A 144,179-nucleotide genomic window follows, 5' to 3' on the forward strand; every position below is an offset into this window, starting at 1 on the left:
CTAGCAATAATTATTAGTAGAAAAAATTAGGGAATTTTCAAGAAATAAAGAAAAACATAAGAATTGTTTAAATTTTCATGAAACATTAAAAATCAGTGGAGTAAAGACTTATCTTCAATTGGTTATATATTTGAAATGGATACATAATTCTGATTTGAAATAGTGGCTATTTTCCTGCACGGGTCTATTATCCGATGCTCCTACCTTAAATGGATACTACGTATAAAACATCACAACTGTACAACGCCATCACTTTCAATTAATTACAGCAAATCAAATTGTTTTGATCTCCTATGTTGATACACTCCACAAGGGATTGCAGTTTGGATTTGAGACAAGAATTTTCAAGGAAAAATAATTAAAAAACAGAATCATAAAAAACAAATCCATACTGCCTGTAAACGTGCCTTTTTTGGAATCACATTCATATGCTTCTCACAATATGTAATACACACACGTCCAAACAATTAATTTGCGACATGTACAAAAGTTTGATAAACCGGCCACTATCACCAAAAACTAAATGGAAAAAGGTTATGTACACATTTTGATTGGTAAACACCAGTATAGTACAGACAGGTCTGATAAAATTCAGGGATTGGTATCTGACCCTATTCAAGTGAAGGAACAGCATAAGAGGGTCTGACCCTTTTCAGAAAATATGTGCACAATGCACATCGATGCAGATGTCGACGGAAGGGCTTAATCTGTTCAGACAAAAAAACCCTAATTTTTTTTTCAATATATAACATGCACCATTAGAACCATGTGACACATCCGACTGCTCGGTGCCAGATGTGGGTTAATGCAATAGATGCCCTGTGAACAGTTGGCAAATACACACAGTATACTGTACTCATCTACACATGGCAGCTATTGCACTAACCAACTTCTGGCACTAGGCAGTCGACAATTACTGGCAGTCAAAACGGTGCTCTTGGAAAACAACTGGGTGCATACTCCTTTCTTTAAGGGGGTACAACACCCCTGGTCAATTTTGTGCCTATTTTTGCATTTTTCTCAAAAATTATAGTGCATTGGTGACAAGTAGGATATGTATATTATAGGGGCAAGGACTACAACTATTGCACTGAAAATTCAGCAACTCAAGGCAAGTAGTTATTGATTTATTGATCAAATATTGGTTTTCCCTCATTTTTGACTGTAACTCCACAACTGTTGTCTGTGCTGAAATAAAATTTCGAGTGCAGTAGTTGTAGTCCTTGCCCCTATAATATACATATATTTCTTGTCACCAATGTGCTATGATTTTTGAGATAAATGCAAAAATAGGCAAACAATTGGCCAGGGGTGTAGTACCCCCTTAATACTACTGTAACTTTGAGGGGAGGAGTCAACATGAAAATATGATCCTGGTTATCATACTTAATATTAGCGACTGCATAAAATGTCTGTGAATCCCTGAACTACTGTACCAAATTACAAATTCATGTTTGCTAGTAATAAATTGGTATGAATTGTCAGTTGACCCAATTTTGAAAATATTTTCAAAATGCTCACACTCCGTGATATCCATCACAAATATGCATTTTCCACATTCCGTCAACCCTGTTTCCCCCACGACCGATTCGTAGTACAAACAAAATGGATTTTCCATACTTATAAATAACTCCTCAGCTGCCACCATAATCAATACACTCGACTATTTCAGCAATGTTTTCAGCATTAGAAAGTTTGCATTTTTCCGTTTTGGCAAATTGATGTGTTATAAAAGTCCCCAAAATATAATCTGTTATGTATTTGGCTTTGGTGTCAAAATTGCTACATGGTTATTCCATTTGAAATCCATGCATGGAAGATTCGACTTTAAAACTTCCACACAGGGTGTTTTCAAATGGTGTTACTGGAATGGGCGACTCCATTTGAAACCTACACCCCTTTTGGGACATTTGATCATGCCTTCCATAGGGTGTATGGATTTCAACTGAAATAGCCCAAATCACATAATTTCAAAAAGGTTACTACATTTGCCAAAGAGAGAATTCTTCTAAAAACAATGCTTTTGCTTTGTTTTGTTTTTTAATCATCAAGATATCAAGACTGATTTTCAATTGTTTGAGGCTGAGAATATAAAACTAGCCACAGCCCCACTTTTGAAAATCCTGTAATCTGACATGTTGCGTCCAAATCAATCTTTCGATACCAGTACAGAGGTTAAGCACACCAAGCAATTACCGCAAGTCAAAATATGATGAAGTGGGACCTCACTGCTCCATTCAGAACAATGACATCAAGTTTATTGTCCACCAATCTGAGCTAAAAGCACAGCATGAACTATGACCTCAAACATGATAATGGTCATTAACCTCGATACAGAGCGACCTTTGTACAAGTTACAAAACCTCATACTTCATAATATAAGAGTTCAAATTTTGAGGTCCGATTGTTTAATGGAGGTCGATGGTGTCGCTGGTTACAAGACCATTTTAGCTCCTATTGGTGTACATCAGCCATGATTTGGACACAAACACCAACCGTTTTAGGTGAGGCGCAAGGTGGATGCTCTTTGTGTATAATCATGATGCACAAAGTGAAGTGGACATGTGACGAGTGCAGTTGTTACTGTTCTCTGCACATGACACAAACACAGAGCATTCCTACCAGCCAGCACCATAACCAAAAGTTGCTTGTAACAACATTGGAGTGTAACACCAGTTAGGCTATTCCATTTCAAATCCACACTGCCCATGTGGACGATGTTAAACAAATTTAATCTTCCACAGGTGGAGTATGAATTTCAAATGGAATGAACACATTGAATATCATCCCTCTCAACCTGAATCTTCAAATAAAGAGTTGGCCCATGTGTTAATCCCATTTGAAAATCATACTCTCCCCATGGATGATATTCTCCCACAGGGGGAGTGTGGAGTTTAAATGGATCAGCCCATTGACTTTACCCACATATCAATACCTCAATCTACCTAAAATGATGACTATCCTTAAAGTTAACTAATTTACAAAGATACACATGGCCTGTACAGTATGCGTAAGCAGTTATTTTTTGTTACTTTTTTTTTTCCAATGTTATTCTACAAATACAAAGAGACATTGACACGCAGAATAAAGTTACGATCTTTCCAGCCCTTGTTTTTTACTGCATGCGTCTTTTTATACCACCATTATTAACAAAATTTGTGTGGCATTTTCAAGCAGTTCAACATTACAAAACATAGTACATCCAGCTTTTTAAGTCCTTTGTTTACTTCTGAATTGACCAGGTAGAAATTTACACAACAACTGTGTACTCGCAAAAGCCGTCTCAAACAAAAATTGTCCATTTGACATTGTAACTTGGGTTTTTATCTCAAGTTAATACTTCAATATGGTGAAAGAACTGTGATCTGAACTGCAGATGAAAACAAAAGAGCAAGACGTTGAACAAGTGATCAGTTCTTTGTGATTTTCCAATAATTTGTGCCAACTTCAGTGTGCCAAATGTTAATGTAGGATCAAATTTCCACTGCTACGGTACTAAAATGCCTGTCCAGTATAAGGTGGGCCATGAACTACGCCCAAATGCATGCATCTTACACAAATTTGGGTCAAAGTCATGTTGCCAACTTTTGGTAGAACATAAAAAGAGTTGTTACAGATCATTTAAGGAAATATGGCACATGTTTGAACAGGGTCGTATGAGATAACCGAAGTTCATAGATAGGGTAATGTTTCAACTTATACTGGACAGACATTAAGATGAGATTTAGTAAGACTCGTAACAATTGAACAACCTATAAATGCTCTTGAAGGCATCATACATGCTAACAAACATACGCAACTTATGTTGCCTCACAAAATGTGTGCATCCCATTGAGCAGATAAACAATGGGCCATTCCAGTTGAACTCCACACATCCCCTACGGAAGACATGACCTTAAATCTTCCAATCTGGGAGTGTGAATTTCAAACGGGGTTACCAGAATGGGCAACTCCATTTGAACTTCACACTCCCTGTGTGGAAGATCCGAGGTCATGTCTTCCAAAGGGGGTGTATGGACTCCAACTGGAATAACCCGATATAACTCCCAGCCAGTTCTTGCCCAAGATGTTAACACTTTTTATAAAATAGTGACTACGCAACAATAGTACCTTTAAATATAATTTGGTCCATGATAAAAAAAAAAAGAAGATATCCACCTGTAATGGGATGCTCAACATTCTGTTCAAATTATCTGTTAACATTTTACTTGAACGTACGTGATGTCATGAAGCGTTAAATAAAACCACTGTTCATGTTCACACAATTGATGTATACTGGAATCAAAGAGTAAGTTATGGGTCATTGAAATGGGTCCCCGACACCTTCTTTTCGGTGGATGGCAAAAGCTTTCAACTTGACCGCAAGAACCCAACTTATCAAGAAGCCACGCTTGGTTAAATTATATCCTACCGATACGTCCAGCAGTCAAACAAAAGTACTGAGCAATGTCAGAGTCTGCTTGCAAACTGGGCTTCAATCAAAGTGGTCAGTTCATGTGCCGCTCAGGGTTGCCACTTTTTCCACACAAAAGTGCAATGCCAAGTATTAAGATTCTGATGATCTGCTACAGCAACACAGGTTGGAAAGCACCCAAAGATGCAGCGACCACAGATCCGGTTGGTTGGAGTTACGAAGTGTAGTATTGGCGGCAACCCTGGAGCTGTTAGCAATATCGTTATAGTTAAAGACTGTCTGATACGGTTATGGTACAAACATGTAAAATGTACAAAAAAACAAACAAACAAACAAACAAAAAATGGTTGGAACCAACATCTTCCAAGATGTGTTGACTACATTTGCTGCTTCTTGATCCCGTCATCATTCGTCATCTTCTTCCTGTAAACAGTGAAAGAGAAAGAAAAATGGAAGAATAAATGTTAAAAACATAGCAGAGCAGTGAATTTGAAAATTAATTTGCGTAGTTTATGAATGACATTTTCTACATGTACACCTTAACCATTTTTTTCATTCCACTCAAATTACTCTGGTGTAAGGGAGACATTTTTTCCAAACATTGACCATGTATTTTTTCAACGATTCCAATTTTTAAAAATTGCCTTGCTCCTTGAGTCCTTGCAATATCTCTTTCGGATTCTCTGTCTGACAGACTCCAGGGAATGACCCCTTCATATATGTTATAAATTTGTAGTGAAAACAAACAGTGCAAAGCCTGAAATATATGGGAAAACAAGTGTTGTTGCCCCAACCTGACCGGCACAATTTAAGCAAAATCATGGGTCGGCAATTTTTTCGAAAAAATCTCTACTGCTCGACTATTATGTCAAAATCTGATTTGATATTTGTGACCCGGCAGCACAAATGAGCCGTAAATTCCCTAAATTGTATTCTGAGTTACGGTGTAAAATGTGTACGAAGGACATATTCATCGGTAACTTAAGCTGGCCCGACATCCATCTCATTTCGATAGTCAAAATCTAATCAATAATCCAATTGTTGAAGTGGATAATAAGCTTCTACCTTAGATGGCTATAGAACTTTTAATAGCTATGGTCTTTGTTTGCTTATACTGCTAAATCCTGTTCAAGTGGTGGGTTACCAGGTATTGTATTTTGTACAGGTATGCATACCCAACAATTAACAATGAGAGAACTTTCTAAAACCTCGTTGACTTGGGGATGATTTGAAATGACCGCCAATTATGACTGTTTGATATTTATTGCCAACAATGTGGAAAAAGAGACACATGTAAAAGCGTAAAAGCTATAATTTTGTTGAAGGAGCAAAGTTTAACAAACCATAACCCCGCTTCTGGATATCGTTTGAAGTCAAATGATATACCATTTTTAAGTTTATGATGTTTATTTTTAAACACAAAATAAAACAAAATTGACCGGGGGAGGAATTTACGGCTCATTCGCCGTGGACAGTCACATTTGAGCAATAAGGTAGCACGCTTTTCCCAACATAACGAAACACTCCACTTCATTGACTAAAAACCAATCGCTATTGCTCAGCGATGTTGTATAAATTCAGGTTTAGAGTACAAGTCAAGTATAAATCAATTTTATCGCACAGTAATATCAGGGCTGGAAAAAATGAAAATTTCCTTGAAGATGATCAAAATTTCCTTCAAAAGACAAATTTCCTCCAAATTCTTATGTATTTCTTTGTTTAAGGACCTTCATTTCCCTCCAAATTTCCCGGGAAGGAGCTTCCCACTTTCCACATTCCACTTTCCAGGCCTAAGTAATATCTCCACAAACATTTTGCAGCAACAAGTACAAAATTCAATTATCCACAAATATCAAAATTTAATGAATGCAAGTTATTTTTCTTGACAAATGTGTACATCCATATCAAAACGATGCACTTGTCGGCTGCTGCATGTGTCTCATTTCACATAATAGCTAGGAATAAATACCAGACTCATCTCAAGTTGACGTCACTTCAAATCATCCCCAAGTCACATAGTTTACGAATATGTTCTCTAGTCCTAAATCAAGTGATTTCAGTATGATTTGAGGTGACCTTCACTTGAGATGAGTCTGGTATTCATTCCTAGCTATTATGTAAAATGAGATGCATGTAGCAGCCGACAAGTGCATCGTTTTGATATGGATGTACACAAATGTGATTGATGGAGCTCCACCAAATTCTAAACGTGAAGGTCTGTACCAGCCATTCTGCCAACATTAAAAAGTCAAAAACCTGGAAAGGGAGAGGCTTTATCCTGCTTAGAGCACTATACATCGCTTATAAACATTATGCACAGCTCACATTTGAGGATTTCCCCTTCCCTGAACTCCCAAGATGCAGCCATGGCATGTAGGATGCATTATTACATTATTCACATTGGCAAGTTTTGGGTGAATTTCAAACCTGTTTATGTTGAGGAATACTGAATTTGTAGTGTCTTTTCCCTTATTCACATCTCAAGATGGCCGCTATTGTCCAATGTGAAACTCCCAATATTGTGACTTGCTCTGAGAGAGAGAGAGAGATTTTACACAACTCCCAATACAGTGAGGTGCATGTACATAGGATGTGCTAAAAGTGAGTCGGTGCTACAGGCGTTTATTTGACGAAATACGGTAGTCATATTCTTTGTTTATTGATCACAAAATTTTGAGTGAATGATGGACAATTTTTTCAAATGAATGACATTTCAATTGTCCTAAATTTTCCAGGACAGTCCGTTTTGCAACATGGGGAAACCTAAAAATATCCCTATTAAGCCCTTAAAACTTGGATTTCATGTTTCCAGTCACTTTTATTTTCAGCTCACAATGAGACAACTTTTTCAATAGTTTGGCGATTTTCATTTCTTACAAAAAAAATTAACACCCCTTTGGCGCCACCCATATGTATGTAGGCCACAGTGTTTTCCGTGGGGTTTAAATTCAAACATTTTAAAATGTGAAATCACTGAAGACTGAATTGTTTATTCCCTGATTCCAAAATGATTTTGCAGCCTGTTTTCACTTCAAAGAACACTAAAATATTTATTTTTAAATGTTTGAAAGTACAATTTTACCAAATAATTCTTTTCAGATTCTTGGTTCACAAATATGCAGTCGCGCAGGTAACAGGAAATTGAGTTTCAAGGGCCTAAAATCATGATGGTTAGTAGGTATGTCACCTCAAATCACCTCAAAAATTTAGAATATCCAAAAATAACCCAACTCACCTTAACCTCTACATCATCTCCTTCTCTTCCTCTCCTTCCTCCTCTTCTCCTTCTCCCTCTATCTCTCAGGCTTCATTTAATCATGACAAAATTCAATAGAAAACAAAAGATATTCTGGAGAAATATTGATTTTTTGAAGACCAAAGCAACGCCCATCCTAACATGTCTGGTATGATTTTAAATGTATTTAAAATAATCATTTCAAATTATGTGGAATATCTCGGAAAAATATTTGTCAACTTTATGCTCATTTTGTGAGAGCTGGTCATTGTGAGTTGAGGCTTTCTGGTTCAGAACCCTCGGAAATACAGAATTTGAAATGTTAATTGTGTGTCTTCTCTCGTATTCGCACACCCAAGATGGCCGCTATTGTCCAATGCAAAACTCCCAATATTGCTATTTGCTCTGAGAGTGAGTTACATGTAGGATTTGTGTTAAAAGTAAAATTTTCCAGTCCGTTTTGCAATAAGGAAAACCTAAAAAGATCAGGCCCTTGATACTCGATTTCCTGTTTCCCGACACTTTTCTTCAGCTAAGTCGCCTCAAATCACATCAAAAATTATAATATCAAAAAATAACTTGACTTACCTTGACCTCTACATCATCTCCTTCTTCTTCCTCCCCTTCTTCCTCTTCCTCCTCCTCTCCTTCTCCCTCTTCTTCTTCGCCTTCATCCTCTTCTCCCTCGCCTTCTTCATCCTCTTCCATCTCGCCGATGTCGTCCAGGTCTTCGCCGCCGCCTTAAATCGTCGTCCTCGCCTTCTACTTCAGGTACCTGAAAAAGTTCAAGAACAGTATACATTAAGTAAAAACACAGAAGTAGATTAGTTTTGCCTTACCAGTGACTTTATGACTTTTTCCTTTCAATTTTAACTCATCAGCAACTTAAAACATTTGCACTTCTTGTTATCTACTGGCAAAACAAACAAAAATCGTTGACCGACCAGCGCTATTTGAAAGGTCGTCCGCCCATAGAGCAGGCCTTTTTTTTTTGGTCGCCTGAAGGCAAAGTTAAGGGAAGGGGTATGAACGTTTGGACAGTATTTATTGTGGGACATTAGAGCACATCAGACATATCGAATTGCATTCTGAATACGAAGAATGTCCTTCTGATATCAAATAATTTTGATTTTTGAAATTCGCAATGTAATACACAGTCAATGCATTTTAAGGCGCGCGAGTGCGATCGCGAGCATAGAGCTCACCTTAAATCACTTTACCGAGTGCGATTTATGGCGCACCTTGTTTCCAAGCAGTGCACTTACTGTAAAAATGTTGCTTTATGCCATAAAAGTTCGTCCATTTTCGCCAAAGTGCAGAATTCAGCAGCATTGCAAGCTTTAATGGACGAGTGGAAAAGTCATACTTTACAAAAAAAAAACTGACATTTCATTTCAAATGAGTTCAAGTTTAGGCCAAATATCATTATATTTATCGAATTACTGTAATATTTTGGCTATAAAACATAATTCAAGGTCAAATTTTGGTCACTTTTTATTCGACTCACGCCTGCAGTTCAGTGAGTCTTGTTTATATTTGAACTGACCTAATCTGAACAACAGAGGGCAGGCAACATTTTGGATTTTTTTTTGCATTTTCGTATTTTCGGGCGTTTTTAAAGCTTCTTGTGCCATTTTTCGGGGGAAATCTCGCTTTTTAAAATTTAGGATCTCGTTTTTTACTTCAAAAAATTGTGTTTTTTGCCGGCCTAGTTATAATTTTTTGTTGGACATGGTATATTTTTTTTGACTTTGCTGGAAGCTTATTTCAAGTGGTCATGGTGGATTTTACTGCGGAGCATCCAGTTTTTCAACGGAGACAGACAATATGCACGAGGTGTTTCTTACCAAAATTTACAAAAATTTCACCGATCCCACGCATTACGATTCGTCAGTTCTGTGCACGTGATGTCATGCAGTGGGTGCGTGGGGCAGTGCTGGGAAATTTGCATAAAATGCTTCTTATCTGAATATCAAGCACAATAATTCAAATAGCCCACCTAAACTTCTTACCGAGTGCAAATGATAGCACACCTAAAATCCTTACCGAGTGCAATTAACAGCACACATGTAGCTCGCCTGACTATTTCCAGGAGTGCGATTTGTAGCACACCTGCTTTTTTCAAAATTCATTGACTGAATACACATTTTATGGCAAATCATTAAAAATTGATATTTTTGATATAAATTTAACAGTACTTGAAGTAAACTTTATAAATCTAATGATTTATACTTAAAGTGTATGTATGTGGGATGAAAAGCCGACGATCAATTGAAAATTATGACCTTTCGTATTCAAGATATGGATTTTTTTCCCAAAACACCAAAAAAATTGGTCTTTTGGGAAAAAAATCCATATCTTCAATATAAAAGGTCAAAATTTTCAATTGATCGTCGGCTTTTCCTCCCAGCTACATACACTTTAAGAATATATCATTAGATTTATAAAATTTATTTCGAGGACTGTTATATATCAAAAATTTGAAAAATATCAAATTTTAATAATTTGTCATAAAATTTGTATTATATCGTGAATTTCAAAAATGAAAATTATTTGATATCAGAAAGACATGCTTCAGTATTCAGAATACAATTCGATACGTCTGAGGTGCTCTCATGTCCCACAAAAAATACTGTCGAAACGCCATAAACGCTCATTCTAGATCCCTTAATGCAATACGGAGCAATGCTCACAAGCATCTCTTTTTCCTTAGGCCTGACTTAAATTTACTGTACATGTATGCGAGGGTTTTGCCACTCAATCCGAACAACGTGTGCTTTCTTTTCGGTGAGAATCAAGTTCGTTCAAACACCGACTCTGCCACAACATTCCACCTCTGTATTATGTGAATAGTGTTCAAACATTTTGTACAAATAGTAAGTAAGCAATCTTGGACAGGTGGCCAATCTTGCTCATGGCATTCAGCATTTATGGGGGCTCGACAGTGGTTAAAAGGATACCCGTATCATCCCTCTTTTTATACCCTCAAAAACATGTGTGAACATTTCCAGACATTTCCTGTTTTCTTTAAATAAGGACCTATTTCCAGAAATACAGAAATTTCCATAAGACTTGCATGTCTGTGTATACCTTGGGTCACTTTGAGTTTGTTTGTGATGACAAAATGCATCTAGCTCTGTGTAAGAGAGCAATCCAAATGCGACACCTTTACATGCAATCATATATTATGCTGTGATACTGAGTGCAAGTTTCAAGGCTACGTAGTGACGTCACTACCAAACTCTTAACCCCCCTGGACACTACCGGTCATCTAACAGCATTTCTGATTGGTTGATAACTTGAAATGCTCACTTCAAAATTGCTAATTATGACTAGGCTTTAACCTATTTATGGTTAAACTTTGCATTTGCAGATGATCTTATTATACCCTCCTTGATTGGTTCAAAATTGGACAGGATATTCATTTTGGCCAATCGGCAGGTAGTTCTCATGGGGTCAAGTCCTTACCAGATAATATTGCAGTGGGTTTGGCCAGATATCATCCTTGATGACTTCTCCTAACTCATCTGCTCCTGCGTCTGTATGGTCTGTGAACCAGCAAAAGAAGCTTTCACTTTCAGTATGCGCCCTCTTCTTGCCTTTCTGTGCTTGTGCTCCGCTCTTTTTTGTTAAGTCCTGTTTGATGACAACATGAAATGAAATGAGAGAATTTCAACAAGGTATATAAAGAGTATTTTGCGATTAGCATCCTCTTTTTATGACATTTTTTCGTAGATATCCACAAAATAGCTTATTCTGAAAACTTCAGTTGCTAATGATTCTGCATTCAAGAGTTAATTGCATAATTATGTGTATTACACTGCTCCATTGGCCGCTGTGTTATAATTTTGTTCTGTTAACCAGAATAATTTTGTGTACAAACATTACAGGTTTCGATTGGTATATAATTGGTTTTTTTTAGAACAGTGGGGGGATAGGCTGTCACAAAATTTAGACCAATTTAACGAATCTCCGGAATTATTTCACTATGTGCCCGGTAAAACTTTGATATAAATCATGTAACAAAATGTGCAAAAATTTGATACGCTCAAGCTTTTAAAAAATTGAAATTATCATTCAATTTCAGGCTCTTGCCAACAAATGCACGAGTGACAATCCAAGATGGCGGATTGGCCACAGTGTAATGTATGGTGCCATTTTGAGTCGGCAATCTTTGGGTTGAATGGTTTTTGGAGAATAATTAGGATTTACCTTTTTCATTCCTAAAGGCAAGTATAGTCTAAAGCCAAGAATTTTCTGCTTTACAAATATGCTAAATTCCGCTTTTCTCCGCTTTGTAATTTTAGCACATTTCTGACATAAAATTTCACAAGAATCTGTGAAAATGACGCATTGCAGCCCGGCCAATGTGACGATCATTACGATGTTGCAAAGTTGGGATGGGAGATTGGGTATCATGGCTGCAATGGGAGGTAGGACAGGCGTTGTACGGTAAATCTATGACGGATTTTACTTTATTTTGATAAATTTTGAAGACCCATTTCATTTAGTATTTATTTATTTCTTTTCAAATGTATTTTATTCTTTTTCTAGGTCATTTTTGCTTATTTTTATTATTTTTTTCTCAGAAATGCGTTTTCCGCTTTACCTCCGAATTCCGCGATTTTGGCGGAATTTCCGCAACGCGTAGAATTCTTGGCTTTAGTATAGTCCCTTTTTTGCCCCCAAGTGCCCCAACTACGGCAGATGTCATATTTTTGTGACATTTAAGGGGAAATCCACTCAATCAGATTATGTTTACAAGCTATACCATCAGACCTGCCGACCTAACAAAGTCAGAATGAGGGACATTGAGACCAAAACCTGGTACATGTACACAAACCAGGTACATGTTCCAACTAATTCAAAGACTTGAGGTGTGCAATACTTTCAGAATTCAGAGAAAGGTTTACAGGTCTGAATTTATCACAATAGACTGAAGAAAATGCTATAATAGCACAATTTTAAAGTGAAATTTGCATCATTTTCTGTTGTTCTTACATTTAAATTTGCTGTTACTGAAATTTTCAGAAAACAGGACTGTCCCTCTTTTTCACTTTGGTTAACCCCAAATGAATAAGAAATGGAAACATCTTTCTTACCTTCCCCCTCTTCCATTGAATTGGCGTTGATTTCGATGATGGATCTCCTGTTTCGTTGAGGTGGAATTCTTTTGTGATTACTTCGTTTTCAAAGTAAGGGTTTGATTTAAAGTGCTGGGGAAAAAATAGTGATGAAATAAATTACAATCATGGAAGTACAAACCTGAAAACAGATCCAAATGGTAGTTTCCGAAGTGGCCCGATTTTAAGTTCATCGGATCGGTAAAAAACTTCCTAATTTGCCGATCTAGTGAATTATTTTTATGCAAGCAGTATTCATATGCTTCAAAATGCAACAGCAAATACCGGTAGCCAATATGTTGTATTTTTGTTTACTGAGGTGTTTATTACCGGTAGGTGGTAAAATCTTCCGCAAATCACGGCGAACGCAGGGTCAGAAATTCGCAACCATGTGCGAGAATCCTTTTGGATTCTCCCAGTGGAATTTTGCAAGAATCCATGGATTCTCGCCATATAACTTTGTATGATAAATTGAATTATTTACGAGAATCCATTTAGATTCTTGCAATTTTGTTGACGAGAATCTTTGCGAGAACGGATTCTCGCCTAATTTCTGACTCTGGAACGATCACTATTTCCAAATTTCAAAATGGGTCACATCCTAGTTTAAGGGGGTACTACACCCCTGGCCAATTTTGTGGCTATTTTTGCATTTTTCTGAAAAATTATAGCTCATTGGTGACAAGTAAGATACGGTATGTATATTATAGGGGCAAGGACTGCAACTACTGCACTGAAAATTCAGCAACTCAAGGCAAGTAGGTTTTGATTTATTGATCAAATGTTGGTTTTCCCTCATTTTTCTCCCTTGACTGTAACTCCACAACTGTGTCTGTGCTGAAATAAAATTTCCAGTGCAGTAGTTGTAGTCCTTGCCCCTATAATATACATATCTTACTTGTCACCAAAACGCTATCATTTTTGAGAAAAATGCAAAAATAGGCACATAATTGGCCAGGGGTGCAGTACCCCCTTAAGACGATAAAATATTAATGCTGACTAGTCTACAGTTCGACATGCTAATGAAATTCTCAGAGGGTGAATTAAGTTTAATTTAAACACGGCAAATATCTGACACTCTGGACTTCTGGTTTTGTAATACAGTGGATTCTGCATTAAGGGGTACTACACCCCTGTGGTAAATTTGTGACTATTTTTGCACTTTTCTCAAAAAATAATAACACACTGGTAACAAAAGTTATGTATATTATTGGGGCAAGGAATCCAACTACTACACTGGAATTTCAGTGACTCGAAACAAGCAGTTAGTAATTTATGATAAGAAAAGAGGTACATCCTAGCGGTACCTTATTTCTTATCACAAATAATGAACCGCTTGTCTTGGGTCACTGAAATTCCAGAGTAGTAATTGGATTCCTTGCCCCTATAATATACATAATTTTTGTTACCAGCGTGTTAATGGTTTTGAGAAAAATGCAAAACTAGACACAAATTTATCGAGGGGTGTAGTACCCCCTTAAGCTGACTTTATACTCGATCACTGAGTGATTGATCGCCAAATTTTGCAATGCACCACTCGTCATTTTTGAATTTATACTATTTATGGCGATCGCGATCACAATTAAAATATTCAATGCCACAAAATACATTTTTAGAACATCCATTGCCGTCAATAATTATTGTTTTGAATTCATTTGTCTCCGAAAGTTGATGATCGAGAACTTGGATAAATTAACAAAATAATAGATCCAGTTGGTAGGAACTGATTAGCTGATGCATTTTCGTGTCAAGCGACATCGCTCGGGAGTTGAGATTTCTTCAACTAGCAAAAGCAACATCATTGTTGCCTAGGCAATTTGTAGGCCTATCGATTGATCAGCTTGACGCTCTGAAAACGGAAGTAAACAGTATAGTCCACTTGCTCTATGAAAAAGGATACAATATCCATGCCATGTTGATACATGTAGCTCTATATATAATCAGCAGGGGATAATTGGGAAGGACTAGTGGTTTTGATTTTGACCTTTTCGTAGAGCGACTAGAATATAGACACTGCGCAAGCGTGGAAGGTGATCGAGTATAAATAATCGTAAGAAAAAAAGACTCACAAAGTTTATTTTGTATCCTGATTTGATATCTTCAAATTCCTGAACTTCGACCTTTGTGAGATATTGTAATGCTTCTTCGTCTTCCTCATCTAATAACATTGAAACCTGTGGATGATTTACAAGCTGATGGAAAAATGAAAGTTAAGGAGAAAATAACACGAAAACTACGTATTGTAGACTTCTGACTGACTGGATGTGACACAATCTGCTCCATGAGGGCCAAAGGAGGTATTTTTGAATTTTTTTTTTGTTATTTTACACGAAAATTAGGGTTAGGATTAGGATTAGATTAGGATTAGATTACACAAAATAATTACATGAAGAATCGACTAAAGTTTCATGATCATCCAACCCTAAGATTTTACTCCCTTTGCACCCAAAGAATAGAGGCCATCAGCCTTTTCTGCGGGATCCGCCATCTTGTGGGTACTGCCAATCTGCATGTCATGCGTTAAGACATTACACCCCCGATTACGCAGAAGTCGCAGCGTGTGACGCACCTCTTCAGTCAAGCGTCAACGCGGTGATCTTATCAACAAGGCACTCTGTACCTACAAGATGGCGGCGTTGATGTCACAATGACTACCTCTATTTACTTCTTAGTTATTTAAAACTGAAGGATACAGCTGTGACCCAGAAATTGGGTATTTTGTTTATAAGCTGACTTCTGGTTTCAAAGTGTGGTTGCCGTAGCTTGTTGTATTTCTGTTCTACATGTAAGATCTCCTCGCTGGCCTTCTCATTTAATGCATCTATCTGGTTCTGCACTTCGTCAATGTCCTCAATTGCATCTTGTTGTTCTTGTGCTGAAATTTAATAAGATAAATAAAAAGCAATTATTACAATGTGTACAGAGCTTTCTTGATCAATCATTCAGAAACACCTTGCAAAACTAAACCACTTCGGCCTTTCAATTTTAAGTGTGTCCGTCTGTTGGGGGTTGGGGCCCATGCTAGATCCGACCATAATTTTTGCAAATTACCAAATTATTTCTCATGTCTTATAGGTCACTCACCAAATTGGATGTTGTCATAAACTACATTTTATGTGCAGAGGAAACTAGAAATGTCGCGGCCCAGATGACCCCAAAATGACCTTGCAATGACCCCTTGTGACCCCAAAATGACCGTCCAAAAATTTGGCTCTAAATGTTGACTGTACCCACCATTCAACTTTCAAGCCCATACGACCAATTTTATTAATTTGACCTCTGATGACCCCTTGGTGACCCCGAAATGACCGTCCAAAAATTTGGCTCTAATTGTTTAGTGTACCCACCAAGTTTCAAGCCCATACATTGTTTAGTAATTTGACCTCAGATGACCCCTTGGTGACCCCAAAATGACCTTCCAAAAATTTTGCTCTAAATATTGACTGTACCCACCAAGTTTCATGCCCATACGACAGATTTTGTAATTTGACCTCAGATTGACCTTTGACCTCAGTACATGACCTTGAACAGGCCTGGAAAAAACAGGCAATTCGGCAATCTCCTTGCTGGGAAATTTGGTCATTTGGAGGGAAATTTTGCTTTTCTGGATAAAGAAATACATAAGAAATGGTGGGAAATCCTGCCAAGTTGGAGGGAAATTTATCTCTTGCTGGGAAATAAACATATTTTCCAGGCCTGACCTTGAACCCCACCCAAAAAAAAAGTAGCCAGAGTTTTTGACCATGACCAACCTATCCTGAAAATCTGAAGTCAATCCACCCATCCATGGCCGAGATACAGCATCCGGACGGATGGAAGCACGGAAGGTGCAAAAACAGTAAAAAAAAGTTGAATTTAAGCATGACTTGTGGACTGCCTACCTTACTAGAAAACTCTCGCTTCGAATTTGCACACGATAGTTACGCAAAATAGTGTAGTGTTGAAGTTAAAACTTTAAATCAACTATTGACTCGTTTTGACTAGAGCGGGCATTTAATTATTTCACAACAATATTTGATTTTAGGTCGTGCGTCATGAATTGGGGTATAGGAAAAGGGTGGAGGCGTTACATTTTATTTGGGACGTTTTGTCCCAGATCTCAAGAATGGAGAGGGGTACTGAACTAGTTTTGGACTTATTTTGTTGCTTATTTATCTAGCTCTAATTGTGGAAAGAAAGAACTTCACACTTTATTTACTTCTTGAGATATTGCAATTCAAACGATGTGAAGTCAGGGGTGGAGGATCCTACGGTTGAGGCATGTGTTGTATAGGGAATAAGGCTGGCATTTTGTAAGGGGTAGCGGGTACCACCGAGATTACATTACCGGTAGGAAATACCCTACCCGGTACCAAATTTAAAAAAAAAAAGTTTTGTTGTTTTTGGTTTTTTTAAGTTTTTTATTTTTTCGGTTTTGTAGTGTCCCTGGACCTAGACCTAAATGCTAGGATCATTCATGGTTGACCTAAAAAAAAAATTCAAAATGCATTGAATTTGAATGCACTTTTTTTTTTTTTTGCAATTTCCGTTTAAAAAATGACGCGTGTACCCGGGTACAAAATTACCCGAAAATGCCAGGCCTAATAGGGAATGTCGATTTTTAGCACCTCAGTCACAAATATATTTTTTACTATAACTTCATAACCCAACAAGGTATTGAGATGGATTATGTACCATTGTTTTGGTATTTATGTCTAGTTTTGGAAATGTGACCAGTTTTACTCCAAGCTAAGTTAATTTGTTGCAAGTGTTCTGCATTCTGTATCATGGGTTCTAGGCTTTTCCTATACATCACTGTGTTAAGTATTCATTTATGTTAGGAGTGGGCTATAGATGGCTCATACTTTGTTTTATTTTCGAAACAGTTTTTTTTGTTCTATATAACCTATCTCAACATGAAATGACAAAATTTTTGGCAGGGGGTCTGAGAAAAAAGTGTGCAGCGTCCTCTTGTGTCAACATACCTTATCTTTGTGGAGGAGTGAATTTGAGGTCAAAATCCTTCATAGTACTCCTTTTCTGGCATATTGCTATGATTTTGGTGTCTAAAGTCTAAATATATGTAAATGAGCTAAAGATACCTAATTTTGGAAGTTTCATGAAAATCGGACATTCCATTTTCTTAAAAATTGCCATTTTGGGACAAAATTGAGCGTGAGGGCGCTTTTCAAGATTTTGCGCAAATTTCTCTCCTTTCGATATTTTAATGTTTACATCTATGAAGATACATGTACACCGAAGTTTGATCTGCTCGAGAAATTTGAGCTTTTTAGCAGAAGTAGTTTGTCCGCAACGCTCATCAGAACGTTCATTTGGATGCCACCATTGGATTGTACATGATAAAAGGTTGTTGACCCCCATGCGTTTGTATAGCAGTATTGAAGGAACATTCAAACAAGTGTTACGGACAAACTAATTGTGATAAAATGCTCAAATTTCTTGAGCAGTTTGAACTAATGATCATCTTCATAGCTATTAACTTAAAAACAGCGAATGGACGTTAACTTTCGAAAGATCATGAAAAGCGCCCTCATGCTCAATTTTGACCCAAAATGTCCATTTTTAAGAAAATGCAATGTCCAATTTTTATGCAACTTCCAAAATTAGGTATTTTGAGCTCATTTACATATATATTTAGACACCAAAATCATAGCACATGCCAGAAAAGGACTACTTAGAAGGGTTTTGTACTCGAATCCACTCCCTCAACAATGATAAGGTATGGTGACACAAGAGGGCGCTGCACACTTTTTTCTCGGACACCAAGCCAAAAATTTTGTCATTTCATATTGAGATAGGGTAAAAGGAATAAATAAAAACTGTTTTAGAAAATCATATGACAAAAAAAGTAGTTTTCACCTCTGTATAGCCCACTGCTATTTATGTTCCAAAATGTTCTGAAGGTCATATTTCTTGAAAGAGTTACCCCACTGTAAAAAGTTAACATTTTTTGGATGGAAATTTGATGAGGAATTCAAATATGCCACTGGTTTTTGTGCGGGGCATGGAGGAAAAAAGTTATAATTGAAAATGTGATTAAAAATCATAAAAATTAAGTACAACTTTTGAACACCCTGTATCTCAGTAAGGCAACATAACTCATCATTACAAGATTGCTTTTTTTGAAAGCCTACAATGTTATTAGCACATCTAAAAAGGTTTTAGCAGAACAGGTGTTTTTATAATAGTAATTATAAGAGAGGAACAAAATAGTATACTCTTTGAACTAAAATTTAACTTTTCCACCCTGACATTTGTGGCACCCTGTATATTGACCAATTGTTTGTGGGTCATTCCATATGAAATCAAGGAGGCGCCCACCTGACCCCCTCAGATTTGCTTTATATTTTAGTCATATGTTGTACCTGTAAAAATATTAAAACCTGCAAATTTGAGGTCTGTAGCTCTTACAGATTTTCTGTGGCAGCCATTTGAAGTTTAAGTAGGGGGGTCTAAATTTGGACCCAAAAGTTCTTTGGGAGTCTGTGCCTTTATAAAATGAGAGAGAGGTCTGAAACTTTGTATACACACTAACTGCATGCCCAATTTGTCAAAAATAAAAAATAAAAAATTCTGTAATTGCGTTGTGTCACAGGGTCATTAATATGCAAGAAAAAATGTAATGTTTTGTAAACTGGCATGTTTAGCCCCCTAAATTCACATTTTTTGTCAGATTAATTATTTGTTGTTATCACTGATGCTATATATAGGATAAATACAATGCATATCCAAAAGATTGAGGTCACAACTCATTTACATTTGGAACAGCGCCCTCACGAAGATGAAATTTATTGCAACATTTTCAGGGGGCCCAAAGTCGATGTGGTCCACCTTCAAAATTTATAAAACATCACTTTTATATAACTACAAGTCTTAAATTACAACTTTGCTAAGTCCCAGTAATTGTATAGGTTAGGTTGACTTCATATAAAACGACAAGCCCAAAGTTGACCATTTTCTTATGATTGCATGTACTGCAAATGTGACGAATTTGGAAGGCTTAAAAGTCAAATTGGCCCCAATATTGAAAATAAAATGAAAATAAAAGTAAATAGGGCCAATAACTACGCATCTAGTCATTTATTTTCAATATTGTGGCCATTTTACTTTTAAACCTTCCGAATTCGGCACATTTGCAGTACATGCAATCATAAGAAAATGGTCAACTTTGGGCTTGTCGTTTTATATGAAGTCAACCTATAAAATTACTGGGATTGAACTAAGTTGTAATTTAAGACTAGTAGTCTTATAAAAGTGATGTTTTATAAATTTATACATCGACTTTGGGCCCCCTGAAATTGGTGAATTTGCATTAATTTTCATCTTCGTGAGGGCGCTGTTGGAAATGTAAATAAATGTTCACCTCAATGTTTTGGATATATGCATTGTATTTGTCCTATATATCGCATCAGTGACAAAAAAAACCAATTAATCCCACAAAAAATGTGAATTTAGGGGGGCTAAACTTGCCAGTATACAAAACATTACATTTTTTGTTGCATATTTAATGACCCCGTGACACAACGCAAGCAATTACAGACATTTTTTTTTTTTACTTTTTGACAAATTGGTCATGCAATTAGTGTGTATACAAGGTTTCAAAGGGCAACTTTTGGGTCCAAATTTAGATTCCCCTACTCCAACTTTAAATAGCTACCATAGAAAATCTGTATATATTGAAAATGAAATGGAAATAAAAGTAAATAGGGCCAATAACTACTCATCTAATCATTTATTTTTAATATTGTGGCCAATTTGACTTTCAAGCCTTCCGAATTCGGCACATTTGCACTACCTGCAATCATAAGAAAATGGTCAACTTTGGGCTTGTCATTTTATATGAAGTCAACCTATACAATTGCTGGGACTTTACAAAGTTGTAATTTAAGACTAGTAGTTATATAAAAGTGATGTTTTATAAATTTTGAAGGTGGACCACATCGACTTTGGGCCCCCTGAAAATGTTGAATTTGCAATAAATTTCATCTTTGTGAGGGCGCTGTTCCAAATGTGAATGAGTTGTGACCTCAATTTTTTGGATATGCATTGTATTTATCCTATATAGCATCAGTGATAGCAAAAAATAATTAATCTGACAAAAAATGTGAATTTAGGGGGGCTAAACTTGCCAGTTTACAAAACATTACATTTATTCTTGCATATTTAATGACCCCGTGACACAACGCAATAATTACAGAATTTTTTATTTTTTATTTTTGACAAATTAGGCATGCAGTTAGTGTGTATACAAAGTTTCAGACCTCTCTTTCTTTTTATAAGGAAGGCACAGACTCCCAAAGATGAAATTTATTTAAAGGGCAACTTTTGGGTCCAAATTTAGACCCCCCTCCTCTAACTTTAAATGGCTGCCACAGAAAATCCGTAAGAGCTACAGACCTCAAATTTGCAGGTTTTTAATATTTTTACAGGTACAATATGACTAAAATATAAAGCAAATCTGAGGGGGTCAGGTGGGGCGCCTCCTTGATTTCATATGGAATGACCCTTGTATGTGTGTATTCCTGGTACTTAAAGCTTTATAGTGATATAGAATTTTATAGGGTTTTGTTGAACAGTTAATAAATTAGATCAATTTAAGGGGGTACTACACCCATTGTATTTTTATGCGGTTTTTGCATTTTGTGAAGAAATGACAAAACAAAATTGGACAAGTGGTATGCAAAATGAAGGGGCAAATCTTCTCGTTCTGTTGGTGGCATCGGTAGCAATGTAGCTTACATACTTTTAAAGGTAGAAGCCAAAAAGAGGTACATGCAGTGTCCGATTTACAATTTTTTTCCTACCTGCACTGGTGCATGTAGCCCAAAATTTCTACATGCACAGCAAAAAGTGTGCATGCACCAAAATTAAAGCAAACATAAAATCACATTGAATCACGATCATTGTCAGTTGCTTGTAATAATATTTCCGCTCCCCTGTCAGTGTCATTTTTATGCCGATCACTCGCCCCTTCACTCGCCGATTTCTCAGCCAAAACACTGGATGCTGTGGCTTCATCTGTTCTAGAACTAGTCGCTGACGAGATGCACGATTTCCAGAATGATGCAAGTGTTTTTGAGCTATTCCTTTTTTGCTGGACATTATTATGATTATTTTCCGTGACGTAAACAAATATTTCCCACGGTTTAAATTCGGTTCTTTTTTTCAATGAAATGAAAATGACACTCTTCTACATGTGAGAGTATCGGGAATTGGTGGCATATGATGTCACATTACGCTAGCCCCTCTAAGGGAAGTCATATACCCCGTTTACATTGAGCAAAAGTCGTAATCGACTTAAGCCGTATTTTGAATTACGACCGCAAATTAATTCGTTTGGTGGGTGTTTACACTGCATCGGCTTAATTCGATTTCAAATTCGCAAGATTCATTTAATATCGAATTCGTTTGTTACCAATGGTAACGGCAGGTAAATACGAATTCAACAACGTGTTCGTTTACATTAGCAAAAAGTCGTAATTAATGACGACTTATTCAATTCACTTGAAATGAATGATGATACAAGTCATCATTGGAATTACGACTTTTGAATTACGACTAATTACGACTGTACCTGTTTACACTTATGATACGACTTAAGTCGATTACGACTTTAGTGAATTCGATTACGACTTTTGCTCAATGTAAACGGGGTAATAGTCTTGGACCAGACTGTATGTGGCTATCGCGAATGTTCGTTAGGATGGACGAGTATCAGACCGATGCAAACTGGCTGTGTAGAAGACTAGGGAAGTCAATGAAAAAAGTGACAGTTCTCACGTGATAGGGGTATCGGGAATTGTCAATTGTGCGATTTGTGCCAGCCCTTCTAATGAAGTCAGAAGATGTTGCGCTAAAAATAGATTGGGTTTTTCCCAATCGGACTGACTGCTTGCTTACTTTTGTATATTGGTTTTGTCATATCGCTAGCGCTAAAATCGCATATGCACGTGTGCAGGCAGGTAGTGAAAAGCTGCATGCACAGAGGGAATGTTACATGCACTGGTGCAGGTATGCAGGTGGTAAATCGAACACTGGGTACATGTACATGACTGATGTACCTCTTTTGACTTTGACTTCACATTGACAACATTTTTGATGCAATCGCCTGTCATTGCTTTACACGGTGTCATGCTTTCGCGAATCAGACTAGATTTTGAATGCAACCTCTAGCCTAGAATGTGGCGTAAGCCAGTCCTTAATACACATGTACATAGGTACGGCGTATAAAGGACTGGCAAGCGAGTCTAGTCTAGAGTTAAAGTAGACCTTTAGTCAGAGAGTAGGTATGCCCACATTGCCTATCATAGAGGGCTCCTTCAACACCCAACTTGTGACCACAGAAATGGCTTAACTGTGTAATCCCCATAGGAAAGTACAAAAAAATTGACTTTACGTAGAAAGTCAATAACTGTCAATTGGTATACCTAGATACAAAAGTTATCATACAGTTATAGTAAGATTTTTTCAAATAAAATCGCTTTTGTGTAAAATGGATCGCTGTGCTGAAAAATGCTGCATTACTTGCTTTTTTGTACAGTAATAGGGGGGTCACATGAAAATTTCAAACCCACCCCTGGAATTACTTTTTCTGTCAGGATTGTTCCTGCTGCAAAATGATTTAAAAAACCTCTTGAATCAACTCAATCGGACAATCCGTTGCGAAGATACAGCCTTTTAAAGATTCACAAAATTTGCCATTTTTACCCCATTTTTAGGAAAATCCTGATTTTGTCATAAATTTGCGTATTCACGGAGCGATAATTGTGGGAATAAAGCCAAAGAAGGCACGAGATGTATTGTTTTTGTTTATTTAATGTTCATTTATGCAAATATTAAAAATCCAGGGTCATAATTGCTATATTTGCTTCTTTACAACATTCTTAAAATGGCTGAAATCACAAAAATAACTCTTTTGCCAGGACTTTTAAGGTAAATTGTGATTTTCACCGTTGAGGGCGCTATTATGTGCCAATTTTGACCTTCAAAGGCCTGTATTTCCTAAACTACACAATCAAATTGTCTGATTTTTGCACAGGATTTTGCTCTGAGAGTCTAGATTGTAAAACTGAATATAGCATAATTGTACATCTTTGGAAAAATAGTTTTATTTGATGACAAAAAATTATTTTGTGCGTAACGTTTTTATGCGTGACCGTACAAAAATGCTATATTCACCTTCATTACGAGTAGAATATTTTCTATCTAATTAGGTAGTTGGTCGCGTGTCATGAGGTGGTCCATTTTGTGTTACATGGTCAAATTGGTCAAAAAAATTATTTTGTAATATGTTATAGATATTGTAAAACTACAACATCTCATACCATTTTTACCTCAAAAATGTTTATCGTTTTGGCGTAATTGCCTAATTAATAACTAATTGGCCCATAGGCCGCAATGTAAATCAAAATTTTCAAATGCGTTTTTCTCACATTGGACCTTATTCACATAAAATACCCCACAACAAATGTCTGAAGTTGGATTTTGTCCAATGTGCCAGGATATGTTCACAACATAGTGATGCATCAGTCTCACCCTTCAAAACATTTTTATGTAATCGTGTTCACGATATACAGGGTGCGCCAAAAAAGTTGATATTTTTTAATTAAAATTTAATTAATCATTCATATTTTCCCAACACTACTTCCTACCATTTTCAAAATGCAAAAATTAGTTTCCTTGGGCAATTTCCTTTCAGAAAATACAAACATTTATCATGATACAGTGAATATTAAAGGAGATATGGACCTTTGCAGCTTTTGCACGTGATTGCATTGACTTCTGTGCATTTAGAGGCAACCTGTGGTACAAAATGTAAAGAGAAACTAATGTGGAATATGAAATTGATCAATTTTGAAGTCAATATTGTTTCTTTAAGTAACTGGCTCTAAAATGAGACATTGAAAAGCTCAATATGACAAGGGGTTATGAAGATACAATTGTTTATTCAAACCAACACTATGGAAATCTTACATTTTCCTATGCTAATACATTACTCCTCACCCACCTGCTCCTCCACCCCATCATTTTTCAATTCCATCTGATGCCATTTATTTAAAGTGACTCACTTTTCAGTACTAGTTTACACAGTTTTAGCCATATTCTTTAGCTTTAAAATGAGACCCAAAGCAGCTCAATAGGACAAGGGGTTGGTTCAATATGACATTTTTCATTCGCCTACATTCGGAAAATTGTAACACCTCCACCTTTTTATGGTACGAACTTGTGACATGCGACCAGTTGGGTTTGCACAGAATTTACTAGGAGACAAATTATATGGAATTCAAAATGCCCAAAAGTTTTCCAACTGCTGCAGAATCTGTTACATTTTCACCATACATTTGTGTATGTAGGCAGGGGTACACACAATAGCTAGCATTGTGGCCACCCTAACAGTAATTCATTTATATTAAAGGTACAGTCGATGATGGTCACAGTCAGAATTTAGAAAAAGACATTTGCCCATAATTTTTGTCCTACAGACATGGTTGACCCCTCATTTTTTAAGTTAAATAATCACCTTTCCAAATAAAACATTTTCCATGTGAAATATCCTACTTGAAAATTTGATGATCATACCTACTTCAGACTCACCCACTTTCATTTCATCATGCCGCCCTGCCTTGCGAAAGAATGAGAAAATAGGCTTATGTCTGCAATCAATGTTTACACGTCTGATGAATGGAGGTGATTTGTGTCAACAACAACACAATGCCATTTGATTTGATTTGATTTGATTTGATTCACTGCATTATATTTATAACCTGTCATGCCTGTGAGCAGTCATGGCAGTGTCAGTCAGTCAGTCAGTACTGTGACTGTGTGTGATGCATATACATGATGAAGTCTTAGTGTCTTCTGAATCCGATTCAGTGATTGTCAACCAGTCAACTACACGTAAACTGTCATGGTCTTTACCACACTGCCCTCTTTTCAACAACATAAAAACAAGGAAACACAACACACTAGTCTGTGCTAGTTTAACCTAATCTTTTTAGTATTAGTATTACTTTCGATTTTTAACAAAAAGAACAATAGTAACACAAGCATGGCGTCAATTTCAAATGAAAATGGCAGCTTCCCCTTCGGTAACAAAGCAATGTTGCAAACAGCTTACCCGGACCACACAGAATCCGGAAACTTCGCCATAACTGTCTTTATAACACTTACAAACTCTGTATATTACTTACCGGCGGCATCGTCCACATTTTTGCCGTTTTTTTCCTTATCTACTTTTTGTACTTTCGCTGGTGGGGACGACATTTTGTCTTTTCACGAGGTAACACATGCAATGACATGCGCACATGGACAAAGCATAGACCTCTGCTGGTTTCCGTTTAATTTTGTCAACGTGCAAAAAGATAGACAGAATTGTCAAATAAATAAGCTCAATAAAGGCGGGGCACCTAAACTATTTGGCCAAATATAACATGCGATTCAGCATTCACATGTTAAATAAGATAATTCCTTATTGTTAACATTTCTACATTTTTTCGCCAAATGTGCTCTAATTTATCATAATCATATAAAACTATAACTGCAAAATATCAATTAAGTACAATATCATGAATATTTTACAAAATTAGTTTATTTTTCCAACTAGCTATAAAAACATATTTGTACTCTAACTACACGTTTAAATTTTACCCAATTTGACACCGCAAAGAGGCGCGGAAGATTGAATAAGCAATTATGGGATATTAGCCCGGGATAATTCTTAGAGCATGGGATATTGGGAAGCCCGGGAAATTCAAATAAGAAAATGATTTGTTCACTATAAATGATAAAATTAACGTTTTAAACGCTTCTATAAACATATCAATGTGTTTTCTAGCCGCCAAACCTTACAATACTGCTTTATATGAGCAGGAAAAAGGTACCGTAAAATGGGATAACTCTGTGCCACTTTTCATAGTTTTTAAACCACTGCTTCCAAACAAAACCAATTATATTTTATATTTCCAAATAACTCTTTTTTATGACATTAGGGTTCCTTCTACACCTTGAAGTTGAAAAAGATTTTTCAATCATTTTGTAAGGGAGTGTTCAGAAATACTTTGGTGGGGGGGGGCTGCACTGGTAAAAAGGAGGGGGCCAAAAAGTTTTGGACCTTAAAAGAGGGGGGACCAAAAAGTTCTATGTGGTAGGAAGGGGGGGGGGGGCTAAAAAAGTTTTCCTCTTCAAGACCCAAAATTTTTGCCCGCTTCGCGCGCATTGAGACCCTCTAGGCCTATATCACTTTTAACATGGGCACCTTTTGGTTTCAGTTCTTTTCTTTAAAAACATTATGGCACTTAGACAGTGTACACATAGGCCTATCTATTTTAATATATCTATTTTAATAAAATTAACATAACATTAAAGATCAGCTGCATGCAACATCTGGGTTGGTCTAAGAAATACTATCATAGCCATGGATCCAAATTATGCTGATGTGCCTATGAACCTCCAAATAAATCCTCTATTTCATTTATCCCTGTAAAATCAGATAAACACCCTGATTTGGGACAAATCAAAATTAAGTATAAAATGAAAATGTCCTTGTGCTTTGTAGGCCTGTTTCATGCGCAATTGTCCCACCGGGAATGTTTCCAACATTCATGACATTTGCCTACCTCAATGACATGTGACCCAGATACCACACCACTGGAAACAACGCTATTAAGTATGTTTCCCGGGGTATGTTTGTTATACGATAATGGGGGGGGCAAAAAAGTTTTGTCTGTCAAAAGAGGGGGTTCAAAAAGCAGTGGCGTAACCAGCGGGGGGCAGGGGGGGCTGGAGCCCCCCCCCATTTTGAACCCTTGCCCCCTGTTTGCCCCCCCAAATGAAAAAGTTAAAGTAGGCCTACTTTGAGAGTTATTAATTAACCTCATATCTGGTCATTTTAACCTTAAAAACACAATTTTTCTGCGCTTCGCGCGCATTTATTCCACTTTTTTACCATATGTCACCAGTTTAGCTTCAATATGCCAAAAATATTCCCGCGCTTCGCGCGCATTTGTACCATACACTTCTTTTGTCGCCAAAAGGTGATGGATTCCTGCCCCTCATTTATTATGTTTGCCCTGCTTGCTTGCCCCCCCAAATGAAAATGTCTAGTTACGCCACTGCAAAAAAGTTAAGCGGTCCATCGAGGGGGCGGGGGCAAAAAGTTTTCGAGCGAAAAATTTGAGGAAGACCAGCCCCCCCCCCTACCAAAGTATTAATGAACACTCCCTAAGGGTGCCCTAGGGGTTAAAAATAGCCTGCCCAAAGTTACCCCGCATTTGGGGCAACTTTGGTCAGAGTATTACCCCGGGGGGTGGGGCACTTCAATATGAAATGGATATAGGTGTAGGGCTAGACTATGCCATAGTCTATTTTTGATAAATAAAAGCATGTTATTAATGTTAATCATGATGAAAGCATTCAGTTGAACTCGAAATTATACTGATATTTATTACATCAAAATATATAGGCCTACTAGTATAAAATTGTTATGAAAAAGTTTATATAATTATATTAGTGACAGTAAAAGTAAAGTGTACGTAGGCTTAGATTATTGAATGCAACATATCATAATGTCATGATTGTATTGGCACTTCACTGAACAATTCTGATTTTAAAATCTGCCAGTTTATTAATCGCGAAATTCCAGGTTAAAAATAGGGAGCTAACAAACAGAGGGTGTAGGGTGACTGATAAGATCAGATGTGAAAATCTATCAATTGTACACACATTAATTAAATCAGAGTTTTAAGCTTAAATACAATATCCAGAGTATCTGCGGAATGGGCAAGTGGACTACGAGGTAGTCTAGTGTAGGGCTGGCACTTTCACACTGAGGGGCATTCGGTGAGAGCAAAATGTAAAAAATATGGGGTCAATGGGCGAGAGCATGATTTTTGGCATTCGGTGAGAGCAAAATGTAAAAACTATGGGGTCATTGGGTGAGAACATGACCTTTTTTTAAAATGGAATCTTTTGGTGAGAGCCGAAACAGCGCCACAGAAACCTCGAAAATCAAATTTCTAGTTCTAAATGGCTTCAACTTCTTTGTTTTTTCAAAATAAGTAACAAAATCAGTGATAAATGAAAGTTGCTGTTCAAATTGGACTTGTAAGGGTCTTTGGGTGACAGATAAAATGGGAAATTTGAGGGTCTTTGGGTGACAGAGCATGCGCATGTGTTCGTAAAAAATATGGGGTCTTGGGTGACAGCGAGGCTGACAAAGGGGGGTCTTAACAGCCCTACATACGCGTCACCTTCAAAGTGGGAGTGCCCCCCCGGAGTAGGCCTATTACATTCCATGAAGAAAAAAAAATCAAAAAAATTGATCTTCGCTGTAAATGAGCAAGTTGTTATTTTTTGTGACATTTGACCCCTTGCAAAAATATCGATTTTTATTTTATCTGATAAAAATGTAAAAAAATGCTCATTTTTGTTCAAAAATCAAATTGTTTTAGTAGATTTCAAGGAAATTGGACATGAGCGACTATTATTTCTTCCAAATATATTTCGTAACAAATTGACACCAAATATGACTAAAAACAATATTGCTGTACGGAAATAAGACCATTTCAAAAAATATATTTGACCGACCAAAGTTACCCCGCTGACCGAAGTTACCCCATTTTAAGGTAGTGGCTGCCGGTTTGAAAAATGGTTAGTCCAGGAGAAATAGTTGGTGTCAAACCATTTTAGCTCCATTTGGTCAAACCACATTATATTATTAATTTATTTGCGTAGCAAATAAATTAATTTTATTATTTGCGTCATGCATAACTCATATTATAGAATGGGAATAGATATAAATAACGTGGGTTAAGGTGGTACTACACCCCCTGATCAATTTTGTGACTAATTTTGCATTTTTCTCAAAAATAACTACACACTGGTAAAAAACGTTAATGCATATTATAGGGACAAGGAATCCAATTACTTCACTGAAATTTCAGTGATTCAAGACAGGTGGTTCATATGTAGAAATGAGGTACATTCTAGGGGTACCTTTTTGCTTCATTGCGATCCGCTTGTCTTGAGTCACTGAAATTCCAGTAGTAACTGGATTCCTTGCCCCTATATAATAATGCATAATTTTTGTTACCAGTGTATTATTATTTTGAAGGGGGTACTACACCCCTCGAAAAATTTGTGTCTATTTTTGCATTTTTCTCAAAAACTAATAACACACTGGTAACAAAAGTATTATAGCGGCAAGGAATCCAATTACTAAACTGGAATTTCAGTGACTCAAGACAAGCGATATTCATAGGCCTATTTATCATAGAAATAAGGTATTGCTATTTCCTCATTTCCAATCATATACTAGGCCTACACCGAACCGCTTACCTTGATTTCGGTGTAGTAATTGGATTCCTTGCCCCAATAATATATACATAACTTTTGTTACCAGTGTGTTATTATTTTTTGAGAAAAATGAAAAAATACCTCAGGGGTGTAGTACCACATAATTATTTGAAACTAATTCACACAAGCAAAATGAAAACTCACCTTAGGCCAAGTAAAATAAAAAACACGTTTCACGTCCGGATTTTTGATAAAAAGGAGGAGGAGGGCTTTTTATTTTGTATTTTTTATCGCAAAATCGGTGTACACCCATAATTAGAGCTGTTTTAGCGTACACAATAATGCCTGGAAAAAGGAGGAGGCCTCTTTTTATTTGTTGTTCTGAGAGGTAGGCCCCCTCTTATTATCTGAAAACTTTCCAAAAGTATTTCTTGTGTATTAGCAAGGGTAGGCCCTATAGAAATCATCTTTTTTTTTTTCATATTTTTTGAAAAGTTATAGGCCTAACTGTATTTAAAAAAATTAAAAAAATATTTGAAGAAACCTCACAAACGGAAGCGGGAGGGGACGTGAAATATGTTTATTGTTTTATTTGGCCTTATTATAAGTTTTTTTAATATAAAGAAAAAGGTATTCAGCGGCTTCAGAGGACTCACTGGGTCCAAACATATTCTCTTATTAATGAATCGATACCATTTATTGCGTCATCAGTGCATGCAGTGTCTTTTGCGTCAGCATTTTGAAGGACAGTCAATCAATAAAGAGAATCCCAAATAATTAATAAAAAAATAAAAATAACGAATAGGCCATTACTTTTAAACAATTAAAATAACTCTGCAATATTTTATGTTAGGCCCTATAGATGTTTTCAACAGGTTTGAGCTTTTGATAGTATTTTTTACTAGAATTAGGCCTATTTATCATCTAAACACGATCCCTTAACAAAAATGTTTGCCGAAGTTTGGTACCGCACTCGACGTACTGTATACCAACTCAACCAGAACTATTTTATTTATTTATATACGTCACATCTAGAGTTATCGACTTTCTGAGATTATTTAGGTGGTTTCCATTGTAATTTATAACACCATTGTGGCGAGAGTAAAATTTTCTTCTATTCAGCAAAATAGACGCTGAGAACCAGGAATGACGTTTGGTTAATACGTGCTTACCAGTACCATGCTTACAGCGTGCTCTTTTCAGATGATAATTGTACGTCTTGACCAACACACATCAGTCATGCGGTTCATTCTCTGAACTTTTTACCTAATTTTGTAAGGATATATATGAACATTCTTTTGAAAATATGGGATGTATTGCGTCTGGAATGGTTCAAATGTCTCCTGAAAACACAAATAAAGGTAAGAAAATGATAAGAAATAGTAAACAATTATGTCATTTATTTCGAACCGGCGTTTAATAATAATTACAAATTATATTTATATTTCTAAATCGTCATCATTGTTATCATTTATATTTTATAACATTGTTATTATTTTCATTATGCGTATAATTTTTTTTAAATTAATATTTTTGTTCTCTCCCTCATCAATTTCCAATATTCTTTAGATTTTTCGCAAACATGACTCTGGAATGCTTTTTTGTAAAAGAAACCTTATATAAATAAGTTTATTGAGAATAATAATCATTTCCAAATCTGTAGTACCACTAATTTGATTTGATTTGATTTAATCATTTCCAAATCTGTAGGAGGCCTACTAGGGTTTATCCCTCAGAATCTCACATTTGAAACAAAGAAAAGAAAAAGGGCCTCCTCTTTTTATACAGTTGAACATTTAGTCCAGTCAATCTAAACAAATTAGTGGTGTCACCCACCACTAATTGCAACAGAATTTTTTTCACTTTTATACATTTTAGAGATGTCCCTGAACATCATACCAAAATATACTAAAATATACTTGGTGGAAAGGTAGTTTTTTCGGGAAAAGGTCATACAGGGTCAAATTTCAAAATTGCTCTAATCTTATTAAAACTATACCAAAGCATTCCTCTCTCTTAAGGATTCAGAAAAGTATAGTTTGTCATATCTGTGATGTACCATTCTCAAGTTATAAGGGTCAAAGGTCAAATTTTGGGCTCCACGTGGGTCAACTTCGAAAAAATACTCTGATCTCCTTAAAAATGGTCTCAATGTGTTCGTCCTTTAAAAACACCCCAAAATAAGAATAGTTTGCCATATCTTGGACGTTTCGTTACCTAGGTAGCAGGGTAAAAGAGGTCATTGACCATTGACCTCTATTGACCCCGACCTAGTTTTCGATGTTATGCATTTAATTAAACAACCTAAACAGTGCAAATATTCTTTAAATGAATTATGTTTGCAAGCCGAACAATTTGAGACCATTTTGGTTTAAATCAGACAATTTTTAGTTTTTTGACCTCTGTTGAACCCAACATTTGACCTTTGACCTTTTCGGTTATAACTCAAGAACCGTACATCACAGATATGGCAAACTATACTTTTTCTGAATCCTTATGACTAGAGGAATAATTTGGTATAGTTTTTAAAATGATTTGGTATAGTTTTTAAAATGATTGGAGCGATTTTGAAATTTGACCCCCGTATGACCTTTTCCCGCCAAAAACTACCTTTCCACCAAGTATATTTTAGTATACTTTTTGTATGCTGTTCTGGGGACATCTCTGACATTTATAGCAGTGAAAAAAATTCTGTTGCAATTAGTGGTGAGTCAAAACCCACTTTGACTGGACTAATTCATTCTTATACAGATGACCCACCAAGCACAAAACGTATAAATGTCGGATTATATAAAGGGTATAAAACGTTTTGATAACATTCAAAAACATTTTTGAAAACTTGCTGTAACACATTATAGCAAAATGTTATTTAAGTGTTGCCAAACGATTTTGCAAATGTTTGCCAACAAATATATTGTACAACAATTTTTGAAATGTTGTTGCAGGGTTTTTCATATTTAACGTTTTGAAAACGTGCATGATATAACTCGATATTTATGTTAAACAGGATTACCTAAAACATGTTTGCTGATGGGGAACAACTGAAAAACATATTTTGAATTGATCATCATCATCATCATCATCATCATCATCATCATCATCATTAACGTACATTATCATGATCATCATCACCGTCATCATCATCATCATCATCATCATTAACGTACATTATCATGATCATGATCACCATCACCGTCATCATCATCATCATCATCATCATCATCACCAATCAATCAATCATCATCATCATTGTCATCATCATTATCATCACCAATCAATCATCATCATCATAATCAATCAATCAATCATCATCATCATCACCACCACCATCACCATCATCATCACCACCATCATCATCAGGAGCATCATCTTAGTTATCATCATCACTGTCATCATCATCACTACATTATCATGATCATGATCATCATCATCATCATCACCGTCGTCATCATCATCATCATCACCAATCGATCAATCATCATCATAATCAATCATCATCATCATCATCATCACCACATCACCATCATCATCACCACCATCATCATCAGGAGCATCATCTGAGTCATCATCATCATCACTGTCATCATCATCACTCACCATCGTCATCACCATCACCGTTATTATTACATTCTTATTATTTTCATATTATACATCTTACAGTTCAACCAATCCCACTCAAAACTGACAAAGTAACCAAAGCTCGTGCGAAGGAGGAGAGGAAAAGTGCTCTTGCAAAACACCGTAGTATCACATACCACAAAGCTAAGGTAAATATCTTGAGTATAGTTTTATTTAGTTTCTGTAGAGACTAATTAATTGGTTTCAGTACTAGCATTCTTAATTCATACCTGGGGGCACTCAACTTTGGAAGTGACGGTATGTGCCTGTCAATAGGCCCCTCTTTTGAAGTCGACTATACCCGATGACCCCCTTTTTTAAAAGCCATACCCGATGACCCCCTTTTTTTAGTTGCGGCTACCCAATGACCCCCTTTTTTTTGGTTGAGGCTACCCAATGACCCCTTTTTTCTAGAATAGCATCATCAAAATGGAACAAAAAAATGCCGAAACTGTCAAATTTTGCTCCATTTTTTCAAAATTATGCCGAAATTTTCAAAATTTTGCTCCATTTTTTCAAAATTTTCTACCCGATGACCCTTTTTAAAAATCTTATACTCGATGACCCCCTTTTTTCAAAATATTGTACCCAATGACCCCCTTTTTTATTTTGTTTGTACCCAATGACCCCCTTTTTTAAAATAACGCTTTGTACCCGATAGGCCCCTACTTCGCGACTCCGGTAGGCACATACCCGTCACTTCCAAAGTTGTGCCCCCCCCGGGAATTCATATAAAACACAGCTTAAAAACAATTGTTGTGAATACGGTTGGGGTGGAATGTAAATGTTGATCCTCTAGAAATAAAATGTGGTTCTTCGTGGTTAATTAATCATAAAAAGATATGTTTTTCTTTCCCTTTTCAGTCATTATCAGACCGAGTATTAGCTGAAAAGGAGACTTTATCAACAAGCAGCACAGTAAGATCATCGTGGTCTCGAAGTACAGCTCCAACGCAAATCGACTCACTTTATTCGCAGAACACACGTGGTAATTTATAATATCCTTCTTCCATACTGCAGGTTCTAAAGCTTGTTATCACTGAGATTATAGTTTGTTCCGTACTTCCTCCTCATACACTGTCAGCAAAAAGGTTCTAAAAAGCCTTAAAGAACCTTTTGTGTCCTCTATATGGAACCCTCAAGAAAAAAGGTTCTTTAAACTGAAAGAACCCTTTTATGTTCTTTAAAGGGTTTTGTGTCCTCTATAATTATGGAACCCTCAAGAAAAAAGGTTCTTTAAACTAAAAGAACCCTTTTATGTTCTTTAAAGGATTCTTTAAGAAAACCCTTCATGTCCTCTATGCAACCCTCAAGAAAAAAAGGTTCTTTAAACTGAAAGAACCCTTTTATGTTCTTTAAAGGGTTTTGTGTCCGAATTATGGAACCCTCAAGAAAAAAGGTTATTTAAACTGAAAGAACCCTATTATGTTCTTTAAAGGATTCTTTAACCCTTTTTAGAACCGTTTTTAGCTTTTTTTAGAACCTTTTTTGTTCGTTATACAGAACAATAATTGAACACGTTTTGCTGTTTATACTAGGCCTATACGTGATGTACGGTATTTTAAGCAAATATAGTTTTAACATTCTTCAAACCTATACATGACCTATCTGATACCAATTTCAATAGCTTTCAATGTACATCGATGAAATCAATTTTTTTGCCAGGTCCCTTCAAATTTTATTATATTCCATAAAATAATCGCCAGGTCCCTAATTTACTATGACCAAGACCCTTGCAGAGTTTGTTGTCATCGGTAACCATAGTAACGACCAATCATATCAACAATACACTTTTGTTTTATAGAATGTGATAAAAAGTACCTGTACGTGCGCAATATGTAATTCAATTTCATGCGAGTGATTGAAATAGTGGAGTGAAGTTTTCTTGAAAAGTCAAATAAATTGATTGAGATTTTTATTTGAACGTGCTATACATGTAGGCCTATGATACATGTCACAAATTTGGCTTCTTTTTATTTAACCTCTCTTTTAAGCACCTTGGCAACGTAAGCTAACGTATGCACAGTTTGTTTAATGTAGACAATTAAGACCAAGTCAAGAAATATATTAAGCATCATTATGTTTGCTAAGCACACAATATTTCAATTTACAAAAGTCTCCCATGAACCAAATTTGAAAAAAGGTTCATGCTTAGGCCTACTTGCACACGAATAAATCAGATTTGACAGTCGAAACTGCAACAAGTTTGGGTGTTTTTAACTTCAAATAATAATGCTTTTATTTATTTATAAACTCACAACTATAAACACCAGCGTTCTATTTTAAATATTTTAGGGGAAAGAAATTTATAATATTGTAAACATGGAAAGAAAGAAGAATAGAACCATGCTGGAATTAATTTGTATTAAAAAGTGCACAAAAGTTTGTTTTGTTTATAATTATACAAGTTTTAGTTTAAAAAAAGAAACATAATGACAAATTGTTGAGAATTGTGTTAATTCAAATTACATATTTAAGGGGGTAGGCCTACTACACCCCTGGCTCTGGCCAATTTTGTGCGTATTTTTGCATTTTTCTCAAAAATTATAGCGCATTGGTGACAAGTAAGATATGTATATTATATAGGGGCAAGGACTACAACTACTGCACTGAACATTTTATTTCAGCACAGACAACAGTTGTGGAGTTACAGTCAAAAACTAGAGGCAAATGGTGGTCATAGACCACAAACCTAGCTGGGGCATGTTGGTGTTGTGGAGGTATCTGACCCCTGCAAAATGTTCCAAAAATGTTCCCCTGTCATGAGGTTTGTTGTCACCGAGTTTTGAGTCCTGTACTCCTCACAGATGTCCAGAAAATGCAATTCTAAGATTTGACCCAGATGACCTTTGACCAGACCCCTGCAAGATGTTCCATAATTCACCCCTGGTCATGAGTTGTCACCGAGTTGAGCCCTGTACCTCTTACAGATGTCCAGATAACGCAATTCTAAGATTTGGCCCCAGAATGATGTCTTTTGAGCTGACCCGTGCAAAATGTTCCAATATGTTCCCCAGGTCATGAGGTTGTCACCGAGATTGAGCCCCGCACACCTTACAGATGTCCAGATATTGAAATTCGAAGATTTGACCCCAGCTGACCTTTGACCTGCACCCTGCAAAATGTTCCAACATGTTCCCCTGGTCATGAGGTTGTCGCCGAGATTGAGCCCCGTACCCTTACAGATGTCCAGATATTGAAATTCGAAGATTTGACCCCAGCTGACCTTTGACCTGATCCATGCAAAATATTCCAAAATGTTACTCTTCTCATCAAGTTCATTGTCACTGAGTTTGAGCTCCGTACCCCCTACATATTGCCAGAAAATGCAGCAATTCTAAGATTTGACATGACCCCTGCAAAATGTTCCCCTGGTTGTGAGGTTTGTTGCACAGTGTCTTCGACCCTATATCTTCATGGCAGGAATCGCCATGGTAGGTTAAATCCACAGCCACGATTAGCCATTTGGTTCAAACCTTTAAAGCTCTTTTAAACTAATAATTAGTCGAGGGACATAACTAAGGCTACTCACAATAGCCGGGTAATCGATCTTGGTTGTGCGTGATTAAGCTTGTATACCCCATTGAGGTCAATGGTCATCGACTTTTATACTGCCTACAGTGAGTGCAGCTGTACTACACGCTGCACGCTGTAGTCCATAACAGGACCAACGCAATATAAAATGGTCAAATTTTGAGTTCAAAGCGCACGGCCAATTTTCAAAGCGCATTCTAGCGACTATCATATCTGTTCAACACGTATTTCCAAGTTTATGAGACCAAATCTGGTTTCTTGAGAAAAAATCATGACGGGAGATATTCATCATTTTCTAACCCGGTATCAGAAGATTTTCGTCTGATATCAAAATCGTGCATAGCAATTCACGTGTATCGATCCCGTGTATTCATTTTAGTGTCCCTTCTGCACCAAATAATTATTAGCCAGGCGGTGTCGGTGTGTGTTGTCACTGAGTTTGAGCCCCATAAATACCCCTTATATTAGGGGCTATCATTTTCGTTGGAAGGAGGATCCCAAATATACAGGGGGGTCATAAATTTTCGGAAAGAAAAATACGGGGTGGGCATAATACTTTTGATGACCAAAATGTAGGGAGTCACAAGATGACCACAGATAGTGTGTTTATTTTATTCAAAACTAGCGGGAGCTAGTAGAGTAAACAGGAGCAGTTAGTAAACGGGAGTGGTTAATAAAGATGTTGAACGGTGATGATAAACATTGTGTCTTGGACTAAAACATGAATAGGAACCCCCCCCCCCCCACACACACACACACCCACCCACTTCCACCTACACAGACTCAAGACAAATTATTCATTGCCGGAACAAAGGCGAGGAGCGCATCAAAACTTTAGAGCAAAGAAAGTGTGTGGAGTGAGTTAAAATTTAATTGTGTGTGTAAAGAAGGCGCGCTATATGCGCAAAATATTTGCATTATATAATGAAAGATTGTGTGCAAGAACACATGCACAGCGCGCGAAAAGTTTGAGTCACCAGCCCTTAATAATTCTATACCCCTATTTTGGGTGTTGAAAATTATAACCCCTATAATTGGTCTAAAAATTCTATGACCCCCACTCCCCAGTATATTCATGACCCCCCTTCCAAAGAAAATGACAACCCCCTTATAATTTAAATTTAAATTAGGGTTAGGATTAGGGTTAGGTTTATAAACGGGGAGGATTAGGGTTAGGGTTATAATTGGGGTTGCTTAGGGTTAGGGTTATACTTGTGCGCAGGGTCTACCAGAATTATTCCAATACCCATGAATAGTCCTGTAACTATCACTAAATAGAATTAAATTAATTAAACTATGATCAGTCTTACCTTGTTAGTACTAGCTAGTATTTCTCATTCAAGATCACCATGATTACAGAAAACAGGAAATGGGTGATAACCATGATAACAATAAAATGTACTGGTACCATTAAACTGTACACATTTATCATACCATGATGCACTGACCAATTCATCTAACACTGAAACCTTTTGGAAATGCAGTTTTAACTTGTTGTAAGGTTGTGCAATAGAAATGATTTACAATATTACTTGTATACCCTGACCAATTGACCCCTTAACTCTCTCCACGCGGGTGTCGACTGCAGACGACAAGTTTCATTTTTTTCCCAAAAATTTCATAATTGTTTATTTTCATTACCATATTTGGAAGCAGCATTAAATATGCATTAAAATGAGTACAAACAAGCCTGGTATTGGTTCAGTGGTTCTTAAGATAGGACTTGATATTTTGAAAAAATATCTCAAAACTAGAACTTTTTATGTTGAAGCCTATGGCTAGCATGCAGAGCATTAAGGTGGTTAAACAGCTCAAATGTTACAGTCCATGACATATATACTACATCAAATGTAATGTGGCACCACATTAGTGCTTTCCGCACGCACAGTATAATACCCAGTGGACTCGGAGGTATCATGAACAGGTTCTTGCACTTCTTTTACAGTTTCCAATTACTATAGACTTTTAAAGGCTTTTATACTATTTTCCCCAACTTCATAAAAAAAAAAAAAAGGTAGGGAAAACAAATGAATTCATGTCCTGCATTCATGTAGGTCTATTCCATTTGCAAGCTATTTTTGGGTTGCGCATAATCTTAAACCATGTTTAATTTCCCTGTAAAATACAAGAACACCAATTGTTAATGTTTTAAACCACACAAATAAATTAGGAACTGGGATTCAAATATAAAACTTAATGCAAGATGTTTTAATCAAACAAAATAAGATACATACTCTAAGATATAAGTATAAAACAAAAACCCTAACATCAGAAGACAAGAAAATCCTCAACAATCATTTACTTAAACAAAACATAGAGCCTGTAAACAAATGCTAGTTAGAGTTTGATATTAACTGCCATGATAATGGCACTGAAAGAATTAAAGTTCCTACTGCAAAGGAAACACATCTGATAGTTTTATATACCGGTACTAACATTGGAATTACTAATCAAGCCAAAAACACATTCATTACAAAGAAAGAGGCCAGAGAACACTTTCATTAATACAAAGAAAGAGGTCGGACATATTATAGAAATAAATGCTAAACATTTTAAAGCCTGGCTCATTAATCCCCTGTTTCCAAACATACCACCAAAGTCTGTAAAATATGGGTGCAAAATCAAAATCAAAAGATAAGCCAGAGCCTAATACTAGTACTTTTAATAGTAAACATAATATTAAACCCATAAATTTATACTACAATTACTGTTAAGGAGTGCCTTTAACACACCTGCATGGTTCATATCAAAATCAAATTTCTATTTAAAAACCTATATAAATATGCCATTACTGCTTCTGTCTTTCTAATTTAGAGTGTACACCAATCACTGTCACTATTATTCAAGTTTTTTGCAGTAACCTTTCAATTCCCACTGAGCCCTTCCAAAATCATATTAGCCATCAATCCTCTCATACACACATTCCCTGGGCTTGGATGACGAACAGATGATAATTGCATTTTGAGAACAGGGTATGAGTTTTTGTACCCATTATTGTCGAAGGTTATTCAATGAATATACAAATATATTGGGGTTCAAGAACTGTGCCCTGATAGATGAGCAAAAGAACATGTGCAATTTCACTTTGTTGTAGTTCGCAACACAAACTTAAAATAACAGGCAAAACAGACACATCATTTATCGGTATGACATTTTCGTATTGGTGCTGCCCTATCTATCTACCTATTGTGCAGAGCTACTACGGTATGGGTTCCTCGTACTAACTAACGGTCAAAACAGACACATCATTTATCGGTATGACATTTTCGTATTGGTGCTGCCCTATCTATCTACCTATTGTGCAGAGCTACTACGGTATGGGTTCCTCGTACTAACTTTGTTGCCAGCGGAAGAAAACGGTTAGATTACAGTGGTTTGTTGCCAGCGGAAGAACCCGACCGATTACAATACCTAGCTGGGGGGTGTAAACCCCCCAGCTAGGTAATGAGAGAAAATCAATATTTGATCAATAAATCAAGAACTACTTGCCTTGAGTTGCTGAATTTTCAGTGCAGTAGTTGTAGTCTTTGCCCCTATAATATACATATCTTACCTGTCACCAATGCGCTACAATTTTTGAGAAAAATGTAAAAATACGCACAAAATTGGGCCGGGTGTAGTACCCACTTAAATGTATCTGTTTTATATGTAGCTTCAAGTTGTTATGGGCATTGGTCCCCGCATTGGTCGTGCAAACCAGACACGAACAAAACATTTTGACACTGCAACAAAAAATTGATTGTAGTTTGTTTTTTTCAGATCGCGGGAAATGTGTCACCAACAAAACCGACGTGTCATCAAAATCTGTCCATTTTGAGAATCAGCACGCTGAAATCAGATCGGACTCTGGACATTTCAGCGATATTCCTGGTTTAACTGAGGAATGTGAAACAAAACATGACAATGTTATTGTTATTGCAAACAATAGAACTTCTGAATCTGATGAATTGAAAAACAATACAAGAGATGATGAAAATGCTAATGTTCACAAGAAAAACGTTTCTACTCATTTAACAAAAGAGAGGATAGAAGAAGTACAACAAGAACTCGAAAGAACTTCGGATCATACACCTGATGATGGAGATCCACTGTTAAATGATTCGAAACAAGTAGTTGATGGGTGATACTGGCGGTGATGAAAAATTACATGAATCTAAAGTAATCATGGTGATTATCAACTGTGAGAGAAATATTAAGAAAGATTAAAAGTAGCAACTCAACATGAGCAAGAAAATAACTGAGTATTGTATCTGATGCCATGGGTGTATTTCCCGGGGGGGCACTCAAATTTGAAGTGACGGTATGTGCCTCAATAGGCCCCCTCTTTTGAAGTCGACTATACCCGATGACCCCCTTAGTTTTTAAAAGTCATACCCGATGACCCCTTTTTTTTTAGTTATGACTACCCAAAGACCCCCTTTTTGGTTGGTTGCGGCTACCCAATGACCCCCTTTTTTCTAGACTTTCTAGAATAGCTTCATCAAAATGCCAAAAAATAATGCCGAAACTTTCAAATTTTGCTCAATTTTTTGAAAATTTTGCCGAAACTTTCAAAATGTTGCTCCATTTTTTTACCCGATGACCCTTTTTTTTAAAATCGTATACTCAATGACCCCCTTTTTTCAAAATATTTTACCCAGTGACCCCCATTTTTATTTTGTTTGTACCCAATGACCCCCTTTTTTAAAATAACGCTTTGTTCCTGATAGGCACCTACTTCGCGACGCCGGTAGGCACATACCCGTCACTTCTAAAGTTGAGTGCCCCCCCCCCCGGGGTGTATTTATGTGCAGAGCTTCAGGAGAGTTATTGCTCCCCGCTCACCTCAAAAGTCTGTTTATTTCACAAGCTGTATCAAAATGTTTGGTACCCGTCAGTTTTGATATTGATTGAAAGGCCTGCACGTCTCTTCGAAATGTAACATTGGATCCTCTCAATATGGGCATAAAAAATGCCGTTTTTGGACTCTTAAGGGAAGGGGTATGAACGTTTGGACAGTATTTATTGTGGGACATCAGAGCACATCAGACATATCGAATTGCATTCTGAATACGAATGTCATTCTGATATCAAATAATTTTGATTTTTTGAAATTCGCAATGTAATACACATTTGATGGCAAATCATTAAAAATTGATATTTTTGATATTTAACAGTACTCGAAGTAAACTTCTGATGATTTATACTTAACGTGTATATATGTAGGTGGGATGAAAAGCCGACGATCAATTGAAAATTTTGACATTTCGTATTGAAGATATGGATTTTTCCCCCAAAACACCAAAAATATTAGGTCTTTTGAGGGAAAAAATCCATATCTTCAATATGAAAGGTCAAAATTTTCAATTGATCGTCGGCTTTTCCTCCCAGCTAAATACACTTTAAGAATATATCATTAGATTTATAAAATTTACTTCGAGGACTGTTATATATCAAAAATTTGAAAAATATCAAATTTGTATAATTTGTCATAAAATTTGTATTATATTGTGATTTTCAAAAAATGAAAATTATTTGATATCAGAAAGACATGCTTCGTATTCAGAATGCAATTCGATAGGTCTGAGGTGCTCTCATGTTCCATAAAAAATTCTGTCGAAACGCTCATTCCAGATCCCTTAATAACGTTTATATACAAATTAGATGGATCTATGTTGTATGTTGATGTAGCATCTATCCATAATCACTGGAAACTGATGGGTACCAATCATTTTGATACAGGCATTATTGAGACCAATCCCGAGACCAATGCAGCTATTGTAAGAAATTTTCATATAAATAAACATTTTATAACTTTATTTTTTCGATAGTATTATGCTGATAAATAAAGTATCAAAATTGAAAACCAAGATTGTTGATGCATTTCATTCCCTAGTGTGAAAGAGCAATCAGTGCGTGGAATTCAGTAGAGATGGTCGAACCCAGGACCTCTGCCAATCTCCCAAACTGGGAGCGTTGTGAACTTTATAGACGCATGAGAATTTCCACACATGAAGTATGTGGTCCAATGTCAGGTGTGTGATTAAAATATTGTGAAAAATCCAGAAAAAACAGCGTGAAATTGGGCAAAAATCAATAAAATTGGGTAAATTTTGGCCACAAAAAATCCAGAAAATCTGGAAAAATTCAGACAAATCACACCGCTGCTGCAATGTTGATTTTAAGACGTGGTGTTTTGGATTTGACCCCTGGTGACCGCTAGAGTTCAAGAAAGGTCATACACTACCTATCATTGGGAGTTATCTGGAAAATCTGGAAAAATTCAGACAAATCACACCGCTGCTGCAATGTTGATTTTAAGACGTGGTGTTTTGGATTTGACCCCTGGTGACCGCTAGAGTTCAAGAAAGGTCATACACGACCTATCATTGGGAGTTATCCTACAAAAACCTCATTTTTATGTGGCATGGTTGGTTGTAGGCCCCTACCACAGATTCTGTGGCCCCTACAGGGGTACACATTTCAACATGCCATCTGTACTTTAAGGTGGTACTACACCCCCTGATAACTTTTGTGACTAATTTTGGATTTTTCTCAAAAAATAACTATATTTTAAGTTATTATTATTATACAAATGAAATTACCACATCGCAATACAAATTTGTTTCGTATGGATGGTTTGACCCATCCACACTCGTCAGTTGCAATGTGTAAAATGACAAAGAATATGTCTTGAGTTTTGATGCGCGCGCAAGAGGAATTAACGCAACTGCGTATCTTAAAGTTGCGCAATACAATACGCGTCTTAAGTGCGTATCCATGTCTGGGCCTACTTATTGCTAAACATGCTAAAAGAGCGACTTATTTATAGTTACACAGTAAATGTTTTTTTCTATGCCTGCAGCCACTTGCTAGTTCGTTTCTGTGGTTCAAGGTTGACATTTGTGGTTTAGTTATAATAAAGTATTTCTCAGTAATGCATAGATTGCATTTTTTGCTGCTGGTAGAGTACGATTTACTTCGAGCAATAATTTTCCATTTGATGGAATATGATACTTTCTTATCATTAAGGTTCCAGATGTAATTGCTCAGAGCGGTGGCGTATCTTTGATTTACATTTTTGAAGGTACTGTTATGGACATTGAATCTTGTTTTAAATGGGCCTTCTGTAAGTCCAACATATGTCTCTTCCTTGCGGTTGTCTGCCCTTGTGACCGTCGCTTGGTATATTACTCCCGATATCAGGCAATTTCCATCAAGAGGGCACAATTTGTTTTTGCAGTTGCAATTAGTGGTGTTTTGTGTCGAAGCCAAAGATGTTTTCGTAGATTGCAGCACATATTTGTTGTGTCCTGATATAAGTTGCTGCATGTTGGGCATGCAACTATAACTTATCTTTACGGTGTTTCTATTTAGAATCTTGTTGAGCTGGTGATCTGGAGGGAAACATTTATCTAGTAGGCTGAGAAACTTCTTTCCAACATTGGTAGAAACGGTATCGCTGTACGGCGGATTGAACCATGTAATGTTCCGTTTACGTCTGTGTTTATTTGCTTGCTGATTGCTATTTTGGGTAGCAGGGTTGTATTTCAGTTCGTAATTGTATCCACTCTTCTTTAGGGCTTCCTGGTATGGTGGAGTTGCGGCGTTAAAGATATCTTCGGTGGACGATATATTTGACAATCTTTTGCTGATGCTTTCGGGGATATTCCTTATTACAGAAGGTGGGTGATTACTTTCTTTGTGGACGTATAAGATGGTGTTGTTAGGTTTCATATAAGGTTTGTAGGTACTTGTTCTTAGGTCCATTGTGATGTCTAAAAAGTCGACGGATTTCTTGTTAGCTTCGATGGTGATTTTAAGGCCATTGTTTGCAAAGATTCTGCATATCTCTTTTTTGATTAGTTCAACCTGTCGGGATGTTTTTGAGCAGGTTGCTAGGCCATCGTCTCTATATAGTCCGACTTCGATATCTAGATGTTGTAGTTGTGATAAAATGTATAATCCTACTAGCTCACATGTTTCTGCACCATCGAAGCTACCCATTGTAACATCGAATTTAGTGTTACTTCGTTTGCACCAAGGGATTTTGTCGTCATACAGTAGTGATTCTTTAGCATGAAGGATGATGTTCTTATCCTGTTGTGTAATGCTAACGTAGGTAGAGGCAAATTCGATGGCTTTCAATAATAAGTCTTTGGTGATGGAAGGGTAGAATTCGCAAATGTCAAAGCATATAAATGATTTGTTGTTCTTATCATCTATGTTATTGAACCATTCTGTCACTTCGTTGGTATTCTTCCATTGGTTTAGTGGGTACTTACTTAGAACTTTCTGGTATTTTAAGTTATGTATATTTTAGGGGCAAGGAATCCAATTACTTCACTGAAATATCAGTGATTCAAAACAAGTGGTCATATATGTTAATAAATGGGGTACATTCTAGCGGTACCTCTTTCCTCATCACAAATAGCGTACCGCTTGTCTTGAGTCACTGAAATTCCAGTGTAGTAACTGGATCCCTTGCCCCTATAATATACATAACTTTTGTTACTATACTAGTGTGTTATTATTTTTTGAGAAAAATGCAAAATAGTTAAAAATTTATCATGGGTTGTAGTACCACCTTAATTAGCATTTGTTTTAGATCTTTCCTATTTAGCTCTTTTTTGTTTTTGACAATGTGGTTTAAATACACATATCCATGCTTTATTACACGTGTATTTGCATATAATCTGTAGTATCCGATTCTCAAGTCCGGGCTGCTGTTAACGCCATAGATAAAGAACAGGATCTAGGAGGTTCAAAGTTCACTTTTTTATTGCACCCTGTACAAATAATGAAAATAAATAACATGAATAAATCATGAATTAAATTAACACACACGATGATAGGGACCGCCTTGGAAAATTGTTTGATAAGTATTAAAAATGTATTACTTGTGTTGTCAACAATGTCAACAAGCAGGGTGTAAATAACACTTTTCAGTCAGTTCTTGTTCAAAAAGACAACATAAGGCCCCTCACAATTGATTTTGAGTTTACTATTTTCCCCCCGCTTCCCAAGTGAGAATTGCAAAATATTTTATTATTTGCTTTTTATTTGACATTTTCTCTGTTAAATGACATTTTAATTTTGATACTTTGATACTTTCTTACGTTGATCATCCTAACTATGATGCTGAACAAACAAAGAACACCCCTGCATTATTATCAATGTATAAAATCAACCATAATTGCAATTATAATTAAATCCACAGTGCTAAAATGTACTGTTGATATTGGCTGTGACCACTCGTTTCAAAATAAAGAAAATAATAAGTAATTACCGGTAAAAATTAATAATTAAAAGTTACTTCGTGCCTTTAAAAAAATCTTAAACAGCAAACTAAGAATTTAAGGGCCTAAAATACACTTTTATTATGTTTTTTTTTAAATGTTATTATACTTGCTCAGCTTATGGAACATCATTAATAGATCATACCAGTAATCTGACATACTGGACTGATGCACTAAATATAAAATCTGATTCTGATCAAACATCTCTCATTTAGGAGGATATCTCATCATCTTAAATCACACTGCATATAACCAGTGTTTGGAAGACCACAAAGTGCTTGGAAGACCATAAACCTGGACCACAAATCAATTCTCGCTATTCGCAATAAGGGCGCCGCCAGCGGTTTGCGATGTAATAGTGATGTATCATGATGTATCATGGGAAAAGGTCGACATCAAGTCCGCATAATCTGAATATTACCATGCTATTACATAGGAACACGTGACAATATTTTTAGTTTGTCAATATAACGGTATTACACGCAAATCGATAGAGAAAAAATTAATTGTGCACATTTCAAATCACATTATTAAGTATTATTGAGTATCGATTCGCGTGTAACACCTTTATTTTGACAAACTAAAAAATATTGTCACGTGTTCCTATGTAATAGCATGGTAATATTCAGATTATGCTGGACTTGATGTCGACCTTTTCCCATGATACATCACGACATACATCGCAAACGCTGGCGGCGCCTTATTGCGTAATAGCGAGAATTCTACACTCAAAGAGCAATGTCAGCATATTTCAACTCGCTCAATTCTTGTGTTAAAAGCAAACTTTCCCTTGATTGTGTCTCTTTTGGGGGCAAATGATTGAAAAAATATGTTTCCAATTTTACATGGAGCCCAATGTTATTCACACATTTTGATACCAGGGGCTAAAACTAGAATTACACAGTTTGTAATTAAGGTGGCTCCCACACAAAGGTGTGTAAATAACATTAACAGCTCATTAATATTCAGAAATATGCAAATAACATGACACCAAACTATATAGCACATTAGGCCACCATATCCAATCCCCATACAATGTTTGATATAAAATTGATGGTTTGAACTAATGCACAAATTTATTGAGTGAGCTATGAGTTTTAAAATATTGGACGAGACGTAGTCGAGTCCAATATTTTAAAAACTCATAGCGAGACCAATAAATTTTGCATTGGGTGAAAAAAAACCATCCAATTTTATCATTATTATGTTTTCAGAATCTTTATTAAAAATACAAAATTCAAATTTTTTTCGTGATTTTTTTTTTTTGGGGGAGGGTCAAAATCGACTGATCTTACATGCCTAGAGCAAAAAAAAAAAAATTGGGAAAAAAAAATTGATTTTTTTTTCGCCTATTTCGGACTTTTTTTGGCCCTACTTCCGAATTCCATAAGTTTCCATAACACTTACATCAATGGGGATCCATTTCACCAAAATTTATGACGATTCAGTAGCGCTCGTCAGAAGTCTCAAAAATCCATCGTAACTATATAACGATTGTAAAATACATTTCACTAAATTATTTACTAATCTGCACTTCCCAGAGATTGCCTACCAACACTAGAGGAAAAAAATGGGAAAAAATCCCTATGTCTCATGAAGTTACGTACTACATTTAGAGTCGATTCGTGAAGTTGCTTGAAATGATATAATTGAATTATGATGGTTAAAAATATGAAGTAATAAAGTGTTTATAATGATATTTGATAGGCAATAAACTGATAAGTAAGTGTAACTTAAGCTACAAAAAACAGAGTGCAAGCCTGCAGCCAGTGCAAGAGCCAAGGCAACAGTGCACTTGGGCCGTGGACTATATTTGCCGATTTCATAAGCTTATCTAAAACCCTACCGTGTCTGTGCTAACATCATTCACACCTTGCAGAGTCTTAAATTAGTTCAAAAAGTGATATTTGGCACTTGGCAGGTATAAATCCTCTGGTTTGGTCAAAAAATTTGATAATTTTTGATGTCCGAGCATGTGAGATTGCCGAATTCTGCACCTTTTACGTAGTGGTTTAGCACCGGTTTTTGCTAGTTTTTTGTACTTTCCACAGATATTTCAACAAACCACATTAATTTCTTCATTTTCTTACCAGCTGAAACATGCATTTAGTACACCACAACGTTGATTTTCAAGCCTAGAATCATGAAATTAAACATCTCTTTCCGCGTCCGTAGAAAATCAAATTCTCCCGGTTTGACAGCAAAATAAACAAAATCGAGTTCATGAATGAATGGTCTCATTCAGTGCGTTTATGTTCGCTAGTCTCACATACGGTCGTTGCTGTTTGCAATGCATTAAAATTGGCGGCAAATCGGCGATTTTAAAAATCACGGGGGATTGGGATCCAGGTGGCGCTAAAATTGGATTCGAAATGCATCCAATATGCTATTTTCTTGACGTTTTAAACTGTGTGGAGAGGTATAGGAAGCAAGATTCTGAAAACATAATAATGAAGTTGATTGGTCTTTGCAATTAAGCTGCAGAGTGGACTAATGAAAATGTAGCTAAAATATGCAAATCAGCTTATTAATATTCATAAATATGCAACTATCAGGACACAAAACTATACAGCACATCAGGCCACCATATTCTATCACCATACCAAGTTTGAAGATGAGTATGTACAGTAATTTCAGCAACTTCAAGTGGCACCTGAAATGATAAATGTGTACAACATTTATACATAAATATGCACCATCTACACATCATAACCTCTATATGCCTCTACTTGCCTATGAAAAATGAAATCAGCATGCTGTACATGACAAGCATGCTGTATTTGTACACGAAAGTCATGTGTTATTTTGGCAAAGTTTTATTTGACCGATATCACTTGGAAGTGGTTAGTTACATGAGCATATCCATGTCTGCATAATTTGGCACATTGTGAGAAGTGATATAAGTAATACTGCTGAAGTTATGAAAATTTAAATTCACAAAAATCTACTGAAGTCAATATACAATGCATAGTAGCAAAATTTACTGTACAGTTTTCAATATCAAGTATAATGTATTTATTACATTGGTAATAAGTATCTTTTCTTCAAATTGATATCTAAATGTACACATAGTCCTAGTATTGCATTGCTATGAATGGGAACCTCCAATGGCGGTGCCAGGATTTTTTTCTTGGGAGGGGCATGGGAGGGGGGAGGTGAAATTCAGTGGGGGGTACAATTTTGCTGCAAAAAGTGGAAATTTTTATAATTTTGGGTTTTTACAGAGGGGGGGAGCAAGAGTTCTGACTGGGGGCATTTCCCCTCCCCCATGCCCCCACCACTGGAAACCCCACAAACCTCAGCACACTTTACAAGAATCAGCACAGGAGAATTCATTGACCACTGTGGTCAAAGACACACCTTATAAACCATTAGCCTTGATCAAGTCTTTCTCCTTACTTTTTCTCTATTCATGCTATTCTTAGGACCCATGGTCGAAGTATCATAATACTGTAACTGGATTCCCTCAGATTTTTAGTCAGGTCAGAATTTTTGGCTGGCAACATGAGCTAGGGAGGAAGTATACCTTGTGGGCATGGCATGCATTTTGCTCAAAAACACTACCCCTGCAGTGCACAGTATGCCTGGGGTAAAGTATGATAAGAAAGTCCACTATCTGGCAATTCAAATGTCAAATAGATTTTCACAAAGTTATGATGGTAAATAATTATTTTGAAAGAATAGATATTAACTTCAAAACTTTGGAAAGAAATAGTAATTTTTGGAAGATGTGGCAAAGCTTCCATGAATTTTACATTCACTAACTATGGACGCCAAAGGACTTGAAAGAAGTCTAATAAACCATTAGCAATATTCAAGGGATGAATTTACCTTATATTCAAGCTTATACATGCACATAACCCAAACCAGCCTACATAAACATCACAGCCAGGATCTTGTCCCCCAAGTTTTGTACGTATTTAGCAGTACGTTCTGTCTAGAAAAATTTCAAGCTAGCAAGATTTTTCTACAAGAACAAAATTATTACACTGCAGGACTCTCCCTTTACTTTTTGCTAAAATCATGTAAAAACATACATTTAGGGGTCAAAATTGATTGACTGCAAATTGATTGCCTGACCGTGCACTAATTGCGAGGTCATTAATAACTCACAATGACTCGGACGCGCAACAATGACTTTCTGCGCTGCATGTGCGTGTATAAGCTACGCGTTATGGCAACGCTTACACTCCTACGCGATGCCGTCGCGCTTCTGTGATTGGTAGCTCTTGTTGTCGGCGCAAATGTTATATTCGCCTGGTTGATTTTTTTGTAGGTTACAACAATGATTAAAACTGGTTATATTTAACAGCGTTTTATGGCATAAAATAACATAAAATGCCATTTTGATTTGTTCAAAATATTAGATACGACGGTAATGAATGACAATAATAACTTTTACCATCTATTTTGAGGTCATTGTGTGAAATTGTCAGGATTTGTTTTGGGCCTCGTATTTTTCCTCGGAGCTACCGCTCCTCGGAAAAATACTCGCCGAAAAACAAAACCCTCCGATTTCACACAATGACCTCAAAATAGATGGCGCGCAGTTATTATTGTCTAAGTATATCGCTTTTTTCATACATTCAATTTCTATGTTATAACATTAGTTTAAACATATATGGCATAACTAAAACATAATTATTAGAATACAACTGGTACTACGAAATTGAGGGGTTAGCGCAACAAATATATCTACAAATTGGGCATTTTGAGGTGATGAGCAAAAACGTTTACAGATAGCCCAGATGCAGATAGTTTGTTGCTCTAAAACACCAGAGACCCCCTGCATTTAATTTTTTTTTTTTAATAAAATGCGAGAGTGAACAATAGCCCATGAAGACAAGAACTTCTATAGGTACATTGTACCTAGGCACTAAAGACAAAGAGTGAAGGGGTATAGTAACTTAAGCATCAAACACATGAAATGAGATGCTTATGCACTCTGCTCTTGAAGGATGGTGCGCCATTGTCAGTTACTCTATGGAAGCTTTGCAGATAGCCCTTTCTGCACTAAACAAAATGGTACTTTTGCTCAGGAAGTCTGATTTTGAAATGTATGTAATTTAAATACAAATTTCAATGCAGATAGCGGTTTGTGTACAGAATTATTTTGGTACCAAAACCTTAATATCGCCAAAAATGCAGATGGCCCTTTGTTGTACTAAACCCTCAAAATATTACATACATTATGAATAATATTGTAAATACTGTTCTACGGCTCAAATTTCTCAAAACTGACATATCTATAATTGCACATATTCTATCAACAAATGAGTGAACTGGTCTATTCCAGTTCAAATCCATACACCCGCTATGGAAGACATGACCTGAATCTTCCACACAGGGAGTGTGAATTTCAAATGGGGTTTAATTACCTGAATGGGTGACTCCATTTGAAAATCACACTCCCTCTGTGGTAGAATAAGGTCATGTCTTCCATAGGGGGTGTATGGATTTCAACTGGAATAACCCAACAAAGAATTGAACTGGGCTCTTCCAGTTGAAATCCTTACACCCCCTTACCTTATTTGTCCTTAATCTCCCACACACGCAGTATGAATTTCAAATGGGGTGATGACTCCATTTGAAATTCACACTCCCTCTGTGGTAGATTAAGGCGGGATTAAGGTCATGTCTTCCACAGGGGGTATAAAGATTTCAACAGGAATATCCCAATAAAGGTTACATAGACTTAATATATACCAGGGGTGGCCAATGCAGTAGCCCTTGACAACTTTCAATGCAAAATATGAAGCCTCTCCCAATAAAAATTTCTGACGGCTATTTATTACAAAACCCCAGTAGACCTACCGGAATCACCTACAGTCCAACCTCTCTTATACGGACCTCTTTTATATGAATCTCTCTGTTATCCGGATGTGAAAACTTCACAGGAAAACACGTTTTTGATGATTTACCACAGGTAATTCCATGCTCTGAATGCTTTATAGAATGACATCTATGTTGCAAAAAGCACTCTAAAGCCATCTTTTAGTGTTATTACACCATGTTAAAATAATCTATTGTTGTCACCATTTCATCAGTACTTGGGACAGTCAATGCAGAATTACATGCAATTCACTTATCCGGACTTTTCACTTATCCGGACAATGCTTGGTCCCATCATGGCCGGATAAGAGAGGTTGGACAGTATTGGTCAATTTTTCTTTCTCAAAATAGGAATCATGTCATATCCGTGACAAGAGTCCCTGCCTCTTTATGTTTCTTGGATGGGCACCCTTTGCAACTACCAACATTTTTGACACCCTCCACTCCCACATTTTTTTTTTCATTAAGTACCTTGTTATATGAGCCCCCAGATTAACAACCCTATGAGATGTGCGCAAAGATGGCCGCATCTCCAATGATACCTACATATGTAATATACTGTAAAAGTGGTAATTTTTGTGCATGTAATTTTTCGCGCTTTGCCGTGCCAATTTGAAACCAAATTGCTTGTTTTTAATTTTGCAATTTTGAGTTTTCTTACATAGACCTGTACATCAAAAGACCATATTCGTGTGTTTTTAGTACACGAAAATTAATGTACCATGAAAATTTACTTTTACAGTACTCCAAATCCTTGATTCTGGAGCCAATTTATCCATAATGCCTGTTGCGCGATGTAACGCTTCATAAAACTACAATAAATCAGGAGGCAAAGACTACGTGGTTTAGTTGCTATTCTGCCATGATGGAGACTCAAAGGACCCAAAGAGGGCGTGATTTATTATAACGTACCCAGGGGTATCGGATCCCGTTACATCTCCTTTCCTTTAGAAAAAATGATAAAAAAAATTCTATGCTCAAAGAATTTTTTCCACTAAATCTGTTCAAGTGTCCATATTGTCAATTTGACTGTCCATGTGGTTGTGATTTTAATCAAACTGCTCATTAATACCTGCGATTTTTGTTAAAGTCATTATAAGTAACACAAGTACGGTATCTCCAGAACAAGGATTACGATTTTTGGATATTTTCCTTCAATGAAAACAATGATTTTGACAAATAAACAATATGCCAAAAGCTCTGTTCTGATGGTACCAGTTCGTACTTGAAGAGATTATTGTCTCTTTTTTTAAACAGATGATTGGCGACAAAGTTTGGTATATGCTGTGTAATTCCCAGAAAGTTTGCTCATCGTTGCTGAAGTCTCATTGTTCAAATTGTCCATTAAAAGTGTCGATGAAGTTCAATCATAGAAATGATTTGTTATTAGATTATGTCACACATGTTATTTTAAACTTAAAGTTGCTCTATCTGTCATTTTTTTTAGCAACAAACTTTTGATCTTCAATTTTGATTTTTGAAATGTTCACAATATAAATGTAATCTGTCCATGTAATGATGTATTTTCCATGCTTGAAGAAGGCAGCAATGACCAGCAAGTCAAGTCCCATTAAAAGCAGATCCTTTCACCGCTAAACAACATCCACTGTGTTGCTGGGCTTCTGTTGATATTTCTTCGAGTCCAGGTGCATCTCATCTCTTGGAGCATCTTGATGACCAACTAAGTCCATTTGCATCCTCACGGTTTTAAGGGTCTTGGATTGCAAAATTTAACCACAATAGTATAGCTTCCTCACGGTTTTAAAGGTCTTGGATAACTATTTACATACAGGTTACAGTTCAACTCAAGGCGGTTGAAGATTGACTCATCATCAACAGAAGTTCAAGTCTGTACAGCCCACTGTCACTTGCTTTATTTAATTTATTATGCTTGCAATCTTGCTTACATTTAGCTCAGCAAACAGTCTATGATACACGACGATTTACAAACGTCAGTTCTTCCAAGCTGGTGTCCACACTCAAGGACGATTATACAGTAGACATTCTTAAAATTTGGACCAGATTCACATTCATGCATTCGCCGATACGCACTTCCATCAATTCTCTAAAACACAGCCGTAGGCAATTAGGTACGACAGCTCGTCACCTCAACTTTCGGCCAATCGGCTCATCGGCTTCTCACGAAAACTGACGAAGTTCGTTCAGAAAGCTTATATTTTACGCCCCGATGACTAGATGAAATCTTGCATTTTCACAGTCTTAACGACGCCCACGGCGACTGGACTGCTTTCAGTACGGGCGGAGTCCTCCACAATGTCAGAAGACCACTCTGACACCATGTTGCGTGATGTAACGCTTCATAAAACTACAATAAATCAGGAGGCAAAGACGACGTGGTTTAGTTGCTATTCTGCCATGATGGAGACTCAAAGGACCCAAAGAGGGCGTGATTTATTATAACGTATCCAGGGGTATCGGATCCCGTTACAATGCCTTCCAAGACATTTGGCTATTCCGGTTGAAATCCATACACCCCCTATGGAAGACATGACCTTAATCTTTCAATGAGTGTGAATTTCAAATGAGGTTAACTAAATGACTCCCTTCGAAATCTACAACTCCTGTGTGGGGGTTAAGGTCATGTCTTCCATTGGTGGGTGTATGGATTTCAACTGTAATCGCCCATTCGCCATTTGGCTCTCTGATAAAAAGGTTTTGGCTACCCCTGTTATATACAATCATTACAAAATGATTAAAAAGAGTCAAATAATGATATGTTTCTATATACAATCAATACACAAAGATAGTGAAATATTCACATGAGGCCCTTGAAAGTTGATTCATGCAATTCCTCCCCGTTGTTGGGCAGGAAAAACCTCCTGTATCATTGGCCCCAGCACAAAGCAACACTTCATATGTAACCTCTTTGCAAATAGGAAGCATTTTAAGACTTCTACGCTACTAAAATTTTACTCACCGGAGCGCTGGATGTAGATGACGTCAAACTTGAAGATGTGGTGGCGCCCCGGTTCCGGGGGGTCAGTCTAGGTCTTTTATTTCTGATATGGATCTGTGACGTCATCGGAGGTGTTCCAACAACATCACTAGCAACAACAAATCTTCAGAGCAATAACATCCGCTGATGACGCTGGTTGACCCGGTGAGTGAAATTTGAGTAGCGTAGAAGTCTTAAATTGCTTCCTATTTACGTTTACCGCTACGTATGAATATACATCATTATAACTTCTTTGCAGTTATATTTTAAACATGTTCAAGGGACACAAGTATGTAGAAGGTTATTACTGCCCAATGACAAATTACATTTTGGTGAATGACCATTGCAAATCTCATTATTTTTTAACATAAATTACCACATATTGGATTTTTTATGGCAACCAAAAAACACAAAGGCAAGAATATGATAAGTCAATATTACAATTGATTTAATTTTCACACACCTAATTTTTCGTGCTTTGTGACTAATTTGCTTGTTTTTAAATTTACAATTTTGAGGTTTTGTACAAAGAGTAGACCTATCCATAAAATAAACATATTGGCATGCTTTTATTTTCGCAGTAGCTGTGTCAAACGAGAAAATTAATGTTCTGCAAAAATTTCCACTTTTACAGTTTTGACTCTATACTGTTTGAAGGAGTTTTTTGTTTACACTAGAGACTACCAAAAGTAGAAAAAAATCTAAAATATCCCAAGTTTCCAAAACTGCAAAATGGTGAATAATTATTTCTGCAAAAAGATTTTCTGAAGAGGCATCTAAACAAGGGGGGGGGGTGACTGGAAACTCACATTCAACTTTCAAGGGCCTAACATTAAAACCTTATGCCATCAGTGGCATTCTTCAAATGATAAGTAAAAGAAAATTTGTCCAAATGACTTAACATGTACATAAAATCTTATATAAATTTCTTTAGGCCAAATATATACAGAGGTTAGTAATAAAAGATTACAAGAGAAAAAATGTTTTTGTACATCGTCACTGGGCGGGGAAAACCTTGTATGTACTTTTGGCCCTTGAACATGGAGGTGTAGACTTTATATTGAAGAGGTTGCTTCATCCATGTTCAAGGGCCAAAAGTACATGCAGGACACACCTCATATTTACTTTTGGCCCTTGAAAATGGATAAAGCCTTGTAGGTGTAGACTTTATATATTGAATGGTTTGCTTCATCCATGTTCAAGGGCAAAAGGTAATGACATCTATAAGGCCAAAAAAAAAGGTTTGTCTCAAAGCTCACGAGAAATTTAAAAACAAATGCGAAATGCGATTTTTTTAATTTTTTTATTCCCGACTTTTTTTCATGGTATTTTGAGAAAAAAGTCTGATTTTTTCTGGAAAAACTAAAAAAAAAAAAATTTTTGGAAATAAAAAAAATTTCCGCATTTGTTTTTGTAAAATCATGGGATTTTACAAACGCACGCGCAAGCTTTGAGACAAACCTTTTTTTTTTTGGCCTAACATACCTACACATTAACACATCACAAAAATTACCACCCCCCTCCCTTTATCATGAGAAAGTAACTCAAAGCTATGGCAACTCATTGAATGAAAAAGATGCAGATTCAAAAGCTGCACTAAAGTTAGTATAGACCACTTGACATCATTGTTTATCAACAAAGGCGATGGCCTGGTCTATCGATATGCTTGAACGAATCGCTACCCTGTTCAATGGCTTTCTTGTACTATGGCGATTTAAAATGCATGTGCCCTGAGCAAACTACGATGTGTACGCACACTGCAGGACAAAGAACAATGGAAATTGCTATAATTTGCTTGCATATACTACAGGGCAATGACGTCACATGTTAAGTGGTCTATACCGTTACATTCTCTACATGACTAAAATGGTCAAGGATGACCAGTGGTGACCAGTGATGACCAGGCGACCTAGCAACATTATCAATGGATTTAGGTGCAATTTTTTAATTTGCATCTTTTTCATTCAAAGGATCACCATGGCATACACATTGGCCTATTAAGACAAATGAGTCATCCAAATTTGCTAAAACTGGGTGTCTCTTTACTATGCCAGTTTCAATATTTTGATGCATAAATTTTGAGTCATTATCTTGCAATGAATTACATTGTGTGTTGTGTTTACATGTACATCATACACCTTCAATTAACTTGGACACTTGCTTAGTTGTTTTATTAAAAAAATTGTCTTTTATGAAATAAAAGCGCTAATATAATAACCTAACATGTTTTCAAATGTTTACAGTTCTATGAAAAAAAAAATCATTTTATCCTATTTAGCATGACAAAACTACAATGGTGGGGACAGTGGCGGCGCCAGGAATATTTTTTTCGGGGGCATGGGGGGAAAGTGAATTTCAGGGGGGCAAAATTGGCAAATTTTGCTAAAAATGCCGCAAAAAGTGAAAATTTATGTGATTTTGGGGTTTTGCCTCAAAAGTGGGGAGGGGGGGGGCAAGAAAAATATTGAGGGGGGAAATGCCCCCCCTTCAAGGCTGCCACTGGGTGGGGACACCCCGTCAGTTCGAAACATCATCAATCCGAACCCCTGTCAATCCGAAAACCAACTCTTACCCTCTAATGGTTTTTCGGACTGACCGGGGTTTGGAATGATGGTGTTTTGGACTGATTGGGAGACTCCACAATCGTCCAAGACACTTAACTTATTTCAGAATAAACTTGGAATAGATTCCCATGTATTCCAATTTAGAATACATTGTACATAGCCTAGAAAACTATGAATAGGATGAAACATTTTTTTCTGATTTCTGAAAAATGTAGTATGTTTTCAAATACACGATGTGCTATTCCAGTTAAAATCCATACACCCCAATGGAAGACATGACCTTAATCTCCCACACAGGGAGCACACACAGTGTGAATTTCAAACGGGGTTACCTGAATGGATGACTCCATTTGATATCTACACTACCTATAGGGGGTTGTATGGATTTCAACTGGAATAGCCCAAAAAAGCCTGAATAGCTATCACTTAAAGGTTTCTTCAGTGACGATACACTGATCCAACAATCAGTCAGGCTAACGTGACACTGGACATGCCACATAACCGTCTCCATGCCAAAGAGCTTTCGCTCAGAACCATTCATTACGTTTCACTACCTGAAGAGAATTGATCAAAATTGACCAGATCACCAGGTTGTCATTGTAGCTAGAGGCAGTATATGACACATATGGGTCAACGAGTTACATAAAAATGCGTGGTATTTAGTTCGCAGGAAGTGAGTATTGCCCGAGGAAATTTGCAGTTAAATGGTGATCCCTCACTATAAGTGGAGGCGAGACACAATCAATTCTGTTCAGGCACTGAAACCTAATGTTTGTGATAACATAGTTTATGATAATTATCACCCCCCCCCCTTCTCAAAATATGTTATTTTAAAGCACACATGGCACTATACCGTTAACTATACTTGGTCATTGGGGTACAATTACCAAACTGGGTACAACTTGGTAGACTGAGTCCGGTCTTTGTTTACGGAGTTTAGGGTTAGGGTTTGGGTAGGGCAGTCTTGTAATGAGACTAGTAGCTAGAGTTGCACCCTATTTGGTAATCACTCCGTCATTGATGGTGATGTTCTATAAACATACAAAGATCTATTCAGGCATTGCTATTCCATATAAAATCGGAAATATCTGCCACAGGGGGAGTATGAATTTCAAATGGAATTATCACATTAGCAGCTCCATTTGAAACTCACTCTTCCTCAGGGGAAGATTCAGATTCAGGGTGTATGAAATTCAAATGGAGCTGCCTAATGTGCTCATTCCATTTGAAATTCAATGTGTTATTAATATAACTCAAAGTTTGAGCCCTGTCATGTAAGATATGGCTCTATACAACAGTCAAATACAGTCTGGTTGCCGTGCCATTTTGTGTGTTCCACCCCACTGATGTTGTACATCTTTATTGCACCTCGGTTGTACAGTGTCTGCAGACCAAATGAGTCCCTAAGAAATACCTGTAATAAAAAGAAAATGGACACATAATAATATATTCTTGCATCAAAAAATTATGTCAATGTTTATAAAAGGGTGTAAAGCAGCGGTTCCCAAAATGCAGTTGGAACAAAGGTTGTTAGCAAATTAAACCCTTACGAAAGAAAATCAAGAAGCTAGCATTATAAACTTAAACATCAACGAAAATTTAGTAACCTGACTATAAATTCACCTTTTGAACATCTTGAAACTTAGTTTTCTGTTTTCTCCCCCCCCCCCCCCACCAGTGAGATTGTAAAGCTATTGGCCCAGCAATACAGTTACTTGTCCAGCTTTGTCAATATTTTCTGCTGCAAAATCAGGCAACTTTAATGTTTTTGTTTTTGCATCTTCTGTGGAATTTTGGATAACTGTGCTAAAAGATGCAGCCAATCAGGCTCCAATTATGACATATCGGTCTTTGGTTAGGATATACAGGGTTGACAATAACTGGTACTGTAATTCTTTTACGGCCCATAGTTTCAATACATACCTCCTGTTTGTGCATCTCAATAACATCTTCATTGTCATTGTAGAAACCAAAATGACTGTAATCAGAAAATAAGAGAAATAGAAAGAAATGTAAATATTTTACCAAGTTTGTTAAATGTTGGTAAAATTGCAGGACACTGTGAAATTAAACATGTCAAGAAATAAAAAGTCTCCATTTACTTGAGTGGTCATAAAGTTGAGCACAAATTAAATAAATAAAAGCAGTACTATTGGTATGGACAAGTGGAGAATATTCTTAGCTACAGTTATATGCATGCACATATTTTGCAGGTGGGGGGGCTAATGGGGTGCAAGCCCCAGGGTAAAAGTAGGCGTAAAAGAAAAAGGAGCGGCGAAAAGAATTATTAAAGATAAAAGGGCGAAAAATTATGAACAAGGTTGAAAAAATTGTGAAACCAATGGAACTATACATACAATTTTTTTGCTTTTGGTCGCTAGCGCCTATAATCTTTTTTTTTTTTGCTCTTCAAACCATCGGAAAAAAATTTAGTCAACCTTTTCGGATTGTTGATGAAGAGGCGGCAAAATTGATATTTTCTGCAGCCCCCGGTTAGGAGCGGCCACGTTACGGTATGATACACTGAAGGGGGCGGCAAAATTGACATTTTCTGCAGCCCCCGGTTAGGAGCGGCCACGGTACGGTATGATAGGGTACACCATATGTTTGCAACAAATTGGAATGATGGCAAAAGTAATGAATAAACCAAATAATTTGAAAAGTTAACAAATTCAAACAAACTACATATGTGACCATCCAGCACAACTGAGCCCTGAAGTCGCCAATCATCATTTTTGAGATATTCAACCAAAATATTCTGCTTGAAATTAGCTTTAAAATGATGTATATCATGTCTATAGTACTTGACATTTAAGAAGTGAAAAATCAATAAAACAGTCAATGAATCCTTTGTTTCCTATTGTTTATTGTTAAGTTCAATGGAGCATATCTCAATAGTGGCACTGGCAACATCCGGGCTCAGTTGTGGTGGATGGTCACATATGGTAGGTAGTATCATAGCCTAACATGTATCTGCTGTTCTATATGAGCGGCGGTGAGCGTGTCTCAGTGATTGTGAAAATTTCACAAAAGTCCCCTTTTTAGCAACCTTCCAATGTCAATCTTGGCTTGATCAAAACCAATTACCACATTTACCTTGATTGCCATGGAGTTATTACCCCGTCATCTGGTCCACCTATCAGGATCAGCTTCTTTATTTTCAGGAAATTGTCTTTCCATACTGAAAGTAAAACAAAACAAAGTAAAACAAAATTAAACACTATATGCCAAGATGTCACTTAAAGGTAGTTGCAGTTTTGATCACGACACAAAACAGAACAAAAATTTTGTTGGCCATAGTTGTAACATCATACTAGGCTTGTTTGTACTCATTTTAATAAAATTTTCATTCTGATTCTAAATATGGTCATGAAAATGTACAATTTTGAAATTTTAGAAACAAATTGGAACTTGTCGTCTGCAGTCGAGACCCGCTTGGTGAGAGTTAAGAAATACTAGGGAAATTGGCTATCATGGATATGAAATACATTTTTTTTTTCAGCCTTGAAAAACAAATGAAAAGTGTACATTTCCCTTTAATGTTTACATTATGAAACTTGGACTCACTCCAGAGATGACATATACTATTAGGTAAAAAAAAGGTTTGTCTCAAAGCTCATACCAAGCATTTGTAAATTCGTGAGATTTGGAAAAAAGTAATGCAGAATTTTTTTTTATTTCAAAAAACAATTTTTTTTTAGTTTTTCCGGAAAAATTCAGCGAAAATCTGATTTTTTTTTTCCTCCAAATACCATGAAAAAAATCAGGAATAAAAAAAAAAATCGCATTTCTCATTTGTTTTCAAACCACTCATGAGCTTTGAGACAAACCATTATTTTTTTGGGGCCTTACACTACTATTGAATACAATTTCCAGCTAAATTCCAACTAGTTCCTTATTGACAGAGGTAATGAACCAACACAGAAACTAATCACTTTTATGATTTGATATTCATTACAAAAATCATACTTCTCATGTTTACTTCAATATTGATCAGAGATAATGGGCTATTCCATTTAAAATCCACACTACCCCTGTGGAAGATTTAGCTAAAGTCTTCCACAGAGGGAGTATGAGTTTTGAATAGAATAGAAAATTGGGTAAACTTCCATTTGAAATACTCACTCCAGTTGCGGAAGATATAGGTAGCCATAATACAGGGGGAGTATGGGTTTCAAAATGATTAACCCTGACCAACTACATTTGAAAAACATACTCCCCCTGTGGAAGATATTTCCCAAGTTTTCCACACGGGTAGTGTGAATTTCAACTGGAATAGCCGAATGAACAAAACAGGAACTAACTCTTATGTGTGAATTGGTTTCATATTTCTATTTCTCAAGTTTCCTTCTATCTCTAGTGAAATGCAACAAAGCCATAGTGAGTGAATTGAAAAAAAAAATGCATTTTTACATTGTCAAAAAACAGTTGCAAGTCTAATTGTTGCCATTGTTTGTTGAATTCTTAAATGATTTCTTTTGACCATTTTGTACAGGCTGTATCAAAATGAAATGGTACCAATCAGTTTTGATGGTTGTTGAAAAGTATACCGTATTAGGTCCAAGTATAGTCCCACGCTCGAGTATAGTCCCACCCCCATTTTTCAATTTTTTGTTTTGAAATTGAGTATAATCCCACCCCCAATTGTGAAAAATTCTCACCTAAAAAACGGGTGGTGACTATACTCGGACCAATACGGTACATGTACTTTTTTCAAGTGCAACATAGGGTCATCTTGAAATGACCAATACTCATTGTCATATGACTGTTTATATCTGAATTTTGATGATTTTTACAATGTCCGGATGAGCAAATCACTAAATGGGCCTTTAATCAACAAATTATGCCTACCCTATGTTGAATTTTGATGTGGTAGTCATGTCCGTATCACTGGAAATTGGTGGTTACCAAACATTTTGATACAGCCTGTATATCATAAATCATCAGCTTTCAAACCATAAAAATAAGATGTCATACAATGTGTTACAGCCACAGACTAATACAGACTATTTTCCAACAGTCAAAGTCCCTGTGCATTGTATGCTGTGAATTCTCGCATATTCATGAGAGCTGATCATTCAATCATTTGTCTTTAACAATCACACCAGCATTGTGTGCCTTCACGTATACGTGATAGAGTGTTGCGTGTCTTTGCGTTTACGTGAAACACCGTAAGAATACACGGTATATGCGTAGCAGTTTCACCAGTCGCATTTCACGGAACAGTCTGCCCACATTGATGGGTGATGCTGAGACTTTGAATGTTTGGACTTTTTGTCTGCAATCTCTTGAGTCCATGGTTACTGCTTACCTTTGCTTTGGCTATTAAATGTTTCATTATTTAAAACTGGAAGAAATACATTTTCAGCTAAGTACTCTTTTTTATGATGAGGATCTGTAAAAACAAAAACAAATTTTTGCAAGGGTCACAAAAAGTTAAAAACTTACTCCATTGGTTACTTTTCTGAATTCAAAGTTGATTTATTTGAGAGTTTCTAAAATGAAGGACTTTTATCTAAAAACAAAAACCAACGAGACTTTTCGGATCTTTTAAACATTCTCATTCAAGAAAATGCACATATAGTTGAATGCAATCTTAACCCAGGGACATTTTAACATATGACCATAACATAGAGCTGGTCCTGTTGGTGGAGTTTTCTTTGGGGTGTATTGTACCACCTGCACCCCCTGGCTAAAAAACCTGGAGACAGATCTTGTCACCAGCGGCATATACCTGGCTCGAAATATCGGGACAAAATTGACCACAAGTTCTAATGTGCTTCTTACTGGCCTAGTTTTAGGCCACAATTGTCCTACCCATAGGAGCATTACAAATTTTACAATTGTAATTTCTCCCACGCATTGGTCCACGTAAAGTCATTTTAGTAATGGGCCAGGACAATTTGACAATTTTTCCTCCTGGGCTTGATGGCCCAGCTGTGCACCCCTGCTTGTCTAATATTCTTGAGAATTTAAGATTTTTAATATTGACAGAATTATGTTTTAGAAAGTTATCAGCAGATGGACTGATAACTTTTACCTTAAAATAATTCCCAACTCAAAAGTTACCAGCCCAAACTGTTTTAGAGCTTTTCACAATTAGGTATAAGTAGTTTGATTGTTGTAACCCAAGGCAGTTAAAGGAGTATTTCGTAATCCTGGTATCCTCTTTTTATGACATTTTTTCAGTAGATATAAATTATAAAGCTTATAATGAAAAAAGCTTATTCCCAAAATTTCAGTTCATTCTGATTTTGCATTTGCGAGTTATACATGATTATGTGTATTACACTGCTCTACAGACAATGTGTTGTAATTTCGTTCTGGTGTCATACCAGAACATACTTCAAATTTCACGATATTTTTGCAAAACGAATTAATCTGCAAGAATTTTTTTTATACGTAAGCATTATGTAGCCCGAGGTTTCCAGTGGTATAAAAAAAGTCTCAACTTTTTTTGAGAAAAGTGGGGGGATGATGCTGAGGATCACGAAATGCCCTTTTAAGTGCTGTGCGTCTTTATCCCTCCGTTTTTTAGGCACTGCCGAACCACACGATAAGAAGAAATAGGAAGCGCCATAAAAAACTTGCCAACTGGTGGCAAGTAAGCTTTGCACCACGTACATCGAAGTTCATGTGCGCATACACATTAGGAAAAAATGCTTTTTAATCTTTGTTCCAACTTTGTCGAAAGAATAAAATTCCATAGTTTGTACAGGGTCTTTATTGGCCTAGTTTTAGGCCACAATTGTCCTAACTTTGACTCATAGCAGCATAACAATGATTGCAATTTCTCACATGCATTTGTCAAGGTAGTCATTTTAGTAAATTGTTCGAATGCATAACACGTCACGGAACGCAGTTATTGTAATGCATACTTTTAGCTCTGTCACAAGACCCAGTTATTATACTGTTTCAATAACCTGGATTTGCGTTTGTGTATTCAAAATTTATTATCTGCGATTGGCTTAAACACATCGTGTTTATTCATGAGGTTAAGAATACCAGTTTAACCCCAGGAGAACTACCTGCCGATCTAACATTGCCTCTGATTGGTCAATTACATCGTATCTTCACTTTAATCATCAATCAATGGAGCTTTGCAAATAATTAACCCTAATTTTTTGTGTGGTGAAATTATTCTAACAATGTTGCTGATTGGGCCAATTGATAATGAAAACTTCTTTTTGGCCAATCGGTAGGTAGTTCTCTTGGGGTTAAACCTGCTCTACATGTTTATATAAGCTACAAACCATTCCAATAGTTGCACACTGAAATGTGGTCTTGACCAGTTTGGGTATAACAAACTCTGCAAATCAGACAAAGAAAGATATAGTTATTAACTCAAAAAAGATGGAAAAAAAAAAAACATCCACGGTTTCATCACAGTCATGTACATGATATACATATGTATAAATTAATGAATCAGTACCTTGATTTTTTCATTTCAAACTTTCCACACTTTCATGCTGTGAATTTCAAAGCAAATAAAATACTTCAAAAACAGTAAACGGCAAATACTGCAAAAAAGCTGCAACTCTATACCAAATACTGTTATGACTTACTTTGCATGCGTAATAGGGCATGTACCGGTATGATACTGTAAAACCACTTAATTTCGCAAAGGGACAGTGATTCGCAAAATTAAATACTTGCGAAACTGCCAATTTTACATTTAAAAAAAAAAAGCGCAGTGATTTATAGTGCGCTACGCACAGGCACAACGCCTAGACTTTGATCCACAAGCCTCAGCACACTTTACAGGTTGTCGCTGACCACTACGGCCCCACATCATTCCACAAACCATTAAACAACAAATCAGGGACTTTGCTGCTTCAAGAGCGCACACCCTATACATTCCACAAATATCCATCGCAACCAGGATCATCTCCCCGAGTTTCGTGACGGGTTACAACTAGACAAATTAGCAGTGAGTTCCTTGTCCAGGGGAATTTCAAGCTAACTCAATTTTTCCACGTGAGCGTACTAGGCACCGCCAGGGTTCGAACCCGCAACCTCTCGCACCACAGTCGAACGCCTTATCGATTGAGCTAACTTGACTGCTGTAGAAAGTCACAGTAAAACTACCGCACTAGTCGGCTGCTATATGTACAATGTACATGTATATCTCTTCTTACATAATAGCTAGGAATAATTTATATATCTCTTATACATAATAGCTAAGTATAATTTATTCTAAGCTTAGGTCACTACAAATCATCCCCAAGTCAAATAGTTTAGGAATGTTGTCGGTATTCCTAAACCATGTGACTTAACGGGTTAATTCGAAGTGACCTCCACTGGCGATGAGTCTGGTATCTATTCTATTATCTGTTCCAACTCCTGTGACACCTTATGCATATTGAGGGGTCAGTGACACAAAGACCTAACTCCATTTTGGCCATTCTGAGAAAAATGAGTTTAAAGATAACGATCCACAATGACTTATGTAGTTAAGTCTACATGTATGTTTCACTGGCCATTGATTTCAATGGGTTGCTAAAAGGAGTTACTTCTATGTGTTTATTGGAAAGTGATGTTTCTGAAAATTTTGATATCAAAATCTCATTTTCGCAAAGAGTTACATCTTTGTTTCACTGACCCCTCGATATTTTCCTGGGTAGGATTAGGCTTTCAATGCATCCAAACGTTCAGGCAAATTAATGAGGTGACACTGGAGCTGGAATATAGATAGCAGTTCCATAAAAAGAGTGACTGTATGTCGGTCAGTATGGTAATACATACGTTAGATATAACATGTTACAATTAATGTACATTGCAAAATGTCTTTGACAATAACAATTGCAGAGAAAACAACATGCGTCAATTGACCCTGATACAAAACTGAAAATTCTATTTGGACCTCCCCACCCACCCCCCCAACCCCCAAAAAAAAGATTTTTACAATGATCACAATGAATGAAAAATAAAAACATATTAACTGAAAATAGTAAAGATATAATGAATAATGAAAATAAAACAAAAACCCACTTACTTGTATACATCTTCTTTTAATTGAGGCAAAAATGGAACATAGCTTGTATCTGCAAATATAACAAAAATGCAAAATAATTGCTACTCAATTCTATCATGCCTACAGATGTAAAATGAAAAAGAATGGTGATGAAAGTTGCTGAAAACAAAAACTGGATTTTAAGGCTATTCCAGTCATGGTTGAAATCCACACTCCTTCCTGAAGACATGACCTTCAGATTTCAAAATGGAGTTACCCATTCAGGTAACCCCATTTGAAAGTCACACCCCCTGTGTGGAAGGTTAAGTTCATGTCTTCCATAGAGGTGTATGGCTCTCAAAGTCAAAGTCTGGAGTAGCATGTTAGGCATGAAACTATGTACAGATGTTTTTTGTCATTTGTAAAGTGCAGTCACCAATATCAGCACATATGTCAATGTTAATATATTTGTTTGTGCGCAGAGCTCAAATCGTGACTGTTCACTGAAAGCGCTATGCGCTCTGTAAAACAACTGCCTCAATACTTTGAAATCACTGACTGCACAAACAGTAATATACGTTGCATGCATTTCAGTTTGCAGAGCAACAAAATTTTACTGCATTTTTATTTTTTATTTGAGAAATCAACAACAAAATATACATTTTCAAATCATATGCATGCATGCATAAACTACACCTAAGTTTTGTAGCAAATTTATGAGATGAAATGAATTCTGCTAAATGAGGATGAGTCTATCTATCTATCTAACCACTAACAGCACTAATTTTCATGTTGGAATAATTTTTGAGTACCCTGTGCACTACCCTAACTACACTACAAGATTCCTATTAGGGCCACCTGCACAGGTACAATGTCACCAAGGTGCTTGGCTGGTACTGTGCAGTAGAAGAGGAGTACCAGTGTATAAATCAGTGCAGTACCCCTGCTGGTGGGTCCTGTGCATAAGCAGCAGTGGTACTATGTAGGTATTCTGTGTGTACCAATCAGATGGTTTACCTGTGCAGGCAGCCCCAATAGGAATCTTGTAATGTATAACCTTAAACCTAACTGTAATAACTTACAAGGTGCGCAGAGGGTAAACCAGAATATGACTATTCCAGGTGAAATCCATATGCAGACATGATCTTTATATTCCACAGGGAGTGTGACTTTCAAATAGGATGGAAATCTACACTTCATGTATGGAAGATCAAGGTTTTGTCTGCCATCTCGGGCAACTAGAATATTTCATTATGCCTTCATATCTGTCTACTTTGTGTACAACATAAATAATTTGAAAAATGAAATCCTGAACAAAAATATAAATAGTATAAAAAACAAAATTTTGCATCTTTGCTTTTCCTACACCTACAAGAAAAATAGTAGGCTTATAACTTACTTATACACGTTGCATATTGGAACAGGTACTTTACTGGGGGCTATAAAAAAATTTGTGGTATTATACTTAGCATTGACATTGCAACTAAAAATATTCAATATCGGTATGAAAAAGTTCATAAGCTGAAATTATTACAAAACAAATCATGTGCATTCATAAAGGTTTGCATTGGACTATACATTCCATCTGAAATCTACACCCCCTATGGAAGACATGACCTTAAAGGAAATCTGTACCATAAACTAATCAATGGCTAATATAGTTATATACCCCTAAATTAAACATACCAGATGCTCTATATGAATTTCTGAATATTCTAACAAAGAAAAAGCACTTTTAATCCTTCGTTTCTGCGATTCAAGGGAGCCGCCATGATAGCTGCTTGTGAATCCTTTCTGCCACAAACGGTAGTGTAACCTTTCACACAGACCCACGGCGAGCGTGTGTTGCTGTATGGCATTCGCGACCCCTACATGTACAGCGAATTTTGGTTTTTAGTGCTGTTTTTACTTTTCGTTCTCAAAAGACATTGTTGATCATAAATATTACTTAAAATACATTTTTTTATGTTCTTCTGTAGTTTTATGGGTAGAAATTGTCGCGTTTTCTTTTGAGCGAATGTTGAATCTGAACTTTGGTAGTATTCTCTTCGTGTCACCAAAGTTCATGAGGGACGAGGCCCGTGGCACGGATTTCGCTGGTTTCAAAATCGGGGTGCCGTTACAGCGTAATAAACATACATCGGGTATCAATATGGCAGCCACCATGGATCGCAAACTCAGCGCTAATCGTCGTAAGGAATTAAGAATTTCTCCTTTATTTGGACGTAAGCTTGGGACTTTTACTGTTTGTCGTTTTTATTATTGCTGCAACTATATAGCCATTGATTAGTTTATGGTACAGATTCCCTTTAATATTCCACAAATGGGAGTGTGAATTTCAAATAGGGTTATGAAATGAATGGGTGACTCCATTTGAAATTTCAACACCCCCTGTGTGGGAGATTAAGGTCATGCCTTCTGTGGTGTATGGGTTTTAACTGGAATAGCATTTCCAACTCCATACACCCATAGGGAAGACATTACCTTAAACTCACACCCAAGGGGTGTAGATCTCTGATGGAATCACCCATTCAGGTAACCCCATTTGAAATCCCCACTCCCTGTGTGGAAGATTAAGGTCATGTCTTCAATAGAGGGTGGATGGATTTCAACTGCAATAGCCTGCTACAACAACAGCAGACATATCTCAACATGTCAAAATGCATGATGGGATGGCTACAAAAAAGTTTGAAGGCCAAAATTGAATATTAAATATTTATTTTTTTCTCACATATGTCAAAGCGCTTTACATTTATTCAGTTAACTTTTATCAGCTACCATATCATAATGTAAAGTTCAATACAATTACGAACTTGAGATATAGTGACCTTCACTATACTTTGTTTGCCTTATAATTGGTGAAAGAAATCAGACTCGATCATAACATCATGGATTGATATAGAATTGCGTGCATGCACTTGGGGTGCAGCAGCTATGATAGTTGCGCGTTGCGTAATACCGGACTGGCACATGCTTACATGAATTTACACGAGCGTATGTTGGGACCTTATTGACGAGGGCAGTCACACAGTAACAAAAGCCAAATAATTTTCTCCAAGTATCATCTGAACAAAGTATACGATGATGAAGTACATGTACCGTATTCATTCTAATAAGCGCCCAGGCGCTTAACAAAGTTATTTTGGTGGCGCTTATTTTTTACCTGGTTTACCTTTTTTTTTTTTTGTTAGGGGCGTTTATTAGAGACAAATTTATGTATGTTATAAATGGGTCCTGAGAATGTTCTAGTAGCTTTTCTGATGTAGAAATCTAGTCCTCCAGCTATTTCACTGTATCGGCGTCTATCCGTCACTTCAACATTGATGGTACCCGCCTTTAGCAAATTGAAAATACCCTGGGTTGGCGCTTATTGGGGCATGGGCGCTTATTGAAATGAATACGGTAGATCATAGGTCAAGGGTCATTGCTCTGAAACTCTTTGTTCCGTATTTCAGATTAGCATTGCTTGTGTTTACAACAATAAACATGGTGGGATCAACATTGTGTTATAAATTTGAAATTGTCAATTGGGAGGTTGAAATATTTAATTGTATTTGGGGAGTTGGAGCTGCATTTGAGGCAATTTTTCACTTATTTATGGGGGCCGAACATGGGACAATTATGCGCTACTAGGATCTGATACACTCAGCTGTGCCCCTTATAAATGGTAAACTTTGACCTGTTACATTTTTTTGTATAAATCCTCAAGAAGATCCTAAGTTCATTTTGTATATTATTTTTAAAAACGCACATACAAACTTCTTGAATTTTAATGCTCTGCGTGCTGCTAGCCATAGGCTTCAACATAAAAAGTCCCAAGTTCTGAGATCTATTTATTTTCTCAAAATATCAAGAGCCACTGAACCAATACCAGGCTTGTTTGTACTCATTTTAATGCATTTTTCATGCCGATTCCAAATATGGTCATGAAAATGTTCAATTCTGAAATTTGTAATTAAAAAAAAAATTGAAACTTGTCGTCTGCAGTCAATACCCGCGTGGAGAGAGTTAAGCAATGACATTTCAAATGAGATGACTTACCTCCAAATTGACCCAATTGAGGGGATGATAGTGATATGAAATTAATGACGTTGTGATTTGTCATGTTGGCTAGCAGAGCTCGGCATAAAATGCCTCCTGTTTGGACAAAAAGAAATAATTAAACATTTTGCTTTTAGTATATAATATTTGCAACAGGACATCGATAGCACTATATAGTTTTTAGATGTGTTGATGCCTAAGGAGATTCTTTGTAAATCTACCAATAAAATTGTTAAAATAAATCATTAAATGTTGTGCCCCCTCCCCATCTCAAAGAGTGGGTTACTCGAAGTTTGGTTTGGATATGGGGACCCATAAATATACCAATTTTAAAGAAATTTGGACCCATCGATATACCAATAAGTCAAACATTTTGGCCAAATTTAACAAAATTGTCATAGTTTTTACAAATTTTACACACAAATTTGAAGAAATTTTAAACATTTTGGCTATATAAATTGACTGTCACTGAGCTTTTCCAATAAAATTGAGAAAGACAAAATGACCCATCCATATACCGAAATTGGCCTAGCTATATAGACAAAGGGGTCATTGATATAAGGAAAAAAATGCCTTGTTTACGGCACATCCATACAATGTATGTGGCGTGATCAAGCAAAATCAGTCTGAAGTCGGGTATACATGTATTAAATTTTAGTTTAATTTTTACGACTGTATGAAGACTTTGAAAATGTACATTTTTGAAATCAAACATTTAGTTCCAAAGATATGAACAATTGAAGCGTTTCCAAAACAATAGACAACATATGAAATGTTTTCCTTTGTTTGTCTATCTGGAAATCAAATTTCCAACCTCCAACCGATTTTGCTTGATCACATGTGGTGTGATCAAGCAAAATCAGTCTGAAGTCGGACATATTCAATTGTCAGTTTCCTATAGGATTGTAAACAGCATTTGCAAAAATCCCCATTGAATTTGGACAATCAGTTCAAAAGATGTGAGCAGTGGAAGAGTTTCCAAAACAGTAGGAAACAAAATGAAGTATTTCCTTCGTTTGGCTATATCTCAAAATCAATATAATTTCCAACTTCGGACTGATTTTGCTTGCTCACATGGAATTTACGGTTATTTGTACCGAGTAACCCCCCCTCCTGGGTGATTCCATTCTTGTTTTACCTTGTGAGTAGCATATCAGGTTGATTCCATCTCCGGATGTTGCCATCACCTTCTCTATGGCATCCCGAAATTTTGGTAGTTGAGACCATAATGGTACAATAAGGCTCTCGGCATCAGTGAAGAGGTCTGGTATGGTTACATTCGTGCCTGGATGAGCCTGAAAATGTGACAAAACACAATACCGGTACAAAAATACTTGATCAAATCAATGTACGATTCTGACATACATTTTCCCAACATATTCTACATTCCTGTCACCCCCGGGATGGGTAATGCAGCCATACATGTACATGTAGGTCACACATAAACTTGATGTAAAAGTGGGTGATGTTGACATTTTGGCAAAAATTTCTTGGGCACCACCAGGACAGGTCAAGCAGCACTACAGAATAATGTTATTAAAAATCAGCTCCCTGTCTCCCCCCTCACCCCCACCCCCCAACAGGTACATGTATTCTGCAAATGTTACAATATGGCTTTTTAAGCTAAGATGTCGCATAGATTCTTGTGAAACAGCTGCCTCAATATGGTGCAACACAGCTTTAAATTAAGCTCAAATATATACACCAGGCACAAAAAGAAACTCGTCAGTTATATTCATCCTTGCTGTTCAATAACTTGATCATTTTGGATTATTCTGAAATATACATTTTGTTAATTGGACTTTTCTTTCTCATTTGACACCCTGTTCGTGAACATTGAGCAAGAATTGACCAAGATATCGCCTCAAACTCTCAAACCCCAAAATAAAAAGTTGCAATTTTAACGATTCAATTGTGCCTGTTACACTGTGTGCTTTATTGATTGGCCCTTGGTGCTTGTGTGTAATACAACGACGCGTTCCCATTGAAAATCGTTGAAAATGCAACTTTTGATTTTGGGGTTTGAGGCTTTGGAGGAGCATATCTTGGTCAATTCTTGTTCGTTTTTCACGAACAGGGCGTCAAATGAGAAAGGAAAATCCCAATTAACAAAATGTATATTTCAGAATAATCCAAAATTATCAAGTTATTGAACAGCAAGGATGAATATAACTGACGAGTTTCTTTTTGTGCCTGGTGTATATAAAAGCCGGTCAGTCTTATTTATTTGATTTCTAAAGAATGGTTGCGCATTCACCTTTACGGTAAATCCCATACAATGTAAGCCTTCACATAAGCCGAGTAGGCCTACACATGAGAATTCATGGGCTTAGGCAGCCAGCCGTGTACTCTGTAGGGTAGGGTGCATCAAACGCCCCCTATGTCAACCGATTTTCTTCTAACTTGGTCAAAGTGTGCCACTTGCTAAAATATTAATCTTCACCAAATTTAAATTCAATCGGATGTCGTCTTCTGGGTCCACCGGGAGCTCAAAGTTTGACGGGATCTTTGCAGCAAATATCACAATTACACATGAGGCAGCTTTTTATCTTCCCATTATTTGCACATAAAAATCATTGTATCTAATTACACTTAAAGAGGGGAAGTGGAATGTTTTATGGTTTCACATCATATTTTTAGTGATTGACAAGTGTTGTACAATAACTATTGCTTTGGAAATTAATAGCTGCCATATATACCAACATGTTATACATTTGCGGTTATTTGCACATGAATGTCATAGCTTCCGCATGCATTTTGTATCTAATTACACTTATTGAGTGGAAGTGGAATGTTTTATGGTTTCACATCATATTTTTAGTGATTGTGCAATCAAAAATGTTGTACAATAACTATTGCTTTAGAAATTCATAGCTGCCATATATACCAACATGTTATTTTAATACATTTGCTGTTAATTCCATGCAATTTACCAGTTTAAGGTTTACAAGTCTAGTACAAAGGCACACCGATGTTCATAACAAAGCTTCTTTGAGAACATAAACATGTCTTCATCATAAATGAGATACATGTACATGTAGATTGTCATTGTTTTAAATGAAAATCCAGTGTTTAAAATTAACCATGTCCTACAAAATCAAGTCACCAGTTTCATTAAAGTTGCAGTTTGCCCTTTGCAGATTTGGCTTCATTTTTCTGTCTTGTTCCACAACTTCAAAGACATTTTGATAATGTTCCTCAGATTGGGCTGCTGATAAGAAGTCCAAGCTGAGCTTGACACCATGCTCTGCAGCATCATTTACCAGATGTGAATTTTAGTATTTCTGCAACCCCTGTCAAAGCCATGAAGTACCATTTGTGGTATCTCACTGAAGACTACTAGCAGTCAACCCCAAACCAGATTCATGAGGAAATGATCGTACCAAGTAATCGTTATGGCACAGGTTTTTAAAAAACTGTGTTTCCAAATCGCTTCACTGAAGCAACAACACTAGCTGACTTGGCAGGTTTGGACTCATGGTTCACCAATCACCATGCACATTCTGCAGCTTGACCATGGATTTCTTGCAGACAATGTTGACACTTTGCCTAAATCCCCAGCTTTCCAGACCCTGGTAGTCAATATTTGTGCCATCAATGTGGTAAATGATGCTGCAAGGCAGGGTTTTCAAGCTCAGCTCGGACTTCTTATCAGCAGCCAAATCTGAGGAAGATTATCAAAACGTCTTACAAGTTGTGGAACAAGACAGAAGAAAGAAGCCAAATCTGTGAAAGCACAAACTGCAACTTGTTAATATATGGCAGCTATTAATTTCTTAAGCAATAGTTATTGTACAAACAACATTTGTCAATCACTATAATGTGGTGTGAAACCATAAAACATACCACTTTCCCTCTTAAAGTATAATCAGATGCAGGGCCATAATTTTTATGTGCAAATAACCGCAATTATACGGTATTAACATGACATGTTGGTATATATGGCAGCTATCAATTTCTAAAGCAACACTTGTCAATCACTAAAAATATGATGTGAAACCATAAAACATTCCACTTCCCCTCTTTACGTGTAATTACATACAAAATACATGCGGGAGCCATGATTTTTATGTGCAAATAACCGCAAATGTATTAAAATAACAAGTTGGTATATATGGCAGCTATTAATTTTTAAAGCAATAGTTTTATGTACAACACTTGTCAATCACTGAAAATATGATGTGAAACCATAAAACATACCACTTCCCCTCTTTAAGTGTAATTAGATACAAAATGCAAGCGGGAGCAATGATTTTTATGTGCAAATAATGGGAAGATAAAAAGCTGCCTCATGTGCAATTGTGATATTTGCTGCAAAAATCCCGTCAAACTTTGAGCTCCCGGTGGACCCAGAAGACGACATCCGATTGAATTTAAATTTGGTGGAGATTAATATTTTAGCAAGTGGCACACTTTGACCAAGTTAGAAGAAAATCGGTTGACTTAGGGGGCGTTTGATGCACCCTACTGTAGGGAGTGTTTTACACACCCAAATTTGTAAATACACACCCATTTTTTGCCCAAATAAATAAAAAGAAACCAACAAACATGAAAAGAAGGGATGAAACAAAGCAACACTTTGAACGAAATAAAGAAGCTACAAATGGGAATATTATAAGATGTAGGCCTAGTATTAATGCATGAATGAATTCAAATATCAAATGTGTAAAATAAATACTTAAAGGCAAGTTATTATGGCTTGACGGCGGTGGTGACTGCAGAGTTCCAGTGCGATGTAGTCACTCTGCCGCCAGGAATTTTGCAGTGTAGCTCTCACTAACTGAGCTGCTAGCTGCCACAAAACAACACAGTCAGTGAATTGAAAAAAATCAAAATAAATGGTATAATTTTACTACCTTTGTTATCATATCATTCAAGTCCTGCATCTGAACTGACGAATCAAAAATCCCGTGAACAATAACAACAGGCTTATAACCAGTTGATAAACCGCTGCTCATAATCACTAGCAAAAACACTACAGACAAAGCTGCTATTGCTGCCGAATTTTGCCCCATTTTCAAGATGTAAGCTTAAAACTTTTAAGTTTCAAAGCTCTCTCAGCTCGGCTTTTCTTTTATGCAGTAGTACTGGCGGAATGTCACATTGTGAACAAAATTGTCATTTTCCTGTTTCAGGATATGGGAAGTAGTTTATAAATATTAATTTCATTCATCACCGAAACTGATCTTCTTGAACATGGTAATCACATGAACTGATCACGTTTACAATCTGCAGCTAGCAGGAAAAAGTTTGTTGACCCCTTTGTTTCTAGAAATCAATAGGTCAAATCAATGTTATTATCATTCTAAAGAGGCAAAGAAGGTAAATAATGAGTGCTCAGCTCTTCTTTTTTATAATTGAGACAAATCTGAATAAAAACCACTGTCATGTATTTGAATAAAAACCACTGTCATGTATTTGATTATTGTACGTAAAACAAAATAGAATTAGAAGTTATATTATTGAAATCCAAAAATCAAATCACAACAGCAAGTATAGGGTGTAACAAAATACAAATTAAAAAAAAAAAAACATCGGGATTTCCTATGGGATTTTCCCTGTCAGTCACGCATGACGCATCATGTACGGGCCCCTATACACATCCCAAATAGGGAAAAAAACAAAAACTAAAGTGCAAATAAATAAATAAATAAATAAATAAATAAATAAATATAGTAAAAAATTATAGTGAAACCATCACTAGATACAGTGCTCAACTATAAAATATAGGAGCGAAATATATTATTATTATACAAATGAAATTACCACATCGCAATACAAATTTGTTTCGTATGGATGGTTTCACCCAACGCTCTGCAGGGTCGATTGTTCTATTGTTTCCTATTAGAACGCTGACATATTGGAAAATGTTGCCAATCAATATTCATGAGAGTGTACATTCGACGTCCAGTTTGCGAAATTGGGTGAGTTGTGTTTGGTAGGTGTGAAATACAGCTGACTGGGCGTTTTAATTACGTAACGAATAAAGGCATTGACATCGTCGAATGGCTGCCCAGTGCTGTTATGCGTTAAGTTATTATATAGGCCTAATAATTATTATTAAATGTATTCATCATTCCTTTCTTTTTCCTTCTCTATACTTATTCTTTCCTAGACCTACACTGTCTTTATCACTCCCTCGCTCTCATTGTCCCCTCTCACCCTCCCTCATTCCCATCATTTTTCTTATATTTCTATTTATCTACTTGTCTTTATTATATCTTTTTATTTCTGCCTTCCTCCAGCCCTCTCCCATTCTCCATATCCCTCCTCCCTTCTTCCTCCCTCCTCCCTCCCAAGACTTCTTACAGAGGTGAATCTGCCCTCCCCAACCCCTCTCCCTCTTTAGGCACGCCACTATTTCTATACCAATCTCCTTCTTAAAATAAAATTAAATGGAAATTTCTTAAAAACAACCTTTATAGGCCTATACTTATATTTATATGTATACGTAGGCCTATAGCGATTACCATTATAGTGTAATATAGATATATGGACTGCACATGGCAGCCTTCATACATTCTAATGTGTAATCGATCACCAAGAGCATTCAATTTATTTAAATGAAACGCCTATCGTCAGGTGGGTGGTAAAGATGATTGCATCGACAGCTAAAGCCTCCTTATAGTCTTCAGACCCACACAAGCACACATTTGGGATACATGATTACAATGGTACCACTTTACACATGAATATGCCGGCCATGTCAAATTGCTGAGTGAAGGCTGATAATCACCTTTCTGTATAGGTAATAAGCTAGTATATTTCATGTACCAGTTGGTTATAACAAAAAAATTAGTATCATATTAAATATATTAAAAGGGCATTTCGTGATCCACAGCCTCATCTCACCACTTTTTTCAAAAAAAGTTGAGATTTTTATACCACTGGAAACCTCCAGTTACATGTTATACTTCCTGCTTCCATAGAGAACGGACGTGCATCTAAGCTGCTCCTGCATTCATGGCAACGCTGCTATATCCGCTACATTATCCGCTACATTAAATCTTCTTGGACTATTAGGGCCTATATTAATTTGGATTTGGATATATTACTTTGGATTTACTTATTTATATTACTTCGGATTTTCTTGGATTTACATATCATTTTGGACTTTCTATGATATTTTTTTCTGGAATATTTCATCGTATAAATAAGCATGGGTTGCGAGGACTGCAAAAGAAAATAAGCCTGCTAAGTTATGTCAAGGTGATCTTACGCTGTGCAATGAATGTAACATTAAGAGATTTGGCCCAACTATGCCTATCGTAAGGCCTAAGAAGACTCTAAGACAAAGCCTGCACAAAACAAGAAAACCAAGAACAGTGGTACAAAGAACATGGACTTGACTGAGGCATCGCGGGTAGTGTACCTTACTCATGAGAAATCTGTTGACTCAATGAATGTGCAGCAGCTGAAAAAGTTTAACCAAGAAGAGGTAAGACAAACGGTGCAAGCTACGTTGACATCAATTCTACCGACTAACTACGACGCAGCAATGATCGCAAATGAAAGTGTGAACATCGCAGCAAAATTGGTTGATCACGTTAAAATACGCTTGACGACATTACCAGAAAGCCCATCAGCAATGTCCTTTGCCGAACTGATCATGTCGACAGTTTCACCGATAAAACCTACGCGCCCAACATCCACAGTTACAGAAGCAACGCGCATTCCTTGTGTTGAAAACTGTACACTAAATCACCAAGTAAAGGGAAAACCTATTGAATGTTCGTTATGCCAAGTCGAATATCATACACAGTGCGTTGGACTTAATGCGTCAGGAAAGCGGCCAACATGGTTTTGTTCTTCGTGTAAGTCAATACCAGCAAGCATCAAAGGCCTTCAAGATAAGGTTAATAAACATGAACATCAGCAGGAGCAACTTCAAAGGGACAACGATCTGCTAAGAACTGAAAATGCCAATTTGAAAGCAGCTATGGAAAATCAAGCCAGTCTGTTGGCACAGCTCACAGAAAAGCCGCACAAATGTAGGCCTACTGAGAATAAGGCCAGTACTTCTGAGAGCTACAATACACTTCTAATAGGTGACTCGATTATACAAGACATTAATGCGAAAGGACTTGAAAGTACAGAAGTGGAATGCTTGCGTGGCGGAAAGATTACCGACGTCAATGAACATTTGGAAACTAAGAAAGAAGCAAAGAAATACAACACGATCATCATCCATGCTGGAACAAATGATTGTACATCTGACCAGGACTTAACAAGAGCTGCAAAGTCATATGATAGTATGATCAAGGACATCTCAAACAAAGCACCCGGTGTCGAAATTGTGATTTCGACGATCTGTCCACGCACTGATAATGCCAATAACCAAGAGAGAGTGGACAAGCTAAATTCACACCTGAAAACAATTGGTGAACAACGCGGATGCAAAGTTGTTGATAATGATGTAAACTTCAAACTTAGTAACCAAGAACCCGATGAAGGGTCCCTTAAGGGAGGCAAACTGCACCTGAACTCGCATGGGACACGCAAACTGTTAAACAATATTAACAAAACTCATAAAGTAATCAAGACCAGGAAGCTAACCAATGACTCTAAGAACATGAACAACAGAAGCATGAACGCGAGACATCCGGGAAGATATCATCCCCGTAGACCAGCTAGAGGACAAGTACCATCGCGAAGTTGCTACTTTTGTGGTGGCACCAATCATGTTATGAAGAACTGTCATTTCAGTGAACAAATTCAATGCCATGAATGCGGAGAGTACGGACACAAAAGTAATAACAGACAATTTCATCCCGCAAACGCGTTCGCGTCGCGAAGGCATTGAGATACCGGCCATGTGCGTGCCGGTACTAGCGGACTTAAAACTATTGAGTCTACTACTAGTACCAAGGACTTTATTAATTACAATGTATATAATATGCTTGATGATGAACTTGATAATGTTGATGTTTGTTCTAATGATGATACTTCTGAAGGGTATGTTAGTTATAATAACAATGTTGTTCACAATAACAATATGTCATCAGTACATGAAGATTGTATAGGTCTTAAGAATAATGATGACATAGTTGATGATAAGAATGTTAATAATCATAAGAAACATCATAGTCCTAAAAGAAAAGCCGTGCATCCAAATGTATATAAACGGAGACATAGGAGATCAAAGAGAAGTAGTAAGAATAAGGTAAAACTTAGTGAATGTGAGGTAAAGGTTGCTTTCAATAATGTTAACCGTGTAAAACCTAAAATATATGAGATCACAAGATTTCTTAATGAAAATAATATCAGTATAATGGGTGTGGCAGAGACTTTTCTTGATAATGATGAGTGCATTCAGATCAATGGTTATAAATGGGTGGGTAAGAATAGACTGAATAAGGGAGGGGGCGGGGTGGGCTTTCTTGTGTCTGAAAGTGTTTGTATTACTGAAGACAATCTTTGTAACTCTCAACAAGATGAGTATGAAAGACTATGGATAGAAGTTAAGATTGGTAATGATAATGTTCATATTGCAGTTGTCTATTTTCCTGTTCAGGGTACCAATCCTGATCTTGTAAATGAACTTTACAATCAGCTACTTGCTGATGTTATTCAAATTGAAAATGACAATGAAGGTAAAGATCCTCACATTCTGATAATGGGCGATTTTAATGGTAGAATTGGTGATATGATCTATGGTGGAGACCCAGTCAGAAATAGTAATGGGGAACTATTATTAGAATTTGCTGATCATGCTCGGTTAGAAATAATTAATTGTAATCGGAAGTGCAAAGGTAAAATAACATGGTTTAGACACCCACATTCAAGTTGCATTGATTATTTTCTTTCATCTCATGTTACAGAAGACAGTATCATTGATATGCTTGTTGACGAAGAGCGTCATCTTAATTTAGGCAGTGACCATAACATGCTTATAACGAGGCACAAATTCAAATTCAATAGTGCTAACAAGAAGTCTAATGAAAACAAAAGAACCAATAATCATTGGAATATTTCTAAAGATCAAGATTGGTCATCATATCAAAATGCACTTGTAAATGGTTTTCGGAATTGGAATCCAAATGATTCCCAGGATGTCGATTCTCTGTGGAACAATTGGAAAGATAATCTCATCAATATTACTTCTGATGTAATTGGTTTTAAAGGCAATGAAAAGAATAACAAACAATGGTGGTGTAAGTCTATTGATGATGCCATAAAGGAAAGGAAACAGGCTTGTAAAGATCATCGTAGGTGGTCTAAACATGACAGTGATAACAAAGGAAAAGGTGATCAACTTTGGGAGGATTATAAAATTAAGAAACAACGTGTGAAAACTCTTATTCACCAGAAAATGACTCAAATGAGATTTGAAAGAAGTGTTAATATTGCAAAAGCAGGGGGGCCCTCTTCAAGGGACTTTTGGAAAAACTTAAGAGGCACTAAAAAAAGGGATAATCTTTTGGCTCTTAAATTAGATAATTCTGACAAGGTAGTTACCGACAGGTCTGTTATGAAACAAAGCATTATGCATTATTGGCATACACTTGGTAAAATGGACATGGTTATGAATGATAATTTTAATGATGTTGAAACAATTATTGGTAAAATAAAGAATGGTGAATCAAATGTAGGCTTAAATACTGACGTTTCATTAAATAATATTGTTATTACACACGATGATGTTAAAGATGCTATAGCTGATGCGAAAAATAATAAGTCTCCTGGACTGGACTTGATTACAAACGAGCTTCTTAAAAACGGCGGGGAAGGCATGATCGATTCACTAACTAAGTTATTTAATAGTTTCCTTTATTTAGAAAGCACTCCTCATGAGTGGAATAAAGGGATTATAGTGCCAATTTTCAAAAAAGGTAATAAAAATGACTTAAATAATTATAGGGGAATTACACTTACGTCTTGTGTTTCAAAAATTTTCAACCGCATCATTGCAAATTGCATCTCCAACTTTGTCGAAGATAACAACATATTGTCGGAAATTCAGGGAGGCTTTAGGAAGGACCACAGATGTGATGATCACGTGTTTTCTCTTAAAAGCATCGCCGCTACGAGACTTGCCGAGAATAAACAAACTTATATGGCCTTTCTGGATTTCCGAAAAGCATTCGACACAGTGTGGAGGAATGGCCTCTTGTCAGTTGCTTGGAATCTTGGTATTAGAGGAAGAGTTTGGAATATCTTAAATAGTCTTTATCAGAATGTACAATGTAATGTAAAGTTGGGTGATATTGTAACTGATTTTTTCAATGTAGAAGAAGGCGTAAAACAAGGCTGTGTCTTATCACCAATCCTCTTTTGTCTATACATTAATGAGTTATCTAAAATGCTTGATGAATATGATGTAGGTATTCATATTATGGGTGTGAATATTAAATGTTTATTTTGGGCAGATGACGTTGTTTTAATTGCGAATAATGATTATGACTTACAGCGTATGTTAAATATTGCTGCAGAATTCTCTCGCAAATGGCGTCTTAACTTTAATCACGATAAGTCTAACGTCCTTGTTACAGGTAAACGTATTAATATTCACAAATTATGGCAACTTGGTGATACTTACATTTCTGAAGTTAACACGTATAAGATAGGGTTCATATTACTAGAAATCTGTCTGATCATTTTCATTTATCCGAAACCATTAAAAAGGGAAATCGTTTAATTGGATATATTAAATCAATTATTGATAACCAGGACGATTTCAATAGGGTCTATTACGGTGATGTTCTCTGGAAGTCATTAGCTCTGCCGGCAATTAATTATGCATGCGCGGTTTCATCCTATAGCGCAAGTGATTACAAAAAGCTCAATTCTTTACGACTCCAAATGGCAAGGACAATTCTTAAAGCGCCCAGAAACACTCCGGCAGCAGCCCTATTGGGAGACTTAGGCTGGTCAGATCTTAAGAGCATTCACGACAAAGCAAAAGTCAAGTTTTTCTCTAGACTTAAGAACATGGAATTTAATAGATGGCCTAAATTATTACTCAATGCACTTTTCATTGTATCAAATAATATTGCTGGTGAATTAAGTTGGAAATGGTTAAAATCGATTAATAACATTCTAAACGATAGCAAAACGAGTTTAAGTTTCAATGCCCACTCGGAAAACGAGGCGTGGCTAAATACTTTCAATCATATGTATGATCAATACACTTGTTGTAAGTGGTATGAAGAAGCATGTCAAAAATCATCTCTGGCAAATTATGTTCAATTTAAAAAATCGTATCAATTAGAAAAGTATCTTCTTGATAAATTAGATTTTTACGGTGCAAGTCTGAAGTTTAAAGCACGATCCAATACACTTCCGTTGGACAGAAAACTTAGCACATGGGACACTAATATATCTGGTATTTGCTCAATTTGTAATGATGGTGTAGAAGATGTTTCACACTTCATGCTAACTTGTAAGTCACTGAACAATACTCGCGAAGTGGAGTTGCGTCTCTTAAAGATGAATCTTTGCAATGCTGGTTACGAATTTATTTGGGATATTTTTATAAGTAGCAAGACTAATACTCAATTAAGCTTTATTTTGGGGAGTAATATTTTAAACGAATTCAATGTTATCCCCCCTGAATCATGTTCAGAGATCGATGAATTATTTGACATGTATTGTAAATCATTCTTGAAACATGCTTGGACAGTCAGAACAAACCTTAAGTTACCAAGTTCTTAAGATGCATAAATTTTATGAGCCTTGTGTACACAGTTTTTATGTAACTACATGTATATATTATTGTTCTTACAAATTAGAATATTGTAGTTTTAGTTCTTGTCTTATGTTTAATTTATTCATGTTACTCCAGTTGCTCTTAGTAAGTTTTAAAACCATTGTGTTGACATTCTTAATCTTATTTTGTATACATTAGTGTACAATTTATGCATGCCGAAGTAGGCCTACCATCAATGTTCCTTGGACAAACAAAGCAGATTGTAGTACTAGCACTAAAGGGCCCTGGCGCCCTCACTTGCCCTTTGCACTTCCATCTTTGGGCATTTGGTCATGGGTTCTGTAGCATCCTAAAATCAATGCCATCTTTGCCATGTCCCAAGTGCGGCTACCAGACCGCTGGCCATGTTTTGTTCTGTCTTTTCGGGGACCTTGATGGTTGTCTTACAATATGTGAGTGGGGTGGGTGGTATATGCAGCTGCAGGTTAGTCGAGAAAGAACTTTCCTGGGGTGGTGTGAGGGAAGTATAGTGGAGTGGGGTGGGTGAGTGTATAGGGTATGACGTCTTAATTTTCTCAAACTTTGTTTCTATTGTAGCTTATTGTCGTATTATATTTAATTGTAATTTTACCATTTCTTTTGTATCTATGAATGTTTTATGAACGCACCGCTGTTTTACATGCGTGTGCCGCTGTTATGAAAGCGTATGTTCAAATAAATAAATCTAAAAAAACATGACTGCCCTTACACATGACTGTAGTGTGGTCACTTATTGATACCCGCCTGTTGTGTAGAGCGTTAATATGATGCCGGATCAGTGACCAATTTAATGGCGGAACCCCTTTCTTCGAAACAATGGTACCACTTTTATGAATAGCCTGTCGCAACTTCTAATCGGCATCAAAAGAACAAAAGATTATATAATCTATTGCGACTCTATTTCTATTAAAAGCTCTTTGGTTTCACCCATCCACACTCGTCAGTTGCAATGTGTAAAATGACAAAGAATATGAGTTTTGATGCGCGCGCAAAAAAAATGTTAAGCTACATCCAATGCACCAACATTTCACTCGCTGCGATATTTGATTACTGAGAAAACTCTGTTTTAGAGAACAACTCGCGGTTCGGCGTTGTGAAACTCGCCGTTCGGCGTGGTGAAAACTCGCCGTTCGGCGTGGTGAAAACTCGCCGTTCGGCGTGGTGAAAACTCGCCGTTCGGCGTGGTGAAACTCGACCAGTATAGCGTGCTGCTCGACTAGTATAGCGTGCTGCTCGACCAGTATAGCGTGCTCCTCGACCAGTATAGCGTGCTCCTCGACCAGTATAGCGGGCTCCTCGACCAGTATAGCGGGCAAAACTCGGATTTATGAATGATGTGGCTTGCCATAAAAAATACTGTCGAAACGCAATAAACGCCCATTTTGGATCCCTTAAGGTTACACAAAGAGACGTATAAAAAACGTATAAAAGACGTATTTTGGTTTTAAGTGTAGGCCTATATAACATCATATAATATCATCATATACATGTAGTATTTTTTCGTGAACTATAAGTATTTTAGATCGACGTCAGAAAAACTCGCGGTTCGGCGTTGTGAAACTCGCCGTTCGGCGTGGTGAAAACTCGCCGTTCGGCGTGGTGAAAACTCGCCGTTCGGCGTGGTGAAAACTCGCCGTTCGGCGTGGTGAAACTCGACCAGTATAGCGTGCTGCTCGACTAGTATAGCGTGCTGCTCGACCAGTATAGCGTGCTCCTCGACCAGTATAGCGTGCTCCTCGACAGTATTTATTTTGGGACATTAGAGCACATCAGACATATCGAATTGCATTCTGAATATGAAGAATGTCATTCTGATATCAAATAATTTTGATTTTTGAAATTCGCAATTTAATACACATTTTATGGCAAATCATTAAAATTGATATTTTTGATATTTAACAGTACTTGAAGTAAACTTTATAAATCTGATGATTTATACTTAAAGTGTATGTAGGTGGGATGAAAAGCCGACGATCAATTGAAAATTTTGACCTTTCGTATTGAAGATATGGATTTTTTTTCCCAAAACACACAAAAAAATTAGGTCTTTTTGGGAAAAAAATCCATATCTTCAATATGAAAGGTCAAAATTTTCAATTGACCGTCGGCTTTTCCTCCCTGCTACATACACTTTAAGAACATATCATTAGATTTATATAATTTACTTCGAGGACTGTTATATATCAAAAATTTGAAAAATATCAAATTTTTATAATTTGTCATAAAATTTGTATTAGCCTACAGGGTGTATCAAAATGATTGGTACCGAAGACTTCTCATTTTTTGCCAAATTTTTTTACCATTTTTTGTGCCAGTTTGGGGCTAATTATTTAAATATTTGTACTTATAGTAGTTTTATCTTCTCTAAGAATTTTAGATTAGAAAGATAGCACATTCTATTCAGAAGTTACATGATTCTAAAGGAAAGTAGAAGTAGGTGTTTTTACACTTTTCATCGTAACGCTGGATCAGTAGCGCACCATTTTCAAAGCTCTATTTTACTGCAAATACCTTGTGAGGATGATATGTTGAAAATCATGGAAATATTTAATATTTTCCTTGCCTATTTCTTCATTCATAATATATAGAAATGTTATAATCAATAATTATTGCTTGAGAGTAATATTATTGACTTGAATAATTTAGGTGGGGTGAAAGAAGTTTGTGTATCAACACCATCCAGGGCGGTAATTTAAATTGTATTAAAAGTAGATGGTGTGGCAGAATGGCTATAGACTGTAGAGAGTGTAGGTTAGTTTAGACCTGGTAACATTTATTGGAATGGCTCCACAGTATTCCACACTTCAGTGTGCATTCATAGTTAAGAATCACTGGTCGACACAAAGCTATGGAGAAGTGCAGAGAAGATTTAGGAGACAGCTTCTAAGAGCAAGGCGTATCCCATGCAAACATGCTATAACTTGCAATGCTTCACAATTTGATATGGGCAGTTACAGAATGGACCCATCGCAGGTGTTAAGTTCTTTCAAGATAGGGCTTCACCTCACACTGCCAGAGTCATAAGGCAGGTACTTCAGGCACTATCTTTCTAAAAGCATGTGTAAAGCAATTTTATGTTATGTATACTGAGGTGAGATATTGAAGAGTATGTATGCAATAAATGGTTCAAGCAGTGAACCTATTCATCCTGTGTTGTGTAAGTCAAACCATGATTACGTCGATCTTCGTTTAAATGGCAATAGCTCCCAGATGCATCAACCTATCAACTTCAGATTAATAGATCAATAAGTTAACATATGCCCTTTCCATTTATAGTACAAAAACTATATTAATTAGCAATTTCATATTTTTGATATATTTTTGAAAATGTCACATAGCCCGGTACCAATCATTTTGATACACCCTGTATATTGTGATTTTAAAAAAATGAAAATTATTTGATATCAGAAAGACATGCTTCGTATTCAGAATGCAATTCGATAGGTCTGAGGTGCTCTCATGTCCCACAAAAAATACTGTCGAAACGCAATAAACGCTCATTTTGGATCCCTTAAAGTCCCTAGTACACAAATGTTGTTGTTCCAAAACAAATATTGTCCCAGTCCGTGGGAAAGATTATTAAATTTTACATGGGGTCAAATTTCAAACTTCATCATTCTAATGTATTCTGGTCATAGGATTCAGAAAATGTATAGACAATTTTCGTAATTGACCACTTCGTCGCCGTTGGCGGCGTTTGGCTCTGCTATAAGTCTGTCCAATTTAGCGGAGCAGAAAACTGAAAGCGAGGCCCCCGGGGCGAGGCCAAATGATTGAATTACATACTCCCAATTATGCCAGTTATTTGCTAAGTAACTAGAGGTTATCCGTGTTCTATAAGCTGCATATCCTATCAATGACTGCTATACCTTGTTTAGGACTTTAAGTCATGCATGTGCATTGTGCAACCATCACTGTTTTAAAATAGCCCGCCAAAGTCATGCAGGTAACTCCGAAGTCGTGCATTAAATTGGTTTGAATGAGGAATACTACGGGAACCAGCGCGGCGCCTTTTGTTAGAAGTCACACATGAGTGAAGTGGATAGGCCTAACCTCTATAAGGACAGACGAATCCAACGAGCCAATTCTTGCATCTTGGTCAGGATTTGGTCGGCCATTTTTGGGTCCCCGCATGCACCAAACTGGTGCTGTGAGTGCCCTATTGGGTGGATTAAACCCGCTTAAAATTCGATGTTAGATTCTTTTGTGTTGTAAACTGTCATCATTCTTTTGTCTACGTGTAACACGGTGATAAAATGCAGTTTAAAATACCCTCCAACATGTCCAAGTCCGCATCATTTCACATTTTAGTTAGAGCCAACGGGGACCCAGCTAATGGCAGCTATTTAGGTGTAGGAATGCGTGAAATTGGATTCGTCTATAGCTGAGACTTGGTACATTATCTGGTACAAGTAGGAATCCAACAATTAAAACTATAGTTTTGACCTTTATAATTAAATTTATGCGACTACAAACCGGGAACTAGATTTGCAAACCTTGAGGTGGCACGCATCAGTCAAATTGAGAAATTTTAGAGATTCTTTTGTTTTGTATCTTTAAAAGTAATGATGATATTCCTTGAAAATTTTGGTAAAAATTGAAAAAAAGGGCAAATTTTGATCCGTTTTGACCGTCATAGGCCTATATTTTTAAAACGAAGAAAAAACTTCAAAAATGTGAGAAAACTCTTTCTAGTCGTGTGTCTTTAGAACATAAATATGAAATTTTCGTCAATTTAGATATTAAGGCAAGTTGCTATGGCGGACCAAAAAAAATGGCATGCATGGAAAATCAATTTTTGCGCTTTTCTCAAAAACATGCTAATTTTTGCAGAAATCTGCCGTGCTACTTGGATTTAATGCATCATTTCCTTTCTGAATTGTATCATAGGGCTACTTTTAAGTGCTTTTAAGGTTACACGAAGAAACGTATAAAAAACGTATAAAAGACGTATAAAGTTGTTCTCTAAAACCGCGTTTTCTCAGCAATCAAATATCGCAGATCCTCAAATGTTGGTGCATGGATGTATCTTTACATTATTTTTGTCTGTTTATACAAATTTTTAGAATCCGTTTGAAAATCCTTCGTTTAAATCATTTTTACGCACCATGTTCACAAGATCAAAAACGCGTTCCATGCAGTTTTTTTCAAATGTTCGCTCCGTATAAAACCACGCCGAGTGATTGTTTTCTCCTTTTTTGTATCGTACTACAAATCGGCCAAAGAAATAATGTTGCCATGGGGAAGAACCAAATACAATACCGATTAAATTTTATTAGCCCGTTTTTGGGAACAATTTTCGAGAATCTTGTACCACAAAACACTGTTATGTTACATTATCGATATCTGGATTGTGGAACGTTAATCTTGATATCTAACTGCCTACATTATTTCTCAAATGTCTGTCGCTTACTTTACCATTTGAATTTCACTCCAAATTTAAGCTACTTTTGCAAAAAACGAGGTTTTTCGCCATCGACACCTCCGATATTTACAGCGGTAATGAGCTTGTTTATTATAAGAGCCTGTTATGCACTATTCCATAATAGTCAATTTGAGATCAATCAATTTCATATGTCCCCAAGTGGCTCAATCGGAATCACATTAGACTATATGATACTATACTTTTGAGCTGGAAAACTTTGGTACGTGTTCGAGTCCCCGTGTTGTCCATTCCATTTATTTTATTTTATTTTTCTCTCACCTTTTTTTTTTCTTTTTTCTTGTTCGTTTCTTTCTTTCTGACTGCAGCGATTGTTTTTGCCCGTTTTTTTCATTATATAATTCAGGAATTTTTAGGCTACAGGCGCAGGCCTATGAAAATATTTTCAAAATATTGGTTGTTGGTTTTGTTATTGTTGTTGTAGTTATTGTTGTAGGCATATATATTGCATAATCAGGGTATAAATAGGCCTACTAGGCCTATTATAGCCTATAGAAGCATTGATTATTTCACGACAGATCATCCAGGATAATTTTAAAAATTGAAAATTTAGAAAATCCTAAGGAAAATTGCCGAAAACGGCTGCCCACAATCACCCCCCCTCAGCCCATATGGTCATATCATGGTCGCCCCATCCCTATCCTTGCAACATAGGGATGACTCACGAGCCGCGGTTTGTCCGTGGCCCATGCAGTTCAGATTGATACAGTACTATTGTACGCGTGAGTTCATTCTTTTCTGCATGGCTGTTTCCATTATTAACTTACGCCCCTCTGGAATCAAGCCTTGACAAGAATTTGTCTTTAAAAAAGACAAGTTCACGGATCAGGTGTATAGTACATGTACTTTGAGCTACTTTGGTCTAACATTTAATATTCATATCTAACCTACTCTGCACTTATTCGACAATAAATAAGTGATATAAGGCTTAATAATGATACCTGCGTCTTGACTCTGGAAAACAATATTTTTTTAAAATCTCATTTTGCATTTAGTTTTTTAAGCCCCCTCGGGAGCCACCTACAGGATCTCATTTTGCATTTAAGTTTTTATTGTGTTGCAAAGTAGCAAAACTTTCTTCATATGGCGCAATTTGTGCCTGGAAAAGGCTATCCCCTCTTACAACCTATCGACAGGTCTGATTTCTATAATGAGGTGTCACCGTGTTTGCAAGAGATAATAATACCAAATCTAAACACCATGAAATTCACCACATCACTACCAAGCTCACATTAGGCGCCCCATTCCTTTTTTAAAGGAATTTTGATTTTAAAGCTACCTATACAGGAAACAAATTTGGCTATAAGTATAGGAAGAAAATTGCAAGATGCCTTCATCACTAAAGTAAACACTAATTACACAGCCATTTGCTCTTGCTAGCTTTTGTCAGGGTCATGGTCCTGTTTTTATGAACTGAATACCAATATTATACAGGTTTATACACATGGGTTATCAGAGTCAATAAACATTCAATTAACTATAGATAATGGACTTAGTTTTGTGCAATGTAGTAATTTTTTGAAGTAAATCGCCTACTGCTTAGTTTTCTATACAGATGATGTCTATTTTGTGATCAGGCCTGGCCATGACATGGTAACCAATCACTTATGTGTATTGTCACCATGTGATGGCTATAAGCCAATTACAAACATGTTTATAAAAAGGCTAAAAATTCCTACATTTAACAGACTCTTCCCCAGCCAAGGGCTAAATAGTAAGTTGTTAGTGGGGCAAGATTAGATAAAGGCATACAAATTTAGGTATGAGATATTAGGAATTATTTCCTAGTCTCTTTAATTACAAGGTTGGTGGGCTATATAGCTATTCAAGACACAGGGTATGTAAGGGATAAACTGTGCATATGAGATGTGGGTGCAAGTGGCATCATTTCACTGCCGTGAAAAAATCAATTGTATTTAACCTTGTCCTTAATACTTATAAAGATACATTGTACAATACAAAACAATGTGTAAATTTTCCCAGAGCCCGGTCCCAGAGTGATCCTACCATGTCCCGATCCTATATACACACCGGCAGACTCACCTTCACAATCATTTGTTTTAAATCATCCAAGCTGGTAATATTACCATTAACATCAAGTCCATGTACGATGACAACATGTTTAAATCCATGTATTACAATGACTTGGGCCAAAACTATCATGCATAGGCCTACTAATGTTGCGGCACCAGGAGCTGGTATCGGTGTCATTTTCACAATCCGGGCTCACAAACAATGCACCCACTGCTAGGCCGGATATTTAGAAAGTTTTGCACATAGTCCAGTTTTCCTCTGAGATAAAAGTTTTAAGCATCATTATTCGTGCAAGTTTTAACCAAAGGCATAGGCAACACTTCCGAATATAAACAATTGCTATGTAAACTTAAGGTCTGCTCCGGGGGTCTGCTTTCTCAAGTCAGTGCATATACGGCTATTTCCGAGCTTTTCAGTCTGGTATATCTCAGGTACAAACATTGAGTAACTTCCACTCTGCCAATTGAAACTAATGCTTCCTCTGAAGCTCTCTGATATTACACAATTTACCAAGTATATATAGTTGTAAAAACTATCTGCCTGCAAAGTATCTTGTACTTGTTCTGTAGTATTATATAGCAAACCTACATATGAATATAATGTAAATTCAATTCAATTCATGTATGCATACCAACTTTAAAGTTCCTTTAGCGCGATCCGGTAAGTAAATAAACTTTCTGAATTCAATCCCAGAATGCATCGTGAATCATGTTATTCAGCCATGCCCAATGCTGGCGTAATGCTGCCCATGCAGCCCATCACCCTTAAGGGTTCATACCACTGAATCCGCATGTGAAGCGGTTTCCGGTAAAAGTTTAGTCCCAACTTTGCATAAAAATTAAAGAAAATCGGTACAATATTAACAATTTTAGTGTTAAAAATCGTGTTTTATTAGACTTTGTGAATCTCTGCAAACGGGAAAATCTGGCCTTATAACGCTAATTTTCTCAAAAAGTAAACCTAAAATGTTATGTCATTTTCAGATAAGGGAGCGATCGTTATTTATGGCAGGGGGGAATGGGTAAATTTAGGGGGGAACACGAAATTTGTTTGTGGTCTTGAGGGGGGAACCTGAAATTTTTAGTTGAACCAGGAGGGGGGATTGTTAAATTTTAAATGGAGAAAATTGGGAAAACAAGGGGAACGCGAAAATTTTGAGCGGACGCGAGGGGGGAACGCGAAATTTTTTGTCGAAATGTTTGCCCGAACACCCATCCCCCCCCTGCCGTAAATAACGATCGGTCCCTAAATTATGCAAAATTTTGCTATTAAGATGATATCAAATATATATTTTAAAGTAAGAGGTAACTCGATCTCGACTTATGGCCTAAAACACGACCCCTATTTTGTGCACGTGCACGTAAAGTCGGTATTTTGTGTTATGTAAGCTTGGACTGACTATATGATGAAGCAGTTGAAATTATATATATATACAGAGCGCTGACATTCGACATTCTATATGAATGTTGTCCGTATTTTTACCTTATAATGGTAGCAAGAAATTACAACATTTTGATAGTATTCAATATTCATCAAATAATATTTTCTCGTTGTCTACTGGTATATGAATTTTCACTCTTATTATCTTATTAACATATTTGATATTTGGGACCCCCAGGATTTGGGATGAACCAAACATTCAAGCAGTTTTTTTCCTAGGCCTACGTACACTCTAAATTACAAGGATTGAAAAATAAATCCTTAAGACTGTAGTTAGGGACCAATCAATTTTAGATTTAAAATTAATCTTATAGATTTGAATTTTAAATCTTAAAGATTTAATTTTAAATCTTAAAGATTTAATTTTAAATCTAACACTTGATTGGTCCCTAATCACAGTCCCTTGGGATTTATTTTAAATCCTTGAAATTTAGAGTGTATGGTAAAACTTGGGATTGATTCATTTTCAATATAACAAGTCTTTCCATCTTGAAAATTTATGTGTAATGATAAATCGTTGCCAGACCCCCGGGGCACTCAACTTGAAGTGACGGTATGTGCCTGTCAATAGGCCCCCTTTTTTGAAGTCGACTATACCCGATGACCCCTTTTTTTAAAAGTCATACCCGATGCATCCCCCTTTTTTTTTTAGTTGCGGCTACCCAATGACCCCCTTTTTTGGTTGCTGCTACCTAATGACCCCCTTTTTTTTCTAGATTTTCTAAAATAGCATCATCAAAATGCCAAAAAATAATGCCGAACTTTCAAAAATATCATTATGCCGAAACTTTCAAAATTTTGCTTCATTTTTTCCAAATTTTCTACCCGATGACCCTTTTTTAAATCTTAGGGCCTATACTGAATGACCCCTTTTTTTTCAAAATATTATACCCAATGATCCCCTTTTTTATTTAGTTTGTACCCAATGACCCCTATTTTAAAATAACGCTTTGTACCCGATAGTCCCCTATAGGCCTACTTTGCGACGCCAGTAGGCACATACCCGTCACTTCTAAAGTTGAGTGCCCCCCCCACCCCGGGCGCCAGACCTATATCTCCTTTTTGTAAACTCAGAATAGTGCTATGATAATTTAATGATTGAAAAAAGGCACGGTCGTTCACGTTATCATCACCAAAGGTTAATCATCGCCGGGCAGGAAAAACCTCTTGTCGCTTTTATTGTCCCCTGAACATGTTTAAAACAAATCTGCCAACAGCCTACAAATTGCTTTAAACATGTTCATGTTATTGTGAATTCCTTTATGATGATCTCTATACTGTAGTTACTGTCCGTTTTCTTATACACAATACACAGTGCTCTCCCCATTGACGCGTGACCTCTAAAAATAGTGTATGTTAGAAGTATAGGTAATTGCCTAGTTAACGTCACTGTGTGAAAAATTACCGGCCAATATTTAAAGTATTCTCTGAAATTCTAGAATATATAGTTTTGTAACATCATAGTGTCCTAAATTTTTAGCTAATTTAGGTGTTTGGAAATATTCGCACTTTTGTGTTTTAGGAAGGATATGTAAACGACAGATAACACCAAAAAATATGAAGAAATTATTTCCAAACCGTGTGAAGCCTGCAACCATTATACTTCTCATTTTCAAGAATGCTGGTTAACAATAAGCAGACTATTGTCTCATTTCGTAAACAAAAGCTCGCACAGTATTATTACCTTGCGTTTGCTTTATAATCGTTCACCCAACTGAAACTATAATACCAGATCACTAGCAGTGCACAGGTAAAACAGAAACATGTTTAGTGGGGATTTAACCAGAGAAGATCTGATATAATCAGTTGAGCTGTTTTCAATGAGTGTTATCTTGATTTAATAGCTTTTAATGGGGTTTAAGTCCGCAAAGATCGTGGTGAATTCTACTGTAGACATGACTGCATCATGCCGTGTTGAAAGTAACAACAAACAAGCGAAAAGCAGGTTCCGCACGTTGTTACATTGCAGGTCTGGGAAGACATTGAATAATCCTCTGGGTAAATAAAGGTTCAACATGCACTTTCTATCAAGTATTTATGTAGGCCTATACAAAACATGGCATGGCATGCAGCTCATGGCCAGGGACCGGGTGGTAATTCGGTTCTGGTTGTATTGAAGCATGAACATAGATTATACTCTGCATTGAATGTGCTGCATAAACATAAACCCTGTGCATAGGGGAGAGCGGGGAGTGTTCGCCCTTGGGGCAGGTTCGCCCACCCCTTGTTTCTCAGCACTACGGCTATCGGGGAATTTGGTGATGGCAAAATTAGGTGACATAGGTCATTATAAACTTCTCATATTAACTACGCGACATATAGGGACGTGTTCATCGAACTGCAGCCAAAACAAAAAAATTACACCAAAACGTAATTTTTTGTTGCATTCATAATGTTGTATTATCATTGATACATAAATACAGATGGTTTTAATGGATATCTGTATTGGGAACATATGGGATTTGTCAAATATTTATTGCAGTTATAAACTCCTTATTCGATTTGTACTTTGCATACCCTGAAGAAAATATAAAAATGTGCCCTAGGGGCACGTTCGCCCTTTTGAGGATGGGGCATGTTCGCCCTTTATCTTCCCCGGGCGGACTTACCCCAAACTGGAGGGCGGACCTGCCCCATCAGCGTATTATGTAAAATATCGATAATTATATCATTAAACAAGGTAAAACTACTGAAAAGCATGTTTATTAAAGTTATGTGGTATCAGTATTACTCATACCACCGTTTATATCCTAATCCATAATCTCCCCGAAGTTGTAAACATGATACGTTTAAGTTCACTTTGGACCCCTACATTTTACCCTGACCCGACCCCTGCAAACAAATTTAGTGACTCCCCAGAAGAGAATGAATGCCCTGTTTACTCTTGCTAAATGTTTGCATTGTATATGTTATTGTTATGCAAGGTTTAAACCTTTTTTTGTGATTAGGGTGAACTTACCCCACCATATGGGCGAACCTGCCCCAATATGGGGCAAGTTCGCCACTTTGCAAAACTTTTTTGTTTGCTCTATCCTGTTGCTATTGTAAGGCCTATAGTTCTGGGATTGTGGTCGCATATAGCTAAGACTTATGGCTTTCACATGAGCTAATCAGGTCATCCCTAACCTTAAAATTGACATCGCTAGGCTGGTCAGAAAAAAATAGGGCGAACACTCCCCGCTCTCCCCTATACATATAGGCCCTAAAATAACACGACATGAAGGTGCTAAAACAATCTAAGAATATTAAAGGGCTGTGCAAAAGGCCAGTGTAGGCCTACCCGACATGTACCCCTAGGTGGTGGTTCTCAAAGTGGTCTGCCAAAAATCGCTTGCCACCCCCCCTTTGTCCGTGCCAAAACAAATCTCACCCCCCCATATATAGGCGTAGATCCCGGGGAGATGGAATATTTTACCGGGGAGGATGATCCATACAATCACCCCCCCCCCCAATGTTGACGCCTGTATGTGGGTTTTTGACCAAATTAACCTCATATTTGGCCATTTTAGCCCCCAAAAGTGCTAATTTTTGTGCGCTTTGCGCGCATATTTTCAACTTTTGCACCATATTTTATACCCCGGGGGTACACATAATTATTACACCACCCTTAAGCAGCTCAAACACTAAGTACTTTTTAATCTCTCTATTTTTTTATATTTTTTTTGTTTGTTTTCTCATCATGATTTTGGTTAATGGTTGTTGAAAAAAAATATAGGCCTAGGCCTACCCAAAAAAACCCATAAAAACAAACAAACAAAACAAACCAGGAAACACTTTTCATGTTTATTCAGATAAAAATGATAAATTATCATTGTTTTCACATGATGTAGTCATGATTTAAATCCGATTTCAATAAAATACCGGTATACAAAATATAAAATAGGCAAAAAAATCAGATAATGTCGTCTGGATATCAGCTGAGACTATTATATCAGATATAGGGCCTAATAGTCTCTTAGTTTTCGTAAAATTTGCTAATTATATTAGACATGCATATGAACGGTTTAGTATGTTGATGATTTTATAAAAAAAATAGTTGAAAAAAACATACCGGTAATGAACGCGAATGGGACGATCCATATAATTGACACAGGGGAATATTTTTTTATTGTGACAGAGACTTTCAAGCCACCCTGTAAATAAAAATGACGTCATATTTATGAAATTTTAAAAGTGAACAAATTCCTAAATATGATTTGAAATGTGGTTTAATTAAGTAAGAAACATCGTATCAAGTAGAAAAATAACCTCAATAGGTTTTACAGTGTTCTAGAAAGTTGCTTTATTTTTAATGTCTGTATAAAAATGCATTTCAAGTATTAAGTAAATATTTTTGGATCTGGACTTAATAGAAACACTGAGTATAAACATTTCAATATGGCGACTTCCACAACAAACCAAGATCGTTTTGCACGTAGACACACGCAGCAGTAGAAATACAGTGTAAAGTGCTGCTTGGAATAGTTATCTTTGATTGATGTGTGCTTATCTTGTTAAATTGATTTTGAGAAAGAAGAAGAATAAAAACAAATAATAAGCTTACCGAATTGTTTAAGAGTGAGAGAAGTTTTGATCAAGTTGGTTGAAGTTCAAAGTTGAAATTCTTTCCCGGAGTTCATTTTGTTTTGACAGGAGTGAGGAGGTTTATATTCAACAACAGGCACTAGGACTAGGTCAGAATTTAGCTGGCCATCACCATAAACTTTAATATTAGAAAATGTCAGCAACAACAACATTACCGACACGGACAGTAACAAAAACAGAACAAAAATCTGTGAGTATCAGACAGGGTCTAATTCTGCATAAAACCGGGCAAAGTTATTTCTATAGATCTGCTGCGCATTCAAATTGCATTGTATTGCATCGTAATTTCATTTGTGTCTATGCTAATTATGTTTACACAACATGAACTCACGTGTTTTCAAGCAAATTCGCCGATAACAGGTGATCAAAAGCGATCGGAATGTTACAAAAGTACAGATCGCATTCAGCTTACTTCATATGAGATGATCTTTGGAAAAATACGGCATAATTTGTCTTGGTGTTTGCGGAATGCCATGCAGTAAAATATTAATACGTTGCGGCAATTCATGATTGACAACTAACAATCGGCGTGTCCTTCGTATCCTTCACTGTCAATTTCTTATCCACTCACTAATCCTCACAAAAGCTTTGTGTTGATTACGTAATTTGTGGAGGCAAATTGCAATAAGTATAATGAAATAATGAGTAGGGCGGGCTCCGAGGTGGGTTTCTTCTTCATCTTACGTAACAGTATTGTTCTCCAAAAAAACCCGGAAGCTTGTCGTTTGGAGCTCTAGCTGAAATACAGCAAGATAATGTAAGATAGTAAATGTAAACCTGTATTTTAGCTAGAGTATCTCGAGCTAGTGAGTATATATTGCTCCTTGCTGGAGACACAGAGATCAATCCTGGGCCACGCCCTATTAAGTACCCTTGTCTAGTCTGTCAAAAACCAGCCAAGTGGGGCCAGAACTGTCTGCAATGTGACCAGTGCGACGGCTGGTACCACACAGACTGTATGAGTATGCCAGTTGAAATGTATGAAATACATGCACATTCAAGTATTTCTTGGATATGTTGCAAATGCGGACTTCCGAATTTTAGCCCGTCTATATTCCACTCTTTATCGGGAGTATCATTATCCAACTCCTTCAGCAGCCTTGACGATTCAACTGAGCTGTCGCAACCTGAGGAAATAGGCCCACCCCTTGCAACCTCCTCTCCAACCCTGAATTCTAAACAGAAGAAAGGAAAAAGTGAAATTAAACATCGGAAGTTGAAAGCCCTGGTGATAAACTGCGATGGCCTTTATGAAAAGATGCCACAGCTTGAATCGCTCATAGACATGCACAGACCAGATGTTATCTTTGGTACAGAGTCGCATTTAAATAGTTCTATATTCACCGCGGAGATCACACCTCCTGGCTTTACTACTCTTAGAAGAGATAGAACCCATGCTCGCAAAGGCGGAGTTTTTATTATGATAAAGGACGATCTTATTGCATCAGAATGTAATATCTCTAGTGATGCCGAAATTTTGTGGGCTGAAATCCACATTCAAGGTCACCAGCCACTTATCATTGGTTCCTTCTACCGACCTCCACGCTCGCCATCAGCCAATCTTGACCAACTCGCCATCACGCTGTCTGAAATCCAATCCAAATTCAAAAATGCCATTGTCATCCTGGCAGGAGATTTTAATCTCGCAGATATTGATTGGTCAGAAAGGGAAGTAAAAAAGTACGCCATTGAACCATCAAAATGTGCCCTCCTTCTCAATATCTGCAATGAATTTTTCCTGGATCAAAAGGTTACAGAGCCTACGCGGATATCAGGAGCCACTAAAAACATTCTGGACCTGGTACTCACATCGCATCCCAACTTTGTTGATTCCTGTAAGGCTGTAGCCGGGTTAAGCGACCACGAGGCTGTTAGTTTTACCATTAACACCAAACCGAGAATCAATAAGAAAGTCCAGAGGAAAGTTTTTCTCTTCGGGAAAGCGGATATGACCAGCATTCAGTCGGAGATGACAGACTTCCAACATTACTTCCTCAATAGTGACCCCTTCTCTCGATCAGTTCAAGAAAACTGGGACATGTTCACTGATGAGTTGAAGAGTGTTATGGACAACCACATCCCTTCCAAGACCTCTTGTTCTGATCACAAGAGTCCATGGATTACACGTGAAGTCCGAAGAATGTGCAAGAAAAAGCAAAGACTTTACAACAAAGCCAAGAAGTCTCAGCGTGCTCAAGATTGGAAGGAATACAAAGAATTCCAGAAAGCAACCCAAAAGAAACAGCGTCAAAATTACTGGACATACCAAAATAGTATGTTTGATGGTGATAAATCAAATAAATCATTCTGGCGCTTCATTAAATCCAAGAAACAGGACAGCACCAACATCACCTCACTAAAGAGTGGGTCAAAGGTGATATTTGACAGTAAAGGAAAAGCTAACATATTCAATGAGCAGTTTCATTCTGTGTTTACCACAGAAAATACTAGTGACATTCCTAAACTGGATGAACCTCCTTACCCAGATGTAATGAACATTACAGTTTCTTCAGAGGGTGTCCTCAAGCTCCTTCAATCCTTAAAGACTGACAAAGCAACTGGGCCAGATGCAATACCAGCCCGCATCTTGAAAGACACAGCCGTTGAAATTGCGCCCATCCTTCAGGTGATCTTCCAACAGTCACTAGATACAGGGACAGTTCCACACGACTGGACTGTAGCCAACATCTCTCCCATTTATAAAAAAGGTGAGCGCAATACTCCATCCAACTACAGGCCCGTGTCAATAACATCTATTTGTAGCAAATTGGTCGAGCACATTATTTTCTCCCAAGTCATGGATCACTTCAACACCCACAGCATCCTGAACGATGCCCAACATGGATTTCGGCCTGGTCGATCCTGTGAATCCCAGTTGATCATAACGTCGCAAGACTTAGCCAAATCATTGGACAACCGTGAACAAGTTGATGCCATAGTTTTAGATTTTTCCAAAGCATTTGATCGTGTACCCCATCAACGACTCCTGCTGAAATTGGATCACTATGGCATCAGAGGTTCTCTTCTTGATTGGATAAGCAATTTCTTAACCAAGCGACATCAGAGAGTGGTGATAGACGGTCAGTCTTCAGCGTGGGTTCCGGTCACTTCAGGCGTCCCACAGGGAACCGTCCTTGGGCCACTGTTATTCTTGGCTTTTATAAACGACCTTCCATCTGGTATATCATCCAAGATTCGCTTGTTCGCAGATGACTGTCTGATTTATAGATCCATATCATCCGTCAGTGACTCACAAGCTCTCCAAGAAGATCTTACTACACTCCATCACTGGTCGTCCAAATGGCAGATGCAATTCAATACAGATAAATGTCACACCATGAGAATCACCCTGCGTCGGAATGTCATTGAAACCAATTACCATCTTGGAGGAAGTGTTCTATCCGTAGTATCTGAGTATCCGTACCTGGGCTTGACAATGACAAACACCCTCTCCTGGCAGAAGCACATTAACAACATCACCACCCGTGCCAATAGAATGCTCGGCCTCATTCGTAGGAATCTCAGAGCCAGTCCTCAAAAGCTGAAACAACAGGCGTATTTCACCTTAGTCCGACCACACCTGGAATACTGCTGCACCGTGTGGAACCCTCATACCAAGAAACTCCTCACTCAGGTTGAAAACATACAACGCCGTGCTGCCAGATTTGTCCTCGGTAATTACCATCAAAGAGAGAGTGTGACTGCCATGATCTCGGAACTGGAATGGACATCTCTTGAGAAGCGAAGACAGGCAGCCAGTCTGCAGATGATGTACAAGATCCACAATCAACTCATCGCCATCAATCCCAACAACTACCTAACAGCGATGCAGCCTAGTGCCACCCGGTCATTCCATCCAAGCAAGTACCAGATCATTCCAGCAAGGGTACAAGTCTACCAATACTCATTCTTCCCAAGGACTGTCGCCTGGTGGAATACCCTCCCTGATAACATCTTGACCTCGCCTTCACCAGAGGTCTTCAAGGGAGCGGTTGCAAGTCACATCTAAGCCTTGGCGCCTTTTTTACTCGCACCTGTATAATACCGCACCAGCACCTTTGGTTTCCGCACATGTGCCTACACCAGTCATCGGCATCAAATCCAGACTTTTGGACTCTGCTGATTATCACGTAGAAGTAGAAGTAGAAGTATGAAAACTATATATGATCATGATGATTATGAATTTAAAATGTACACCAAGTCTTGGTCTGGGGTGTCAGTCCATCATAATACATCACGGTATATATATAATATAGCCCTGGACCCAGTGCCGTGACCAGTACCCGCTGGAAGTAGTCCTCTGAAGTGGCGAACTTTGGGTGCACAGTGCTCATAACTTAAAAAGGAAAGCAGATATCTGAAATTTAGAGCCAGATTCTGAAAATATGACACAAGGTTAGCTAGAATCCAAGATTGCAGCTTTATATCTCTTTAGAACAAGAACTGAAGAAGTTATGAGCCACCAAAGTTGGTAAAAATCACCAATGACACTCGTGAGTGCCAAAAAGGGGGGGTCTGGGCCAAACTTCAAAGGGCCATTTCTCGAAAACGACATGGCCTATGAAGCCAAATTTTGTATGGGTTCATTGTGGCCACAAAAGATTATTCTGATGGCATTTCATCAAAATCTGAGCGGGTCACCTGGGGACCCCTGGTTGATTTGGAAACAGGACGGTTCGCACCCTTTCAATTTCGGACCCGTGCACTTTCGCCCCCTTTCAATTTCGCACCCGTGCACTTTCGTCCCCTTTTTAAACCGCGGGTAATGTGCTGCTGTTGATTGATGATGCACGATCGATCGCTTCAACTCCCGGCGGTACAGTGGGGTGTTGTATGTGTATAGTATTGGTTGACTGTTTAGTGTTGATTGTCTATGTTTGCAGTACCGGTACTGAGTCCAGCGTGTACAAAAGCAAATAGTATGTTTACCCGGGATGTTGATGGACTCTCCGGTTCGATTGAATTTAATAGGTCTATATTATTACAATATATAAAATGTGCTTCGACTGAAGATTGGTATTCATTAGGTTTTGATTTGTTATCATATTTTACTTAGGCCTATTTTATTTTATTTCATTTTTATTTTATTTTAGGCCTATTTATTATTATTATTATTATTATTATTAGAATTAGAATTATTTACCTTATTAGTACTTTATTAATAGCTATATAATTTAGTGTTAAATTATTTATGGCCTATAAAATTATATAGGGCCTAATATTGATATGGCCAAAAATTTGATGGCTTATAATTTATAATTTTATCCCATCTTTATGTTGACGAATTTATCTTCTTTGACATGAAATTTCTCAAAGACAAATGCGCACAAGCAAAACAAACGCCTGGCATCAGCTTTGCGATAATGCTGTGCTGACTTTCGCCACCTTTCTTCACCGCGAGTATTAGCTGCCACTAGTACGCGAAAGCTCCGGGCGTGACATGGGTTCAATCAATGCAATGGTAGCCTACGGTGACTACTAGGCAGTAGCACGCATATATTCGTCCCAGAACATACCCGTACCGGATCGATTGCTTGACAAGTCTCCGGGCCACGCGGCCGCGTGACTGTATACATAAGGTGTGACTTCTTCAACCCATTATTATGTAATGAATGACTTACGGGAAAGCGCCGGGTATGGTGTGGGTTCAATCAATGGTACCGTAAACAGACACGCGAAAGTGCCATATGCCTAGTGACGTACGATCGAATGCTTGACAAGCCCCCGGGCCCCGCGGCCGCGTGCCAGAATAAACTTGTCAAGAAATACATGCATACAAAGTTATTTATTTACGAACAATATGCTACGATTGCACATTGAGAAATATTACAATTGCATCCATATTCTTTGCCAAATATAAAATATTATTAATCAGGAAAGTTTTCTGTTCGTTTTAATGAGAAATGTAAATAATGAACCAAATGTTTTAACTTTTATGTCTTAATGAATGATGTATTTTGTCTGTGTTCTTAATTAATTTAATATATATATTTCTACAAGTGTTACGTAAATTGTATAAAACAAAGAAATGTAAATACATGTTGTACTTTTAATGAATTTTGATATATTTGATGTATGATTTTTTGATGTTTATGTTTAAAAAAAATTCTTACATATATAGGGCCTATAGATGTATAATTCTACAAATTGTTATGTATATTGTTTTCATGACACAGGGCCCTGTAATAGCAGATTTGTCTGAAGGGTAACCCTGTGTAAAGATGGTTTTAATAAATAACATAAGTAAATAAACAAATTTGTGGAAAAAATGCTATCCAATTCTGCATTGTAAATGATTGACATTTTTGTGTTCATGATTCATTTTGTTTACCGGCCTGTCAATCACGGACTCATTATGAAGATGCTTCATTAACACCACGCCATATCTTACGCGGTATCTTAATCCGCTAAATACTTTATGCCGACAATTTTAAGGCAGGATGTTTGAACTTGAAGATGTCAATAATGTAATAGCATCTATTTCTTAGATAATAAAGTAAATCGTGTAAAGGGGATGATTTTCTTTCTTTCTTTATTTTTTATAGTGCCATTTTTTCTTTTTATCAAGAAAGCTGCTTTGTCTTTTGAAACATCTTGTTTTTGGATGTTGCTGCACATTATAATTAATTTCTGTCAATTAGATTTGTTCAGTTCATCTTAATTTCTTTGTATTTAGTTTTTTTCTTCTTTTTTATCTTTCTTTTTTTCTTTCTTTCTTTCTTTGTTTTTCTTTCTTCTTTCTTTCTTACACTTACACATTAAAGTATTTATTTTGGAACTTAGCTACAAATATTATGAATTTCAACTAAACACATAAACGCTATATTCAATTTATTATAATAACTATTATTGTTATTATTACTGTTATTATTATTATCATCATTGTTATTATTAGGGGCTGTGCAATAATTATGAGCCCGGGGGAGGGTAAAATGGGGGGGGGGGGCAAGAAATTTTTGACGAGCCGAAAGGGAGGAGGCAAGCAATTTTGGCCAACCGAGAGGGGGGGCAAGTGATTTTTGGCACACATTCAAGTGGTGCCTTTTAAATAAAACACTCTAAAAATGCTTAGGAAAAAAGGTTTGAAGGTTTGAAAATTGGGATCCCAAAAATTTAGCATGTGTAAGGGGGGGCAAAGATTTTTTGGCGGGCCGAGGGGAGGGGGCAAGCAATTTTGGCGGTATTTATTATTATGCCAGCAATTATTATTATTATTATTATTATTATTAAATTAAATTTGTTTATGTGTTTTGTGTTACTCCCCCATTGGATTTTGTGTCATACTTTCATTGTTTTTCATTTTATCCATTGCTTGTTGACACTTGTATCATTTTGGATCCATCCTTTGGATGTCAGTTGGAACAAATTTCCCCTGTTTTTATACATATTCTAATTAATAATTAAATATAAATTTATTATTATTACTATTTATATTATTACTATTTTTATCATTGAATTCTAATTATTTCATTATTTTGGGTAAGCCTGCTGCTAAAATATCTGGCCTGTAATATATTCTGAGAAAAAAAATCGTTCCTCTATTTTGTTTTAAAATATCCTTTCTTTCCTTCTTTCCCGGGTTTATCATGACTTTATAATAAGTGCATGCCCGACGGCCCAGTACTATAAACATACTACGCCGCATCGCCGGGAGTTCAAGTAATCGATCGTGCATCAACCAACAGCATGACAGCAGCACAATACCCGCGGTATAAAAAGGGGGCGAAAGTGCACGGGTGCGAAATAGAAAGGGGGCGAAAGTGCACGGGTCCGAAATTGAAAGGGTGCGAACCGTCCAGCATTCGTTGATTTGACATGGACTGACCCAATTATTTAATTTGTGTACATCGTGGAACATTCAACAATGCTTGTCGTGTTAAACACGAGCGTACAACGCTACTCTACGCGCCGCATCCATAAGTTATCTGTGTACAACGGCTTACTACGTACAGCCATGCAAAGTGTACGGTACCGGGTACCATATGTTCCACGATGTACATGTACACGATTAACACGAATTAAATAATTGTGACCCATCACATCAAAACCAACCACTTGGCTTCAGAAATGAAAATGGAGATTTAAACAGTCTAGGATTTGTTTTCTAGCTTTAGAATGACACCTTACATATATATGTACTTTGTTGAAATCAGATACAGTATAAAATGTTTAATGAGGCACAGTGTCATTGCCCGATATCTTCATGGCAGAAATCGCCATGGTAGGTTGAATCCACAGCCACGCATGGCCATTTTGTTCCGACCTGTTTAATAGTTTTGAGATGCACAATTGGCCGAGGGACATCCAACTAAGGCTATTGACAATAGCCTGGTGACTGACCTAGTGAGCATGGTACGGTATACGCCATAAGGTCATCTGCTTTTAGACTGCCTCCACGAGTGGCCTACATGTATGCTGCGCTATAGTTAGGCACATATAAAAATCAGAAGTTTTTGAGCTCAATACGCATGGTTCTTTATCAATACGCAAGCTAACGACTATCATATCCTTTCAACACATTCAAGTGCAAGCAAAAAAATATGGCTTCTTTAGAATAAAAAAATTACGGGAGATATTCATCATTTTCTACCGCGGTATCCAAAGATTTATCGTCTGAATATCAAATCATGCATAGCACATTCACATGTATCGATCACGGGTATTGATTTTAGTGTATCTGCTGTACAATGTACCAGGCGATGTCGCTGTGTGAGGCAGAACAAGCTCAAATTTCTTTTTATTTCTTTCATTCATTGTATCTGAAAATGACGCCAGCTGCGATTGGTCGGTTTTGATCTGTGATGGGGTCACAATTCTATATAGTGTGACCCTGGTTATCTTTGATCCACATTCTCAATCGCTCATGCCAGAGGCTATTAAAATAAAACTATCCCAATAATTTCTCAAAAGATCATGAATTTTACTTTCTTGAAACATGCCGGCGAAACGAACAATCTTTGTTGCGAGACCGATATGAAACCTGATGATGTGATTCCATTCATTCGACAAGGATAAGGATGACAAAGTTGTCAATGTCATCCTCGCCGTAACTGCCTTGTACACCTAAGATATGATCAGTTCTAGTCCAAACTCATCGCTGTTTGTTTTATATCTTAATACTAATTATGACGTGTCCGTCCGTCCCTCTGTCCGCGCGCTATCGCGTGCGCGTGGCTCGCTTACGCGAGCTCGCGGTGCGCTATCGTGTAGTGCACGGAGTACCGACGGGCGCAGTGCGAGCATCGGAAAGCATTACAGTGACCAACAGGTGCATCATCGGACCAATAGGCCTATTTTAAAGACATGATTAACATAAAATCATCAGTTATGGTAAGGCCTATGTAACCCGTTTGCGTTCACATTTCTCCCGATTGAATTGACGCCCTACATGCAGACACTACTAAAATTTCGGGGTATTTTTGGGTCCTCCGATGTGGTTGCAGGACAGTGTTTGGAAGAGGCGAACGATGGGTTTTCAGATTATAGGTTCCGAAGTAAGCGTCACAGCTACAAAACAGAGTTGATAGTTGTGTCTTAATTATTGAGAGACGTATATCGTATGGCCATGCGTTTTGAACTGAACGCCCAAAAAGGGTGGTGGTGTCACACTTTTCACCATGATCGTTTTGTTTTTTGAGCATATCTCTGAAAGTAAAGAAGCTATGGCAATAAATTTGGTACCAAATGAAAGCTAATTTATTAATTATGAACTATGGAAAGTTACATGAAGATATCTTGAACAGAAGCAGAATGGCATTCAATCCAATGACCCAGGTCAGGGGTGGTGGAGGCAGCGGCTCATGAGGAAGCGGCTCACTATGTACAAACTCAATGGGAAATTTCATTTTTGGTGCCTTGCTGTCCAAAAATGTTGAAATTTTCTTTAAAAACTAGTGTATATCAATAAATTTGGTATCAAAAGAAAGCTGACATTGTTATCTGAACTTTTATTCTGTAAAATAGTTGAATAAATAAACTGTCTTGAGCTAATGATAGGGGTATGTGCTTTGAACTCGACATCTAAAATGGGCGAGTGGCGTCACATTTGTCACTGTGGCCATTGGGTTTTTTTAACGTATCATTGGAATAAAAATAAATTTGATAGTAAATTTGGTATCAAATGACAGCTAAAACACCAATTATTAATTATGGAAAGGTGTCAATAAGATATCTTGAACATCTATAGAATGAGACTCTATCCAATTGGCTCAGGCAGGGGTGGTGGAGGTACATGTAGCGGGGCACTCTGCACAAAACTGTAAGTCAAGTTTTCATTTTGGGAGCCTCGTAGTCGATTGTGCAAATATGTTGCTATTTTCCTTAAAAATAAGTGTTTATCAATAAATTTGGTATCAAAAGAAAGCTGACATTCTTATCTACACTTTTATCTTGTACAAAGTTAAAATAGTCAGCTGCTTTAGGGTATATGATAGGCCACTGTTCTCCAAGACAATAAGAAAAATTTATTCTATTTCGGTCACTTTTTGAAGGGCTGTATCATTTTACGAAAGTGATAACCCCCATACATTTATATATTGCAGGAAAACCCTTACTCTGATCTATTAGAAAATGACATAAAATAAGATGCAGGGGTAACACAGAAATGTTAGTGACATTATACCCCTGTACCACTGTCAATTGGTGTTTTGTCTCATTGACATAAATGTAGCATTAGAACCTTACATCTGACAGTGTTTCTGAGTCTCTTGTTGGATTCCTTGTTCAATTTCCTTTCAGAAAATGTATACTTTTATCATGCTGGGGGGTATGGTTTGAAAAATATAGGCATTTGAAGGTGAAAGAGTGTGGCGAATTTCAAAAATCAGTGTGTGACGAAAAGTCGGCGAGGTTAAAACACATGGCCGTATAGTAGTTTGAAAGGTCAGGACAACTATTATGGGTAACGGGTGTTAGGTAATTAGAGATAGGCCTATCACGAGAACCGCCCAACCCGAGAACCGCGAAATCTAGTAATTTATAAATTGAAAAATTCATTCACTGATTAATTCATTCATTTCTACTTTCAGCCTAATGTAAGATTAAAACTGAAGAAGCCAAAAAGTGACAAGAAAGTGAATTGGAAGCAAGGGGTAGTTGACAATGAACACATGGGAAAGAAAAAATCTAAATGTAAGTACGTACATGAAGGTAAAATTGTATGCAAATGGATCTAGATTAATGCAATGTAAAAAAGTCCTATCTGCGCACTCACAGTACTGACAATATTTTCCTCTTCATAAATCAATTGTCCATGCTGGTTTTGTGCTGAATTATTGTCATTTACAATAATTCAATTAAGGTGGTACTACACCCCTGGCCAATTTTTTGCCTATTTTTGCATTTTTCTCAAAAATTATAGAGCGTTGGTGACAAGTATGATACATGTATGTATATGGTCATTTTCACGGTAAAGGGTGTAACTTTTGATTTTTAGGGTCAAAATTTCAAACCACTTAAATATGTTTCTGTTTACTGAAATCATGCATAGAAGCAACTTAAATTCAAGTAAAATAATGTTTCAAGGCTTAAACCTTTTGATTTCTAATAAAAATTTGACATTTGCATAACATTTTGGTTAAAATCTAAGAAAAAATGTATTTTACATAACCTCAGAAAATTTTGACATGAAAGCTGGAATACATGTGAAATTCCATTCCAAAGTAAGTCAACAGATATAAGTTAAATTTTATACCATGTTTTGCTATGTTTGTAATTGCAGTTTTGAAAATTTTTAACATCAAGTGTCATTTACAATGGAAATTTCCAAACCTTAAACATATTTTTTAAGTTTTAATTGGGTTCCTAAAATAATTTGAATGTCTAACTTCATGTACAAATACTACTTGATGAAAGGAACCTCCCATCCAAGTTTCACAGAAATTGGAGTTATTTTTAGAATTGGCAATTCAAGCGATTTGTGTTTCGGAGGCTTCAGTTAACAACACAGGTGATCATAAAAGTAAAATATTTAGCTAAGTACTACAAGTTGACATAAAAAATAGGTAAAAAATATCACAATTACCAATTTTCATGCTTTGCTTCTAAGTATTGAATTTCAGTTGTGACAAAATTAAATTATCACAGCAAGTCATTTTTTTTTGTTTCGAGGCTTCATGTTAACAATTGTTAAACATTGCAGAAGTAGTTTTTTGAAAACAACAGTGTTGGGATCATCTAAGCTGTTATTTTCTTGTGTGTATTGAATCAATGATTCTATGCAGCAGATATTGTAGATTTATCACACATTAATTTTTTCACTCATTTGTTAAGTATGGTGTTTTTTGAATGTGAAGCCTCAGAAACAGGCTTTTTAAGGTATCAGTATATTTTTCAAACATTAACCATAATGTCAATTTTTTTAAATTTATGACATTCTGCACATATCAAGTAATAATTACAATGCAGATATCAGTATGAAACACACCAATTTAGATATGCATAGATGATAATTAAGTTTACTGTTGTTTCGGAGGCTTCATTTGTTTCGGAGGCTTCAATTGTTAACGGAAAGTTTGTATTGGGTCCCATTTTCAAACGGTGATATATATCTCCACGATTTAAAAACATGTGACTTGAGGATCTACTTTGCTACATTTTGATAAATAGATTGGATGAGCTCTTTTATTTATATTTGCACAAGCTTGCTGAACAGTTTGTTTCGGAGGCTTCAAAAAAGTTAACGGAAAAACGGCTATTTGAAGTCAAGATTTTATAAAAATTTTAAAAGCTTGCAAATCGGCTAATTTTTGTTACCCATTTCAAGTTAAGATAACAACTGTTATAAATCAAGAAGAAGTGAAGAAATAACCAAGAATTATGAACCAAAGCTACACCCACAAAGTTTGTTAACAATTGTTAACGGAAAATGAAACCTCGAAGCGACAAATATCGAAGTCCGGTTCTCAAAAATACAGGGCCGTTCACAATTAAATCTAATGTGGCAGTGTTTACTGAACATATGACTGTACTTTCAGGATAAGAAAAATTATCCATGAACTAACTGAAGAAAACACAGGGTTTTACCAGGCCGTTGCAACTTCTATACTAGCGCAATACAAAAAGATGGCGTCAGCGTCGGCTTCCCCTGTGTATTACCCTGTACTGATAGCCTAAAGAAACTGCAGAAAAATGCTGCTGCCACCTACGATAGTACTGCGTAGTGTTGTGAAGACTTACGTTAACATGACGTCACGAATATGCTAATTACAGAAAAATGCTGCTGCCATCTCGTCCACATGTTGCAAGCGTGACGATCGCTGACCTCACATCGACGACGGAGTTGCAAGTCCATCGCGCCGTGCTCTATTATCGTCCATGGTTTTACAAAAATGTTACTGTTTTTTATAGTTTTTCAAAATGGCAATATTAAGTACATTTAAGCCTGCTAAAACTGAACGCAGTAACTCCCAAAGCTGATTATGCTACCCAAGGTAGCTGCTAACTAGATGACTTATGTGGCCAAAAATTATGGAATTCTGTGGCTTTATTAGAACACTACGGATTAAAATGTTAAAAATCCAAAGTTACACCCTTTACCGTGAAAATGACCATATATTATAGGGGCAAGGACTACAACTACTGCACTGGAAATTTAGCAACTCAAGGCAAGTAGTTTCCCTCATTTTTGACTGTAACTCCACAACTGTTGTCTGTGCTGAAATAAAATTTCCAATACATATCTTACTTGTCACCAATATGCTATAAGTTTTGAGAAAAATGCAAAAATAGGCACAAAATTTGCCAGGGGTGTATTAACTGCATTAACTGTATTGGCTTGTTGGGAGTGAAATTGTACAAAATAATGCAAGTATAGTGAGATGTTGATGCATCTAGTACACACAGGGTTCGAATTTGGCTGTATCGCATAGCAGTTTGCTCCTTATTTTGAAGCAACTGCTACCCAATTTGCATTTGTGTAACACTTTTTATAGTGCTTTAGTAATGAATTAGCAAAAAACTGCTACGCAAAATATTTAAATGAATTCGAACCCTGAGTACACAAGCCCTGCAGTGCCCAGGGGTAGTGCATTTAGACGCATCAACGGATCAGCCCGGGAATTGTTAGGGTTTTATCACTACGCCAAAAAGTAGACCAACGTTAAGAGTGATATAGTTGACCTGTATGGTCTATATTTTGCGTGTTAAAGAAAGTAGACAAATTATTGGACTTCAAAAGTAACTTGTGATGCTTCTGGAGAGATGTCACAATTTTATTCTAAAAATAAAATATATTGATATTAATCCGCGATGTTATAAGGCCCGCTGATTACGAGCTGATCAATATATAGTATGCGTAGTGCATGATACACTATGAATGCCATCCGTGTACTTTTTTAACTGCTTTTCCAATAATTAAGGAGTGCATTCCTGTATAATGAAGCACAGAGTGCAGGGAAATAATGTTTACTTCTAAGAAGATTTAAGCAAAATCACTCCAGATCAGTGGCATGCCTAATTGGGGGGGGGGGCATGGGGCCATTGACCCCTGACAACTCAAAATATTTAAATATACACCCACATAAGCATGTTGATTTTGGTATAAAATAGTGTAGAAATAGTGTAAGACTGAAATTTTTGCGCTATTTCACACAAAATGAATCCAAGCAATATGCATCAACTTTCAAAATAGCACAAAGCTGAAAAGTTTTGCATGCTGCAGGTGCATATAAAGCCATATCCCTGGAAAATTGGGCCAAACTAATGCCCACTGGGCAATTTATTTTCTTTGCCACCCCTGACAAAAAGTTCAGGCACACCACTGTCCAAGATAGCAAATATATCCATAATTTCCCTCCAAATGAAGGTGAACCAAAACCATACCAATAAAAGTGGGACATTTACCACTTATGACTGTAATTCGATGTTGTAGTGCATGTTAGAATATGACCATTGCTAGGTCAACTGGATCATGCTTTCTTTGTTACGAACCACTGATCGAAATGATCACAACACAAAGCCTATGGCATCTCAAAATTCGGAACAGGTGTATGAGCCCAGGCTTGGAGCAGTAACCAGTGGTTACTAACGTGCACTACGACAGCGAATAAGGGTTGTTTTACAATCAGGGTACACCATTTGTCTCACTGGGGGTCAAAAAAAAAGTTTTTTGTTTTTCCTTAATTTACCCATTTTTGTGTTGCGGACAAGTCAAATAAAAGATCTGTGAAATTTTAGAGCGTCAAGTATCCAACTTTAAATTTTATGGCTGAATCAAGTTTATGATGTTAAAATATTGGGCATGGTCATATTTTATAATTCTGCAACAAAAATAAATTATGCTACTCTTTTTGGTGGATTTGGATAACATGGTTTGGTACATGGACAATGTGAAATGAAAATACAACTAAGTTTTTATAAGTTTATAACATTTTTATTCATGTAAAATGAAATTGCAATCTATCTGTAGCTAAAAGTGGTGACATGAGTATATGAAGTTGTGTATGCTGAATGACACAGATCAGTTATAGAAATTCTTTTCTTATTTCCACGTAAACATAGGTATAGTGCTTTTACATGTCAATTTTCACAACATTAAGTCCACAGATAGCCTAGATATATGATGTCAAAATAATGAGTCGGAAAGGACAAGTTATTGTCGGAAAGGACATTTTTTTGACATATAGCTAATAAGATACATGAAGCTTCTGTGTTTGATTTTACACAGTGATTGATGAAACCAATAATATCTGAAGTTATTTAAAACATATTCCTTTATCATTATCATTTTTTAATCTTTAAAAGCAAATCAGTTACCAGTAATAATGTTTATATGTCCAATACTGCAACAGTAAACTCAAAAGTTGCTTTAGAAGACTGTGTACATGTTTTCACATGATAGCAATGACATAGCATGGGCATGGTTATGAGCTTAAGTGCTTTTAGAATACAACTTATAAAAAAAATGCTGTTTTTACCTTTTACTCTCCACCATAACAAGAATTCGGAGAAGACATTTTTTTGACGTATTGATAGAAGGTACAAAATGTACATTAAAGCTTCTGTGATTGATTTTTTCACAGTGATTGATGAAACCAATAATACCTGAAGTTACTTAAAGCATATTCCATTGTCATTATCATTTTTATAAGATCTTTAAAAGCAAATCAGTTACCAGTGATAATATAGTAAATGTCCAATAGGCCTACTGTAACAGTAAACGCAAGAGTTACTTTAGAAGACTGTGTTCATGTTTTCACATGATAGCTACATGACATATCATAGGCTTGGTTATGAGCTTAAGGGCTGGGGTATGAACGTTTGGACAGTATTTTTTTTTTGGGACATTAGAGCGCATCAGACCTATCGAATTGCATTCTGAATACGAAGAATGTCATTCTGATATCAAATAATTTTGATTTTTTGAAATTCGCAATTTAATACACATTTTATGGCAAATCATTAAAATTGATATTTTGATATTTAACAGTACTTGAAGTAAACTTTATAAATCTGATGATTTATACTTAAAGTGTATGTAGGTGGGATAAAAAGCCGACGATCAATTGAACATTTTGACCTTTCGTATTGAAGATATGGATTTTTTTTCCCAAAACACCAAAAAAAATTAGGTCTTTTTTGGAAAAAAATCCATATCTTCAATATGAAAGATCAAAATTTTCAATTGACCGTCGGCTTTTCCTCCCTGCTACATACACTGTAAGAATATATCATTAGATTTATATAATTTATTTCGAGGACTGTTATATATCAAAAATTTGGAAAATATCAAATTTTTATAATTTGTCATAAAATTTGTATTATATTGTGATTTTCAAAAATGAAAATTATTTGATATCAGAAAGACATGCTTCAGTATTCAGAATGCAATTCGATAGGTCTGAGGTGCTCTCATGTCCCACAAAAAATCTGTCGAAAGCATAATAAACGCTCATTTTAGATCCCTTAAGTGCTTTTAGAATTTTACTTTTCAAAAACAATGCTGTTTGTACCTTTTACTGTCCACCATAACAAGAATTCGGAGAGGACATTTTTTTGACGTATTGATAGAAGGTACATTCAAGTTTCTGTGATTGATTTTTTCACAGTGATTGATGAAAGTAATAATACCTGAAGTTAAAAAACATATTCCTTTATCATTATCTTTTTTTTAATCTTTTTTTTTTTTAAAGCAAATCAGTTACCAGTGATAATATAGTTTTATCCAATACTGCAACAGTAAACTCAAAAGTTGCTTTAGAAGACTGTGTACATGTTTTCACATGATAGTAATGACATATCATGGGCATGGTTATGAGCTTAATTTTAATTTAATTTAAATTTTAATTTTAATTTAAAAGTGCTTTTAGAATACAACTTTCAAATATTTCATAATGCTGTTTTTATGGTGGTGAGCTTCTGTTGCTTTGTCAGAGATCTTATGAAGTCGTTGGTGATATGCTGAGTCCATTTGTTGCAGAGAATTTTCCTTTGGCATCTCATATCAAATGCATCTAATCTGGACTCATCTCTCTCAGTGAGAGTCCAGCATTCAGAAGCATATAGAAGGGTAGCAAGAATGCAGGCGTTATAGAATTTCATCTTGGTGTATTTATAAGTTGATATACCAGTCCTCTGCACCTTCTCAAGTTCTTTAAAAGCACCTGATGCGTTGCCAATCCTATGATTGGGCTCCGTGGCATTTTATCCATCAGCACTACAGTATGCTCCCAGATACGTGAAGTGATCTACAACCTTACATGTAATGAGGGCGAGGCCTTTATCTGCCATTGGACAGATGGTGTTAAGCTCAAACGACCAAGTGAGTGCATGTGATTTCTGTTTTCTTGAAGCTCATTTTAAGTCCCAACTTTCTGGCTGTTTCACGAATGGCTTTATTTGTTTTTGTCATCTTGGCATCAGAATCTTCTAGGAGGGCTATGTTGGCAGCATAGTCTAGATCAGACATGTATCTTAACCTCCAGGTACCTCGAGCTTCGCCTACGTAGAAGGGTTATACTTTTCTTATTTTCATCTACTGCTGATTTCATTACGAAGTCGATGGCAAGGCCAAAAAGCAGTGCCGACCAAATGTTGCCCTGTCTTACACTGGTGACTATACTGAAGAGCTTTGAAAGGGAGTCCTCTGATTTGAACGCACATGTTGTGTCATGATAAGAATTACTTATGATGTTGATGATCTTCCTTGGGATTCCATAGATGTGCAGGATTTCCCATAGAGATGGTCGGTGAACTGAGTCAAAGGCAGCCTTATAGTCGATGAAGTTAATTAAGCATGGCATGGCAGCTGTTGGTTCAGGCATTTCTCAATGATTTGGTTCAGGCCGAATATTTGATCCTGGCATGAGAGTCCCTTTTGGTTTTCCCTCATTCTTGCGTCAACATCGAAAACTTTGCCTGCAATGTCCAGCCGAGTGATATCACAGTATTACTACAGTAGGAAAGGTCTCCCTTCTTTGGCAGTGGAAGGATAATATTAGCCTTGTCCCCATTCTCTTGCCATATCAGTTTACAAATTCTCAGGAACCATTCTTTGATGTTGTCGCCACCGTCCTTAAGAAGTTCAGGGGGATGTTATCAATACCCCGTGCTTTGTTGCTTTTGAGCAGGCCAATTGCCTTGTCAAGTTCTCTAGTCAGTGGTTCCATTTTAATGTTCAGTTCCTCACATAAATTAAAGCTTGAGAAGTCAAGTAACTCAGTAGGCTCTTCAGCGTTGAGTACATTATTGTAGGTCTTCAAAATATTCAGCCCATCTCTGCAGTCGAGCAGCCTCATCCTTAAGCATTTCTCCATTGGCATCTCTTCTCTGTGAGGCCTTTCTGCTAGTTTTACCAATGAAAACATTCTTCAGCTAGTAGACTTCTCTCGTGTTGTTTTTACTTGAGGCTACTTCTAAGTAGTCAGCGATCTTGCTCATCCATGTCTTTTTGTCATTTCTTAAGCAAGTTCTTGTCTGCCTGTTGAGTTAGCCACTATCCATTGCTGGTTTGGTTGCCTTTCTTTTGTCAATTTAAGCTCTTTTGTCTCCAGTCTGCCTTCTTCTTTCTGAATCTAAGGTGTTCTACTGATGCTGCGTTGACAGTATCAACAAAGGCATTCCACTCTTCATACCATAAAAGGTCCTTCTCATTATTATGTGGTGGATAGTGTTTTGTGTTTCAATTCCTTATTTTTACTCAAGGCACTACTAACAGAAGTTAAATATTAAGTGGCATCAATTAAAATACGGTAAATTTCAAACATTTTATAAATATATAAAAAAAATGCATCTCTCAGTAACTCGTGCTACACCATTTTAGTGCAATGAAAACACAACAAAAGGATAAAACGAACTGGAGGTTATTTAAAATGTGATTGATATTTCTTGAAGACCATATTTCATAGATATAAAATGTGTCAAATTTAAAAGAAAACTGCCCGTGTTAAACAAAATAGGCCCACTTGGAAAATATCGAAGATGAACAGGAGCTTTCCACTTAAAAAACACACTCTCCAAAGAAACAACTTTTTTATTTACAAAATGTTAGGCAAATGTCATTAAAAAGTGTATAACTTGAACCTTACATGTGTTTGGAATAATAAGAAATATATAGAGATAATTTTATTTTTTTGAGTCATGTCCACTTTGGCTTGGGATTGCCCATGTGAATGTGTCAAAAATTAGTGTCCTCTCCGACATAATAGGACAGTGTACTGATGGGAGGCAACTGATGGACTGGTTTATATAATCTTCCAGTAGTTGGACATGAGGAACAATTCGGGAGAGTACTGGCATGACTGGTGCTTCAGGAAAACAAACTGGGATGAAGTTAATGGATATTTCTAAGAGAAATAAGGACTCGTTTCAAATTTAATGTGCAAAATAAAAACTTGGGAATGCATTAAAATGCCACTAACCCCTACATGATTATGTGAATATGATAGGATACAGTTTGTAACATGTACATATCAAAATAAAGTTAATATCATTAAACACCTCTGCATATTTTAACTTTAAGTGTAACTATTAGTAAGTCATTGTTTAAATTCGGAGAGGACAATTTGTTTGACATACATAATTCAGTATGGATATGGAGGTGAATGAAACTTGCATGATGCATATGATAGAACAATGTTAGTACTACTTATAACATACCTAGAAGTTTAAATCATACATCTTCTTTAGGAATAATGTGCAAATGTTTCATTTTTCGGAGAGGACACATTTTGACGGAATTCAAACCTTCAATATTGAAACCCGTGATACTTGGAAACTGAGCGGGTATGGAATGTGTGTATATAATAAGTTTGTAGGATATGTATGAGTGTATTTTAAGAACTTTCTTTTTATTCCATGGCTCAATTTTAACTATGCCTTAACACGCATAATTCGGAAAGGACATTTTTGACGGAATTATACCACCTGATTTCAATACAAAGTCACAATTCATAAAATTGTTGCAATTTTACAAGGTTTTAGAATTTGATCAAACATGTTTCAATAGTTACTTCTGAATTCTCAATAATGCTTCATTGTTCTTAATGTCATTGATTGAACTGCTTAAATATTATCAAAGTTCAAACGAGACAGCACTTTTACCCAAAAATGACACATATATACATATTTTTGTCATTTATTGAGCTTTTCAAACAGTTTTTTCGCAGTTGTAGGTACAGCTAGTAGTGGCCAATAATTGGGCATGGCCGCTTTTCCATAGAATTATATCTAATTTTTCAATAAGGCCAAAATGTGGTGTCCAGCCGAAATGTACCCTGATTGTAAAACAACCCATAAGCCCCCAGTGATATTTAAGCATTAACATATTCTTAATTCTCCATTTTCATTTGTTTTGTCCTATATACATAGGTTGTTGTATATATGAGAAACCGCGCATGTTCGGGGAGAGTTCCTCCAGTAGCGAAAGTGACTCGGATGATGACTGCAAGATGTGTCGGCACCAACAGAAAGGCAACTACCACAAACATGATGATGAGGGCGCTACACCAGGGGAAGAAGAGGCGGGTGGATCTAGCAGCCAGCAGTCGTAGCCCACACAAAGAAACATTCAGTAAACACTGTTGTTATCAACAAAGTGTACTTTGCAAACAACTGTTTTTAAAAACGATTGATAAAGATACTGTTCAACTTAAACAAGGCACTACGTCAAATTCTGACATAACTGGTGCTCGCTGATATTTGCCGAACTTCATTTTACTGTATACCAACATGTAATTTAAAATAAGACCATCATACAGTGGACAGAGTGGTCACAGCTTTGGCTTTGACTTTCATATAGGAGAAGTAAAGATGTTTCCATTTTGTTTGCACTTGTATGTGACTGCAACTTATATCCATGACGTTTTTCTGTAGCCAATTTAAAGTAAATTATTATTATTGTATGAGACATCAGAAATTTGTATTACAATTTCGTCTGACAGTCAGGCAAATTGTAACCAATGTTTGCCTAAATTTAACATGCAAGGTGAAGAATTTATAATAGTACTATGATAAGGCTTAAAAAAATTTGTTTGATTGGCGTAACATAAACAAATTTTATGGTAGGTAGGTCAGGATTCTTTAATTTTTTTTTTTTTTTTTTTTTTTAAATTTTTAAGCTGTAAATTTCGTTTGATAAAGGCTTTGGAACTTTTTTCTTCTTTTTAATTTAATTTATTTTTTTTAATTTTATTATTTTTTGCGGGCCTATTTTTAGGGTAGGTCGGGTTACGCCAATCAAACAATTTTTTTTCAGGCCTAATTTCCCGGATGATTTCAGCTGTGCTTGTAAGGGGCCTTTTGTGGTTTACATGTTTGAACAAATCAAAGTGACCCAAAATACACCTCAATATTCAGGAAATCCACCAAGGTCATGACCTCTGTTACCCTTGGACTTGACCTTGGTGACTTTTCATTTCAAAACATTTTGGGTATGTTGTGGCCTTGATGCGCATTGCCCACTGGCCTTGAAAATGAGTGCCGTTGAAAAATGATTTCGAGGCACACTGTATCCATTGACTATACCATTTTTCACCCTGTGTGACAGTGAAGTCAACATGTTGAATCAGCTGTTTCACTCATGCATCTCTAAGCCTTTGTGTGTGTACGCCAGCACTTTCTCTAGCAAACTCTAGTGATTTGAGGCTACACCCACAGTGTTCGAAATATGCCTCAAAAAGTTACAGGCCAGCCGGGCTTGACCTTAAAAAGTTACCGGCCAGCAACTAGATGCCAGTCAGAAAAGTTACCGGCCAGGCCAAAAAGTTACAGGCCAATGGCCGGCTGACCGGCCCTATTTCGAACGCTGTACACCCAATGAAATGCGCACTGACATCAATGCCATATCAGGGTGAAAAATAGTGTAATTATATACAGATGGTGCACCAAGTGGAAAAATCCATCATCTGGTAATCATGGTTAATTAGGGCCAATTGTTCCATAATCCATGAGGAAGTGCAAGAGACACACATTCTGCGCCTGGCACTTATTATTCATAGGGCTTGCGTCTTGAAATCTTTCATGTAAATGCAATCTATAGGTATGCAACAATGTGCGTATGTATAAGGCACAGGCTACATGTATAGTAGATCAACCCTCATGAATATGCGAGAATTTCCATTACATACAAAGCACAGGAACATTGCCTCTTTGCCGTACCTCTTTAATCTATGGGTACAATCAGAGAGGATACCTTACCCCACTCGTTTGTTTGTTTGTTTACCCAGGTTGGTCCGTGAGGGACACATGCTAATCCATGGGAAATCCATGGACTGTTCCAAGCTCATACAATAAAAATGCACAAGCCTGGATAGCCAGTGTAGGCTAATAAGATGCATGCTGGCCCAGATAGCTTTGATAAACAAAGCAAGAAATTGAAGAATATAGCAAGGAAAAGGAGAAAGGAGGGAAGGTCACTCCCAAACACAATTGTACAATTTTACTCTTAGCCCTTACTTCGTGAGAAAGGAAATTGGAATTCCAATCTCAAGCCCCGATGCAAAGGCTTGCATGAAATTACACAATTTCTTTGTACATGCTCCATTTGTTTTCATGTTCAGAATATACTGGCTAAGCATGGGTCTATAGTCATGAAGTTAACATAATTTGAAAGATCTGGATGTGCTCTGTTCATGGAGGTACCTTTCGTCACTATATATAGACCCATGTTGCACTAGATAGCAAATCAATGCAGAAAATTGAAATGGAAGCAATGCATTGTGGGAGGTGTACGGTATCTTCTCTGGGGTACACCTGTCTATTAATAGCCTTAAAGATAAAGCCCTGCCAGAGCAGTTCTGCTGGGGTGAACCAAACCTGCCTGGTTATTAATTTAATCAGTGACAAGCTTATCTCTGTATTTAACAGGTGCTAATTGATGCAATAACATTAAAATATCAATTGGCACCTGTCAAATTCACAGATAACCGTGTCACAGATTAATTTGATAACCAGGCAGGTTTGGTTCACCCCGGAAGAACTGCTTTGGCAGGGCTTCCTCTTTAAGAGCACAACTTGTGGTTTGGATACCTAGCCAGAATGAAACTGGTTTTATTACCTGAGAGTTTAACCTAGGATACTTATATAAGTCATTTACAAATGTAGCTCATGCAATGTAGATCAGGTAATGCGAGGTTTTTGGATTAGAGCAAGTTTAAAAGTATGTTTTAGGAATGTTTTAATGAATTGTGCAGGGACCAAATGGAGAGTGGTTTTCTGAAACTTCAGTTTACAATCCTGGAATACATGAAATCAAAGTTCAGATGCATAAAGCAGTATTTTTTAAATTTTCTTGATTTGAGATATACATTAGGCAAATATAACTTGTCAATGACTTTGATTTAAACTTTTGATCCAAACACAAGGAATTAATTCCTACCTCGGAATTTTCAGATTGTACTCCATCTTTCATCAGTGAGTGAGTGACTGTATCAGGTCGTGATTTTCTTGACCTTTGACCTGATAACAGACTCGTAGACTCCTGAAAGCTTGAACCGGCCCCTGTCTTTGTAGAAAGATGGTTGGTTGGGGCCGGTTCAAGAGGTATGAATTAATTCCTTGTGTTTGGATCAAAAGTTTAAATCAAAATCATGATTTATACCAACACAGATGAACTTTCATGAACATAACTTGTCAATATAAAGAACATAATAAGAAAAATGTGCTGTTTTGATAGTTTCATAAAATGTCAATTAAAAGCTAACATTATAGGGTAGATATACTTAATTGGGCAAAAAGTTTGAAAATGGTATGTATTGCCATTTGTATCCAAACTCTTCATGTACTTTCAAGAACAAACGTTTTTAAATATATACACCCCTCAATGCAGAGATGCCACTTTTCAGGAAATTTCCTGATTTCAGGAAATTTTGAAGAAAATTTATCGATTTCAGATAATTTTTGCTTTACCCTTCCTGTGCAAAATGATACGGAAAAGTGCATTTTCAGGATTTGTGCATTTTTTTTCAGGAAATTTTGACAACACCAAGTGGCATCTCTGTCAGTGGGTCTGCAAGGGGATTTGATCACTGTGTCTCTGTTCCCAGGATTGGGGTCAGAAATTTAGCAACCTCCACATGATCATGGAGACTTCTGACACTGGATGGACACAAGTTTTGGAAAGGCACTCTCCAAATGTTGATTTCAGTGCATGTTATTTTCTACTAAATTTATTTATTTATTTATTATTTATGAGATTTGGCATGTCCCGGTTATATAGTGTGCTGTAGGTTCTATATATGCATGCTTTTGATTAATTTTAGACATTTAGCTTTAATACAACCCTAAAAATCAAAATCTGTCAAAAAAAAAGACTTTTCCTGAAATTTACTAAATTTGTACAGGATTATTTTTTTCTCACTGTTTAAAAACATGGGTATATGGCCCAATAGAGCAGGGTTTTTTATTTGGTGGCCAAATGGTCTCATTCCCAATGGCAGAAGTCAGTAACCTCCATTCAACGAGATAGCTCAGAGGTTGACCTGAACTATGAATTTCTGTACTAGACATATGCACAAAACATATTGGGGTTCAAGGAGTTTTTTGTGTGTGGGGTGTATTTTCTGAAATACACTGATTTGGACTCGTAATTTCAAAAATTATGTTAATGAGAAAAATAGGATCTCTCATTTGACATCAATTTATTACATGATTATGATGATTATCATCAATAAAAACACTGTCGACTGTCGACTGTATCACGCTGTATAAATGTCAGTAATCCCATAAAGAATTTGTCACATTTACAAGGAACATTTTAATATGTGTCCTTTTTGCATGAATGCTTGAAAGGGATGTTAATGTTATACGTAAGTTTTACAGAATTTGATTTTCCAAATGTGACAAATGTGCCAAAGGCGGCAAATTTGAAACTGTGATAAAGGTAAAAATATGGAGTAAAAAAACAATAAAATACATAAGAAAATAGACATAAAAAAACGTCATAACTTTAGAACCAAGTATGCTAGACCTTTGGTGTTTTCAGTAAATGATAGCCTATTGTATGTATAATGTAATAATTATAGTAACTCAATTGTCAAAAATGCCTCCTTTGGTCCCCATGGACCAGATCGTGTCAAAAATATATCAGGTCACCTTCCTGTAAGAGAAATCAAGACAATTTTAAAACACTTGAAATCTCAAACAAACATGCTATACATCTGGTTAAAATATCATCTGGAAGAATCTGTAACCTATAGCAAGTCCTTGGCAAGTAACTTTTCTAACTTGTTTTGCTAAACTTCATTACATACAAAGTGATATACTTTTTGGTAGTATACAATGTATTACCATTTTGCATACTTGAAAGTTGCATTGCATTAAGAGTTACTGTGTAATCAACTGCATTCCATAATTGAATTCCCAGTGCAATATGGCATTTTGTATTAAAGCCATAATGTGTGATTTGCTTCACAGCGACACCCTAAATTTTACTCAGATTTCTACTTTTTGCATAATTATAATACCTAGTGGTGTACTAAAATACCACGTAAAAGACTAAGCCTGAAGTTCTTCAATAACAGTAAAATTTAACTTTTTATATTAAAACCGGGTCGACCCGGTTTTATTCAGAGTTCATCGATCGACTGCTTGCTAACATCTCCCGTGGATATCAGCTTATGTGTGCACGCGTCGAGCTCGATGCTCCGTGCAGTATTACATGTTATGATCGGCGAGCGTAGTACACACATTGTAGGCGCTGGACTGAAATTGCAATTTTCTTCGTTATACCTCATTTGTTTGGCTTGAAATTAATAGGGGAGGAGATGGCCAGGGAAAACAAACATTTAAATAGGAATCTATTCTTTATGCAAATCACACATTATTGCTTTAAAGGGGATATGGGTCACAATCACATTAGAATGCTAATTATTTACAATGTATGTATGCTTTGTATGGAGTGGGTGTGTGTAGAATTAAAAAAAATATCAAGATTTTTGCACCATACTTTAAAAATTGTGCCACAAGATTGCTTGATATGACATTTGCATTCCATCATTTTTCATGTATCATTCACTTTCAGTCTAAGAATTCGAGGTATTCACAGCTGGGATTAACAAGTAAAGTGATCGTGTTTGATGTTTGCAGGTTGATATTCTGAAGGGTCATTAGTCCGAAATCTGAATAACTCTAACCCTGAACTTAACCTTTGCCCTAACCTATAAGCTAAGCCCAAATCCTAATCATAACCCTAACCATAACTCTAATCCTAACACTTACCCTAAACCCCTGCCGTATAACCCTAACACTAATGCCAGCCCTAACCCCAACCACATCCCTGATGATGATTCTAACATAAAACCCTTTTTTTAACCCTTTTTGGACTACTGACCCTTGGGACTATATATAAATGGGATGTTCCCCTCATATTAACCTTTGTGGCTTACCTGGTCAAAACAAAATGGATAGTTTGTAAAATGTAATATGCAAGTTTTTTCCAAAGACTTTTAAAAAAGTCTTTGGAAAGGCTGCAGATAAATTGTAATCTGGTGCCTCATGGACAATAAAAAATAAATTGGTATCACAGTTAAAAAACAACAACCATGCAATATGTGATTCATTTAATTTTTGTGACCGTCGCATATATAATAGCAACTTTCAATGATTGAAACGTTAGACTTTGAAGTTTGAAATAAACATGGCTTTGCCTTATTGCAAATTTCTTTTGACTTGCCCTGTATATATATGTTTCTATAATTATACAGTAAGCCGAAAAAGACAGGTACATCATAATTGGAACCAGCAGACAATTGCTGCATCTTTTAGCTCGAATTTAAAACCTCATTTGTTGAAATTGTTCAAGAAATAAAGATATGACGATCCAAAAACCCAAGGAAGATGCCAATTTAAAAGTTGCAGTTTGCTCCATTGCGTGCCCTATTGATTTGCACACAATGCGTTCACGAACAAGAGAACCAGCGCCGTGCTTCCATTGATTAACACGTTAAAAATAGCATCATGCTTTCTTTGATAGCTTTTGATTAGAACATAAAAATGCAACTTTTAATTTCGTTTCTTTATTAGATTATAGACCACTGTTTCTTTAATTCTCAACCAATTTCAACAAATGAGGTCTTTAATCAGAGCTTAAGAGTACGGGTATAGCTGCTTGTTTCAATTTTGACACATTTTTCTTTATTTAGGATATACAGGGGTGAACACAACTGGTACCTTAATTTTTTGGCTTACTGTAGTTGAGGAGCTAGGCTTGGCGAAATTAGAGGGGTCCTACAGTACTACACAGAGCCACATGTTTCAGAGTGGTTCTTGATCATTGATCAAATTGGAGGTGCCGATTCCAAGGTACTTTCATAAGGTATCAGAAGTAACATTTGACATCAACCTTCCGTAGATGTTGTACCAACCCCCATCAGATTTTTTCCGGCACACTAAAATGCGAACATTTACCGCAAAAAGACCTGGCCAAATTGTGCACTTTAATTTCGTACTATTCACCCAATGACCCCATATTTTTTACATTTTCTCTCACCGAATGCCCCTTAGTGCGAAAGTCAATCGTCAAAGACAAGGAGGTCTCAAACAAAATGTGCCAAATCTGTCATTGTCTGCGCCATTTGCATCAGTAAACATGAGTAAGGAATACCACACTGTTTTATTAAAAACGGTTTTTGTACTGTCAGTCTCACGTACCGGTCTTCTGCAGCCGTTGTTTTTCTTGGATGGACACTTCTGGGTCTGTCTTTGACATCTCCGGTCTGACGAAACTTGACTTTTAGCTTGGAGATCATACTGCAGGAAAATCCAAATGTTGCCGTGATTCTGAGGTATGCCAGCCTCAAGCTGACCAATAGCGCGAGCCTTATCCAGGTCTGGTAATCGAACCAAGTTTGCTTAGAAATTTCTTGCAAATGACCACTATGAAGAAGTGACCAGCAAGATAGGTTGACCTGCGTTGATCTGTTTGAATCCAAAAGTAGTAGAACTGCTAATCCCATCCTAGCACTTTTCATTCAACATGATGTACTGCAAACAACTTTTCATTCATTCTTTTATTCATGCATTAAACCACTCGTTCATTCATTTAGAGCAATAAGATGAGCGAAGATAATGGTCAGTTTCGCACATTTTCTTTGAGACCTCTCTGTCTTTCAAAGCAAGTTACTCAGCCGTGCAATAAGCCATCGTCACAAATGAGGTATCATTGTTGACAGAAAAGAACAATGATTTCGCTGGTATGAAACAATATGGAGATAGATTTCAAAATTTTCTGATATACAACCGTTTTTGAAAGTTTCCAAACTTTTTTTGAGGAGTTTATATACACCCCTCAATGCAGAGATGCCACTTTTCAGGAAATTTCCTGATTTCAGGAAATTTCAAAGAAAATTGACAGATTTCAGATAATTTTTGCTTTACCCTTCCTGTGCAAAATGATACGGAAAAGTGCATTTTCAGGATTTGTGCATTTTTTTTCAGGAAATGTTAACAACACCAAGTGGCATCTCTGTCAGTGGGTCTGCAAGGATTTGATCACTGTGTCTCTGTTCCCAGGATTGGGGTCAGAAATTTAGCAACCTCCACATGATCATGGAGACTTCTGACACTGGATGGACACAAGTTTTGGAAAGGCACTCTCCAAATGTTGATTTCAGTGCATGTTATTTTCTACTTAATTTATTTATTTATTTATTATTTATGAGATTTGGCATGTCCCGGTTATATAGTGTGCTGTAGGTTTTATATATGCATGCTTTTGATTAATTTTAGACATTTAGCTTTAATACAACCCTAAAAATCAAAATCTGTCAAAAAAAAAGACTTTTCCTGAAATTTACTAAATTTGTACAGGATTTTTTTCTCACTGTTTAAAAACATGGGTATATATGGCCCAATAGAGCAGGGTTTTTTATTTGGTGGCCAAATGGTCTCATTCCCAACGGCAGAAGTCGGTAACCTCCATTCAACGAGATAGCTCAGAGGTTGACCTGAACTATGAATTTCTGTACTAGACATATGCACAAAACATATTGGGGTTCAAGGAGTTTTTTGTGTGTGGGGTGTATTTTCTGAAATACACTGATTTGGACTCGTAATTTCAAAAATTATGTTAATGAGAAAAATAGGATCTCTCATTTGACATCAATTTATTACATGATTATGATGATTATCATCAATAAAAACACTGTCGACTGTCGACTGTATCACGCTGTATAAATGTCAGTAATCCCATAAAGAATTTGTCACATTTACAAGGAACATTTTAATATGTGTCCTTTTTGCATGAATGCTTGAAAGGGATGTTAATGTTATACGTAAGTTTTACAGAATTTGATTTTCCAAATGTGACAAATGTGCCAAAGGCGGCAAATTTGAAACTGTGATAAAGGTAAAAATATGGAGTAAAAAAACAATAAAATACATAAGAAAATAGACATAAAAAAACGTCATAACTTTAGAACCAAGTATGCTAGACCTTTGGTGTTTTCAGTAAATGATAGCCTATTGTATGTATAATGTAATAATTATAGTAACTCAATTGTCAAAAATGCCTCCTTTGGTCCCCATGGACCAGATCGTGTCAAAAATATATCAGGTCACCTTCCTGTAAGAGAAATCAAGACAATTTTAAAACACTTGAAATCTCAAACAAACATGCTATACATCTGGTTAAAATATCATCTGGAAGAATCTGTAACCTATAGCAAGTCCTTGGCAAGTAACTTTTCTAACTTGTTTTGCTAAACTTCATTACATACAAAGTGATATACTTTTTGGTATTATACAATGTATTACCATTTTGCATACTTGAAAGTTGCATTGCATTAAGAGTAACTGTGTAATCAACTGCATTCCATAATTGAATTCCCAGTGCAATATGGCATTTTGTATTAAAGCCATAATGTGTGATTTGCTTCACAGCGACACCCTAAATTTTACTCGGATTTCTACTTTTTGCATAATTATAATACCTAGTGGTGTACTAAAATACCACGTAAAAGACTAAGCCTGAAGTTCTTCAATAACAGTAAAATTTAACTTTTTATATTAAAACCGGGGGTCGACCCGGTTTTATTCAGAGTTCATCGATCGACTGCTTGCTAACATCTCCCGTGGATATCAGCTTATGTGTGCACGCGTCGAGCTCGATGCTCCGTGCAGTATTACATGTTATGATCGGCGAGCGTAGTACACACATTGTAGGCGCTGGACTGAAATTGCAATTTTCTTCGTTATACCTCATTTGTTTGGCTTGAAATTATAAGGGGATAATGTGATCAGTGAAAACAAACATTTAAATAGGAATCTATTCTTTATGCAAATCACACATTATTGCTTTAAAGGGGATATGGGTCACAATCACATTAGAATGCTAATTATTTACAATGTATGTATGCTTTGTATGGAGTGGGTGTGTGTAGAATTAAAAAAATTATCAAGATTTTTGCACCATACTTTAAAAATTGTGCCACAAGATTGCTTGATATGACATTTGCATTCCATCATTTTTCATGTATCATTCACTTTCAGTCTAAGAATTCGAGGTATTCACAGCTGGGATTAACAAGTAAAGTGATCGTGTTTGATGTTTGCAGGTTGATATTCTGAAGGGTCATTAGTCCGAAATCTGAATAACTCTAACCCTGAACTTAACCTTTGCCCTAACCTATAAGCTAAGCCCAAATCCTAATCATAACCCTAACCATAACTCTAATCCTAACACTTACCCTAAACCCCTGCCGTATAACCCTAACACTAATGCCAGCCCTAACCCCAACCACATCCCTGATGATGATTCTAACATAAAACCCTTTTTTTAACCCTTTTTGGACTACTGACCCTTGGGACTATATATAAATGGGATGTTCCCCTCATATTAACCTTTGTGGCTTACCTGGTCAAAACAAAATGGATAGTTTGTAAAATGTAATATGCAAGTTTTTCCAAAGACTTTTAAAAAAGTCTTTGGAAAGGCTGCAGATAAATTGTAATCTGGTGCCTCATGGACAATAAAAAATAAATTGGTATCACAGTTAAAAAACAACAACCATGCAATATGTGATTCATTTAATTTTTGTGACCGTCGCATATATAATAGCAACTTTCAATGATTGAAACGTTAGACTTTGAAGTTTGAAATAAACATGGCTTTGCCTTATTGCAAATTTCTTTTGACTTGCCCTGTATATATATGTTTCTATAATTATACAGTAAGCCGAAAAAGACAGGTACGTCATAATTGGAACCAGCAGACAATTGCTGCATCTTTTAGCTCGAATTTAAGACCTCATTTGTTGAAATTGTTCAAGAAATAAAGATATGACGATCCAAAAACCCAAGGAAGATGCCAATTTAAAAGTTGCAGTTTGCTCCATTGCGTGCCCTATTGATTTGCACACAATGCGTTCACGAACAAGAGAATCAGCGCCGTGCTTCCATTGATTAACACGTTAAAAATAGCATCATGCTTTCTTTGATAGCTTTTGATTAGAACATAAAATGCAACTTTTAATTTCGTTTCTTTATTAGATTATAGACCACTGTTTCTTTAATTCTCAACCAATTTCAACAAATGAGGTCTTTAATCAGAGCTAAAGAGTACGGGTATAGCTGCTTGTTTCAATTTTGACACATTTTTCTTTATTTAGGATATACAGGGGTGAACACAACTGGTACCTTAATTTTTTGGCTTACTGTAGTTGAGGAGCCAGGCTTGGCGAAATTAGAGGGGGTCCTACAGTACTACACAGAGCCACATGTTTCAGAGTGGTTCTTGATCATTGATCAAATTGGAGGTGCCGATTCCAAATCTTTTATGTGTACTTTCATAAGGTATCAGAAGTAACATTTGACATCAACCTTCCGCAGATGTTGTACCAACCCCCATCAGATTTTTTCCGGCACACTAAAATGCGAACATTACCGCAAAAGACCTGGCCAAATTGTGCACTTTAATTTCGTACTATTCACCCAATGACCCCATATTTTTTACATTTTCTCTCACCGAATGCCCCTTAGTGCGAAAGTGCCAGCCCTACACATATATCCATTTCAAATTGAAGTGCCCCCTCCCCTCCGGACTGGCACCAGCCAAAAGCTATAACAATAATTTTTCCAAACACGTTCAAGGATTACATCTGGAACTGATTTTACTTTTCAAGACAATTTGAATACAGCTTCAAACTAGATCTGGGAACAGATCTGGACCTAGCCGGGGCCGGAAATGCCAGTCTAAAAGTTTGACCTTTGACTGCTAAACTTTGAAATTTGGGGTCATAAATATTTTTCAACATGTTAAGAATGTCGTAAGAATCATTCTGGTTGAATTTGAGCTTGATTGGACCAATTTTAAAATTTGACCTTTGACCCTTAAACTTGTATATGGATTTTCAACTTTTTGAACTTTGACCTTAAACTTTGACATTTTGGGTCGAGGCTATTATGGACATCTCACACCATTAATGGTGCATCACTGTAGAATGTAGGGGCTTTATCCGTCTACCATAGGCTACTTTTCCGTAATTTTAAACATTTTTTTGCAAATTTGACGTTTTAAACTCCTTAATGACCTTTGACCCCAATATAAAAAACCTCATATACACCGAGAAAATGCATTGTTACAGTTTAAATTTAAAAAATCTACTATGCTTAGTTATGGAGATAAAAATTCTTGATGTTATTTAGCTTAAAACCGGAAATGACGTCTAAATGACCTTTGACCAAAAAAATAAAAATACTGTGCATACATCGGGTAACACTAATGCATATATGAAGTTTATGTCACTCTGGTCTGGTTACGTTTGGAGATTTAAAAAATGAACATATTTGATGATTTTTGGTTTTTGACCGAAAGCGACCCCTTAATGACCTTTGACCCCGAAACTGTAGACACCCCAAAGACCCTGGTTAGTAGCAATGCATGTGTGCTAATGACAACACTCTGCTATGTAATTTGTAAAAACAGTGATTTTTTAAATATTTTTAGCATTCTGACCGGAAATGACCCCTTAATGACCTTTGACCCAAATTCTGTGAACAATCTATAGGCACTGGATATAGCCGATGCATAAGTGTAAGTGACATCATCGTACTATGTAATTTGTGGCAGAAGAAGCATTTTGAAGATATTTGGTTTTATACCGGAAATGACCCCTTAATGACCTTTAACCCCAAATTTTTTAACATCCTATAGACACTGGATATAGCCGATGCATATGTGCAAGTGACGTCAGTCATTGTAGGATGTAACATGTAGGAGAAGAAGCATATTTTGAAAAATGTTGCCAGAAGAAGAAGAAAGATCCGATAGCATCACAAGACCTAGCCGGTGTCCAGGCTAGGTAAGTACAGAGTCGCTAGCTGTAAACGTACCACTCTCACCAATCACCACCTTTTGTGCGGTATAGTCATCAGAAGGGCTTTTGCTGAATTTGAACAATTATAGAAGCAGGTAAGGCCCTGTATCCATAGGCTGTTCCCTTGTGGCGTGTGATCTTGTTCCGTGTTCACTTGTTCCCATGTGACCTGCCACACAGACAACGAACCTTTGTTTTGCTTAGTGGCCGTAGCGGCCACTATAGTTAAGTCAAAAACTTCAATTTGGTGACCACTCTCTGGCTAGTAAGGTTTGACGATTGATTCGACTTCTATGGACCATTTAGAAAAAAATTAGCCCCCATGTCCCTCGCGAAAATCCCGGCATTTTTTGCTAGAGGCCAAAATCCAAAATGGCCGCCGCCACCATTTTGAAAATTTAAGTTTTGAACCAGAGCACCTATACTCATGCACAAAGACACTTTTTCGGATATGTCGAGTACAAGGATTCCGATTCTGACATTAGTTTGACATTACGGCATCATGTTCACCCAGAAATCCAAGATGGTGGCCGGCACCATCTTGAAAAATTTAGTTTTGAACCAGAGGACCTAAAATCGTGTACAAAGACACTTTTTTGGATAAGTCGACCACAAGGATTTCAAATTTGACATTACTTTGACATTACGACCTCATTTTTACCCAGAAATCCAAGATGGTGGCCGCCGGCGCCATCTTGAAAAAAAATAAGTTTTGCACCAGAGTACATACAATCGTGTACAAAGACACTTTTTCCGGTAAGTCGACCCCAAGAAATCCGAATCTGACATTAATTTGACGTTATAACATAATTTTTGCCCAGAAATCCAAGATGGCCCCTCATTTGGTAGAGCGTAAATGTGATTTTTGAATGAGAGCAGAAGCATAAGTGTGTCATTTTCAACTTATCTGGGGTTCATGTCCCTTATATGGGGATTAAACTGCCTTATCTTGGGTTTACATCCCTTATCTAGGGATAAGGCGCCTTATCTGTGGTTTAGACGGCCTTATCCTGGGTTTACGTTCCTTACCTGTGGCTAAGATGCCTTAACCTTATGGCTAAGATGCCTTAACCTTAGCATATCGCAGTCTAAACCCAGATAAGGCATCTAAACCTCAGATAATGCGCCGTAACCTCAGATAAGGGACGTAGACCCCCGATAAAGCAGTCCAAACCCCAAATAAGACGCCTTGACCCTAAATGAGGAACATAAACCCCAGATAAGGCATCTAAACCCCACATAAGTGCCTCAACGCTAGATACGGGTCGTTAACCCCCGATAAGGGTCGTAAACCTCAGATAAGGCATATAAACCCAAGATAAGGCGCCTTAACCCCAGATAAGAGACGTAAACTCAGATATGGCAGTCTAAACCCCAGATAAGGCGCCGTAACCCCAGATAAGGGACGTACACCTCAGATAAAGCAGTCCCAACCCCAAATAAGGCGCCTTAACCCTAACACTTTTTCCGGTAAGTCGACCCCAAGAAATCCGAATCTGACATTAATTTGACGTTATAACATAATTTTTGCCCAGAAATCCCAGATGGCCCCCAGTTGGTAGAGCGTAAATGTGATTTTTGAATGAGAGCAGAAGCATAAGTGTGTCATTTTCACCGTATCTGGGGTTCATGTCCCTATGGGGATTAAACTGCCTTATCTTGGGTTTACATCCCTTATCTATTGATTAGGCGCCTTATCTGTGGTTTAGACGGCCTTATCGTGGGTTTACGTTCCTTACCTGTGGCTAAGATGCCTTAACCTTAGCATATCGCAGTCCAAACCCAGATAAGGCATCTAAACCTCAGATAATGCGCCGTAACCCCAGATAAGGGACGTAGACCCCCGATAAAGCAGTCCAAAGATGCCTTATCTGGGGTTTATTTTCCTTATTTAGGGTTAAGGCGCCTTATTTGGGGTTTGGACTGCTTTATCGGGGGTCTACGTCCCTTATCTGGGGTTACGGCGCATTATCTGGGGTTTAGATGCCTTATCTGGGTTTAGACTGCGATATGCTAAGGTTAAGGCATCTTAACCACAGGTAAGTTTATTTATTTATTTATTTATAACAATAGGCTAGAAAGCCTGGACAAACCCAATATTGAAATCACTAAATTAAAGGGATGCCCATTACATCAAAAACAAAAACAAAATAAAAAAGAAACATAATTACGACAAGGACAGGTGGAATGGAGAAATAAAAGGAGACCAAACGGAAATGGCTACACGAGGTGGAGACAAACAGCAGATTTAAAGGCTGGTAGGGAGGTGCTTTTGACAACATCCTCGGGCAGGTAGTTCCACAAGGTGGGAACATATGGGTAAAAAGACCTTTGGCAGAGTGTGAGCCTTCGGAAAGGTGTATCAAGAGAGAGGCCATTGAGATTGCGGAGAGTGGTCTTGGGCTGGGGCTTGAATGGGTTGGGAGAAGAGCAGAGGTGGTTGAGGATCTTAAAAAGATGGCTAAGGGCAGCAATATCACGACGCCTAGACAGGCTTGGGAGATTGCATTTACAGAGAAGGTCTGCGTGAGAGAGATTCCAGGATTGGAGAATGACTCTGCAAGCAAATCTCTGAGTGGACTCGAGTCTGTTGGTTAATGTGACATTTAATGGATGGCAGGTGATGCTGCCATATTCCAAAATTGGTTGGACAAGGGCTAAGTAGAGCAAACGCCGGATAGTTGGTGAGGCACAATTGAATGCTCTGTGAATGTAGCCTATGGTTTTTCTGGCTTTCTTAGAGATGAAATTGACATGCTCATTCCAAGATAAGTTGTCAGAAATATGAATACCAAGGAACTTGACAGAGGAAACTCTTTCAATCACCTGGTTATTCATATAAAGGCTCATGTTGGGAAAGGGTCTTTCTTGGTTGAAATAACCATGAGCCTGGTCTTTGAAGTATTGGCTGTGAGATTGTTTTTGGAGAACCAGTGGTGGATGGTGTCAATGTCAGCTTGAAAGCTGGTGATGTCACTGTCATTGCTGATAGGTTTGTAAAGGGTGGTGTCATCGGCGTATAGTACCAGAGAACTGTTTGGAGAAAATGAAGACATACAAAGATCATTAATGTAAATGAGAAAGAGTAGAGGCCCCAGGACGGAGCCCTGGGGAACACCAGACAGAACAGGAGTTTAGGGTCAGAAGAAACACCATGGACAGAAACAGACTGGGTTCTGCCGGAAAGGTACGACCTAAGCCAGCATAGAAGGGGCCAGTGATACCAGCAGAACGAAGTTTGAGCAACAATGGATTGTGGGGGACTTTGTCAAAAGCCTTACTAAGGTCGAATAATGCAACAGCCACACTCCCGATTTTCAAGATGCACATACCAATCATTAAGGGCCGTAAGGAGAGCATCTGATGTTGAGGATTTGGGAAGAAACCCAAATTGTTGGTTGGTCAGAACTTTGTTGAAATTAAGATGAGTGATGATATGTTTATGAATAACTCTCTCAAGAGTCTTGCAGACAATAGGTTGCAAAGAGATGGGACGGTAATTGGTAACAGAGTGACGATCACCAGACTTGAAAATGGGTAGTATAGCACATTGTGGAGTGCATGTAGAATACCATACTCAAAATTCAGTTTTGACGGTGAAAAGTTGAGATCAAAGTTAATGAAGAAACAAATGATGATACACACCAGGAAGCATATCAAAAAGTTCCATGAACTTCAATTAAAAGGTTGATCTAAAAACATCCCAACACAGGTGGAGATAGTTGGAGATATCAATAGATTTACCAGGAGCTGAAACTGAGAGGTGCACACAGCTACACAGCCATTATTCCTAATCTCATTCAAGGAACGTAAACCCACGATAAGGCCGTCTAAACCACAGATAAGGCGCCTTATCATTAGAAAAGGGATATAAACCCAAGGTAAGGCAGTTTAAACCCCATATAAGGGACATGACCCCCCCCAGATAAGGCAGAAATGACACACTTATGCTTCTGCTCTCATTCAAAAATCACATTTACGCTCTACCAAATGAGGGCCATCTTGGATTTCTGGGCAAAAATTATGTTATAACGTCAAATTAATGTCAGATTCGGATTTCTTGGGGTCGACTTACCGGAAAAAGTGTCTTTGTACACGATTTTAGGTACTCTGGTTCAAAACTTATTTTTTCAAGATGGCGCCGGCGGCCACCATCTTGGATTTCTGGGTAAAAATGAGGTCTTAATGTCAAAATAATGTCAAATTTGAAATCCTTGTGGTCGACTTATCCAAAAAAGTGTCTTTGTCCACGATTTTTAGGATGATGACTTGCTAAACCCGGCGGTAAACCGGGCGCCTTATTGTAAGCTTATTGTTAATTTTGCATCTTCAAACATACAATCCATCTCAAAAGTTAGGTCTTTATAGTAGGAAACTTTCTTTAGCGAAGGCACCATGTCAACAATGCCTAGAAAAGTTGCTTTTTGCCTTGTAAAAGTACGTAATTTTTCGCCATTTCCTGGTATCAGCATGGAAGCAGGTCGATTCGCACCCAAACCAATTCGTCCACAGTTGACTTGGCCATTATGCCAATTCATGCATTTGGCCCCAAGCTAAGTCAGCCACAAACCAATTCGATATTGACCAAAAGGGATAAACGATTTAATATATGTTAATGAATATATGTGACCGTCCATCACGAAACAGCTGTAAAGTCGGCTCGCGGTCAATTTTGTTTTATTTCGTGTTTAGAAAATACACTAAGCCAAAAAAGAAACTTATAATTTTTCACAAGGTCATATCGTAAAATCCTGTCTATCAAAATTAACTAAAATTACACACAGGATTGCCTCAATACTCTACTCAAAACACATGTCAGCAACCAATCAGTTGGCCAACTGACACAACCGCAAAATGCACTGATATGGAACAACTTCCTGGACCACATTCACAGCCCTATTGGCACCCAGCAAAAGAAATCTGTGAGAATGATCTTGAATCACAGGTCACAGCCAACAATTTTAACAACATTAAGTTAAAAACATTAAAGAGAGTCAAAACAAACTTACCAGGATCATCATGTCACATGTCCAAACAAATAATGAAGTCCTTTAGTAACGGGAAGCATGGGTCAATCTTCCCCAGGATATCATCAGGAACTTGGTTGGAAGCACGAGAAGTAGGTGTACAGCATGCGTGCAAGCGCACGGTGGACATACCCGTTACTAAAGGACTTCATTATTTGCTTGGACATGTGACATAATGATGATCCTGGTAAGTTTGTGACCTGTGATTCAAGATGCCGTTCTCACAGATTTCGTTTGCTTGGTGCCAATAGGGCTGTGAATGTGGTCCAGGAAGCTGTTCCATATCACTGCATTTTGCTATTGTGTCAGTTGGACAACTGCTTGGTTATTGACACGTGTTTAGAGTGGAGTATTGAGGCAATCATGTGTGTCATTTTGGTTAATTTTGATTGACAGGATTTTAAGATACGACCTTGTGAAAAATTATAAGTTTCTTTTTTGGCTTAGTGTATATCATAAGCTTTAAAATGAAAAATCATTTGACTCCAAACGATATCCAGAAGTAAAAAACACATCACGCAGTTATTGTTAAACATGCACACAACACAGGGGCACTCACAATAGGCAATTGAACCCTACTGGTAGCGTTGTGTTGTAGCTATATTGGACGAACTAGTTAGCATCATATATCAAAAAGTATAAAAGCTATGATTTTAGTACTTGCTCTATGTTTCAATTACTTATTCTTTTCCAAATATCTGAATCTTCAACCCGGTACAAGCTTTAATAACGGGGGAACATACATTTTTATTAAAAAGCAATCCTACCATCTATCCAAACTCGCCGTGTTATTCCAATGCACATTTTGTTTCACCGGGCAGCCCTGGCTTGGTCATATTTGGAATATTGGTGTCATAAAACCGTCATAGGTACACATTTAGTACTTTCTGTCAATCAAGTATGGCTTATTCTCTACATGTCAATCTTTAAATAATTGGCATAGTCCTTATAATAACGGTGGTCCGCCTTGATGAGTAAATGACAGCAAACAGCTGCCTTTCAGTGAAAAATACCACCAAAACTCGATCAGCAGTCCCAGAACAACGCCAAATATGGATTAAAAGACCTTTGACCTTGGATGTACAACAGCATGTTATGATCTAATGGGAAACTGTGTACATCAACAAACACCATTTCTATGAAAAAGGCAACGTCTGATATAATTTGAAACCACATAAATTACTAGAGTTGGTTCTTCTCTTGGATTTGGACCAAGCTTTAGAATATCGAATGTTGCGTTTTGAAATAAAACAAACCAGAAATTTATCACCCATTGTAAAGATATGGCACATGTACCGAATACATGTACATACATTGGCTGACCTTGTGGATTTCCTGGCCCAGCCATGCTAACCACATAAGGAGATTATACGATTAACCTAGTGCAGCTATTGTCATAGCAGGGTATTATTATGTAATACTCCTGATCCATATTTGGCGTTCTCTTGGACTGATCAGTGGAGCTCTGCTCGTACATGTCAGTAGCGTCATTGGGCTATTCCAGAAATTAATGGCACCCCCCCTAAAGAAGACATGTGAATTTGTACCATAAATTTTTGGGAATTCCCAGAACAAAATTTTATCCCAAAAAATTGGGAATTCCCATTTTGATAAAAAAATGATTAAAAATATTGGGAATTCCCAGTGACCCTAAAGAAGACATGCAAATTTTTGCCAACATTTTTGGGAATTCCCATACCAAAATTTTAGCAAAAAAAAATGGGAATTCCCATTTTGATAAAAAAATGCTCAAAAAACTTGGGAATTCCCAGTGACCCTAAAGAAGACATACAAATTTTTGTCAAAATTTTTGGGAATTCCCAAGCCTAAAAAAGGGGCACTTTTCTTGGGAATTCCCATGTCTTCTTTAGGGTTTCATCAATATGCTGCCCCTTTTTTTGGGAATTCCCACTGTCAGAAAAAAAATGCTTTAAAAAATTGGGAATTCCCGGTGTCCCTAAAGAAGACAAGCAAATTTTAGCCAAAATTTTTGGGAATTCCCAAGCCTAAAAATTTAGACACAAAATTTATTCTGCCCTGCCCTTTATTCAGAGGTGTAACGACCGGGGGAGTGTTTCCCCGAGAGTGTTTCCCCGGGAGTGTTTCATGGTGGAAAATGGGAAATCACACTGAAGCAATTTTTCTTTTTAATTATTTCAAAATGTTTTTCATTTTGTTATTATAAACATAGGCCTATTTGACATATTTCCACTTTTATTTTTCTAAATGCGTTGCGAATTTAGATTTTTTCCAGTGATTTTACTTTTGTTTTAAATATTGTTAAAGCGATTTTTGAATATTTCCCAATTTCACTCTTTTTTTTTTTTCTTGAAGCCATTTTTGTGATTTTACTTATATTTTACCCATTTTGAAATATTTACTGTGTTTTCGCAATTTTGGGACATTGTAAAAATATATCCTGGAATTCTACCAATGTTAGGATGTTTTCAGATTATTTCCTGTGATTTACAATTGTTTGCATTTTTTAAAAATATTTCCTGCGATTTTAATAACAACTTTTTTGGCATTTTTGTAAATTTATATTAACAATTGTATAATTATTTGGGAAGTTTTCAAATAGGCCTATTCCTTGGTGTTTTACCATTTTTATAAATATTTTATGTGATTTAACCATATCTTTGGGATTTAAAAATTCTTACAATTATTTTTTTTTTTTTTTTGGGGGGGCAGTTTTAATCATTTCCTGCACTGTAGGCCCTAACTCTATATCGCAAAATGTGTTAGGTCCTTTTTTTCATCAACTTATTTTTTTTCCCAAAAATATAAATATTATTATGTTAGTTGTTTAAAGTTCTGGAAACTTCATCTCTTTATTGTGTGGTATTGAAATATCAAGTATGACTTTGTGTCCATTGCCCAACATTTAAAAAGACTTCAAGGGGCAAGGAAATTATATTTGTCTGCATTGTGGAACTTTTTGTTTCAAAAACAGACTTTAGCAAAAATATAAATGCTACATAAATTTAAGACAGTATAAACATGATAAACACAGATATCAGGGAACACAAACCCTTGTGTTTGTAGCAACTACCAATATTACATAATTATGACCTTGACCCTTGCTAAGACTCAATGCATAGTCTGCATTGGTCTGTGCAGTATGTGTTCCAATATCTGTGGGTCTTATCATACATGTATGCCTGATGATGCCTACAGCATTACCAGAGCATGAGCAGCATTACCATGATTACTATAGTTTCAAAGTTTGATTCAGTGCAAATGCTATTTACATGTTTGAATTTTTATAATGGTTTACTGGTTTTATGCTGTACCGTACATTTCTCTTATATGTGAATTAATTGAAGTGTTATATCTAGTCTGCTATATTAAAGCATGGAAATAGTAGATCTACTACTATTTCCATGATTATAAAGTTAACTTTGTTCAAGTCATTATAAAACTTGTAGCCTAAACCTTTGTCAACCAATTTAACGGCATTTTTAAGGAGATGGTTTGGCTATAGAGGTGAAATGTCAAGCATGTCGGAGAACACTTGATGGACAATTTGAAGATCCCGGCTGAATAATTATTATAAAAAATACTTTTGAATTGAGTTCTACCTCGGCAAAAGCCTCAAATTGTACGATATTAAGAAACAAAATTAAATGTTATCATTTATTTCCAGTCAAGAAAATTAGATATAGGCTGTGGAATTGTGCAATTTCTCTAGCAGGTATAAAAAATATCACTTTTTTTTTCTGTCGGACACGTTAAATTTAATGATGTTGGACGGAATTGTATTAAACAATGCCCTGAAAAAATTACCATACTAGTGGTTATTAATTGTTCCACCTTTTAATGATATCAGAAAGTTTAGTGTAAAAACACATTAGGCCTACATGTTCATAAAATGGTAACTAAAATGACCAAATAAGTCTTACTGATATGTTGGGACCCGGGGTTGGGACTTGGGGGGGGGGGGCACATGTCATTGTCCCAAGGAGAGCGATATTATTAAGGTGTTTAAAAAATATTTTACATTATTTCATGCGATTTTATATATTTTCAGTGACTCAGAAATTTTGGCTAATTTTTACAATAATTTACAAACATTTTTGCTGTTATTTCACATTTATAATTTCCTGCGATTACATATCTTTCCTTGTGATTATATATTTTTTCATGTAATTTTAAATTTTTTCTTGTGATATTTTTGGTTAATATGCATTTTTTCCCCAAAAGACCTAAATTTTCAGGTGCTTTTGGAAAACAAATATTATTTTAATACGAAAGGACAAAATTTTCAAATGATGGACGGCTTTTTATCCCAGCTACATACACTTAACATATCATTAAATTAATACTTCCAGGACTGTTAAATTTCAAAAATATTTTATGTGATTTTGAGTGATTTCACTTAATTTTATCATTTGTACGAGTTTTTACCAATACTTTACAAAAACATTTTTGTTAAAATGTGTCAATATTTTAAAATTGTTTGTCATTTTAATGCGATTTTCCATTTTCACTCATGTGACATGTCAAATTTGTATTTGTTTACAGCCTATATGGGTATAATCAGAAATAATGGCACCAAAGTGTGACAAATAAGGGGTCAAAATTACAAACAGTGTTCAGAGATGTAATTGTTGTCTTATTTAAGCAAAACATATCTAATTCAAGAAAAAATTAAAAAATTACTTCAGTAATGTTACTAAATATATTTTTCAACTGGTTTATTGGCAAAAGTAGTCCAAAATCTTCAGAAACATAACACAAAAGATCCATGTCATTCCTTGTTATATTTTGACAAAATTATACAAATATGTTTTATTTAATTACTTAGACACTAAACTAAAATTGTCATGTAGAATTTTTCACATGGAAACAAAGTTTTGGAAAAAAAATTAAAATTTCATTAAAACACCTAAAAATTTGTGGAAATCAGGAACAAAAGTTTTTATTTGTCAAAAGAAACATCTTAAATTATTTTCTATTTAAGTTTGTATAATGCAATATGATATGCAAAAACTGTGTTGAAGTTTTTAGCATCACATTGTTCTTCAAATTGATGTGAGGATCCATCAAAGTAGTGCTAATGTGTAACACTCCTGACACTGTATAGTATCTGTATGGCCTGAAATATTTTATAAACTACATTTTCTAAAACAGTCTTTGTAATTTTTTGTTGACAACACATCTATGGCCCTCTCAAAAAGGCACAGAATTTAGGTGATTTACATTCAATTATATTTTTAAACCCAGCTTGCATGTTTTTGTAACACTCCTGACACTTTGCTACAGTAACTGTATAGCCTCAAATATATTAATTTGCAAATCACATTTTCTAAAGTAGTTTTTGTAATTTTTTGGTGACACTATCTATGGCTATCTCAAAAAGGGGCAAAAATTGAATTACATTAGTTCAATTTTATTGTTGAGTATATTATTTACAATTGATTGTCAGGAGTGTAACATTTTGGTCGAGCTATGAAAACCATGTTTTTATGTACATATTTCTTGAATATGAAGGTTTTTACATCATGATTGCAGCAGTTTGGCTTCAGGAATATATTTTCAGGGCTAAAAGAATACCAACAGACTGCTAATTTCGTCAGAAATTTGAATTATTGCCAATTAATTAATTCTGTGTAACACTCCTGAAATTGACTATTTAGCAAACATGTTCAAGCAATGGCAAATATTTTTCTTGCTTTTGAGTTCCTATCGCAATGCACTAATAAAATATGAATATTGCCATCTTGGTGTATGAAAAAAATCTGACGAGACAGGATTTTTCATTTCAACCCGCTCTAAAAAAAACCCTTTGATATCATGCAAGTTTAATTTTTTCCAAGTTTGGCCCAAATGTTGTTTTTACTAAAAACAGACTGAAATGGATTATTACTGTCATCATTACCTTACAATCCTACACAATCTGGCGACAAGTGATTTTTGGAACATATTTTATTTTTCGCACCATGTAGTCTTCACATGTTCATAAGCAGACTATTAAGGGAATGGGTATGAACGTTTGGACAGTATTTATTGTGGGACATTAGAGCACATCTCACATATCGAATTGCATTCTGGATACGAAGAATGTCCTTCTGATATCAAATGATTTTGATTTTTTGAAATTCGCAATGTAATACACATTTTATGGCAAATCATTAAAAATTGATATTTTTGATATTTAACAGTACTTGAAGTTAACTTTATAAATCTGATGATTTATACTTAAAGTGTATGTAGGTGGGATGAAAAGCTGAAGATCAATTGAAAATTTTGACCTTTCCCCAAAACACACACAAAAAAAGAGGTCTTTTTGGGAAAAAATCCATATCTTCAATATAAAAGGTCAAAATTTTCAATTGATCGTCGGCTTTTCCTCCCAGCTATACACTTTAAGAATATATCATTAGATTTATAAAATTTATTTCGAGGACTGTTATATATCAAAATTTGAAAAATATCAAATTTTAATAATTTGTCATAAAATTTGTATTATATCGTGAATTTCAAAAATGAAAATTATTTGATATCAGAAAGACATGCTTCGTATTCAGAATGCAATTCGATACGTCTGAGGTGCTCTCATGTCCCACAAAAAATACTGTCGAAACGCCATAAACGCTCATTCTAGATCCCTTAATCGACTAATACGAAATAATTTGGTACTTAATAATAGCAGATACTTCACAAAATGCCATGAAAACCAATGCAAAACTTTAAAATACAAGTACCTATTTTCTTGTCACGCTAACATGTAACACTGCTGACCATATGGGGAAGAAAATTGGGCATATTATTTTTACATGACAGCTATATGACACTACAAATTGCTGTGGTTAAAGGGCCAATCATAACACACTTTTTGAAAGATGAATTTCTTTGCTGGTCTTTTTCATTTGCATAGCAGACATCAAAAACCAAACGGTGCCATTATTTTTTACTTTACCCATATGTAATACACATAAATCATGCATAACTCACAAACGAAAAATTGGAATCAACTAAAATTTGGGGAAAACGGGCTTTTTGTGGATATCTACTGAAACATACCCAAAGTTATAAATAGCTGAAATGCAAATCTGCTGCACATCGCGGTACCACCTTTCGACTAGGGGTCTTCCGGTGAGAAGGTCCAAAAAGGGGTCATTCCATGAGACTGTGGAAAATCTTATCAAAAAGGGGGTCTTTCCCTGAGACTAGGACAAATTAGGGGTCAAAGTATTAAAATAGGTATAAAAAACGGGGTCATTCGGTGAGAAATTTTCAGAAATTTTGAAACAATGGAGTCTGTTAGTGACAGGCAAACAAAAACGGGGTCATTGGGTGAGAAGGAGTTCAGTTAAACAATACGGGGTCATTTGGGTGAGAGGGAGTTGAAAATGGGGGTCAATGGTTTTTTTTTGGCATTACTCTGGGCCATAATTTAATTTGTTTCTTGAGGTGCATGTGGTGTTTCCAATTTTCTTAAAATCTAAAAAATTCTTTATTGCTTTTTTTTTTTTGGCAAATTTTGTGCAAATTTGTCCATGCAGGGTTTGCTTGAATGCACAAAACACGCGTATTTACGCGTTCAGGCACTTTGTGGACCCATTCAAATCCAAAGTCCCAAAGTCCAACGCGTACAGAATCTTGAAAACGTAGGCCTACGCATTCAAATAATATTGCAAGATTTGAAAAAGAGAAACACCCGATATTGTGTATTTATTCTCGGCTTTTGGCATTTAGGACCTACTCCCAATCTGAAGGGCCCGTCACATTTTGTCACATGTTTTAGTAATTGTGAGTCTCAAGACTTTTTTAGCCCTAGTTTCAGTGGACCGGTGTAACATTTTAATTTTTGCCAATTGAGTTCGGGTCCTTATTTCTGTTTAAAGCAATGATTTAAATAGTGTAAAAACGATGCACCAAATGGCTTCAATTGGCCTATCATTTTGAAAAATTTTCCATATCAGGGGAAACATCCCCCTTAAACACCCCTCCTGTGTAGTGGATAAACAAGTGGCCATTTTCGCTTCTGCTTTCGACATTAGCAATTTAGGCCCAAAGTTGAACACAATTTATAGGCCAACAATAATCGGTAAAACGTTTTCCACTTTTTTAACTGCTCAAAATTATACACAGTAATAGTGACAAAATGGTCCACCAAATTCCAAGTTCTGAGGAACATTCCCCTGCGCAGTGGATAAACATATGGCCACTTTCACTTCTGCTTTTGACATTTGCCAAATTATGTTTAACACAATTTATAGGCCTAACATAATAGGGAACACTTGCCATCCACGAAAGGTTTCATGGACTGCTCATTTCACAAATTTTCAGCTTTTTTAAACTAAAATTTTACACATGAATAGTGCCAAAATGGTCCACCAAACCACTTCAATTAGGTCTTCATCTTGCAAAA

General features: G+C 36.7%; 4 protein-coding genes across 6 annotated transcripts; 2 read left to right on the plus strand and 2 right to left on the minus strand.

Moving 5' to 3' along the window:
• Nucleotides 1–2,210: 2,210 nt before the first annotated feature.
• On the minus strand, nt 2,211–26,116 carry LOC140138806 (protein SET-like). Its single transcript, XM_072160575.1, is given in 8 exon segments — nt 2,211–4,837; nt 8,238–8,390; nt 8,392–8,424; nt 11,118–11,285; nt 12,752–12,865; nt 14,842–14,964; nt 15,466–15,647; nt 25,963–26,116. Coding segments are annotated over 8 exon segments (864 nt in total). The 5' UTR covers nt 26,036–26,116; the 3' UTR covers nt 2,211–4,819.
• A 5,167-nt stretch (nt 26,117–31,283) lies between these two features.
• Nucleotides 31,284–41,490, plus strand: LOC140139510 (uncharacterized). The gene is made up of 4 exons (XM_072161237.1): nt 31,284–31,425; nt 33,725–33,831; nt 34,547–34,670; nt 40,976–41,490. Exons 1-4 carry the CDS (start codon nt 31,371–31,373, stop codon nt 41,338–41,340), a joined length of 651 nt encoding a protein of 216 aa, XP_072017338.1. The 5' UTR covers nt 31,284–31,370; the 3' UTR covers nt 41,341–41,490.
• A 16,290-nt stretch (nt 41,491–57,780) lies between these two features.
• Nucleotides 57,781–91,305, minus strand: LOC140138807 (lysosomal thioesterase PPT2-like). Of its 3 annotated transcripts, none has more exons than XM_072160579.1 (9): nt 91,015–91,305; nt 71,979–72,135; nt 70,841–70,936; nt 68,199–68,238; nt 65,100–65,155; nt 63,158–63,241; nt 60,943–61,027; nt 59,770–59,824; nt 57,781–59,260 (listed from the first exon to the last, which is right to left on the minus strand). In XM_072160579.1, exons 1-9 carry the CDS (start codon nt 91,180–91,182, stop codon nt 59,117–59,119), a joined length of 885 nt encoding a protein of 294 aa, XP_072016680.1. In that variant the 5' UTR covers nt 91,183–91,305; the 3' UTR covers nt 57,781–59,116. The 3 variants fall into 3 exon arrangements, with proteins under 3 accessions (XP_072016680.1, XP_072016678.1, XP_072016679.1); XM_072160577.1 differs by lacking the exon at nt 68,199–68,238 and adding an exon at nt 66,842–66,890 and having other exon boundaries at nt 91,015–91,303; XM_072160578.1 differs by lacking the exons at nt 68,199–68,238; nt 91,015–91,305 and adding exons at nt 66,842–66,890; nt 75,697–76,047.
• A 5,521-nt stretch (nt 91,306–96,826) lies between these two features.
• LOC140138808 (uncharacterized) lies at nt 96,827–118,555 on the plus strand. The gene is made up of 3 exons (XM_072160580.1): nt 96,827–97,219; nt 108,057–108,159; nt 117,835–118,555. Exons 1-3 carry the CDS (start codon nt 97,163–97,165, stop codon nt 118,014–118,016), a joined length of 342 nt encoding a protein of 113 aa, XP_072016681.1. The 5' UTR covers nt 96,827–97,162; the 3' UTR covers nt 118,017–118,555.
• The last annotated feature ends 25,624 nt before the right edge of the window (nt 118,556–144,179 follow it).

The sequence above is a fragment of the Amphiura filiformis genome, chromosome 18 (assembly GCF_039555335.1).
Source record: "Amphiura filiformis chromosome 18, Afil_fr2py, whole genome shotgun sequence".
NCBI classification, from domain to species: domain Eukaryota; kingdom Metazoa; phylum Echinodermata; class Ophiuroidea; order Amphilepidida; family Amphiuridae; genus Amphiura; species Amphiura filiformis.

Excerpts from the sequence above, each read along its gene's own strand:
- LOC140139510 (XM_072161237.1), top strand. The coding sequence starts at position 31,371 with ATGGGATGTATTGCGTCTGGAATGGTTCAAATGTCTCCTGAAAACACA. Across the intron at positions 31,426-33,724 it reads TCCTGAAAACACAAATAAAG|TTCAACCAATCCCACTCAAA; the intron begins GTAAGAAAATGA and ends TACATCTTACAG. Across the intron at positions 33,832-34,546 it reads TCACATACCACAAAGCTAAG|TCATTATCAGACCGAGTATT; the intron begins GTAAATATCTTG and ends TTCCCTTTTCAG.
- LOC140138808 (XM_072160580.1), top strand. The coding sequence starts at position 97,163 with ATGTCAGCAACAACAACATTACCGACACGGACAGTAACAAAAACAGAA. Across the intron at positions 97,220-108,056 it reads CAAAAACAGAACAAAAATCT|CCTAATGTAAGATTAAAACT; the intron begins GTGAGTATCAGA and ends TTCTACTTTCAG. Across the intron at positions 108,160-117,834 it reads GGGAAAGAAAAAATCTAAAT|GTTGTTGTATATATGAGAAA; the intron begins GTAAGTACGTAC and ends CTATATACATAG.
- LOC140138807 (XM_072160577.1), bottom strand. The coding sequence starts at position 91,182 with ATGACACCGATACCAGCTCCTGGTGCCGCAACATTAGTAGGCCTATGC. Across the intron at positions 72,136-91,014 it reads TAAAACAAATGATTGTGAAG|GCTCATCCAGGCACGAATGT; the intron begins GTGAGTCTGCCG and ends TCACATTTTCAG. Across the intron at positions 70,937-71,978 it reads CCTGATATGCTACTCACAAG|GAGGCATTTTATGCCGAGCT; the intron begins GTAAAACAAGAA and ends TTGTCCAAACAG.